The sequence below is a fragment of the Urocitellus parryii genome, chromosome 7, assembly GCF_045843805.1.
Source record: "Urocitellus parryii isolate mUroPar1 chromosome 7, mUroPar1.hap1, whole genome shotgun sequence".
In the NCBI taxonomy this organism is placed as follows: domain Eukaryota; kingdom Metazoa; phylum Chordata; class Mammalia; order Rodentia; family Sciuridae; genus Urocitellus; species Urocitellus parryii.
Window position 1 is genome coordinate 67624356 of NC_135537.1, and position 121896 is coordinate 67746251.

Below are 121896 nucleotides of genomic sequence, written 5' to 3' on the forward strand. Positions count from 1 at the left end.
AAGCTAGTTTTTTTTTTTTAACTTTGATTATTGAACTTACTACGCTGAATTGCAATTACTTGTTTGAATATCTCGCTCCCTAATTAAACTGGAATATGCCATGGATAGAGTTCCTATCTTGCTCAATTTTATATCACTGAAATGTGTAAGTTTTGTTGAATGAGGAATGAATTCTAGTTAAGCAGTTTCTGAAGGCAATGAAATCTTTTCTCTATGCAGGCCAAGCGTTTTTCCACACAGTAGGGATGCTGATTATGTGACCTGTTATAGCAAATGCTTAGTGGGTTTTATCCAGCATTTGATCACTTATTATAAAGAAAATAACTATGAACTTCATGGACATCCCTCTTTCATATTAATTCATGCTTGCATCTTTCCCGTTTTCTGTCTGTCCAAAACTTGTTTTCATCTGTGTTGAAACAAATCTTCAATTCTACCAGTATCTTTGGAAGATAACTCCCTAGCATCCTTGCCAACTAGGTTTTTCCTTATCCTTCCTTTATGCCTCCTTTCTACCTATTTTTATGCCAAGTAGGTTTTTATTGCCCATGACTTAGAGGTCCCATGTAAAACTTCTGCACAATCTGTGGTACTACAGGGCACCACTGGCTGCTTGGTGTCCTGTTTGAGCTGTCTCCTTCTCTTATCAGATTTACCTCCACAGTGATCCAACCCCATTTGTTCTTTAAGTTTCTTCTTCTGCTTCTCTATCCACTTACACCAATTTAGAAATTATTTTAGGTCCAGCAGGTACACAAGTAGCCCCAGCTACTCAGAAGCCTAAGACAAGAGGATGGCTTCCACCCAGGAGTTTGGGGTCAGCCTGGTAATGTGAGGTCCCATCTCTAAAAATGAAAAAAAAAAATGCTCTCATTCCCTGGGACTTCATTAGGTAGATTCTGTTCTATGTGGAAATTCTGTCACTATGACCATCAACATATATGCGGAATCCTCATCTCCACTCCCTGGGGCCATCACTACTACCCCTTTCTAGGATTGCAGCCATTGCTTCTACCAATCTCCCTGCCTGTCACCAGTCTGTACTCAACACAACAGCTCCCATGATTCTTTTAAAAATCAAATCAAGGGGCTGGTGGTGTAGCTCAGTGGTGAAGTGCTTATCTCGCACATGTATGACACTGAGTTCGATCCTCAGCACCACATAAAAATAAATAAATATATTGTGTCCATAGAAAAAAATTTCAAAAAAAGCTTAAAAAAATCAAATCAAATCACTTTACTTCTCTGCTTATAACCCTAAGTGGCTCTCCCAATTCACCCATACTAATAGCAAAGTCCTCTCTGGCCTGCCAGAGTCCATAGGGCCCAGCCTTCCTCTCTCTCTGGTTCTTCCCATGAGGGAGCCCTACACTGGCTCTTACCTAAAAACACACTCATCCCCTTTCTTCTCCTTGGCACTGATCACCATCTGATACACTCTATTTGCTTATTATTTCTCTACCCATTAAAATTCAAGTGCCCTGAAGGCAAGAATTTTTGTCATTTTTGCTCATAAAACATTGACAAGAACAGTGCCTGGCACACAGCAGTTTCTCAGTGCAAACTTGTTGAATGAATGAACTCCAACCATTGATTCACTGCAAGTTTTCTATTTTACCCTTGTTATTATTAGAACATCAAGGAGACAGGGAATATAGAAAACAGTCACCACAGTACAGGAGTGTGCCTTGGATGGCTTGACTATTTGCTACTCATAAGCAGCGGAGCCAGGCTATTTTATTTGTAAACTCACCAACAATGTATTCCAAACCTAAAAAAGAGGACCTCTGAGACACCAGACACACAACAAGGAAACCAGGCTATGAAACTTTTCAACCCAGGTCAACCCTGGAAGTAAAAGAGATGTTCTTGCATAAGAATGAGAAAATGGCTGTCTTCTATCCTAAGAAAAAGTTGTTTCTAAGGGTTTTACTTGCAAATCTTAGGACCTTAGGTCAAGAGCTTTTACCTCCAGTTGATACACTTCTACAGAGATTTAAAAAAAAAAAAAATACTACTAATAATAAAAATTAAAAGCCAGATACTCAGCTTAGAGATCCACTGGGATACAAGATTTGATAAGTAATAAACACGGAGCTTGCAGACGAATTCTGGAAGTTTTGAATTTGAACTGTCACACCTTGTCTTAGATTTTAATTCCCGCCATTGGCAAAAAAATGTCTTTTCATCCATCCCACGGAACCAAGTAAGAATCTGAATCCCTTGGAGGAGAAACCCCATTATAAAGCAAGGCCAGCGTTAGCCCCTCCACGTGAAGTGGCAAAGATGACAAGAGGATGGCTGCGCCGTGGGGCCTGCGGGTGAGGGAGCCGCCATAAGGCGACCGCTCAGAAACGCGCTCGAGTAAACAGATGGGGCTTGCGCGGCGCCCCAAGGCAAACAGCCCGGCTCTGCTGGACCTCGGGCGGGCGGCGGTGCATTCCGGAGTCCTGTTTGCCTCCTTGACAAAGCCCTGCCCCTGGGTTCCCAGACTTCAAACCTTCAGCTCCTTGATCTCCGGCTCCGTGGAGGAATCGGGGGAAGCGAGGTCCCTGGGGAGGGCGCCTTTCCCTTCTGCCTGGCTGCGCAGCTGAAAGCCCACACCTGAACCTGCTCTCGCCGGCCAGGCAGCCGGCAGGTGCGCGCCAGGGCAGCGCAGGTGCAAAGACCTTCCAAGCCAAGGAGGCAGCTTTTGTAGGTCCACTGCCATAGAAATCATTGAAACTTGACGCTGCGAAAGCACTTTCTCTACCCTTCAGCGCCAGGGTTCAAGCACAAACTTTATCCTAATACTTTAAAAAGAAAGGGGGGGGGGAGAAAAAAAAAGAAAAACAGAAAATGAGATTTTTTTTTTTAAATTAACACTTTCTTATGTTTGACGTTCAAACTGTGCCCATGTCATCATAGGATTTTATTACTAATTTCAATGGTGGTGTTCCGGCTCTGAAAATGTTATCTGGTTAAAAGTTTAGATATTAAGGACTCGAAGGTAAACATACAAAATTCTTTCGTGCAACATTATGATAGCAAGAACAACAAGATGAAAAAAAGAAACAGGGAAAAACAACATCCATCAATGCAGTTAGTTTATAACATTATGGTCACAATCATTCAATGGAATACTGTAGCTTATAAAATCAACATGGAAAAATGTCCCTGGTAGAGTAAATTCAAAATGTGGGTTGCAAAGAAGTATCAGTGTTGTATGATTTACTTTTGCTTTTTAAAAATGTAAATATGTCCCTGGTCTCGGCACCAAAAGACAAAACAAACAAACAAAAAAATGTAAATATGTTTGTCACGGAGAAATATCAAGAAGGAAGTTTACAAACTACTCAGAAGGATTATGGGAGACTTCATTTCCTATTTTATATATTCCTGCATGACATAAAAATGACATAAATGTTTTGTTTATATATATATATATATATATATATATATATATATATATATAAACAAAAAACACACCCAGGTGTACCCATGTGAGTGGATGTAATTAAGTTCTCCAAATTTAAGGCATAAAGAAATCCAAAGTAATAAATTATATTGACCAGTGAAAATTAATTTATTAATTATATCTATAGAATAGATTTATACTGTGCCTTTTATCACTTCATAAGAAATACATGACTCTAAAATTAGAAAATTGAAGTCATTTAAAGGAAAATCATTTTTCTTCTGCATGAAAAGCACCTGCAATTATTTATTGTTAACTGCAATTACCCATTCTGATGAATAACCAATAGTGTCAAATATAACTCAAATGCAGTTGAAAACTGCCCACTATGTACAAATGCCATCTTTCCCCTCTCTTCTCGCCCTCTACCCACTCCCCTACCTAAATTCACACTTCAATACCTGAAAACCACTTCTTGTCCATTTCTTGTTTGTTCCTTAATGATAGTTGCTGCAGATTGTAAATCAACACACACACACACACACACACACACACACACACACACACACACACAGTTAGATTCCATAGTGTATTCTTCCCAGATTTCCTAAGATGACTTATGAGACAGAAATATAGACAAGCACATTTATACCTGGCTCACAGGGAAAACAACTTTAATAAAGATGATAAAACCCAATTTTGTTTTTCACAGAAGACTTGAGAAATCATGAAAGTTCTAACTGGCTACTTTATGTTTAGAAAGAACCAAATCACAAAGGTTAGTCTATTTTTTGTTAAAGTGCACTTGTAACAATCTCTCTAGAGATGATAAATTTAAATGAACATTTCTCTGCTGCCATCTTGTGTATCATATAAAAAATGCAGTCAAAACTCACAGCAGAAAGTCATTTCTGATAAAATACACCAGATATAAAAAGTCTTTTTGATTACTTAAAGCCATTTATTTGATAGAACAAGACATAAGTATGTTAATGGCATACTATTTATAACATATCAAACCTCTTCCTAGAAACAAGGCTTCAGATTCTTTAGCTTTTAAGTGTTAACCTTAATAGAAAAAAAATAATTTTGCTCCTGCATAGGCAACAATTATTATTAAAGACATAAATATTTCTATGAAATAATCACTTTAACATCTAGGTTTTTTGTGGTGCTGGGAATTGAAACCAGGACCTTGTACATGCAAGGCAAGCACTCTACCAACTGAGCTATATTAACACCTAGTTTTAAATATATACTGTTGGCATAGCTCCAATTCAGAACTGTCCCCTTCCACAAAGGCTGGGAGCAGAAAAGGTGGGTACATAACATAATCCTTATCTCTGGTCAGATTCTGGACACAGTCCCATTGGGCAAATGGTGGCGGGGTGTTTGAGGATATATTTGCTATGTGGCTGCTACAACCATTGTCAAGTACTGTTACTGATTCACACTACACTTTCCAAGCCATCCTGGACCTTCCCACATTCCTTAGAGTATCCAAGTTTTAGGGTCAGCAATAAACCCTGGAAGGAATAGAAGGGAAAAAATAGAAATCCCTGTTATTCACAATGCATGCATTAAGGAAATAAGGAGGAAACAAAAAAAGTTCCCTACTGCCTAGCCCCTCAGTTCCTTTCCCAGTAAACCTGAGAAGATACAGAATTTTCTCACTTGGGAAACATTTTAAAGGATGTACTGGAAGAATCTCCATGAGAAGCCTCAAGTTTGTGCTTCATAATTCCATGAACAAGTTCTAAGATGTGTATTTCTATAATCATTGTCAAACAACTACATTTAAGAACCTTTTGCTACTTGGGCATAATATGTACATATAGTGTATTAGTTAGCTTTGCATCACTGTGACCAGACTCCTCACAAAAACAGCTTAGAGGTGAGAAAGTTTATTTTGGCTCATGGTTTTAGAGATTTAGTCCAGGCACCCGCTCCTTGAGTTCCCCTTGAGTTCTCATGGGATTCAGAGAGTATTTGGGATTCAGAGCCCTGTGGAGAGCGAGGATTTTGCGCAGAACCTGTGTGTAGAGTGCCGGTGACAGTTGAAAATAAAGAGTTTTTGAAAATAAACACTTTTTTGAATCTACAAAGTGTGAGTGGCTCATGATTTTGTGCCCAGCCAGACTGCGGCACTGGGCCTAAAATGAAGTAGCACATCATGGTGGAAGGGCGTGGCAAAGGGAAAACTGCTCAGGACATTGCCACTGGGAAACAGAGAGAGATCAAGAAGAGAAGAAGCTTCATGAAAGAAGAACCCTTCCAGGGCATACCCCCAGTGACTCACCTTCTCCAGCCATTCTCTACCTACAGTTACCTCCCAGTAGGTCCATTCAAACTAGTTCGGACTGATTAGTTGACAGCTCTTATAATCCAGTCCTCTCACCTCTGAACATTCCAGAATTGACACAGGAACTTTAAAAGACACTTCATATTCAAACCATAACATACATTTTCAAGAAAGGTGCAAAAGCAGAATACTGCTACATGTTCTCAATTGGATATGTCTGGTCGTAATTTAGATGATTTAATGTGAAAAGAAGAGTTCTAGCCTGACATGTCAGGGATTCTAAGTTAGATTTTGGCCTCCAAGATTCTACTTCTCCATTAGGTTCTGTAGAACATAAGTTTGGGAGACTTTGATACAGAACTTTAGATAGACCAGGAGGAAGGCCTGAGTTCTATATATTGGGAAAAAAGAAAGAGGACTCACAGTTCAATTAAAATTTCAGATAAACAACAACTAGATATATTTATATGAAAAATATACTCATTATTTACCTGAAATTTGAACTTTAAATGAATGTCTTATATTTATATCTAGCATTCCTAACCTTTCCTTTCCCCCAAAGTACTGTTGATGCCAATTTTTTAAAACCTGACATTTCAACTAGAGGAAAACTAATTGGTAATTTTAACCTAAAGCCATTAATTTTGTTTGTTTGTTTTTTGTTGAAATTCAGATAATTTTCTTTACTTTCTTCCATATAAAGCTGTCATATTTTAATCATTAAGAGCATAAATGAAATAGAAGACACCATGAGAAGTCTACCAACCAAAAAAAAGCCCAGGACCAGATGGATACACAGCTGAGTTCTACAAGATCTTCAAAGAAGAACTAATACCAACATTCCTCAAATTATTCCATGAAATAGAAAAAGAGGGAACACTTCCAAACTCATTCTATGAGGCCAATATCACTCTGATCCCCCAAACCAAACAAAGACACATCAAAGAAAGAAAACTTCAGACCAATATCTGTAATGAACATAGATGTAAAAATTCTCAATAAAATTCTGGAAAATCAAATGCAAAAACATATTTAAAAGATAATGCACCATGATCAAGTTGGTTCATCCAGGGATGCAAGGTTGGTTCAACATATGGAAATTAAGAAATATGATTCATCATATCAACAGACTCAAAAATAAGAATCATGTAATCATCTCAATAGATGCAGAAAAAGCATTTGACAAAATATAGCACCCTCTAATGTTCAAAACCCTAGAAAAACTAGGGATAACAGGAACATATTTCAACATTGTAAAAGCTCTTTAGGCTAAGCCCAAGGGCAACATTATTATAAATGGAGAAAAACTGAAAGCATTCCCTCTAAAAACTGGAACAAGACAGGAATACCCTCTTTCACCACTTCTATTCAACATAGTTCTTGAAACTTCAGCCAGAGCAATTACACAGATGAAAGAAATTAAAGGGAGTGCTGGGATCGTGGCTCAGTAGTAGGGTGCTTGCCCAACACATATGAGGCACTGGGTTTGATCCTCAGCACCACATAAAAATAAATAAATAAAGATATTTTTTTAAAAAATAAAATAAATGGGCCAAGGAAATGAACAGACACTTCTCAGAAGATGATATACGATCAATCAACAAATATATGAAAAATGTTCAACATCTCTAGAAATTAGAGAAATGCAAATCAAAACCACTCTAAAGATTTCATCTCACTCTAGTCAGAATGGCAGCTATTAAGAATACAAACAACAGTAAGTATTGGTGAGGATGTGAGGAAAAAGGCACACTTATACATTGCTGGTGGGATGGCAAAATGGTGCAACCAATCTGGAAAGCAGTATGGAGATTCCTTGGGAAACTTGGAATGGAACCACCATCTGACCCAGCTATCCCACTCCTTGATTTATACCAAAGGACTTAAAAACAGCATACTACAGTGAAACACCCACATTAATGTTTATAGCAGCACAATTCACGGTAGCTAAATTGTGGAACCAATCTAGATGCCCTTCAGTAAATGAATGGGTAGGCAAACTTTGGTATATATACACAATGAAATATTACTCAGCATTAAAAGATAATAAAAATGATAGAATTTGCAGGTAAATGGATGGAGTTGGAGAATGTCATGCTAAGTAAAGTAAGCCAATCCTCAAAAAACAAAGGCTGAATGTTTTCTCTGATATGTGCACGCTGATCCATAATGAGATGGGGGAGAATGGGAGAAATGGAGGAACTTTAAATAGGGCAAAGGGAGGGAGGAGAAGGGATGGGGCATGGGGGTAGAAAAGATGGTGGAATGAGATGGATATCATTACCCTAAGTATATGTATGAAGAAACAAATGGTGTAACTCTACTTTATGTACAACAAGAAACATGAAAAATTGTGCTCTATATGTGTACTATGAATTGAAATGCATTGTGCTGTCATGTATAACAAATTAGAATAAATAAGAAAATTTTAAAATAGCATAAGAATATTCTTGAGTAATAGGTTTTCTAAATATTTTGACAAATAAAAAGGCAAATTATTGTAAGGCTATAATCTAAGGTAGAGTTGAAGGTCAGGTAGAAATATTCAGTTTGGTAGTTCATATATCTGGTGAGTATTGCTACAGACAAGCACTATACTAAACACAGAGGGATCAAGAAGAACACTAGTTTCCAAAAGGCTCATATTCCAGAAGAGACAGAAGAGATTATAATCATGTGGTACAAATAGGAATACAGAAACAAAAGAAATTTCATGTCACTTCTTTGTTCCTCACCTTTCATAAAGCCTTCAAGTACCTGGTCTCATCACTAATGAGGTGTGGCTATCAGGTAAAAAGCTTTATTTTAAACAATGTATTAGTTAGATTTCTGTCTCTATACCAAAATAACTGAGTTAATTAGTTTTTAAAGATAAAAGGTTGGACTAGGGATATAGCTCAGTGGTAGAGTGCTTTCCTAACATTCAGTAAGGCCCTGGGTTCAATTCCCGTACTGCCAAGAAAGAAAAAAAAAGACAAAAGTTTTATTTGGGCTCATGATTCTGGAGGCTGTGGTTTAAGATCAAGTGGCTCATTGATTTGGACCTTTGACAAGGGCAGTACATCATAGTGGGAGCATGTGGTAAAACAAATCTCTTGCATCACTAACCAGGAAGCAAAGAGAAAAAGGAAGAAAAGAGAGAAGCCCCACAATCCCAGGTAGGGGCTTACCCCCCCCAAACCTAAGGGACCTCCCAAAAGACCCCAGCTTCCAAGGCCACCTCTACAGCTGTTGAAAAAACTCCTTATCTAGATTCCATTTTGAGTTTTTCCTGACTAATGCTTGCTGAGATAAAGTCTACCCATAAAAATGGACTGATCTATATCTCATTTTCCAAATAATGAAAATATTCATGCTTCCAGGAACCTCCACTAAGCAAGCAGAGAGAAGTTTTTTAAAGAGCTGCAAAAAAGATTGCTGTGTGCATTGTAACACTGTGTGCACATCCAGGTTAGTTAAACAAAATGAAAATGATTAACTTGGGACTTGATGCTTCCAGCTTGTCAGCAAGTGAAATCTACTCCTTCCACACTTTGTCCTCATACAGTTGCTTCAAGTCTAATCTCTGAACTTAGTAACAAATTTATTGGGAAAATTCACTTTGTGAAAGGATTTCAGTATATTTGCTCATAAATCATTTGTTTGACATATAATTTAATAAAAGGTGATTGTTTCTTATATTGTAATGCTTATGAGTGGAGACTAACCAGCTCACCTTGAGATAGGTCATCTGGTGGCATCATTTAAGCTCCCATATCAAACTAACCTATATCTAAAGAAAGCCCTACTGCTGAACTTCTCCATTTTGTGAGCATTAAAATCCTTGTTTTTTCAATGCAGTTTAAATCCAATTTCCTACCACTTGCAATAAAAAAATATACTTAGTATACTTAGGAATATCTGAGACAAGGTTGCTCTGAAAAGGTGGCAGAGTGTCAGTTTTCTTAAAAAAATAAAAACTTCAGGAGAAGACTTAGAAGAAAAAATTGAAACTATGTCCCAAAATGCAAATAAGAAAGTTGAAGCCATGGAGCTGGGCATAGTGGCACATGTCTATAATCCCCATGGCTCAGGAGGCCAAGACAGGAGTATCATGAGTTCAAAGACAGCCTCAGCAACTTAGCAAGACCCTGTCTCAAAAAATAAAAAGACTGGGGATGTGGCTCAGTGGCTAAGCACCCCTGATTTCAATGTTTCATACCCCCCAAAAAAGAAAGAAGTGAGAACAAAGTTGGATAGGAGAAAGTCCAGTATCCGTTGGATAGGAGATTTATGGGATAAGAACAGAACTAAAGAGAAAAAATGAAAGAAAAAATCTTAGAATTAAAATTTGGGGGCTGGGGACGTGGCTCAAGCGGTAGCGCACTCTCCTGGCATGCGTGCGGCCCGGGTTCAATCCTCAGCACCTCATTACAAACAAAGATGTTGTGTCTGCCAATAACTAACTAACTAAATAAATAAATATTAAAAAATTCTCTCTCTCTCTCTCTTTAAAAAATAAAAAATAAAAAAATAAAATTTTGTAAATCTTCAGGATGGAATTTTAAAAAATGATTTATACTAAAGAATATCCTTGCAAAACTGCAGAACTCCAAGAACAAAGAAAATCCTACAGGGCTATTTATGATTAACTTGGGACTTCATGCTTCAAGTGGTTCATTGATTTGAACCTTTGACAAGGGCGGTACATCATAGTGGGAGCATGTGGTAAAACAATGTGGATCAGTGGTAGAGCACTTGCCTGGCACAAGTGAGGCACTGGGTTTGATCCTCAGCACCACATAAAAATAAAATAAAGGTATTGTGTCAACCTACAACTAAAACAATACATATTTTGTAAAAAGTAGATGATCCTACAGCTCCTAGATAGTAAAATAGGTTCCCTACAAAAGAATGGAATTCAAAGTAATACCTTTCTCAGAGAGGTCCCTGAATGCTAGAAGACAATGTCCTAAAAATTTGGAGGATAAATGGTATGACTCTACAATTATATACTATAGTGTACTGTATATTCTGGTAGATGGCAATAAGATAAGGAAGAGTTAAGGACTGAAAGTAAAAACATAAAACTGTGATTTTTTGCAAATGTCTTAATCTCCAAATCAGTCAAATCTTAGAACACACAAGAGAGTTGAGCAAAGTTTCCAGATAAAAGATCAAATTTTTGATAGTGTTGTTCTACACTTACCAATTAGAAAATATAATTGAAAGAATAGAGATTTTAAGATATTATAGTTAGATTTCCATGTCATTAGATTTGTAAAAAATTTCCCTTAGTGCCTTTATTCAAGCATGCAGCAATTTAGAAATACATGCCAATATACCAGTTAATATATCTTGTGCTATGTATACATTGTAAACAGAAATGATGTTTCCATGAAGCATAAGCATGCATTAAAGAATATATTTCATGTTAGTATTGATACTATGTTCTAAAATTAATCTGAGTAAACTTGGTTTTAGTCTTAAAAAGTAAGAGACCATTCACAGCAGCAACAAAATCAGCATAAGAAAAAATTTTTAAGTTTTTTAGATATGTAAAGATTCTTTGAACACACACTTCTGAAAAAAATTCCATAGCATCTGACAAAATAAGACTAACTAACTAGAGAGAACAATGAAAGGAAATCCAAGATGGCAGCCATGTAGGCAATTAGAAGTTTTAAGGAAAATGTCCTCAAAAAGAGTGCTGGAATGGATTTTGTTCTGCAAATAATATGATTAAAAGGCCAAAAGAGCTTTTTTTTTCACCAAGATGGCGCCGAAAGCTAAGAAGGAAGCTCCTGCCCCTCCCAAAGCTGAAGCCAAAGCAAAAGCTTTGAAAGCCAAGAAAGCAGTGTTGAAGGGTGTCCACAGTCATAAAAAGAAGAAGATCCGCACGTCACCTACCTTCCGGCGACCCAAGACATTGAGGCTCGGGAGGCAGCCCAAATATCCTGGGAAGAGCGTCCCCAGGAGAAACAAGCTTGACCACTATGCCATCATCAAATTCCCTCTGACCACTGAGTCAGCCATGAAGAAGATTGAAGACAACAACACACTTGTGTTTATTGTGGATGTCAAGGCAAACAAACACCAGATCAAACAAGCTGTAAAGAAGCTCTATGACATCGATGTGGCCAAGGTTAACACCCTGATCAGGCCTGATGGAGAGAAAAAGGCATATGTTTGACTGGCTCCTGATTATGATGCTTTGGACGTTGCCAACAAAATTGGGATCATCTAAACAAAGTCCAGCTGTCTAATTCTAAATATACTTTCTTTTTTCCAACATAAAAAAAAAGGCCAAAAGAACTCAGTGATATGGCAAAGAAGCATGTTTATTTTTTCTCAAGAGGAAATTAAAAGGCAACTCTGGAACTCTGTGAAGTTATTAAAAACTTACCAAAATGTCATAGGTCCAAAAGAAAGCATTACCCTTCAAGTGACCCAGATTTGGTAAGGCAGGAGTACATCTCCTTCTCTACAGTTCCATTCCTACTGACACTCTGTTAAATATTACTTACTTACAAGATATTGTATATATCTTATATGCAATATACATTTCCTAGTTATAATTATTTAAATTTTTTCTAACCTTAGAATCAACATTTGAATAAAGCATGTGTGGTTACATTTTGTAAGTAGAATTTAAAAACAGAGTATAAACATTATGAACATGTAATGAAATCATGGCAAAAGTAATGTAGATGGAAGAAATGAGAAGAGACATAAGGGGTTAGGAAAGGAAATGAAAGGGACCCTGAGGAGGAAAATGAAGGGACCCTGAGGAGGAAAATGACATCATCTTATCTTCTGGCTATGTACTATTGCTGCATAAGAAATACCCTCCTTTCCAAATTATTTATTGATTTAAAAGACCAATAAACATTTCTTATAGAATTTCTGTCAATCAAGAATTCAGGAGCAAATTAGCTGAGTATTCTGACTCAGAGTTTCTCATGAGATTGCAGCCAAGAAGTATGCTTCAAGTTAGTCATCTGCAGGCTTGCTTGGTGCTGAGGGATGTGCTTCCAAGACTCTTTCACATGGAAAGCTGTTGCTGCCTATCCCCGGGAAGCTTCAGTTCTTTGTCACATGAACCTCCCCTTAGGGCTGCTCAAGTATCCTCATGACAAGACAGCTGGCTTCCCCCAAGATTGCAAAGAAGAGACATACATTTTTTTAGGACTTATCTTTAGAAGTCAATCACCATCATTTCTGTTACATCCTATAGTTACAGAAGTCAAATCTATTCAATGTGAGAATGTCCATAAATATGAAGAGATGAGGTAAGAGGAGGCTGGTCCAATAGTTTATTAGTAGATATTTTCTGACTAAGGTTTATGGAATAAAGGAGAGATAGATGTTTAAGTATATTGTTTAAAGTTATCAAGGTAACCACCTCCAAAAGGACACAGCATAATTGAATCGGTACAAATTCGAGGAATGAGGCAGAAAAGAAAGGTGGAAATCATCTTTCATATGGGAAATTGACTAGAATAGTGTAAAACTGATTCATCAAGAAACAGAGAAAGAAGAATGTTATCTAGTATGCTGGTGGTCACTTTAAGAATTAAAAAATAGATATTGTGTGCATGTCCGAATATGTAACAACAAATCCCATCAATATGTACAATTATAAAGCACCAATAAAAATGTGAAAAGAAGAACTAAAAATAGAACAGTTAGAAAATGATAACCTCTAGAGAGTGGTACTAAGGATGGAGTGGAAGATTTTAATTTTGTACTTAAAAGCATTTGATATCAGTTGGGCTTTAACTACATATTACTTTAATAATAATAATAATAATAATATCTAAAAAGTATAATTTTGTTCAGAATGTTTTTCTATATTGTATATCCTGATATTAACCCAAGAATAATATACCAAAGTCCAAAAAACTAATATAGTTTCACTGTCCCATAGCTAAATCATCATCTAGCACCACACACATATGTTGAACATGGCTTTAATGGTTTTAACTATTGTTCAAACAGTGAACTTGTCTGGACTTTATTATGTTCTGGTGTATTGCAACTTTTACAAGGATTTGTTTCAGAAGTTAAGAATTGGCTCACCTTCCAGAAATTCACACTATGAGAATTGTTCTTTACCATGTCTCACAAAACTCATAAAATGCAATTGAAACTAAAAACTTTTAATGAAAGGTTATATCCTTAAATTTTTGTTACTTAATTTTAGGACTTTTTTAGGAAACTTCAAGAAATGTAAACTAGTTTGTAGCATAAAACTGATGAAAATATAGCATCCAATCAATATTTCCTTGTAAAATATATCTTTAAAAGTCTAACTAAGGGTGCTGGGATTGTGGCTCAATAGTAGAATACTTGCCTAGCATGTGTGAGGCACTGGGTTCGATCCTCAGCACCACATTTTAAAAAATGAATAAAATAAAGTTATTACAACTAAAAGTATTTTTTTTAAAAAAAGTCTTAATTAAATTAACCTGGCAAGGAGGTGACTTGGGTGGGAGTTGAGTGGGCAGTGTAATAGCAGCCTGCTCTGTCTTGCACCAGAGAGAATATAGCCAGTACTGACATAGGACACAGATGCTAGCTCACTCAACAAGAAAACCTTTCTAATGATAGGAGGCTGTCTGAAAATCAAAAGGGCAGCCTAGAAGGGACTAATTTGGGAGGTGTTAAAACAATTGGTTGCAAGTGGAATTAAATTACTATAATTACTATAATAAATAAGATATTTCACGTTGAGCTGGACACAGTGGTGCACACCTATAATCCCAGACACTTGGGAAGCTGAGGCAGGAGGATTACAAGTTTGAGGCCAGCATCAGCAACACTAGGCCCTAAGCTACTTAATGAGACACTATTCCAAAAGTGGGTGGAGAAGAGACTGGGGATGTAGCCCAGTATTAAAGCTCCCCTGGGTTCAATTCCCCCATACCAAAACAAGCAAACAAAAAAATGATGTTTCACATTGAATATATGTTGCTTCCAAAATTTATGCAGGGTAAGTAGACATTTGGGAAATTTTTTTGATACAGTATTTGACCCATTATGGATGACTGCCTCATTTTGTTATACAAAACAGAAAAAAAAAAAAACTGAGTTAACCTATCAAGTCTTTCACAGCTCTAGGATCCATATGACATTAAGTCTCAACTATAATTAACTATCTAGAGAATGGTTACTTTTTTTCAGGCTTCTTATGGATTGTAAGTCTGTCACATTTCACTTGTTTCATGAGCATCATCTACAGGCCACACTAAAAATTAATTAGCAAACAGAATAATCATGGCAATTATAGGACATATAGAGTCTAGAGTTAGGAATATAATGTTTGCCATGTAACTATCTATCTAAGCCATGGAAATAGGGTGGATGACTATAAGGGGATGATTAATCAAAGCTGCAGCTTTCCTGAGCCTGACCCAAAGAGAAAGCCCTGCAAAATATAGTCACAGCAGAGCACAACAATGTGATGTGACTGTAAAAGCTAAGGAAAAGAGGCCGAGCTGGTGCATTCACCAGAAATAAAGCAGCTAGCTCTACACACAAGAAAATTACTTCAACAAAGACCCTCAACTGTAGACATTGACTGACAGGGCCTAAAAATCCCACATTATTCCCAACTAAACCATGCTTGTGGCAAACACAAACTGGATCAGCTGCCAATAATCATCTAGGGTCGCATATGTGCCACTGCTTTCACTGTTCTCTGGTAAAAGATCTGCCCTCTCCTTGGTCCCAGAGATAGTCACATGGTTGGGTTAATGACAGGTTACCTCTCCACTCAGCCACAGTGCTGGTCCCTGACTGGACAATGGCCAAACCTGTATCTAGGAGATTGACTTCCAGTTACCTCTCAGATTACAGCCCAGGGTCAGAAGGCTTCTGGAGTGGCCTGAGCCTTCAGTCCCACCTTTTGGGGAAATGGTTACATAGTAACCTGCAGATATAGACATGAAGCCAACATATACACAGTCCCAGTCCACATTGGGGTGTATCCCATGTCTACCCTTTCTGCAGTTTTGTGTGGACCAATGTATTCTTTTTGACTTTAAAGTTGGGTAAAAGAGGCCTATTATTTATGATACAGGTAACAATGTTATTGAAGATACATACCTCTTTGGTGGAAAAATGTGAAATCATCTTTTTTTCAATTATTGTCCCAAACTGTACTACATTGAGTTTCCCTCCCATCTTTTAAAAATATGCCCAGATTAAATGCCTTTCAGTTATTATAAGGGTCAGCAACTTATTTTGTAAAGAATTAAATAGTAGTGGTGTGTACCTGTAATCCCAGTGACTCAGAAGTTTGAAGAAGGAGGATCGAAGGTTCGAAGCCAGCCTCAGCAATTTAGCAAGGCCCTAAGCAACTTAGAGAGACCCTGTCTCAAAATAAAAGGTAAAAGGACTGCAGATGTGGCTCAGTGGTTAAATGCCCCTGGTTCAATCCCTGTTCAATCCCTGTTGCCAGCTGGGACTGGATATAACCCACTAATTATGAAAATAATTCAATTTTAAGCTTCAATCTCTGTTGGGAGAGTTACCGTCCATGTCATTGCACATTCCTGCTTAGTACCAGAGGCTGTCAGATTGACATTTCCTGTGACATTGAAGCAATTCTATAGCTAGCTACATTAGCAATAACAAGTCAAAGTGACCACAAGGTAGTTAGGCATGGCCACCTGAGTCAGTGAATATAAGATAAGCAAGGTGCCCTGGGCATAAGATTTAAGGAGGCATTCACTCCCAGGTGCCAATTCTTCATTTGCAGAAATGAGTGCCTAAAAATGAGTGCCTCCCTAAATTTTGCACCATGGCACCTCCCCTTGCATCATCCTTATCCCAGCCAAGAAAACCACCATCTAATGGCTGAATCTCAAGGGAGGAAGACCTGGCCTGCTTGCTGTTTGCTACAATGTTTGCTGCTTGCTCAGAAAGCACTGGGCTCTTGGCCCTGGCTGCTTCTCCTGGAACAGAACCCACTGCATGTGTTCCTGTTATCTCAGCCCGTGGAATCACCCCCATGGGACTTGGGGGCAAGGGAAACCAACACAAATATGCTGAGGCTCATGCTTTCATTGTGCCATGAGTAATAAAAGCCACTTGTCTCTGACCCAAGAGTCTGATGTCTTCTGCTAGCAGATATGAAATGATACCAGCCTGTTGCTAGACGTCAAGGGAGGTAAAATCAGACTCTTCACAATCCTTGACCCTCATATCTATTGCAAAATCCTCACCTGTTCTTACTCCTAAGTCCATCTCAGTCATGGCCTGGACAGCAACTCCAGAGATTTATTACAGGGCTTTTTGCAATACCATTACTTCCTCCTTTAAAGGATGTAAATGGGGACAGGGAAGATTAGAGAGATAGAAATATTCTGTAACTGCCAGTCAGCACAGTGCTAGTGGTGGTAGTAGGAAGGATCCCTCATTACTACTGACTGCACTTGGTTCTGTCTGATGCTGGTTGTCTCCAAATAGTTATGTGTGTGTTCTTGGGTTACTGTCAGCTTTGACCTAGCTCCTTTGGTTGCAGAAGAACCCATCAGAGAGGATCAGAATAGACCTCTTTGACATTGACAATGCTAAAAGATATTTCCATGTATACATACTGCCCCAAATCTATGGGATATACATCAAGTTCTCTCTAGACTCCATCCATGCTCCACTAAGTTCAAAACAAGAAAGACCTGTAAACACTCTTGGTCTCAGATTGATTCTCCTGCAGCCACCTAACTTACCCTCTTTTCCCCATGAGAAGAGGAGGAAGCCACCTGCTACTTCTCAAGGTGAAGGTCTCATTCCTCTTCCTAGAACTTGTCTTATATATTCTTTGGAATAAAGGAGGTCATTGATAGAGTAAATTCAGAATTTTGCAGTATTGGACAATAGAGTATAGAAGAATCTAGCACTCATTGCTCTTAGCTTTGAGCCTTGCCACTAATTCCAGCATAATAGAAAGGCTCCATTGAGTATCTTGATACAGACATTTATAAGATATGGGTGTTTAAAACCACACTTGAAATGATCATAAACAATGAATCATTAGATTCTACTTTAACAACAGGGAATTTCATATTACTTTCATAGGTTTTAGTATGTACTGATGAAAGCACAATAAAAGCTGGCCTCAAATTTAAGGAGACATACTTTTAAAGAGAAATTTAGAATGCAATCAACAATATTAACAGAAAAGACAACTTGAGAAATAGAAAAAAATATTTACTTACTAAAAGCATAAAACTATTTTCTGACTCAACAGATTATTTAAGTTATTTTATTGTTCAAATTACTGTATTGTGCACCATTGGGAGCATTACCAAAAATATCTGCTTGTGTACTTTTAGGGTTGGCCTTAAAGGGATCTAGATTTTTATAGCAGTACTTCTCGAATTCTACATGCATGTATGAGAGGCCCCCAGAGGACCTGCTAAATGTGAATTGCTAGGCCCCATCCCCGGAGTTTTTGACTCCATGGCAAGGTGGGACTGGACTGAGAGTTTACATTGGTAATAAGGTTCTGGTGATGCCAGTGCTGCTGGTCTGGGAATCACATTTTCAGAACCACTGCCTAGGGCATCATTTTCTAACTATGAGTCGCTAGTGGGTCAAATCCAACTTTTCATTTGTTTATATACTTTAATCAATCATGCCTATGAAAGGAAGTATTTCGGTCAGCTTTTGCATCACTATGGTCAAATATCCTACGAGAAGAAGTTGGAGGAGAAAGTTTGTTTGGGCTCAGAAGTTTCAGTCCACAGATGGCTGAGTCCATTATTCTGGGCCTAAGATAAGGCCCATGGTGAAAGGGCCCAGTAGAGGAAAGCTGCTCAGCTCACAGCAGGGTCAGGAAGCAGAGAGACAGGGGAGGTGGCTGGGGCCGCAGGGAAGGTGGCACTCTTCTAGGGCAAGCCCTAGTAACTCACCTCCTTCAGCTATGCCCAATCTGCCTATAGTTACCTCCCAGTCAGTCCATTCACACTAGGGTGGACTGATTAGGTTATAGCTCTCATAATCTAATCACTTCACCTCTGGATATTCCTGCACTAACAGGAGCTTTGGAGGGATATCTCATATCCAAAACATTACAGAAAGCCTTCATAAATCTCAAAAAGATGTTTCAAGAGTTCTGGGTTGAAGAACATATCCACATGCCACAAGGGTGACACACCCAAAGTCCAAAGGAACAGAAACTCCTGCACTTGAGACCCTTCCAGGCCTCACTCTTCATCTGACTGGTCTTGTGAAACCTTTATTATATCCTGTTTTAATATAATTAACTGCTGAACATGTTTCTCTGAATTCCGTGAGCTGTCCTAGGTAATTAACCAAACTAAGGAGAGGGGGTCATTGTGATCTCAATTTATCAAAAGTACAGGTCACAACCTGGGACTCAACTGAGATCTGCAATGGAGGCAATCTCATGGAACTGAGCCCTGAACCTGAGAAATCTGACTACAACTCCAGGTATATACTGTCAGAATTCAATTGAATTATAGGATACCCAGGTGGTATGTGCTAGAAATCCCCACACATTTTGGTGACAAGCTGTGAAGTGGCAAATGGTATGTGTGAAAGCAGGAAAGACCTTTTGTTTTTTTCCTATATTATGTACACAGCTACCCTCATTTGTTCACATTGCTTATGGCTGCTTTCTCAGTATTAACTGCAAAGCTGAGTCGTTGCAACAGACTTCAGGGCCTGCAAAACCTTTTTGGGACCTATTTTGGTTTTGGATATGAGGTGACCCCCAAAAGCTCATGTATAAGATAATGCAAGAATGTTTAGAGGTGAAACAATTAGATTATGAAAACTGTAATGTAATCCAAGAACTAATCCATTTGAATGGATTAACTGGGTGGTTAGCTGTAGGCAGGGAGGGTATGGCTGGAGGAAGAAGGTCACTGGAGGAGTGCCTTTGGGAGATATATATATATATATATTGTACCTGATGAGCAGGGCTTACCCCTTCTCTTTCCTCTCTCCCCTCTCCCTCTCCCTCAGATTACAAATAAAAGACAACCCAAGTAAATTTATAAACAAAAGATTTTTAATATATATTAGCATCACCACTGACACTAGTTAGTTTGGCATCTCCCTCTTCTTCTCCCTCCTGGCTGTCATGTCCTGAGCTGCTTTCCTCTACCATACCCTTTTCTCATGGTGTTATACTTCACCTTAAGGCCCAGAGCTATGGAGTTGATCATGTACTGAACCTCTGAAACTGTGAACCAAAATAAACTTTTCTTCCTCTAAAACATTTCCGTCAAGTATTTTGGTCACAGCATTGCAAAGTTGAATAAATCGGGTCCTTTATTTAAAAAAAAAAGTCTGCTGATCTCTGCTGTAGGGTATCATCTTCTAGCCCATAGTCAACCCCAACATAGCCTCCTGAAATGGACAGAGGATGATAACAGCTAGTGGAAAGATGAGGCTGCTGATATAACTAGGGCTTGTTTTATTTGTATAACAGCCTTGATTTTGAGTTATTTATAATTCTATATAATTTTTTAAATGTTTGCACAAACCTGTGCTTTATCTTAATTTTCTTAATGAAAAGACTTTTTAAAATGTCTCCATATACCATGGAAGATAAAGAACTGTTGCCATTATCTATGTTATCTAGTAACAAAGGAAAATTGGAAGGCTGCAGCATTTATTATAGTGGAGTTTCCATTTCTTAGAGTTGTACACACAAAAAAATATCTCACAGAGTCCAAATTATGCTTGGAAATCTAAGTCACCTTTAAAATACAGTATACAACATTTACAGACTATGTTGGAGGCAGATTCTCAATATGTCCAACACAGCCAGTTTTTCTTTCACTGTTCAAACAGATGGCTCATTCTTTGGGTGAACACCAGATGAAGTAGTTGGCTTGCATTTGAAGCCATCTTGTATAAAAAAAATATACTTATCTTTAAACACTAGAATCACACTGCACAGTGAGAAACTCACACTGCAAGGCACAAAGAAACTATGACCAATTGAGGGAACAGCAGATTAATGTCTCCCTTTCAACACTTACTCTGGGGAATACTCTTGAGAAAAATTGGGCAGGCAGAAGTCACTACATGACTTAAATTCTCAACCTCTCTCTCTTTCTCTCTGGCCCAGCACACATAGTTAAATTCCAAAAACTTGAATGTGCCTTTGATGGGACTCCTCTATGATCATGAAAATACTGATAACAAAGATCTTAAAATAGTAGTTCATTTACCACTCCAGGTACCAATTTCTGGTATTACTATGCTCAGATTATAAGTAAGAGACAACCCAAGTAAATTTATAAACACAATATATTTTTAAAAGATATATCAGCATCATCACTGACACTGGTAGTTTGGCATTGTTCTATTTTTATCTGGGGTTATTATCTCCAAGTAATCCAAGCTGAAAGAGCTGACTGGGTCATAGTCACCATCTACCATCTCTAATCTCTGGGGATTTATAGCCCTGGCTGTAATCCACATCCTGGCAAAACACAGAAAAAGCTGCCTTGGGCTACTTTCCTTTGACAAAGGCAATTTAACAAGCTGTTACTTTAAGGCTCCCTCTTTGTTTTATACAAAAAACAAATACCAAGTTCTTTCAAATGATCACAAAGATTGTTTTAAGCCATATTTATTCTGCAGAACAAGTTCACATGACATTATGTTTCTAAAAAGATAATAAAAATTAAACATTTTTGGTTTAAAATTTTTAAGTCATTTTACCTTCATGTGAAATAAAATACTGTCTAAACTGAGTCTTACACAATCAAACAGAGGGTTATTAATCTTATTCTGTATTTGAGATATTGAAGAGTATAATTAAGTCAGGTAACACTGAGGCTAGAGCTGGACCCTAAACCACATCTTCTGATTCCAAGAAGTCAAATTAATGGAAGGTTTTGCTCACTTTCTTAATATCTAAATTAAGAGCTGACTTCGGTGTAAACATATGGGAACATGAAAATTTATAAAATAGTTACTATATAATTTTTAAAAAAATTGTTGAACTTATTAAATTCAACATAGGAAAAGGTAATAGTGTATAACCAAACTAGCAGTTCTGGGAAAAACAAATTTCATTATTCTAGCAATGTATATTGTAGGGCTAGTAAAAACTCAGAATGCCATCCATATCTATCTTGCAGTTTAAGATTCTTTTACTGGTAGAACTGTTTTTCTCTTAGAATATTACATATCTAACTAAAGCAAAAAGGTCAAGTAAACAAGCTGAATTTTACTTTTTCTGATTTTGCATTAAATAATAGTTGTAAGGAAGCTACTTAATAGATGCTTAAAAAATTCAAAATGAATGAAAGGAATTCAGTATATTTACTCATAAATCAGTTTTAAAACTTAATGTAATTCTTTCTTAAATTTAATGCTTATATGTGGAGATGTTTTAGCCTGACCATCCCACTTTATATGCAATCATCTGTCAATGACTAAAGAAGTATCTTACCATTAGTGACTTCAGATTCGATGGCTTTCCATTCATCATGTAAGACAGCAAATCTTCTATCTTGATTTATCTTAAAATCTGAGTATAACACTAATTTATAGCTAGATAGAATATAAATTATCAGATCTAAATTTACATAGTATTTTATTAGCCAGTATAATTATGGTATTAATACTTATGTACACTGTTTTATAAATGTTTCTCCTATTTGCGTTTTGCACAGGTTGATATTCAACATTTGGAACTATCTTGAGCACTGAAGACCTTTAACATCTCTTGCCCCAGCACATTAAGTGCCAACAGTTCTTTCTAGCTACTATATCATAGTAACATAAGGGCACAAACCATTAATGTGACCCACCCAGATGGTTACAAAATCCTCCCATACCTCTGATCCCTTTCAAGTACCTTAGGATGAACATTACAGTAGGCCTGGACAAAGTTGGCAAAGGTAGTCAGGTTTTTGGAACAGGTCTTTGGACTAGGTATATTTTTTCCTATACTAATCCATAATTTGATTAGCTGACTTACTCATTATTAGGCTATATTTAATTTTAAGAGTAATATATCCAAATAATATCAACTAGGAATAATGAGCATTGTTCACTAAATAATAACCAAGTAGATAACTGTTAATTATTATAATCATGAAGAATTATCAAGTAAACAATCTGAATCAATTGTGTTAATTGAAAAGTCTGTCAGAATTCTAAACTCAGGAATCATATTTCTCCTGACTTCCTAACATGTCCCTCACCACCAACCCCTATCACCAAATAGAAGATGGGTTTCCTTTTAACTTGAAAAAATAAAATTTAATTAAAAACCAGGGTATCTCTATTTCTTTTTTTCTTTGGGGGCACTTAACCACTGAGCCACATCCCTAGCCCTTTTTTATTTTGAGACAGGGTCTCACTAAGTTGCTTAGGACCTCACTAAGTTACTGAGGCTGGCTTTGAACTTGTGATCCTCCTGCCTTAGCCTCCCAAATTGCTGGGATTACAGGTATGAGCCACCACACCAGGCAAGGCTATCTATTTCTGAATGTTTATATATATATATATATATATATATATATATATATATATATATATATATGATTTTTTGTTAAGTGCTTCAGGTTTATAACATTATTAATTTTGTAGATCATAAACATTTATATATTAGTTTTAAATTTACTTTTGGGAAATTGTTAGGCCTAAATATATAACAATGATATTACAACTGCAGAGTTATTACATAGTTATATTTAAGAACTATGAACCAGAAAGGCTTAACTGAATAAGGTTGTATAGAGACAACTATTAAAATTCATGTGAATTTGAAATATAAAAAGTGGATGTAGAACCAATCTGTTTTCTTACTTTTTCTTCAATAGTAATCTGTTTAAAAAGAAAAAGGTAAGATTTCATAAGTAATTTTAAAATCTTTAGTTGAAATTGAAACCATTCCTTAGCACAGAGACACCGAATCTTTGTTTCATATAAGCTTGTATTGCAAATAAACCAAAATATCCATTACACTTATGTATTTTGTTATTACAAATTGTAATAACATTATAGATACCTGCATCTACATATGTACATAAACTGGCTATATTTGCTTTCATAGTGAGATTGCCTCTGTAGAGTAAATGACACAATAAATGCTCAACTATTTTCAATGGTTGCTATTTCCATTTTATGGTCAGTGATATGTCTTCATTGTTTTGAAAATGTAGGCATGTGAAATTAGGTAGTCAACAGCATTCCACTACAGTAAGTGCTAATAATTGTTATATATAAACAAAAACACTTTATACATGCATCCTATGCATTCTTTAGAAACAGGTGAAAAGAAATAAGTCAGAAGTTGCTTAACAGTTGTAATAACAACTACTGAAACATTTTTGCTTCTAGCATTTCAGATTAATGGGATTCTTTTTCAGAATTTATAATTATACAAGAAGCATGTAACACCCACTAAACAATATTTATAGTCCAACACAATTCTATGTTCATGTAATAGCAGCTATAGTGTATAAGATAACCAATAATAATGCAAGCTTATTAGAACTATAGATGGTAGTCCTTCATCCTAAAACAATTACTATGCTTTTTGGTTATTTGCTACTTCTAAATTTTTATATCCATTTGTTAAGCATTTGATAGACAAATTCAAGCATCCTGCCTAGCACAGCCTGAAAAAAATTTAAAATATGTTCTTGACTATTTAATATATTTTTACTTTAATCATGGTCTGGATTCTGGACATCTGGAGAAGCCAAACATTTTAGGGTATATGTATTGCCAAACTACTTATTTTAGAAGAGGTAATACTACTCAAGGCTAAAATAAAGAAGAAATTTAAGGTTAAGAAGCTACAAATCTATAAAGACTATGTGCCATGAGATAGATGGCACTGCTACATTCTGGGAGGCCTGACAGTTATATTAAGTAGTATATTAGACATAAGCACACAAGCAAAATGAGCACCAGAATTGAATGGTTTCAATTTAAACTAAGGATTTTAAAATTACTTATGAAATCTTACCTTTATCTTTTTAAACAAAGCTGAGTAAACAATGAAATGGCAAAGACATCATACTAACAATCAAAAGTCTTGTATACAAGCTTTTGTTCTAGATTATGATTTGCACAGTTTCTGAAACCATCTGTTTGGAGAAATGGTCTCTACTGAACTGAGAAAAAGCTTAAGGTATAAGATTTCATAAGATCTTTAGGTCTTAGCACTGGATCTAGGTAAGCCATAGTTCTCAACTTTGTTACATGAGCAACTCCTCAACATGAGTACAAAATATCCATGCCCCAGGCCATCCTTAGAGACTCTGGTTCAAATGCCCAGAGTGGAATACAGACAATATTATTTGCTTATTTTTCTAAAGGAAGATTGATTGTGATGTTGGGGACTGAAGACAGAGGCACTCTACCACTAAGTTACCCCACCCCTTTTTTATTTTTTACTTTTGAGACATAATCTCACTAAGTTGCTGAGACTGGCCTCAGACTTGTCTCCCAAGTTGTTGGGATGACAGGTGTGTACCACTGCTCCCAGCTAGACAATATTTATTATAAGCAAACAGATCATTCTTATGCATAGACAGGGATAAGACCCACTGAACTAGACACTAGCATCAAATAGAAAGGTCCAAGAAAACACAGGGCAAATCTTAAGAGTCTGAAGAGCTTTCATGGAAATTACCTCATCTATGACAATATAAAAAATGTTAGTGACTAAATCATTAAGACTGATCACATTCTCATTTTGGTTAGTTTTAAGTAGACCTGTGTTAAAAACTAATTCATTTTCCTTCATAATCCATTAGGAACTTAAGAATAGTGACAGAAGAAATTTAATAATAAAAATAAAAACACAAGAAATTTCATGAAGGGTCAACCCGGCAAATCCTTCAGCTTTAGGGAGAGACCCAGAGGAGCTCATTTACCAAAGCCAGCTGGTCCTTCCACTCCTACTCTGAATTCTTCTTCATTTGAATCTATATTAATAAAATATAATCTTTTTATATCTTATCTCCCTCCTGGATCCAAGCCATTACCATTTAATTATTTCATTGTCTCCCCCATCTTAAGTCACATGTACCTGGGTCACCTCTATTGTCAACCTTGCCTACAGTCTTATTCTTTCTGTTGTCTCCTAGCTCAAAAAAGTTAGTGCAAAAGGATCATCAGTGCAGCTACCAACTCAGAATCCTGGAATCTCCTGTCATATCATCGAATTATTCTGTGCAATTGCCTTTGAAAAAAAATCTCCCAAACATATCACCTCCTTCCATGTTTACTGTTAATTTATCTAAGTCCAGTCCAGCATTGCCCCTGTACTGCATGAATTTATAATTTGGTAGCCTTAGATCCACCTTTCTCCCCTTAGTCATCTCAAGCAGGTTTAGGGTTTTTTTTGTTGTTGTTGTTTGTGAAGTTTACCTTTTTTTTTTTTTTTTTTTAACAAATCTATAGGATTGTTGTGAAGACCAAATACTAGACAAAGCACTTAGCAACTACAATTCATAATACATGGCAGTTAACTTAGTTTATTAACTAAAATAATTAATAACTTCTGCTCATCCTTCAAGTTCTGGCTTTAATTTGTCCAGGAAGCAATCCCAAATTCCCCACCCTCCAACTCCACCAACATAAGGTCTCCCAAATCTACTCTGTAACTTTCTGGTACATTTGTGATTATCCAGTCTATGACCTTTCCCACTAGGTTGTGAAGCCCAGGAAGGGTCATGTTGGTAATCCTATCAGTTCATTGTAACTGGGACAATACAGACTTTCAAATATTTGCTAAATCACTTTAACGACATGAGTAAAACATACCTTTCAATGCTATACTCAAATAGAAGCCTGCAACTCCTTCAACATGAATTGGTAATTGTTGGCTTTGCTTTTCTGTACTGAAGTATAATTAGTAGCTCAAAGTTGAGGATCTTAATTTAGAATATATTTATTGATTTTTATCAACATATTATTTACTATTTATGATCAAATCACAGGGTAAGGATGACTCGGGAAGCTGACGCAGGAGGATCCCAAGTTCAAAGCCAGCTTCAGCAACTTAGGGAGGACCTAAGCAACTTAGTAGACTCTGCCTCAAAATAAATAAAAAATAAAAAGGCTGGGGATATGGCTCAGTGGCTAAGCACCCCTAGGATCAAAAAGGATTAAAAAAAAAATCACAGGTAAGACGACCCCCAAAGATTGTTATCTCCAATAGTTTTATTACCACTTCCACAAAAAGTTAAATAAGACACCTGATTCTTTTATCAAGCATTATAAATATCTTCATCCAGAATGTCTTAAAAATATATTTATTTTTTAGTTATAGGTGACACATAATATCTTTCATTTTTACGTGGTGCTGAGGATCGAACCCACGCATACTAAGCAAGTACTCTACCATTGAGCCAAAACCCCAGCCCCCTTAATGTGTTTACATATTGTTTTTTGTCCCTAAATTAGTTTTCTATTGAATTTAATTAAACTACTCTACCCATCTCAATGAATAAACATTTTAATTGCAACATATCACATGGATTTCTGAAAAAGACCTTATACTGCCTATAGACTCAATATATTAAATATAATAAAGTCAAAACTAAAAGCGAGAGTAGCCATGTAAAACAGAAAGGATATTTTATAAATGTTTTTACATACAAATTTCTTTTGAAAAAGTCTACCTTTTCCCCGAACTTCCACCTTGGGAGGTAATGATTCATTTCATTTAAAAGTTTATCTCGTAAAACTAATGTCCTGGCTTCTGGCTCACCTCTTTAAGAGTTCATCTTAAGATTTTCATCTACATTTGCTTTAACCCCATACTTTCATTCATTGATGAGTAAAGCTGATTTGCCATGGATTTCATCTTTTCTCCAAAAAAATATAGTTTTGAATTCATTCTATGCCTGCCTGGCATTTATTAATCTTATTTAAGTGCAGTTACCTTATTTCTAAGTTTCAGTTTCCTCTGTAAAACTGTTTTTTTAAAAAACAAAAGCCCAGCTATTTTTTAAAATTTTTATTTTATTTATTTTTATGTTCGGTCCTGAGGATCGAACTCAGTGCCTCACATGTGCAAGGCAAGTGCTCTACCACTGAGCCACAACCTCAGCCCAAGCCCAGTTATTTTTGATTAAAAAATAATTAAAGACAGTACAAGTAAAAGACCTAGTACTGAACCTGGAACATAGGTGCTCATGCAATGCTAAATGTTAAGAAGCTGGGTAGAGTAATTCAGATGGGCAATAATTAAGTCTAGACAGGAGCAGAATACCAAATACTCATCCCCGGCACAGAAATGCTACTGTAGATGTTTTATAACCATAACTCATTCAGTGACCACTTCCCAGATGCTCAGCACACACAAAACCAGGTTATGTATATGGAAAACACTAAGAATTTAAGAAATACTTTCTCCCTCCCCTCAATGGGGAACATGAGAAGTTCTAGGTAGTGATGTTGGCCAGATTATACTCTGTGCATTTAAAAATGTGTAACAACAAATCCTATCATTATGTACAACTCTAATGAACCAGTTTAAAAAAAAGTGAGAGAAAATAAATAAAAGAAAAAAATAAATTTAAAACAAATGAGGATGAAATGAATCAAAATGTTCGGTTACCTAAGTTACCTATATTGTCTATGATATGGGATGGCAGATGGCTTGTGCTTTTTTATGTATGATAGTATAATGAGCTTGTTATTTTCATACTAAAATATTTTAAAGGAGACAAGAGTGTAAAGAAGAAAATTCCATTTTTAATAGTTTTTTTTTAAATGAATGGCAAAGGGCAAACTTTGTAAAAAAGAGCTGGAGAGGCAGAGGGGAAAATAGTAACATAATAGGTAAAAAAATAGTAACAATATAGGTTAAAAAAAAACAGCAAAAATGTAGAGGGTAGGAATATTAAGGGTATGATCCGCAAGCCTAAGTAAGGCAGACTGGTTTTGAAACAATGAGATATACAATTGTGCCTTACACACACTAAGTAGCACTTAACCAAATATGTGAAAGACTGGTTGGCAGCTGAATTCTCAGGGCATTTTTGATGTGATTCAAAGCAGTCTAAACTTGTAAGCCACGGCCTTTGTAGACAGTAGAGCAGAAAATGATAAAAATGCTTTTAATCAAATAGATTAGAATGGGGATATTCTAGAAATAAGAGTAGCCAATTTCTGGTTCACAGACATGGTTTATGTGGCTTACGTGGTATTTTAAGGATCTGGAAGAGACACAAAATCCCCAAGTTTTTAATTCTTAAAAGCCAAACATTTTCACAAGAAAAATGTGACTCCTCTCTAGGCAGGACAGGTGCTCTTCATGGTTTCCTATGTTGTTGCCTTACTTCTTTCATGTACCTAACTTTTCTGGTCTCCAGACACTGAGTTTTGATTGCTAAATGATGCCTGAGTTAGATCACCTAATACAATGAAGTCAGAAGGGTCTGTCATAGAATGATGGACAGAAGATGCATAGCAGGACCTGCAGTGCAGGCTCCCTTCTCAGAGTGTAGAGACTTAGGACCACATTGCCTGGGTGTGAGTCCTGGCTTCACCACTTACTAGCTCTGTGACCTGGCACTAATGAATCACTTAATATCTGTCTCATTTTTCCCCATCTGTAAAATGATGACTTAATAATACAATTACCTATCCTTGGTTAAGGGCCGAATGAGTAAATATGTGGAAACCATTTACTGTAGTGCCTGGTACAAAATTAGCTTTTGTTAAATTTATTGCATGCTTACGATAAGAGTGGTTTTAGTAGGAATAAAAATTCAGACTTTACACTTAATAGGTACTACAAAATAAAGAGAGCTGTCAAAGGTGACAGTAGAGATATACAAGTTATCTACACAAAGGTAAATAAAACCGTGTCAACAGATGAATTCTTCAAGGGAGAAATTTTAGATAAAAAAAATCAAAAAGTAGAGGACTAAGCTTCAAAATAAATAAATAAATAAATAAATAAATAAATAAAACAAAACCTGCAAATGGATGTAGAAAGCTGAGTCAGACAAAGTGTGATTAGAAAGTGTAAGGAATAAGGACAAGAAGAAACTGTGTCAACAGCTACTAGCAATACTTCTATTGTACACTGGTAAAATTTTTAGTTTTTAAAGCATGATCTTACTGGATCCTAATAATAATCCAATGTAGTAGAATTATTATCTTCATTTTACTAATGAAGAAAAGTTCTGAAATTACTGTATAAGATCATACACACAGACACACAGACAGACACACACACACACTTTTATTCTCTTATAACAATTCTGTAAGAATTAGGATGCATTAAACTTAACTTCATTCAGTGGAGCAAGTATTAAGCCCCCTTCCCATTTTTTTTTAATAAAAATGAAATAAAAAAATAAATGAAGGAATCTGCTAAAGGAATCTGTTTACTACTGTAAACAACAAATCACAAATTAAATTAACTGTAGGGGTAGCTCAGTAATAGAGCCCCTATGCAGCACTCATGAGTTCCTGGGGTCCGTCACCAGCACCACACAAAGAGTAATCAATAATGCATATACCATAGGAATGCAATATTCAGTTTTAATTATGTTACCTTTTATTATTTTACAATATACTTCAAAAATGCCATTACAGTTGCCTTAACTGCTCTATAAGACCTGGAATAAAAGAACACTTATAATTAGAACACACAAACATTAAGCTGAAATACCTACTTGTACTGAACCATTAATACCAAAGGGTTGTAGTTTTTTAAATAAGCAGATGTGTGGCAATGCATAATAAAATAAAAACTTGTTAAAACAGAAAGTAAACTTTGCTTTAATGGCTACAGAAAGGAGGTGGTTTTTTGTTTCCTTTTTCAACACATCTGGTTCTGGCAGCAAGTAGTAGTATGCATTTAAAGCAATGTGCCCTGAAAGCTTATATCTTCTATTTGTGCGTATCACTTTAATCAGAGACCAGAAACATGAAAAAAATATTGTTCTTGATACCCTCAATATCTCTCCTTCCCTAAGGTCATAATACTAGTGAACTCAAAACTCACTGGCGATGACACTTTACAATTATTTTTCTCCAGTAATACTGGATGCTTTTAATTTTCTCTAAAAGACAAGTGCTGAAAACACCAAGAAATCCTCCAGGGTCGAATTGTCGCTTCACATTCTCCAAGTAGTAAAATAGCAGCTCTACATGGTGATGAAAACGTATTTCCATTTCTTTGTATTAGTTTTTAATCATGTTAACATTTAAACATATCTGAATATCGATGGATTTCCAAAAAGAAAATCTTAGTTGACAAATATTTTAGAGGTTTAATAAAGCATCACATACATGTAATTAGCTATTACTTACCAAAACAAAACAAAACAAATTAAAAAACCACCATATGTATGTATATATATTTACTTATCTTACCTTCACTGAAGTTTTTTTCTGGCTGGACATGAGAAACAAGATTAAGTGCCAATGCTGGCTTTATTTTTTTTAAAAAACAATAATTTGGGTCTTTTTCATTCAATGTGACTGCAGCATTTTCATAATAAACTCACAAAGGCAATACAAAGAAATACCTACTGAACAGGTTTCTGCCAGGCAATTCATGTTTTAAAGTTAAGACTCTACCAAAGTGGCACTACGGCATTATAGGCATTCAATTTTTGTTTTCTTTTTTCAAGTTTGTCAGTTCTTCACTATTATTATATTTTCCCCTAGCAGGAGATAGTGTGTAATCAGAAAGTAAGGTTGAGAGACCATTTACAGTTTCTTGCAGTCTCATGGTGGATTTATCTGAAGAGCTGATATAAACCAAAGTGAACACTAGTCAACTAGAACCACATTTGGTCACATTCAAACAGTTCCAAAAGCACTTTGCTACTATATATGTTTCCTTCTTAACTGATTCCATGTTAATTTTATTAAAATTATAACAAATAAAATTGCAAAGTTTTTGTAGAATTGTATTTTTAGGGAACTACTATATTCAAATTAAAATATTTCAATTTGTAAAATGTCATTAGTAATATCGTTTCTAAAAACATGGTTGCAAAATAAAAAGGCACAAAAGGGGATAAGAAGAAATATTTTCAACTTTCAGTGAAGAGTACCAAAGCATGTATCTCATGAAGAAAAGTAGAGAAAAATGTTCAGTAATTCATGCACAACTTGAGCTATGAAAAAACTTCTCTTCTGATAGATCCTGAGGCTTGAGGAGAAAACAAGTTTTCCTAATCACATGCTTCATGTAAAATAAAATGTAAAGCTGCACATACATACACGTTTGGTTTTAACAGTGGACCCATTTTGTTTTTTTTAAAAAAGTGAGGCAATTAAACAAAGAAAAGCAAAACCAAAATACCTTCATAAACAAATTTCAACTGTAGCCTCTGTCCTTTTTACCACTCAGTGGGGTAAAATGTCCAATAAAATGTAAAATGCAGCATACACAATCATGTAATCTAAAAACTTTTCATGATAACTTATTGCAAATTGCACTTGACAGTTCACCACAACAATGGAAAACTGGCCCCTTGTTGGTTTGCACAGTCCTTGAGCCCCAAATTGAAGTTGAAGTCACCAATAAAATGATCTGGATAAAAAGTTTGCAGCTGTGCTCAACCAGCTAGCTCCACCCTCTGGGTGTGAGCCCACCCGGGATACTGCTTTGTCCTGCTCTTTAGTGGGACTTTCATCCTCAGGCAAGTAGTCAGGCAATTCTGTGTTCTCTTCTACTTCCACAGGAGTATCTTGGAATGGGACCAGCATCTGACAGAGAATGTGTTAAGAGCTAATTACAAAATCAAATTCATATACATATACATGTCCTAAGTTAAAGGTCAACTTTATTCCTCATTCTAAGTACCATATTTATTCTCCAAGGCTCTATTTCTTCTAAAATTTCCTCTTACATGATAGAAGGCTCAAATGCTGACCACTGCATCAACACAGAAAGGAATAACTGCAAATAAGAACTCAGATGTTTATCTGCTGAGGCCGTAGGAATAAATAAGCAACCTTTGTCTATATAAAGACAACTAAAGCAAGTATCTGGCTACTCTGGATTCCTAGAGACTCACTGAATCCAAATGAGCTCAAGGCATTAGAGGTTCATTTTCTTTATCACAAAAGTTATTAGAAGGAGTAGCAATGGACAAGAATTTTCATCACACACTAGCCCAATGACTGCACTTTTATTTTCAGCATTGGCAAGACCAGTGAAGGTTAGGAAGAAAGTATTTTTAATAATCAATACATGAAAACCATGTATCTTCCATATAAAATCAACAAGATATCTGCACTGAGATTTTTTTTAAAAAAATCTTTCTTTATAAGTACAGACTATAAAATATACAAAAGATCTCTCTGTATTTCTAAAAAAAATTATTAACCAAGAAATACCATATTTTTATATATGTTAACTATTTATCTGGGAATACAGTAGTCATCAAAAATAATTGAGAGTCTGAGTCAGGTATAAAAATAAAATAAAACTGTTACCTCTTCCCCACTTTCACTTTTCACAACTTGCTGAGCTTTCATAACCTTGGTTGATGCTATTGCTGATGCCAAAGCCTGGGTCAGGACAAAAAGGAACAATTTTGAACACTGATTTGTTTATCTATAACCTCAAGCATATTTAGTCACTGAAAATACTAACCTCTGCTTTCAAATCTGAACGAATTCGTACCACACATCTTTGAACAGCCATTTGAAAAGTGAAGCTAATAACGCCTTTAATTTTTAACAAAGCCTCTTCACATAGATTTCTTCGAGACTGAAAAAATAAAAGCAAACTGTTACAGGTAAAATATTAAAAGGGAATAAATCAACTTAAGCTACACTAAAGTAGTCATTACAGTCACATGTCACTTAACAAAGGGATATATACGTTCTAAAAAACTCATTGTTAGGAGATTTTGTTATATGAACATCTTAGAGCATATTTACACAAATAGATGCACAGCCTACTACAGACCCAGGCCATGTATAGCCTATACTCCTTACTGGACTGAGTACTGTAGGCAACTGTACACAATAAGTACTTCTGTATCTAAATGTATCTAACATAGAAAAAATAAAGTAAAAATATTAGGTGATAGAAATTTTTCAGCTCCATTAAATCTCATGGGACCATGATTCAGTATGTTGTTAACTGTTGACTGAACATGATCATGTAGTACATGAGTATGTTTTGAAAGGAAGGGAAGAAAATATATCTATTTTACTTCTACTGTTTCACACTTCAGGGCAGAGAGTGGGGTGCTAAGTCAAGTTAATTAAACTTTATAAGATCAACAGAATAATAATTTCTGCTAGATTTTTAAATATTCAATATTAATATATAGTTTTAATAATTTTTATCAAAAAGAAGGTAGTCTTGGTGCTGGGGTTATGGCTCAGCGGTAGAGTGCTTGCCTCGCATGTGCAAGGCCCTGGGTTCGATCCTCAGAACCACATAAAAATAAATAAAAAGTTATTGTGTACAACTACTAAAAAATAAATATTTTAAAAAAAGAAGGTAGCCAATATTAATTTGCATCTTAAGTCAAAAAAGCAAATGAATAATATGTGAAAATGTGCCCTAAAGCAGAGAATCAGAGGCCAAAGGTATTTATTCTCTGGTCCTATTAAAAAAAAAAAAAAAAAAAAAAAGCCATCAACAACAACAAAAACTTAACTAGTTTCTGCTCTAGCTTAAAAATCTCCAGGATAAATTTTAAGACTGAAGTTAGAATTAGCAGGCACTGGGCATTTGAGCCACTATTACTTAAACATTGTTCCGTGGTTATTTCTAAATATTACTTACTATATCTTATAATTATGGCATTCTCTATGGCTACTGTTTTGGTCTCAATGACCATCAAAAACCTTTGTGGTGGAGCTGGGGTTGTGGCTCAGTGATAGAGCACTTGCCTTACATGTGATCCTCAGCACCACAGAAAAATAAATAAATAAAGATATTGTGTCCATCTACAATTAAATATTTATATTTATACTTATATTACCTTTGTAGTTCTCATTTCCCTCCAATGGTATTCATAGCATAATATACCACAGCTTTCAAGCAAGATCTTGCACTTATGCCACTGATTATTCCAACTCTGTCTCATCTTACTTCCAAGGTCTAGTGCCTATAATTAAGTAACTTATTTTGTCTTTTGATCCTCAGGAGATTATTCTTATCACTTCACCATCACTAACTCCAATAGGACTTTTTAATTTTTATTTTTTTATCAGACATATCTACTTAGATATCAAGTCATCACCTCAAACGAAGATCCAAAGTAGAAATGAATTAAAAAGTAGCTGAATTATATCTCCAGTTCACACACAAAATCACTACCTTAAAAATTCTCCTGTTTCTGTACTGAGCCCAAATTCTGACCCAAAATTTCAAAGGGCATGAGAGTCTGCACTTGACCAAGATCTAGACCACACCCAGTTTTCAAACTCTTTTCTACCTCCTTTTAAACAACTCATGGTTATTGCTTATTCCTTTCTTCAGCATTTTAACACTACTCAGGGAGATATCTGGGTTACAAGTCTGTGGCAGAGTGCAGGCCCACAGTGGGCTCACCTGGTGCACAGTCTATTGAATCTATTCTGCCAAGACCTGACTTCTGTGAAGCCCTTTTAGGGGTGTGGTACAGAACAGTGGCATGTTTCTCTCTTTCATGGATTTAATACCAGGTAAACTTAAAAAACTATGCACAGGACATATATCATGAGATTTAAGATTTTATAAATATAATTCTTTACTTTAAATGTGAGGAAAGTGAAAAACCGAAAAGTATCCTTCCTATTATACATAGTCTAAAACTAAATTCCAACCACATGAGACAGAGAGAAACAAGATTCATAAAGTCATCTCATTTTTAACTGTCTGTCTCCCCTAATGAAATTACACCAATTTTGGTTATTGCTATCTCCCTGGTACCCAAAATGATGCCTAACACTAGGTGATCCTTTCTAGTACAAAAGTTAGTACAGGATGACTATTTCTAATTTAAAGAAGTATTAACAATATATTGTGGGATTCATATGACAAGCAGAAGTAAAAGATATGAAAAAAGTGTAAGTATACTGTTAAAGTGTCTTATACTATACATGAAATTATACAATATTAGTTGAAGCTAGACTGTAAGTCAAAGATTAGAAAATAAATCATAAACCAAGGAATGAATGAGTAAAAGAAAGAACTATAGCTAAACAGTTAATAAAGGCATAAAATAGAATCTCAAAAGTAATCCAACTAGTTCAAAAGAAGGCAGAGGAAAAAAGAAAACAAAGAACCAGCAGGACAAATAGAAAGGAGTCAGCATAAAAAAAAAAAAAAAAAAAAATCAACTGTTCAAAAAGTTCTATTAAAAAGGCAGAAAAGTTTAGACTGGATAAAAAAGCAAGACCTAAATACATGATACCTGGGAGAAATTCACTTGAAATATGCCCAACTTGTTGAGAGCAAACCCGAAAGACTAATACTAAAAGAAGACAAAGTAGAATGAGTTCAGAAGGATCCACATGTTATGGAGAACTACAATTGTATTTCTATAATACTCCAGAAGAATTTGTATAATTAATATTATTTCTACCTTAAATGTTGGGTAGAAAATTTACCAATGAGGCATCTAGGCCTGAAGTTTTCTTTAAGGGAAGGTTTTTAACTACAAATTCAACTTAATAGATATAGAGCTAATTAAGTTATCTATGCCCTCTTGAATGAGATTAATCAGTGTCAAGTCATTTAAGTATTTACATATTATGCTTTCAATGTCTACAGGATGTATGTTTGTGTCCTCTTTTATTTCTGATATTGATAATTTGTGACTTCTCTTTTTTCTTAATCAGTTTGGCTATGGGTTTATCAATTTTATTGATCAAGTCAACAAATTTGATTTCACCGATTTTTCTCTATTGTTTTCATTTACTAATTTCTACTGTTTCTTCTCTTGTATTTACTTTGGCTTTAATTTGTTCTTCACTTTCCATTTTCTTTAGCTTTAATTTGTTCTTCACGTTTTATTTTCTTAAGGTAGAAGCCTAAGTCAACAACCTGACGTCTTTTCTCTTTTGTATATAAATATTTAGGCACGTGCTAATGAATTTCTACTCTAGACACTATTTTGGCTGCTTTCAACAAATTTTGATATTATACTTTCATTTCTATGAAATTTAAAATGTTTTCTAGTTTTTATTAATTTATGCATTGACCCATAGTTTATTTTAGAAATGTGTCTGTTTCTCAAATTTTGGAGGGATTTTCTAGATACCTTTATGTTACTAATTTCTAATTTGCTTTCTTTGTGTTAAGAGGACATAGACTCGTCTTATGAACCAAATATAATCTCTTAGTAAGTGTTTCCTGGGCACACAAAAGAATGAATATATTCTTTAGCTGGGTATGGTAATAAATATTAGGTTAAGGTGATCAATAGTAATATTTTTTTGAGTCTTCTGTAGCATCACTGGTTTTACTGTAGACTTATTCTACTAATTGAGAAAGTGTCATCGAAATCTCTAGCTCTAACAATGAATTTTGTCTGTTTCTCCTTGCATAGCTTTCAGTTTTTGCTTCATATATTTTGATGATCTATTATTAGATGCATAAAAGCCATTATGTCTTCTAGCACATAATATCCCTTTTCACAGACATAAAATACTGATATTGAGACTTCCTCTTAAGACTATTAACAAATAACATGAAACAGTTTTAGTTAACATGATTTCTTTTTCCTCTTTTATGAACCACATGTTGAAAAAACACTTACCGTATCATCAAGACCATCTATGTGCAAAACCACTGTTTTGGCACGTTTGTTTGTAGTCCCCAGAAAAAACTGCGCTTTCCTTCGACGTGAATTCACTTCATTAAAACTATCACCATCTGCCATATTGGAGGACTGAAGAATGTCATAGATTTCAGAGGCCAGAAGCTTTGTTTCTCCTGGAGTTGTAGTCCTTGTAAAGACACATTTAAATTAATAAGCAGTTACTTCTACTGATTCTGCAATTTTATTTCTCAATTTTCAAGAGCCTTGTTTCCTTCATCCTGATGCCTTGCTCAATTCAAATGCCATAATGTAGAAAGCATTTTAAATTTAAAAACAATAATGCAGAAAAATCCTACCAATATAGTGGTACAAAACCACATTGAAATTATTAAATAGAAAAACCAACTAATAAGATCAGGTTATACAACATATCCCTGGATCATCACTAACATTTAATTCTTAATTTGAAAGTAAATGAACTTCAAAAAAGTACAATGTTAAAAAAAAAAAAAACACAAAAGGAGGAAATAAACCATGTTGTTATTCATATTATCAGATAATTCTAGGATGAGATCTTAGAACATTCAAATTAATTCTATTTTTTTAATTTATGATTTTATATTTCTTTTACAAACCATGTATGTATCATAAAACCACAACTCAAAACTTTTCATTCTTAAACTTTTAAAAATCCTCATTATACCTTCACATGAGCTCAATTAAGTTTAAACCTTTCAACACACATTGGAGGTCTTAAAGTCTGTCCCCATTCAGCTATCTGCTCCTTTCATCCTTTTATAATTCTTCAGGTTAGTCCATTATGATACTAGAAGATATCTTCTAGAAAGACCTTGCATTTTCACATATTCCTCTTTGCTGTTCTTTGTCCTGTAATGCTTTCCATATTTTCTTCAGCCAGAAGTTCTTTACCCAGACCACAGGTTTTCTAACCTAACTTCCACCCTTGAAGTGTCAGTTTCATCACTGCGTTCAATATGAACACCCCATAAGAGTCCATTTCTCACACCAGAAAGTACTGTTTGTATTGACCTTAATTTTCTACTTCTTTTACAAGTATATAAAAGCCTTACTAGGATGTGTGTTCTCTTTATACCTTCCAGAGAGCCTAAAAAAAATCTGTATATCAAGTAATACTTCAATTTATAATATTCATATCCAGCCTAGATATGTCAGATTTTCTACCACCCCTGGAACTAAAGCTCCATATAGCTAGCAATGTACAGTGCCAGGCACTCAATCACATGAGGTGATTTTCTTGGCCAGTTAACTACAAAGATAAATTACTTTAGCTCTGGGTTGCAGGAAATTATCAAAAAACCTATTTTGGGGGTTGGGGATGTAGCTCTCAGTGATACAGCACTCACCTAGGATATGTGAGGACCTGGGATTGATTCCCAATATAGCAAAAACAAAATAAAATAAAACCTTTAAAGCCTATTTTTCATTTTTAAGGAGATGTCTCAGCATGTTTCACAATAGTTGTTTAACAAATTATTAAAAAGGTGACTGTAGTTCTCAGATATTTTAATTATTAGCCAAATATAAGCTATAGAGTGTGAGGATACAATGGTTAGAAGTACCCAGAAATTTAAGAGGAAAAAGAAAAAGCTGGTAAGTTTGTTACAGCTTTCCACCTTCAGTAATCTTCAGGTGTTTGTATCAAATAAAAAAAGAATCATCTTGCTGGGCAAGGTGGTAAGGCTTGTAATCCCAGTTACTCAGGAAGCTGAGGCAGAAGGATCCCAAGTTTAAGGCCAGCCTGGGCAACTTAGCAAGACCCTGTCTCAAAATAAAAAGAGTTGGGGGTGTAGCCGGGTGAAAGTGAGTTTGTCTAGCATGCGCAAAAGCCCTGAGTTCAATCTCCAGTACAAAATAAATAAATAAAAACTAATGACCTTCATATATTTTTAAAACACACTATTCCAAAACTTTTTGAGAGAGAGAGAGGTGCTGAGGATCGAACCCAGCGCCCGCACATGCCAGGCGAGTGCACTACCATTTGAGCCACATCCTCATTCCCCCAAAACTTTTTATATATTTTATAATGACCCAATAGTTATTTGAGAACCTGATATAAATTTAGAGACCATTTAATAGGGAAAGTGAAAGTAAATTTTTTTCCCTAAATCAATTTTGCTCAGTCTGGCTTTGAACTTGCTATCTTCTATCTCAGCCTCCTGAGCTGATGGAACTACAGGCATGCACCACCACACCGGGTTTTCTAAATCAATTTTAGTGATATTATGTCCCCACCTAAACCCATCTACTTTCTGTTCTATCAACTTTTAAGATAGATGGTTTAAATTGATTTGACACTGATTTTGAATTAGAGCCTCAAAGTAGGGATACTAGCCAATGTTTGAAAAAGTTCATAAGATGGAAATTACTGATACATATTACTAATACCACTTAAAATTTTTTAATAGTGATAAAGACACAAAGATATATACATCTTTGAGTAATTCTTCCAGTAATAATCGTTAAGAAAACATCCCATGCTATAAAACTAATATAAAAATAGCCCTATATGCAGTTAGGTAAAGAAGTTTGAGAACTTCTCCTGTCCATCAGAACTTTCTGATGATAAAAATACTTTCTTTAGCCAGATGACCACTGAATACTTCATTTTTGCATAGGTGGAGATTGACCCAGGGCCTCCAGCATGTTAGCCAAGTATTCTACCTGAGCTACACCCCCAGTCTCCTAGAAATTTATTTTTAAATTTAATTTTAATTAATTAAAACAATTGCTAATGGTTACTATATGGGAACAGTTTTAGGAAAAATGAAGGTCACTAATAATAATAATAATAATAATAATAATAATAATAATAATAATTTAAAAAGGTTCTTTTGTTATCAGTTTCCTTAAACCAGCCTTTCTTTTCTTGGTTAATTATTGTTCTCATGCCTCTGACTAACCATTTCTCTAGCACCCTTACTGAACTATGGTTCTACAAAAGAATTTAGCTCCACAAAAACAAAACAAAACAAAACAAAAAACCCCAAAACCCAACAATTCTCTAACTATTTTCTCAATTCTCCTAAGGAGAACTGTGCTAGAATCAATCCATATATATCAGAGAAAAGTTAATCCATTTCCATCTAAAGAGTTCCTTAAAGCTTCAGGGTTTAATTCTTTCATAAACCTATTCTACTAGTCCCCACATTAGCAGCCAACAGAGCAAGGGAGAAAATGGCCATTTATTCATACAAACAATTTGCAGAAGTGGTACATGTACAGTTAAGACAGTATATCATAGCTTCAGGAGGTTGCTCACACTACTTTTATTAGAAAGTTAGGAATTAACAACAAAACTTCATAGTCACATGGGCTTGTATGTACTTAGATTAGCAAGAATAGTCATATGAAATATTAACTACTCCCACCAGAATCATTATAAATTTCTATTCCATAGTAACACACTTACCACTTTCTAAAAGACTTCCCCCCCCCCCTTTTTGGTGAAAAGCATGTCATTAATACTCTTTTTTTCCTTGCAGTGCTAGATATTGAACCCAGGGCTTCATATATGCTAGGTAAGTACTCTACCACTGAGCTACAGCACCAGCCCCAATTTCTCCTTAAAATGGAAAAATTTTGAAAGGATATCAAATCAATATGATGGTCTCACTGTTATTTTAACTGTCTTTCTGGTGTACCTCACACGACTCATTTTATTGCTAACTTTTTTTTTTTTTAGTTGTGGATGGACACAATATCTTTACTTTTATTCACTTATTTTTATGTTGTTCTGAGGATTGAACCCAGGGCCTCATGCGTGCGAGGCAAGCACTCTACCACTAAGCTACAACCCCAGCCCCCTATTGCTAACTTTTGGAGGTATTTACCAATATCAACAACCACTTCTCCAATTCTCTAGACACCAGCTGGGTATTCTACAATTCAACTTTAACACTGACTATTTAGAGTTGGTGTAAGTTTTTACAGGTTTAAGGTCTCACTTCTACAAACTTTCCCTCATTTCAGATGCCAGTCACAAATACTGGGGCCCAAGGTTAACTATATTTCTGTCCAACTTGATTATAAATATGGTGAAGGTTCCCACAAATTCCCTTTGCAGGTTCTTAACTTTGCTGAACTCAGGAAGGCAATATACTTATTTTTACTTGCCTATTATATAAGGATATAACTCAGGAACTGCCAGATGAAAGAGACAATATAAGGTAAAACAAAGGGTAGGTGGCGGGGTACAAGGAGCTCCCATGCTATCCCTGGCATGCCACATTTCCAACACCTTGAATGTTGACCAACCCAGAAACTTTCCAAATCTCATGCATTTTTAAAGAGCTTACTCTTTAGACCTCTCCATCTTCCTAGAGGGCTAAAAGTTACAACCTTCTAGCCACTCAGTTTTCTGGTGACCATGTCTGTCCTGAAGCTATTTAGGGCCCTACACTAAGTCATTAGCATACTCTCATGTGTGACTCAAAAAGGGTTCAACATGAATTTTAAAAAAGACACTGGCTGGGGTTTGTAGCTCAGTGATAGTGCTCTTGCCTCTCATGTGTAAAGCACCCGGTTCAATACTCAGCACCACATAAAAATAAAGATACTGCGTCCATCTACAACTAAAAAAAAAGACTGTCATTACTCAGATAATTCTAAGAGTTATAGAAGCTCTGTGTCAGGAATCAGGAACAAAGATCAAATACATTTTTGTATTATATCATACTTTGGAAATACCACTAATTAGTTGTCTATATTGAAGTTTCAAAATGTTATTTTTTAAAATTTGTGCTAATTAGTTATACATGACAGCAGAATGCATTTTGATACACTGTACACAAATAGAGCACAACTTCTCATTCTCCTGGCTATACATGGTGCAGAAAACACCAGTCTTGCAATCATACATGTATATACGATAATAATGTCCCTCTCATTTCACCATCCTTCCTGCCCCCACACTCCCCTCTGCCCAATCCAAAGTTCCTCCATTCCACCATTCTTCCTGCCCCAACATCCCCCACCTCTCCCCCCCATTATGGATCAGCATCCACTAATCAGAGAAAACATTCAGCCTTTGGTTTTTTGGGTTTGGCTTATTTTACTTAGCGTACTCTCCAGTTCCATCCATTTACCTGTAAATGCCATAATTTCATTCTTCTTTAAGGATGAGTAATATTCCATTGTGTACATATATAATTTCTTTATCCATTCATCTGTTGAAGGGCATCTAAGTTGGTTCCATAGTTTAGCTACTGTGAATTGAGCTGCTATAAACATTGATGTGGCTGTGTCACTGCAGTATGCTGATTCAAATGTTACTTTTTAAATACAACTGAAAAGTGAACTCTGACCTTTATTATGTATCAAAAATTATTTTCCAGCCAGGTGCAGTGGCTCCCCAGTTCCTAGGGAGGCTGAGGCTGGAGGATCACTTGAGCACAGGAGTTCAAGACCAGCCTAAGGCACAAAGTAAGACCCCCATCTCAGATAATAATAATAACAATAATAATTTTTATTGGTGTTTGTTGTGCGTGGTCCTGGGGATTGAACCCAAGCAAGTACTCTATCACTGGGCTACACTTCAGCCTCTAATTCCTAATCCTGCAACACAAAAACCACCTTAACTTTAAAATGGTTCTAAGAAGAAAGGCAACTGCTCTTGTTTTAGTAAGAATGAAGTCAGAAGTAAGTACATTCTGCCCCTTGGGTCAAAACCTGTTTGCTTATCCTATTGCCTGTGCCTGTTTTCACCCACAAGGGCAGAGCTGAGTAGTTAAAATAGAGATCACATTTCACAAAACCTAAAATAGTTATAATTTGTGTTTGTACAGAAAAAAACCCCCAATGAACTGTTTTAAGCAATCACAAAAAAAGATATGTTGAAATATTGCAGGGGGGGGAGCAAAGGATGTACACTATAACTGTAGCCATTAAGAATGACATGACAGAAGGATGGATCTACAGAAGAATGCTCCTTATGTGTTGTTAAACTACTACTACTATACTATCTTTATCTGTTGTAAGACAAAATAGCACCAGAGTTCTTGAAGACATCATATAAATCAAAGCAAAATGGGGCAACAATTTCAAGAATCTCAAGAAAACAAAAGGTGAACCAAGGATCCAGTCTACTTGTCCTTCAAGTCTCAAGGTAACAGAAATAGTTTTGAACATAAAAGAAGTCAAATAGTTGAGTTTTTCTTGAGTAATCTATTAGAGATTGAGTTTCAACAAATCAAGAGCTTACTGGGAAAACTTAGGCAAAAGGACTAATAATGAGCAGTTTATGCATTTAACTGCAGTGTAAAACTAAAATAAAGGCAGGAAAGAGAATGGAAGAATATATAAATGCTCTGATAAGGGAGAAATAACTTAAATGAGAGAGAGAGAGAGGGAGGGAGAAAGAGAAAGGGAGGGGAGGAAGGGAAGGAGGGAGGGAGAAGGAAAGTAGAAAAAGTTAAAAGACCTAATAGGTGGAAATCAAAAGAAACCATTAACTAACAAGTGGCAGTATATGCCTGTAATCCCAGTAATTAAACACTGTCTCAAAATAAAAAGGGCTAGGGATGTAGCTCTGTGGTAGAGCGCCCTGGGTTCAATCCCATTACCACACATGACAGACCACCATTTATCATGGCACTATTTCAAAATTGACAATTCTGGTAAGTTCCCCAGATGAAATTAGACATTTTAAAGTTAGGATGCCACATTTTATTAAAGTGGCTTTTCTCTATAGTTCACATCATGTTAGACAGCCATAATGCTTCAGAAAATACATCGTCTATCAGAAGTATTACTCTTAAAATACTAGTTAACAAGTGCTTTAAATTGAATTTAGACGTTCTTCCAAATTGACATTTTAAATATTCTCTTTGCAAAGGAATTCAGGCCTAAAATTACAATATAAAAGATTCTAATCTCAACAAGTTTTTATTTATAGAACAGATTAAAATTAGAATATAATGTTAGATTCATTCTGAGTGACAGAAACTGAAAATTCTTTCAATTAAAGAATCAGAAGTGACAGTGACTTTGAAATCTATCTAATTGTCAATCTTGTAAATGTCAATATGACCTCAACCTAAACTTTGTTGCTGAATACATGTTAACAATCTCAGCAACATTCTCCAGCAAAGCATAATACAGAGACTAAAGAATAAAGAAATCAGTATACAGAATTTTCCCTATTTTATAAATATTCTTCTCTGCTTCCCAAGTGAAGAATAATCTCCATTCTCTCTCCCTAGTTCCTTTTTTTATTTTTATTTTTTCTGGTTTCCCTTGATAACTGCCAGCTATAAGGTTCTCGATAGCTCTTTAGTTAGTAAGAAAATACCCCTTCACGACAAATTTTCTGGGTTGTTCTGGAGTACAGGAATATTACTCCTCTGGTACCTTCTTAGGTACATAGTTCATAACAGCATGACCAACTCTTTCCCTAACTCAGTACTCCCAAACAGAGAGATGCTAATCTAAAAGTGTGCTTCTAATCCCGTACTGATCAGCTTGTTTTTATGGAACAATCATATCAAAGAAAGCAACTTCAGTATACAATATAGATCCACTGTATTCTACAGTTTTCAAGGTGATTACATAAAAATAGAATGCCAATTAGTTTATACCAGTTAAAAATAATGATACATCAGTCATCTGTATCTAGTAACACAGATGTCAAAATGCAAAATAAGTTAGGCAAGGTGCTGCATACCTATAATCCCATCTACTCAGGCGGCTGAGGTAGTAGGAGTGCAGGTTTGCTCCAGCCTGAATAACTTGGCAAAACTTTGTCTCAAAATAAAAAAGGGCTAAGGATGTAGTTCAGTGGTACAGTGCCCCTGGGTTCAATGCCCAGAATCAGAAAAACAAGAAAAAGGAAAAGAAAATGCAAAATAATATTTAAAGAATAGACATTTACAGTGTCACTACTATTATACAAATACATACAGAAGTATCCAAAACAAGCCAAGTAGCTAGGCAGAGTAGCACAGGCCTGTAATCCCAGTGGTCCAGAAAGATGAGGTAACAGCAACTTAATGAGACCCTGTCTAAAAATAAAAAATAAAAAGGGCTGGGAATCTAGCTTAATGGTAGAGTGCCTCAATCTCCAGTACTATATAAGAGAAAGAAGAAAAGAAACAAGTAGATAAGGAATTATAATAAAAATACCAGAGCAATTTAATTTATTTAAAAATAGAATATCATGCCAAGTCATGAGGAAGTTCACAATACAATATTAAACATGCTGAACCAAAACTTGATTCTAACACTTCATAATTTTGATATTTACAAGCTACAACACAGTTCATTAACCTTCTGATAACCACACTAACATAGAATCCAAATACATTAATAAACTTCTAAGATGGTAATACTGGTAAACAAAGATAACTTTTAAAAATCTTTAAAGTCAACCTTCAAATCTGAGATATCCAACAGCCAAATGAACTGCAAAATGTATATTAAAATTATTACAGGGCTGGGGATGTGGCTCAAGCGGTAAGGCGCTCGCCTGGCATGCGTGCGGCCCGGGTTCAATCCTCAGCACCACATACAAACAAAGATGTTGTGTCTGCCAAAAACTAAAAAATAAATATTAAAATTCTCTCTCTCTGTCTCTCTCTCTCCACCCCCCCTTTAAAAAAATTATTACATTATATCCCCACTTTTAAAAGGGCTATAAAACCAAATTATAATGAAGTATTAATGAATATTTATCTCTTACTATCAGAGGAGTAAACAATGCTCACATTTTGCTCTAAAAATATATAGTTCACATATGAATTTAAAAAATAAGCCACTTGCAGAAGCCATGTAGATACATTGGATAGATCTCCCTTCAAGAAAGTCTTTGCCCTTCTGCTACAGTCACAGAATAACCAACTATAGCGGCTTTCAGATCCATTACAAACCCAAGGAGATGTTCTTCCCAAATATTCTCCAGCCAATGACTGACTAATGAGGGTACAAAAATCTGGCCATTTCTGCTCAACGTGGGACTCCTCTAAAGGGCAATCTTTGCTTAGAACTGCCCACTGAATTGGCTGTCAGACCTGTATTGTAATATGCAAGTGTCCTTGTCCCATTCAGCTTCCTTTCTTCTTTCAAAGATGTCAAATCTGCATTGTGGTCTAGAGACTTTCTCTGCCTAATTTTGCTTCATCTCTCTTTAACTTTATAGACTTTATCCCACAATACAACTCATTTATTCCTACTTCCATTTTAGTATGATGATTGCCAAGATAAAGACTTGTACTGACACCATTTCTCTTACATACATAAAAGCAGTTTCCCTACTATTTCCCTAACATTTTTCTCATTTTTCATACATACAACCACATCATTGAGTCAACCAAGGTAAGGAAGTTTTATAGGCTAATCAATGGTATCTCTAAATTTACTCTGAATTTGTGAAGTTCAAATATAAAGTATATATTAATATTTCAACATTATTTTTAACCTAAGTTCCCACATCTATTTATTTGTACCACATATTTCCAATATCAGTAACTATACCTGTTAAAGATATACACAAACTACTCATTCAAAACCAAGTCTCTAAGTCTCCAAGAAATCTCTCAATGAGGTTCATGAAAATTTCACCCAAAGTACTTTTATTACCATGATCCCAATGAAAGTTCTTTTGAGTAAAACCAAGATGAAGTAACAAAGAATACTGTACCATACTACATATCATCAAATGTTGCTTTCCTGGCAAATCAATTTATATATACCTAATATAGGATTTTTTTCTTCTTAAAAAATTATTCATAAGTAGGGTTGTCACATTTTAAATAAAATCAAACATTTTCATATGGATTATTGTTACTATCAATGTTTATCAAAACCATAAAATTAACCATCAAAATATGTTTGGACAAAGGACCTAAAAAAATACACCTTTTAAAATTTCAAATAAAATAAATGAATAAAAATAGAAAATAATGTCAGTGAATTATAACAAGACCCATTTTTCTACTACATGAGGGACACTATATATTGTACTTACTTCTGTATAACATTTTGCAAGCTTAACATCATACCCAATTCTCCTTTCATCTTTTCTCTGTTGGCACGACATTCCGCCAAGTATCGAAGAGCCTAAAGCAGCAACAGGAATAGGTTATTCACATGTCCAGGATGTTTAAAATTAAAATCTCTATACTAATTGCAAGAAAAAAGAGAAAATAAGATTTCAATTTTTAGAATCAATTGGTTTTGCAGTGTTTAGAAATTTTAAGTGTATGATACAGTCTCTGAAATGATCCTCTGATCTGTAGAGGCTAAATCTGTTCTTTGGAATAAAACTTCCTAGCTTATCTGCAAGGTCAAAATCAAGTTGTTCTGGTTTTACTTCATCTTGACAAGGACACAAGAAACTATATTCTACTTTTCAGCCTCAAGTAGTAGTCCCAATAGCCATTAACTTTCTAGATGCTTTTTACATAGAAATTAAAACAAATTGCTGAGGGGGACAAAACATACAACCATCTTTATATGAACGGATTCTAGTTTTATAACAATTCACATGAAACTTCTATAAGACAAAAACATTAAATATGAAAAGAAAAGCACACTAGACAGATTAATAAGTTTAGAATTTATGGGAAAGAAAAAAATCAGTGAACTTTAAAATGTGGTAATAAAAGTACTCAAAATGAAGCACAGAGAGAAAGAAAAAAAATACACATACATCCATACATATACATACACAATCATACATACTGTTAGGGTTTAAACATGTGTAAAGTCAAACGTATAACAAAACCAGCATGAAGGATGGAAGAAAGAAATGGAAATATATTGTCTTGTGATTCTTACACTATACATAAAACATGTGCTTTATTTAAAGGTAGACTGAGTCAGGCAAGGCAGCACACGGATGTAATCCCAGAGACTAGAGATGCTGAGGCAGAAGAATTGCAAGTTTGAGGTCAGTCTGGGCAACTGAGCAGATCCTGAGTCAAAACATGAAGGAGGACTGGGGACATAGCTCATTGGTAAAGGGAACCTGGGTTCAATCCTCAATACAACAAATATAAAATAAGTAAAAACGCATACTGTAAAACCTACAGTAACCATTAAATAAACTAAAATAAAAACAAAAGGGTATAACCAAAATAAGCTGACTACTAGAATAAGAGAATTATGAAAACACCCCATCTATTTGTCAATGTAATTGGGAACTCTTGCCTACCAATCCCTGTTCTTTCTCCTTAGCTCTATCCCTGTACGACTTTACTTTCTAGCACCCAGTCTATCATTTCAACCACTCTGGTGCCAAGATCCTAAATTTCCTTGTATAGTCGTTTTGCTCAACTTACCCAGCTAAATCATGGACCAACTATTTGGTTCTTACTGCCTTTACCAGACCTGAAGCCATATAGAAAGAAGTTTTATAACCAAATCTTAAGCTTTATATCAATCCAATGCTACCAAACTAATCAGTACCAACATTGCTGAGCAATCTTACCATTCCTCTTTAGCAAACTTTCGAATTTTCTATAATTAGGAAATCCTTCTTCTCAAAATTTTCCTGCTCTAGCAGCCCCTGGCTTCTGAATTTAGATATATTCAAGGCTAGTCTAGTAAAACAAAGCAAAACAGTTGGACACAGTAGTGCACCCCTGCAATTCCACCAATTTGGAAGAATGATTGGAGAACTGTAAATAAGTACAAGGCCAGCCTGGGCAACTTGGTGAGACTCAGTCTCAAAATAAAAAATTAAAATAAACAAACAAAAAACTTCCTTCCTTCAGTCCCAAGTCCCTATCTAGAGACCACCACCCTCTCTCTTCTCATTCTTATTGTATTTCTTACTAAAATTGGACTCAAACTAGGAGCCATGGAATTTTTCTTATTTGTAACTACTGTTGATTTCTTATATTAATGTCAGTTTTGCCCATAAAATTTCATTCTGTGAAGGCAAATAGGAAACTCATATTATACAGTTTGATTTTCTAAAAGGAAAAGCATATTTTCTGGTACAATCTTGTGAAATTATATTAAATATGAACTTTACAATGGATCTTTAAAGAATGGTAAGCAAAATTTTTATTAATTTGCTTTTAAACATTTATGATAAAATTTTAGAGAACACAAAAGCAGAGAAAAGATAGGGTGGGCAAACCATGTCCAGCTTCAACAATTATCAACCATTTGACAATCTTATTTCATTTGTCTTCCCTGCTCATAATCATAATGGTGTATTTTATAACAAAAGGATAACACATCATCTCATTTGTAAAGATTTCAGTAGATCCCTAAGAAATTTTTTCAAAATTAACTTAATATAATTTTAATGCCCTGCTGAGGTAATAATTTTTAACATGTGCTATTTGATCCCTATTCATTTCCAGCTATTTAAAACTTGTTTATGGTTGACTTTTTCAAAGTAGGATCCAAATCACATCCACATATTACACTTGGTTAGCAAGTCTCTTTCGTGTTGTTTAATCTATAATCGTTACTAACATCCCTCTAGTGGCCTTTCTAATGCCAGTTACTGTTCAAGGAACTAGATGATCTGCCTTCAAGAAATTATCACATTCTGGGTATATACACACAATGGAATTACTCAGCATGGCATTTGCAAGTAAAAGGATGGAGTTAGAGAATATCATGCTAAAAGAAATAAGCCAATCCCAAAACACCAAAGGCCAAATGTTCTCTCTGATAACTGGATGCTGATCCATAATGGGAGGGCATGGAAAAATGAAGAAACTTTGATGGGGCAAAGGGAAGAGAGGGGAGGGGAGAGAGTATATGGGGGCAGGAAAGATGGTGGAATGCGATGGACATTATTACCCTAGGTATATGTATGACTGCACATGTGGTGCGATGCTACATCATGTACAGAGAAATGAAAAGTTGTTCCGCAGTTGTGCACAATGAATCAAAATGCATTCTGCTGTCATATATATCTAATTAAAACAAATAAATAAATTTATTAAAAAAATAAATGATCACCATCAGATTTGTCTGACTGTATTGTCTTTTACATGTTTTTCTAACCCCCATATTTTTCTTAAAATATGATGTTTTTTGCATTGTTGGCTATGATCCTACATAATTTTCTCTTTTCCTTACCTTTCCTTCTCATATCAAAATAACAAGTGCCATGTCCATCAACTTATGAATGGATAAACAAAATATGACAAATTCATACAAAGGACAAAGAGAAAGTACATTAGAGGTTTCCAAGGGATAACGGGAGAGGCCTGGGGAGTAAAGGGTAAAAAATACAGTTTCTCTCTGAGGTGAAAAAACACTTTAAAACTGACTGTGGTAATGGCTGCACAACTAGGTGAACAAGGTAAAAGTCACTGAATTGTAGACTTTAAAAATGCAAACTGTATGATGGAATATGATTTATAGTCTATAAAGACATAAAATAAAAACAAAAGAGTAAATTCTTTCTTGGGCTTGTGGGTGATCTTGGTAAAGTATGTGATTAGCATGCCTAAGGCCCTGAATTCAATCCCTAGCATCGCTCCCCTCCTCAAAAAGTGATATTTTATTTTGAGCATCTACCTACAATAATATGATACAATTCTCAAGATTTCTTATTAACTAGATAAATTGCGAATAGAGCTTAGTGGTACAGCACTTGCTTAGTATACACTGGGTTTGATCCCCAACACTGCAAATAAGGAAACTGGTAATTGGCTCAACACAATGGCACATGCCTAGAGTCTCAAATATTCTGGAGACAGAGGCAGGGGGGAACTCACTTGAACTCAGGAATTCCAGCCCAGCCTCTGCTGAGAGCCATTGCCAAGTAGGAATGACGCATCGAAATTTCCTTGCCAGCGTACCCCATGTTGCTTAGAGGAAGGACTCGTGGAAATGGACTTGCCTTGGACATTTGCTATGACACTGCATGTATGTTTGAGAAAGGTGACCCTGCTCAAAGGACCAGGGTGGATCCGGGTTTAGGGAGGATCCTACTGGATTAGGGCGGATCAGGTTTTAGGGAGTATCCCCCTCCTTGGGTTTAGGGCGGTTCCAGGTTTAAGGTGTGCCCTGCCGGGAATAGGGCGTATCCTGCTGATTAGAGCCTGGTGGAGTACATGAATTTTGCCTGGTGGAGTACATGAATTTTGCCGCAGAACTTGGATTTCCCCAGAACCTGTTTGTAGAGGGCCAGTGTGAGTTCGGGAATAAAGAGTTGCTGTTTGAATCTACAAAGCTGTGAGTGGCTTGTGATTCTGTGCCCAGCCAGACTGTGGCAAGCCTCAGTAACACAGAGAGACCTATCTCAAAAACAAAAGAAAACAAGCCTGCTACTTAGGAAGCTGAGGCAGGATGATCCCAAATTCGAGGTCAGCCTCAAAAACACAGTGAGTCTATCTGAGGCTGGGTACAGTGGCACATGCCTGTAATCCTAGTGGCTTATGCCTGTAATCCTAGTGGCTTAAAAGGCTGAGGAAGGAGGATCACAGGTTCAAAGCCAGCCTCAACAATTTAGCAAGATCCTGTCTCAAAAATCAAAAAATTAAAAAGGACTGTGGATGTGGTTCAGTGGTTAAGTGCCTGAGTTCTTTCCCTGGTACCAAAAAAAAAAAAAAAAAAAAAGGGCTTAAGACAGCTCAGTGGTTAAGCAGGGTTTAATCTCCAGTCTCATACACACACACACACAAAAAGACATCTTGTTAACTGAAAAATAGGAAGTTGTAGAACATTTCACATATGTAGTGCTGCCACTCGTATTAAAAAAAATAAAAACCAACGTACCATTTGTGGAAAAGGGACTATTATTTGCCTTAGTTTCTTTTAATTTTTTACCATGTTCATCTGATACCTTTTCAAATTCTCCTTATTTCCAAAATGAATACTAACGGCAACTTACAAGCAAAGCTGAGTGGACAACAGAGGGGTTTGGGTGGTCCATAAATAAAATAAGGCCAGGCAAACATCCCTGATCTTGAACAATGGCTCTTCTATTCAGTGGATCTGCTGCCAAATCTCGTAGCTGGTTAACTACTGACAGAGCATCAGGTTCTTCATTCATGGTGGAGGAGGAAGAATTCATCTTCTATGTCATGTACATGAATAAAATCTTCATAAATTCTGTAGAAAAGGTTTGCAAAATTACTTCTGGGATGCTGAGGTATATTATCAAACTTATTAAATAACCAGGATAACAACATCTTTATAAAGAAACAGATGAATCTAAATCGCAAAAACATTAAATTAGCAATTCCAGTTTGAGAAAAATAAAATGAATATAAGTTGAATAACGAAAGCATGTTAGTCACATGTATACAATATTTAAAGAACATATGTCACCCTCCATAGTCTAATAAATTCCTTTTTAGTAATACATACTTTAACACTAAAGTTACAATAGACAATATACTTCAAGCTTGTAACCTTTGCTATACTTTCTTAAACTGTAACACTGCCAGTGCTTTTTTCCCTTGGAGCACTTCTGAGCCTGAAACAAGTGCCTCAGGGAAAAGTGACCAGCTGATAGATTTTTGTTCCTCCCCCCTATCTAAAACAAAAACCCTTCAGGTCTACAAAAGACAAGCTCCTCTGGGGAAAAAGAAAGGCTCAAAGAAGGCTGTATGTAAATCAAGAAGCCCAAAAACCATTTTGCCTGTGCCTCAAGCCAGCAGAAATACTTGTCTTTAAAGGCTAGGGGAAAAACTTCAAAATAACTTTTAAATAACCTGACACGCTTATCTGAGCAATATTATAGCAGCCAACGAACCATAAAACAAAAACTTACCCTACCTTCTTCTATAATGAGTATTAGGCTCAATACCAAGTAAGTTTGTTTTCTATAAAGTTTTTTTTTTAATCAAAAATATACTGAGATTATTGTTAATATGCAAATTCCTAGGCCCTACCCCATAAAGTAGGAATCTATGGAGGTAGAACACAAAACACTTTTTTTTTGGGGTCTTCTTTTTATGTTTTTATTGGTGCATGTTAATTATACAAAATGGTGGGTTTCCTTGTGGCATATATAAAAATATAATTTGATCCATTTCACTTCCCAATCCAAGATTTATTTTAATAAACACACCAGTTGATTTCTGGCACAAATTTTACATTGTTCTATAAATGAATTTTTTTAAATGACGGCTATGAATATCTGACTAAAACCCTGAACATTAAAATCCTACAAGAGCCTTTCTTTAATTATTGATCAATATAAGATTATCAATAAGATTATTTGAGACTAGATATCAGTTTTATCAGATAACTAAATGAATAAACTGGAAAAAAAAAAACAAGCAGAAGTAAATTTACCCCTTTCTTCCAAAGAAACTAATTGAAAGTTCTTAATACATCAAACACAATTTGAAGTAGGAGAGGGCAGATTATGGTGAGGAGCTAGACTGTGCACAGATTGTATGTGGATAAACAGAAGGTCCTTGAAATTTTAATTGTCAGCAGTAGTATTTAACATTTCTTATGCCTTAGTTTGCTTTTTACTTTTTAAAACCAGCACCTGATGTCTTACAGGATAGTTCTGAATCACAGTTTAAATATTCATGCCTATTTTAAGAGTTTTGGCTGCCAAGCTAAAATTGAGAATTCAGACATATTTTTAAAAATCATAGACTCATTACGAAATGATAAAAGTGTGAAAAAACTTTTTCCTTGTCTTTTTACATTCCAGTTTTATCCACAAGAGACTATACTGTATTTTCTTTCTTTCTTTTTTTTTTTTTTCTTAGTTCAATTTGGACGAACCATTAGGAGACAATGAATGTTCCCTAAACTTAAAATAAGCACTCTGATCACCTAAGGGATCCTGTTTAAAAGCAAATTCCGATTCAGTAGGTGGAGCAGGACCTGAGATTCAGCATTTCCAGCATGCTTCCAGATGAGGCTTGGGCTACTTGTCAGAAGCCACACTTCTAGAAGCAAGGAGCAGGACACAATGTGAAACACCTGTAAACCAGCAGTGGCCTGAAATATTTTCTTTCCTTTCAGCCAAGATTCACTATTCAACTCAGAGAAATACTTCTCTCTCACATGCTGCAGAGGACACACAAACTAATTCCTTATTGAATTGAGCGGGATTAAGGAAATATATAACAAGCATTAAGATCAGATCTGGCTTTCTCCTTCCTAGCAAGGAGCTAAGTTCTTTGAGTTTCAACTTCCTCATATAACAATCTTGAATGGTACCAGGATCTAAGAAAATAAGAACGGCGATATGGTAAAATAGAATGCTGGCAATCACCAAACACGCACAACATTTGGTGCGGTGGCCTGTGAGCGTCGGGATAGATCAAGAAAGGAGTTGCCAAGAGCACAAACAACCCCAAAGAACAGTTTTTAAAAATACACAGAGGTGAATACTGATCTCTCTTTAATTAGGTCAAACCCAAGCATGTCCTTCCGCTCTTTGGAGACATGCGGGTGCACAAACTCAGAGAAAAGTCACCTAAGAACAAATTGAAGAGATAAAGACGCGAGATGACACCCATTACTAACAATGCTAGGATTGGTAAAAGTTGGATGTAGGGAGGACGGAAAGAAAGCTAACATCTTCATAAAGTACACGCGAGCGGGGCATTTCAAGGCGCCTCCTTGGGTCGAACTACTGGATCCTGACTGGAAAGCAGGCTGACGCGCCCGCCCGGGTCGATTCCCCGCCTAAGGGCAGGGGCCGCTTTTCGCGGCCTTCCCACTCCACGGCTTTGTCTGCCGCCCCTGGACCCTACATACCGCTCCAGAGCTTTAGGAAACCACAGCCTGCCGCACCATCAGGATCACAGCTACAGATGAGGTAGAGGTATCCAGGCAGATCTGAGCGAAACCCTCGGTTCGCTGCCGGGGCTTCAGTAATCGCAGTCAACCAGAATAACTCCAGGTGCCCAAGAGCGAAGGCGCTAGCGGGGAATGCTCTGCAGACTCTCCCTCAGTGACCCTGTCACCTCCGCCGGCTCTGCCCTTCTATTGGCTGGTAATGAGTTCAACGCGAGGAAAAGTATCCAATCAACGAAGGCCGTCTTACAGCTAATCGTTCATTGGCATATTAGGGAAATGCACTAAGTATTCAATAGACAGGTCCAATGAGGACACAGAACACTGAATTGGACCTAACGATTCTCCGTCCTTTGAGCACTAACCCAAGAAATTTGATTCGGAGGAGAAGCCCTCTTACTATACCGACTACAACTCCCAGCGTTCTGGTGGTGGAAAGGCTTCTTTGCTTCTGTGGTCCAGGCCTCATTTTTTGGTATTTTATTTAGAGACAGGGTCTCGCTGTGTTGCTTAGCACCTGGCTGTTGCTGAGGCTGGCTTTGAACTCCAGAGCTTCCGGTCTCAGCCTCCGGAGCCACTGGGATTACAGCGTCTGCCAATGCTCCCTGCTGCTTCTGTGATTTTAATTCACAATCGTTAAATTTGTTTTTACTATGGACTTAAGCGTTCCTTGGACTCTTCGTTCATTTCATCTAGGTGTCCAGTGTTCCTAGCAAAGCCAAGGCTGCAAAGGACAGTTCTGTCTGTTTGAAATAGTGATTGCTTTTTGAAATGACTTTTTTTTTTTCCCATTCTAAGAGACTGGTTCGAATTTTCTCTTTTGTCACGCAGTTCTTTTTTAAAAAATCATTATTTCCTTATATTTATCAAAGTAAAGGTTTATGTACTTGTTTTATTGATAGCAGTCACTAAAGATTTGGTTTTGTCAAGGTATGGATTTTATTTTATTTTTTAAGTATTTCTTGAGGTAATCTAAATCCCACAGGCCAGTCATTGACAATAATGCATCTATTGCACTCAAAAAACCACTGTGACACAGGAAAGTAGGGACCAGAAACTCCAAACCTCGGTTCTTGTGTTCTAAGGAAAGATTTAAAATCAGACATCAAGTCATACAAGAAAACTTTATTAGAAGTGAATGTGAGGCTTAGCAAGAAGCACTCTCAAGGGGGAAAGTGGGTCGTCTCAAGTAGAGGACTACAAATAAGACTTTGTTGGCCCCAATTTTATTACTCTTTGCTGTTTACAAGATAATTTGGGACCACCTTTTCTACTCTCTGCTAACCAAGTGTTCAACTCCTCCTTCATGTTGCACAGTGCAGTTTTTGACCTTAGGTGTTCCTCTCTGGAACTGTCATGGGGTCATCCTATTTGGGGAGGGGGGGGTTGTAGGCTTCATCTACAAGTCAAACCCAAGTTAATGCGGGCACTGGGATCAGGTTCTGGTCAGGCCATTACCTTAGTGTAACTGCACTACTAAAGGAAACTTCCTTCCCAGACAATTGGAGACACTTCTGGCCATAATTCCTAGCTTTACATCAACATCAATGGACCCTGACAAGAGTTAGTCCAATTAATCCTTTCCTTGACACAATTTTCAACTAGTTCCCTTGCTTCTGTTTATTTTCTACAAATTAACTACCACCCTTTGCTTTCTTGTCTATTTTGGAAGTAATTTAAAGTAGGACCCTAAGATAATTTAAAGAATACTAGCGACCTTGCCTGTATTTCACTGCTTGTTGCTAGCTACTACCTAACAACAGGATTTTGGATTCCCTCTTTTACAATTTGATTCTGCTGTGTAGCTCATATTTGAGAGGCCTCTTACGGGCTAATAATATCTTCTGTACTTTGTAAGGAAATTTAAAAACCAAATGGTTACTTGTGCCATGTGTTCCTTGTTTTTGATTATCCTCTTATAATAAATGCAAGAAGAAAATAGGAGCAAAATAAAGCCATACTATTCTTTTTTCACAACATTTGACCTATAGCAAAAACAAGCCTGGCCAGCCATGGTAGCGCTCTCCTGTAATCCCAGCCACTCTGGACGCTGAGGCAGGAGGATGGCAGTTCAAAGCCAGTCTCAGCAACTTAGTGAGACTCTGTCTCAAAAACTAAAAAAAAAAAAACAAACAAAAAAACCTGGGGATGTGATAAGCAGCTGTTAAGCATCTCTGGATCACTGCCTGCGTGAAGGGGCAATGGGGTAGGTGTCTGGCTTGGTTTCTTTTCCTCAAGGCCACAAGGGAGTTGGAGTGGTGGTGGGGAAACACTGAGTCTAAATTATAAAGAAAAAAAGAGATGATGCAGAATGTCCAATGGTAGGAGTACTGGTTGTAACAATCAACTGCTGGAATTTAAAAAAGAAATGGGGTGGGGTGTAAGTGCAGAAAATTGCAAAAAAAAGAAAAAAAAAAGCAGCAAATAATACTAAGTCCAAAGAGCATAGCCAGGTTAAACATAACCCATCTGGTTGAGTAAATGAAGTTTTGTACAGTATTGTTATAAAAACAACTCAATAATCTAGGAAATTAAACTTGCTATTTATAATAAGGTTAATTTTTGTATTAGGAAGGGAAAAGCCATATAGCATTTTCCCAACTAATAATTAATGGCAGGAATTTTTTGACACTGTCCAGAATATATGTTCCACAGTCTTTGTCATTTGGAAGTTCCTACAGTCTAAAATATAATCATTCTTCTGCCATTAAGACCAATTCTTCCTGCAAACTGTCATGACAAAGAAATAATGACTAGCATTAAAAAGCACAAGATGCATCCACAAAAAGATAATTACCACTTTCCTAAGCACCTATGGATTACAAGCCTCAGGGAAATCTTTCAAGGTTTTAAGAACTCACATCCCATACTAAAAGTGTCTGAACTTGACACCAAGGAAGTTATATTACTTACCATTATGAATCTCACTTTTTCTTCACCTTGGGTATCTTACCACAGGACACAGCTGGAATGTCAAGTTTCCTAATAGCTGTGTTGCTTAAAATATATGATTCAGATAGTGGCTATTTTATTCACTCAATCATTTGACAGTCATTTTTTGAACATGTATATTGTGTTAGAAATAGTCTTAGCTATGGATTTAAAGAGATGGAAGAACATAATCCTTGCCCTCTAAAACGTTCAGAGTCTAAGGAGCACAGGGAGTAATGTTTTCTGAAACTTTTTGATAAACAACCCTTCTCAGTTTAAAAACAACAAAAATAACAAATTTTTGAACACACACTTCTGACGTATATTTATTCATGAATTTTGTATATGAACTATCAAATGTACATTTTAAAACATGACAAAGATAAAATTTAAAAGAATAATAAATAATTATGAATGGAATCTTTTGCTATCCATCTGTATGAAAATGAAATTGGGCCTATATATTTCATCACTTACCAAAAGATTAATTCCAGATGTATTAAAACCTCAAATCTTGGAGACTACATATATAACATAGATATACGGAGAAACTTAAACAAGACCAGAAACTAAGAAGTTAATAAAATAACATATTTGACTTGTTTTGAAAAGCAATTTTGGAATCCAGGGATACAGTTCAGTGATAAAGTGCTTGCCTAGCAAGCTCAAGGCCCCAGGGTTCAAACCCTAACACTACCAAAGAAAAAGCAATTTTTAGTAGGATAAAAAATATAAAGTGATATTAATACACAATAAGTTTGGGGGTAAATGTGCAACCTAGTGAGCAGACAGAGGTTAATGAATAGCAGGGAATAAGCAATTCTATAGAAACTGGGCAAAGAACATAAATAGGCATTTAATAAAGAGAAAATCCATGTGGTCAATAAACTGAAAAAAAAACATGTAAACTCACTTGTAATAAGAGAATGCAGATTAACATAACAATGTGAATAATCACTTAAACCTCATCAGGCTGGCAAAAATCAAAATGATACAATGTTACTGGTAGAAAATTCTTCATATATTTCTACAAAATGTAAATTATTCCAGCACTTTAGAAAACAACAAAGCAAAACCTATTCTTATAAATAACCTTTTAACCCAATAATTGTGACCACAAGAATCTAAAGCAGTGTGGTGGAGTATACACCTGTAATCCCAGCAATTTGGGAGACTGAGGTAGTGGGATTCCAAGTGCATGGCCAGCCTGGGCAACTTAGTGAGATCTGTCTCAAAATAAAATATAAAAAGGGTTGGGGATATGTTTCAGGGGTTCAGCACCTCTGGGTTTCAATCTCTACCAAAACAAAAACAACAACAAAACAAAACTATGACTTAGGTTATAAGGCAGAAGAGTGTTTAACAGTTCCATTGCAAGTCTCCTCTTCCCCCTCCTCCTTTTTTTTTTTTTTTTGCTGGGGGGGGGCATGAGTTGTGGGGACAGAACCCAGGGGTACTTTACCAGTGGGCTACATCCCCAGCATTTTTCTTTATTTTGAGACAGGATCTTTCTAAGTTGTTTAAGGCCTCACTAAATTGCTGAGACTAGCCTTGAACTTGTAATCCACCTACCTCAGCCTAACTGGTTGCTGGGATTACAGGCTTGTGCCACTGAGCCTGGCAGGTGTTTCTAAATAAACAAGCAGGAAGGAGAAACTGTAGATTGAAATAGATGCAAGAGACGTACCCGCAAAAGTAACATGTGGCTCTTTTTGGATGTGGATTCAAATAAACCATCTAGATAAACTGTAAAAAACAAAAAAAGACATGAAGGTAAATTTGAACACTTATTTAATATTAGGAACTAATTATTGTTTTAGATGTAACAATGGTATTATAGTTATATTCTTAAAAAACTATTTATCATTTAGTGATATACAGTGAAATATTTATGAATGGAATGACCTGAGATGAGTTTCAAAAGAATAAGAGGAGCAACTAGGTGTGGTGGCACTCACCTGTAATTCCAGTGACTCAGGATGCTGAAGCCAGAAGATCACAAAGTTTGAGGCCAGCCTTGGCAATTTAATAAGAACCTTGTCTCAAAAAATAAAAAGGGTTGGGCTGGGGATGTGGCTCAAGCGGTAGCGCGCTCGCCTGGCATGCGTGCGGCCCGGGTTCGATCCTCAGCACCACATACAAAGATGTTGTGTCCGCCGAATACTAAAAAATAAATATTAAAAAAAAAATTCTCTCTCTCTCTCTCCCTCTCTCTCTCTCACTCTCTCTTTAAAAAAAAAAAATTAAAAAAAAAATAAAAAGGGTTGGATATGTAGGTTGGTGGTACTTTGTCTCTGTGTTCCATCCCAGAAAAAGGGAGGAAGGAAAGGAAAAATCAGAGGAGGGGAAAGCTTGTAGTTATATAAGATGTAGCTGTATACTGGCTGATGAATACAAGAGGATTCCTAGTACTATATTTTTGTGTATATGTGATATTTTCCATAACCACAAATTTCAAAACAAAACATAAAAAAGAGCCTTGTAAGTCAAATCAATCCCAAGGGCTGGATTTATTCATTCATGCATTTATTTATTTATTTATGGATACTGGGGATTGAACACAGGGGCACTTAATCACTGAGCCATATCCACAGTCTTTTTTTATTTTGAGACAGGATCTCACTAAGTTGTTTAGGGCCTCCTAACTTGCTGAGGCTGGCCTCAAACTTCTGATCCTCCTGTCTCAGCCTCTCCAGTCTCTGGAATTACAGGCATGTGCTGCTGTGCCCAGATCAAGGGCTAGATTTATAACAAGGAATATCACAATTTCGGAAAGGTTGTGGTCTCTTGACACATTTGAATACAGAACTTTTCTGTCACTTCATATGACAATGAAGAGAAGAATATTCTTTTTAGAATAACCAAAATTATATGACAAAATTAAAATTGCTTAACAACTTGTCACTAGGCACAGTAAAAATATTCTTTTAATTGAGCTTTACAAGACTAAAGAAGATTAAAATCTTATCACCTATCAAAAATTTCTGCCTATTATTGTGATTAAAGGAGCTTTGTAGTCAATGGGCACTGTCTATATCCCTGACTCTAATCTCCAGTGAGATAATGTTGGTTTTCACAATTGGCCTAGACTGGACTGGACAGTAGTTCAACCTCTCCCACACACATCCAACCTTAACTTATCTTAAAACCTCTGTGGGCATGTCATTACTTAACACAATGATATTTTGCTATCAAGGTTTTCCTGAATTCTAATGTAGATACTCGAGCCCCATTTCAGTGCGTTATATTTTTTACATAGATGTATTCAAAGCTGGCAGGGGGTGGGGTGAGGAATTAATCCAACCTCTCTTCATCAAATGAGGTTGCCATTAAACCCATTATGAGAAACAGTCTGTTGTGGACCTTTGACTGTTCCCTACTTTACTAACCAGTGGATCATCCAGTGGATCATAACTGGACAAATTGATTATATGTCCTCCATTGTGATTATAGTGACAAGCCTGGAATTATCCTTGGCATTTGACAAATGTTACACAATAGGTTTTCAAAAATACTCTGAGAATGTTCACTGTGCAGGTTAGGAAAAGGAGACCCAGGGAGGCTGTCTTGGCCAAGGATACACACAGCTGACCAATGGCATGGACATATTTTGAAATCGGTCTGACTCCAAAGTCCACATTCTGTCCACAACAAAATATAACATCTGTCTACCAATATGGATTAGAGGGATTAAATCTCTACATGGAAGGAAGCTCAGAGTTTGGTCCTTTCTATTGCATAATATACCTAAAAATGAATAAACCTCTTTCCCTAAAAATGGTATTACAGTCTTATTTTTCTGGGGAATCTGAAGATATAGAGAAATCAAGGAACTTTTTCAAGGCCACACAGTTAAGTTAGAGAGCTCTGGCACTTTTTCTTTTATTCATTAAATACTCCAAAGCAGATAAAGTTTTTGTTTTCTTGATTCTGTCAAGAAAGCTGAGTCATTAATCTGGGTCAAAAACTCCAGGATTAAATACATTAAAAAGAAAACAAAAGTCCATTTTTTCTAATATTCTCAAATGGATTGCCCTGTATCTATCTGTATTTGTCTTCAAACTTAGCTATGCAGAACAATCACCTAAGATTCTAAGTAGAGACTTGGGCATATATATTTTAAATAGCTCCACTGATCTTGTGGAAGAGACCAAAATTGTATAGTTATCTATTGCTTCCTAACAAATTGCCACGCAACTTATCAGCTCAACACAATATTCAATTATTTTCTCTTGGTTTCTGTGCATCAGAAGTCGATGTGCAGCTTAGCTGAATGTCTGCCTCTCTCACAAGGCTGCAATCAAGTTGCCAGCTCGGGTTCCAGTCAATTCAAGACTCCAGAGAGAGAGGGGATCTCCTTCCAAGTTCAAGTTCCATGGCTTATAGCAGGATTTAGTTTCCCACAAGCTGATGACTGGAGGTTCATTACTGGCCGTTGGCCACAGTCCTCCCTCAGTTTTTTGCCATGTGGGCCTCTCCTTAGTGAAGCTCATATATGTCATTGGTTTCCCTCAGAGGAAGGAAAGAAGAACCAAAAGCAAGCAAGCAAGATGGAAGCCACAGTCATTTTGTAATTTAATAAATGACATCCTCTAATTCTTGCTATATTCAAGTCATTAGAAGCAAGTCAGTAGGTCCACTCTATGCTCAAAAGGAGGAAAACACACAAAAGTTTGACTACCAAGAGGTAAGGCTTAATGGGGACACCTTATAGGCTGCCTATCACAAAGTTGTAAATGAAGCATTTAAAGAAAAAAACATGGTGGTAACAATATTTACCAGCTCTAACAAAGGCTAGATTCAAAGATTCTCCAGTAGCAATAAGCATACTCAGTACTGAGATCTTAGTTTTAAAGACCATTCTAGGGCTCCTTGGAAAAATGGCTGATTCTAGGATGGGGACAGAAATACAATATGGCCTGGAGCATCCTGGAGATCTAGAAAAAAGGAGGTAATCAAAAGACAAAAAGGACACACAAGACAACCTAAAAGAGTTTCCAGTAGCCAAATCTGGAACAATTTGAGCAACAAATAAAAATCATAGTATAAATATAAAATGACATATGAATAAACGTATAAGAAGCTATAGTAAATGACTGAGTATAAATAAATGGGAAGAAGAGACAAATCTTCCTTATAGAGGAATTCCAAATAATGTATAGATATTGCCCTTCAGGAGTCGAAGCTTAATCCTATACTTCCTTGACAGTGGGCAGGATTTAGTGACTTTCTGTCAAGGGCAAGAATATGGAAAGGGGAAAAACGCAACTTTATAGTGGAGAAACTAGCAAACACGATGCTGATCAGATGATAAAAGTTAACACCATTATTAAATTATGCTGATATTATATGATGAAACAAGCATCTCACTATATTTTCCTCAAACCCTATAATCACAGTCCAATTATGTGCAAGTATCAGGCAACTCAAACCGTGGGACATTTTACAAAATACCTGAGCAGATACCCAAACCTGTCATGGCTATATCAAGATCATGAAAAACAAAAAAGTAAGAAATTTTCACAAACCAGAGGAGACTAAGGACACATGATGACTAAATGCAATGTGACATCTCGGATACGATCCTGAAAGAGAAAAAGGACATTAGTAGAATCTAAATAAAGTGTGCAGTCTAGTCCATAATAATGTACCAATGCTGGTTGTTTCATTTTATAAATGTATTCCAGTAATATAAGATGCTAACATTAAAGGAAAATAGATGAGGGATACAAAGGAATTTCATCCACTCTTTTTGCGATTTTTCTGCGAATCTAAAATAAGTTTACTAAAAACAAAAGGCAAAGTATCCTGTTTGTAACTTTAAGTGTGATGACTGTAAGATTTCCCCAAACATTAGCTTCAAGCTCAACACATTTCAAACCCTCTTTTTTCCTTCACTAGCCACATACTTCCAGTGTCAAACAACTATGACAGTCCATTTGTATCCCAGCATTAAGTGAGATGGTATACAGCTAGACTAGGAGAATTCCTAAAAGTCATTCCATTATTGGGAGAGACAGCAATAACTTATGGCGAAGTGGCCCAGATTCCAAAAATGTTCAGGGCCACTCCAAGGGCACTTAAGACAAAGGGAAGTGTGAAAGAAGGGAAGCTGGAAAGGAAAAACAGGTGTTAACTGGACTTTATTTGGACACATTCTTTTTAAAGTACAAGACAAGCTGGTCATGGTGGTACATGTAGCCTATAATCCCAGAGACTCAGGAGGCTGAGGTAGAAGAATCACAAATTTGAGGCCAGCCTCAGCAATTTAGCAAGGCCCTAAGCAGCTCTGTGAGACTCTGTCTCAAACAACAACAACAAAAAAAGGACTGAGGATGTGGCTCAGTGGTTAAGCACCTCTGGGTTCAGTCCCCAGTACCAAAAAAAAAAAGTAAAGACAACATATGACCATGTGAACTCCGTACCAAGGTCCCCCTTTGGGCCATGGAAAGAGCAAATGAAAGTCAGGGCCCTGAAGTACATGCATTAACTTAGCAGTAAATCCACCTTAGAAGTATCTCAGAAGAAACAAGTGTCCTTTGCCAGAAACCCAACTGTCTATTGCACCCCCCATTCATTCAGCTCAGTTCTTGCTTTTTCAGTAAACCTCAAATCAAGCACCCACTACTTCCTAAATGTTCCTTAAGCCACCAGTAAGCTCAGACTAGTCTCCTAGGACCCTTTGTACTTCCATCATAACATGTGATCACATTTCTTAAATTTGTGTTTTTAATCTCCAAATTACCCTGTAGCCTCACTCTAGGCGTGGTTCAAGGATTTTTGTTTTTAAAATATATTTGTATTGTCATAATAGGCTCCCAATAAGTCCTTGTTGAGTAAATGTTTTAAAGTTCTTGCTGAAGGAGGGAATTCCTTGGGTAGGAAGACTTGAATCACTTAGGGCAAGAACTTCTGAGCTCAAGCACCTACCCAGTAACCTCCTGGAACAACTGCAATGGGAGGGTAAGAGAGACAGCCAATGAGCAACAGTCTCTTGAAAAGCCAAAAAGAAATACAGATAGTCGTCTTCTACATGTTAATGTTTTATCACTCCTAAACACATTTCCTTGCTGAATTTGGCTAATTATACATGCAAGGATCATATTATCAGGGCAAGATTAGGTATTTAAGAAGCATGTACCACAATGATCCAGACTACAAAGACACTGGACCTGAAGGCAGTACTGTAAAAATCTTCATCCACTTTGAGCAAACCCCCTCTCCTACTCCTCCCAAACAGAAAGGCACCCCGGACGTGAGGTTCGCAGTATAAAGATCTGCTGGGTGAAACCAAGTCCCCACAGCATGGGACGAAAAGTGCAACACAGGTTAGGATTAAGACTCACAGCATAATACACACTTGCGGTTACCTTCAGAATGTGGGTCTTCCTACACACCTAGAGCATGACGTTTACAAACAAAAGTATTTCCCAGGGCGGAGCAGTGAAGACACAAAGCCAAGGCCTGGCGAAAGCACACGCCCATCACGGACTCCTGCGCGTGCGCACACCGACGGGGAAAGGTGGCTGCCGGCGCTGGAGGTGGTAGCCACACCTTCCGCCCGCGGCTCCCTGAGCCCGCCTCCGAGCCGGAACAAACAGTTAATTGGTCAGCCTGATCCCGGCTCGGGGCGGGGATTGGCTGATTGACAGCAACGTCCCGGGACAGCCAATCTGAAAGCCGGAGTAGCAGGAGAAGGTGCTGGCTGCCGCGCGGCCGAGGTAAGTGAGTCTGGGGACTCTGAAGAACGGTTGGCAGGGGGGGAAATGAAGCGGCCCAGGGATTGACGGCGGTGGGACGCCGCGGTAACAGGGCAGGAGCTGAAGTAACCCGGGTCTGGGAGGCCGGCGGGCTTCCATAGGCCGGCCGGGCGTCTGCTCCAGGATCGAAGGGAGGCAGTGATGTGCTAGACAGCGGGCGGTTCCGAGAGCCTTGGTGGGCCGGGTGCTTCGGTGGGGCTGAGAGAAGTTGCCTCGCCCACCGGACTGGGACGCGCTCACCCACCCACCTATCCCACGTCTCCTGCCCCTCCCCCGTCTCCTGACGGTCTTGGGAACCCCAGTTTCCGTGCTGGCCGCCAGGCGGCGTTTCCCCTCGGTGTTGTGCCCTCTCCCGGGCCTCGTGGAGCCAGCCTCGCGGACTCCAGGGGAGGAGCATACCCGGGGTTCTGCCTGGGAGGTTTAACCGGCTACACCTGGATTGCATTGCGCCGTCACTGTTTGCCTCCCAGGACTTCCCAATATGTATTTCCCTGACCATGCCCAGGATTTGCATGAAGCCCTAGATAAGTAGGCCTTTGAGCGTTTTAAGAAATTATGAAAATCTTCAGACTATAAAGTTAAGCAAATAATATGAAGAACTCAATGTATGCCTCACCCATTTTCAGTAATTATTAATTTATGGCCACTCTTGTTCCCTCTCCGGGTTGTTTTGAAGTATGTATATGCCATATATCATTTCATCTCTTTTATGTATTCACTTTTTTTCATGATCAATAGTTAAACTTTACCTCTAACCATTTGCTTTTTAGAGAAGTTGAGTAAAATAAGGCACACATTAAAAAGTATGAACACCGCTAATTTAGTTGTACTACAAGAATGTACTACAGGTTTCACAACCCTGTGTTCAGATTCTCAAAATCACCAGAAACAAAGGTACCAAATAATGTAGGCATTAATGTTACGCTTTGAGCAGTAATAATTATATTGCTAATTTCTGTTTATGGAACTCTTACTATGTATAAAGCCCTGTGCAGTTGTTTCCACCAATTCGTATAATTTTTACAACAGTCTTATGAAGTAGGAGTTATCCTCATTTTACAGTTGAGGAGAAAAAGTTAATTTGCCTAAAAATTATGCTACTGAAAGGGGAGGGCTGGAATTCAGGAGGGCTACTCTTGGGCTTTCTCCTTGCAAAAATTTTGCTCTTTAACCTTAACCCAATATCCTAAGAGTTGAATAGGAAACTGATGTGTAAAATTATTTCTTCTGAGCTACAAATCTGTAATGGGGGATGGGACAATAACCTGGAAGTGTGAGTACAAAACAATATTGAGAGGTATTTTTGTTTTTTTTTAAACAGTAAATGATTAATACAATTAACTTTGAGGTTATTAATAAAGTTCATAAACATAGTTTAACAAATACAAGTATTAAAATATTTTTATTCTTGCCATTAAAGGGGAAAGAAATAGGGGAAATGTACATGATGCATAATCTCTACCATTTCTTTAGCACATGGCAAATACTGGATATTCATAGTGGTTATTTCATCTGTATCCCTCATCTTCCCAATATTACATTAGTTGAACATGGCTATTATGGAAGTAAATAGTTTAAGAGGAATAAAGAACTACAAGAGACAGGTGGCTTATTCAGAGCACAGTAGAATAATCCTGTTAAATTGAAGTTTAGGCTGGGTGCATTGGTACTTGCTTATAATCCCACCAATTTGGGAGGCTGAAACAGGAAGAGTGCCAAGTTTGAGGCCCACTTCACCAACTTAGGGAGACCCTGTCTCAAAATAAAAAAACATAGGTCAGGGGAAATAGTATGATCAGTGGTAAAGAACTGCTGGGGTTCAGTTCCCAGTCCAAAAATAAATGAAGTAATTAATTAATTGAAGTTTAGGATTCCTACCATAAGAGAGTGATTCAGAATTCTCAGAGTAAGGTCAGATTGCTTGTGAAGGAACTTGAGTCCATGTCTAAGGAGTTTAACTTAATGAACATGGAAGTGTTCAAGGTTATTTCATTGGAAGCTATTGAGCTGGCACTGTCAAACATAACTTTACCTGAGATGTGAAAGAATTATTGGGCTGACATGATTGATGAACATAAAAGAAATAGATGTGGGTAACTGGTGAATTAATGGACATAAGGAAAGGAATGAAGAAAGCAAATAGCCTGAAAAAGCCGGGCAAGGGGAGACAGCATAGTACAGTAGATACTGAAGTACTGATAAACTTCAGTTTCTACAGTTTGTTTTCTTGGGCAGTCTTGCTGTATCACTGCTGTTCAACATGTTGATTTCTATTCAGCACTCAGATATTTGATTTTTTATTTTGTTCTATTGATAGAAATCACAAAATTAAGAAAAGTAATTAAAAAAATGACACTGTAATCCCATCTTCAAAAGATATCCATTGATGATGCTTTACTGTATATTCTAGACATGGGGTTGACTGCCCATAGCTTGAGGCCTAAAGTGGCCTGAGACCCATTTTGTATGAACTAGAGCCATGAGCATTTTTTTTTTCATTTGTAAGTGATTGAAAAAAAATTCCTTTAAAGACTATTTTGTGACAAATAGTAATTGTGTGAAATTCAAATTTTAGTGTTTTATCAGAATTGGTTACTCATGTTTATTTACATATTATCTATGACTGCTTTCCCATTATAAGGATAATGGAGCAAGTTTGACAGACCATATCACCCACAAACCTAAAAGATTTATTTACTGATCTGTCACATAAAAAGATTTGTCAGCCTCTCTTCTTGACTGTGTGTGTGTGTGAGAGAGAGAGAGAGTTGGTTGCTGGAGATTGAACCTGGGGCTTCACACATGCTAGGCAAATGCTCAATCACTGAGCTATATTGCTATCCCTTGACCTAAATGAATATGTCTAAACACAGTTATTTAGAAAAATGAGATTATATTCAGTGTTTTATGATACAGCTTATATATGGAGCATCTTTCATTTTCAGAACTAAAATTATCATTTATTTATTTTGCAGTACTGGGGATTGAACCCATGACCTCATGTATGCTAGGCAAATTCTCTTATCACTGAACTATATTCCCAGCCCTATTTGTTTATATTTTATTTATTATTAGTATTTATTTTTTGTGGTGTGGGGCTGGAACCTTGGCCTTGTGCATGCTAGGCCAGCATTCTGCCACTGCCGCAGTCTGGCTGGGCACAAAATAACCAAGCTGCCACACAGCCTTGTAGGTTCAAACAGCAACCTTTATTCCTGAACTCTCACCGGTGCAGGATCCGCCCTAATCCCAGCAGGATCCGCCCTAATCCCAGAGCAGGGTCACCATTCAACCATTCCCTCTGGCAAAAATGCCAGGCGTCATTCTGACTAAACTGTGGCTTTCAACATGCCACCATGCTATGCCTCAGCCCCTACATTATCTTTTTAATGTCTTTTAGGTATGGATGAGTTACTGTTGTGTATTTAACCAACCTTTTGTTAGATATTTTCTTTTAAAAAACTATTCATATTCTCAAGAGAATAACTTTCAGTTCAGATTCAGAGTCAGATTATTTCTTTAGGATGACTTTGTAGACATGAAATTGCTGAGTATAAACGTGAAAGCACTGTTTTGTGTACGTACTGCTAGGGCATCCACCAGAAAGGTTATACTTTGCTCATGTTATTACCAATACTGAGGTATCCCCATTTTCATCTTTGCTAGGTATCAAACCCAGGGTCTGTCTCACGCAAAGCACAGTCACATAACCAGCCTCATCTTTGCCAATTTCACAAGGAAAAAGTTATAACAGTTTAACATTTATTTGATTATTAGTGATATCATTGAAGATTTTTTTACATTTTATTTTCCATTTGTGTTTCTACACATTTCCAGTTGTATTCTATGCCTACTGATGTCCTATGCCTTTTTTCCCATTGGGCTTCTAATATTTCACTTATTGATTTGCAAGCACGTGTTCATCAGTGATATTCATCATTTGTTATATTAAGTTGCACATATATGGCTCTGCCTCTGAAAAGCAGCACAATGGATAGTAAAATTGCTATATGAAGAGCTGTTTTAGGGACCAGTACATGCCACCTCTAGATCACTTCTTTCATTTATTCTTTTGAAGGTGTCAGCCAGTCAGGCTACAAACCATTATTACCAAATAAATTGTATAAACATTTGATACTATTTAACAGATTAGCTTATGCATCTGGATTTGACTAGCATGAGTTGGTTGTGGTTACAATATAAAAACTCAGACAAATAGGAAAACTCTGAAAAAACACATACATCATATTGTATTTTAAATATATAAGTATTTTTATAAAGCAGTATAACTTTTTTAACCTTTAAGAAATTTTCTTACTTTTTGAAATCTCATTTAATCCCAGTCTATTTGGATTCAGGTAGAGAGTGCAAAATATAGTTAAGTACATACAGAACAGTGGTCTCATACAATTATAAATGCAGCTAGAAAGTTCTTATCTCTGGTGACATCAGATCCATCATGTCATATGGCAATGCATTATGTGTTTGTGGTTACGCCAGTATAAACAAACCTGTGCTGACAGTTGTATAAGAGTACAGCGCACAAAATTATGTATGGTAGAGGATATTTAATAATGATGATAAATACTACTGGTTTATATACTTACTTTTCTATACTTCCTATCATTATTTTAAGGAGTACTACTTATTAAGAAAGAAGAGTTTATTGTAAAACAATATGCTATGTTGCTGTTGCAGCAGCTTGTACCTTACATCCTGTGCTTACTTTGTCTCTTGATTGCATCAAGGGGCCACATTGAGCGTTTAACCTTTACTATCTAGGTTTGTGTGAGTACATTCTCTGATGTTAGCATAATGATCTCAGAATGTATTTCCATCTTAAGCGATGCATGACTACATTTTAAAATGTATTTGGAAAAATACTTTGAACTATAAGCTTTGATTGCATAAATATTATTGCTTAGAATGAGGCTAAATTTATATAATTTTTTAAAAAGTGAGTTGATTTAGACTGAACTATTAAGAGTATTTGAATATGGCAAAAATCATAAAGGATGAATGTCTGAAATAGGAAAATAGGAATTTATAGCCTACGTGGTTTCCCCAAGTCTGTATATTGTTAATGTTTATTGTTTACTTATATAGTCCAAAGTTTGAATAATTTTTATGTCTTTACTTCTTAGATTTATTCACTTACTTAATCTTAAAAATGCTACTGGTCTTCAAAAGAATTACAAAAGTAGTGTATTCTGTTGAAAAAAAAAACAGTAACAGAAGGGCAAGTGCAAAAAGGAAAAAATAAATGGCTGATCCTATTAACAAGCCTCAGATACAGTCAATGTTATGGTAGCTTTTCAAATCTTTTTTTCTTTGTGTTTACACAAGATACCTATTGCACCACTATTTCTACTGTGTTTTAGGTGTTTGTGTGTTTGTTTGTTTTGTGGTACTAGGGATCTAACTCAAATCCAGAGCTTCACACATGCTAAGTGCTTATACTACCAAGAAGCTACATACCTAGCCCCTATTTTTTTTTAAATGAAATAATATATACTTGTTTGTTTGGAACTTTTTTTATTTAATATTTTATTATGCAAATATTTTCATGCATAGCTTTTTGAAAACCAAAATATTGAGAAGTTGTTGTCCTTAAAGATTTGTCATTTTTTTGTTTTCTTTTTTAAAAATGTCCACAAATTTACATTAGGTATGTTGAATTTAACTGTTTCCTTATTGATATGCGTTTACACTGCCTCTAGATTTTTTTTTCTTTCACAACTAATGCTTCAGTGAATAACTTTAAGATTTCAAAAACTAAACTACTTTATTTAAAAAGATATAGTTTGCTGAGTTTTCACAGTAGAGCAGTACATGTAACATGCAAGGGACTAATTATTATACAACTTGTCGGAATCACTTCTACAGTGAATTTTCATCATGTCTGTCCTTGGGCCAAGGGCAGCATTTTCAGTCAGAAAGTATTGTTGATTTCCAAGTAGTTTATTTGTACTTACTGATCACTGAAAGTATTTGAACTGTCTTTTCAAAGCACTGTTTTAAAATTAATGCCAAGCTATTTAATTCATTTGCCTGGGACTGCTTAAAATTACAAAAGTACTTCAAGAAGAAAATACTTGTCACTCAATGTGTGGTTATATTCCAGAGATCCTCACATGCAAATAACAGGTCTTTAAGTAGAAACAGAACCTCTCTTGCTGACTTTTTGTTTTTATGTATATATTTATTTATTTTTGTGATACTGGGGATTGAACCCAGGAGTACTCTACCACTGAGCCACACCCCAGCCTCTCTTTTTAAAAAACTTTTGAGACAGCAGGGTCTAAGTTGCCCAAGCTGGCCTTGAACTTGCCAGCTTCTTGCCTCAGACTCCTGAGTAACTGGGGTTAGAGGCCTTGGTGCCTGGCTCTTATTGACATTTATCCTACAGAGAGACAAATAACTTTAAATATGTCCTTCAGAAGTTTAAATTCACCTTGAAGACCATTAACTTGAAAAAAACATTTTTTTGTCAAGTTTTAATTAGCTTGTGTTCATAGATATTCAGCCAATTTTACTTTTTTGTTGAGAGATGTAATACAGGGCTTAAGATTTATTCATTATGGATTGAGCAAAATGATACTATGTCAGATTCTATACTAGGTACTGGGAAAATATATATGTGTGTATATATAAAATATATATTTCTACTTAGTTTTGCATGAGCATGTGGAATATTATTTTTAATTACTGCTAGTACATGGTACCTAGAGGTTAAATACTTTATCATTGTTTTATAGTTATGGTAAAGTATTCTGTCATAAAGTCTAGACTAGCCTGATGTGAGGTATAGTAGTAGACACTGGACTTGAATTTCAAAGTTTAATTTCAAAAAAATAGTGTAAATACTGGGGAATGAAATTGACCAAATTATGTTTTGAGCTTATAGAATGTATCACAGTGAATAAAAAAATAATGCACAAATAAAAAAATAAAATTCTGACAAGTTCAAGTTGTTATAAGTGAGAACATTTTAAAAAATAAATATTTAGCCTGGCATGGTGGCACATGCCTGCAATCATAGCAACTCAGGAGGCTAAGGTAGGAGGACTGCAATTTCAAGGCAACTTAGGAACACCCTGTCTCAGAATTTTTATAAAGTGCTAGGGGTATAGCTCAGTGACAGAGCACCCTTGAGTTCAATCCCAACTATTGAAAATTGAAAATCAAATAAAATTTATCTGTTCTTCTTGTACCCTAAAAGAATATAGGGACAAAATGAAGGAAGGACATATTCTCAAAGAACAGAAACTTTAAATTGAATAAAGTTGTTTGAACTTTTTACTTCATGGTTCTTATTTTTCTTTTGTATCATTGTCCCCTGCCAAACATTCCTACCTACAAAAAAGTATCTTATATAAACTGTCGTTTGGGATACACTGATATGATTATCTAATTTTTTCATATTCTGAGAATACTTAAATAACATTTTTCTAATGATCTAGCCAACCAAATTATTAAGAAATGTTCTATTAATCTTTTTAGGCATTTTCTATAAAATGGGTCATCTCTCTAATGATTTGAAGATAATTGGCTGTTTCCTTGAGTGATTGTCATAGACCTTATAAAAATAAGCCCCACCATATTTAAATTATGACTTAAAAATTTTAGACACTTAAAATTTAATGACAACCTTATCTTTATGACTAACAAACTATGAAACTCCTGTAACTTTTGTTGTAGCAGTCTTTTTTTTATCTTTTCACAATATCTTTATTTATTTTTTGACGAGAGAGAGAGAGAGAGAGAGAGAGAGAATTTTAATATTTATTTTTTCTTTTAGTTCTCGGCAGACACAACATGTTTGTTTGTATGTGGTGCTGAGGATCGAACCTGGGCCGCATGCATGCCAGGCGAGTGCGCTACAGCTTGAGCCACATCCCCAGCCCTGTTGTAGCAGTCTTAAAAACAGACATTGCATCAGTTCAAGTGGTGTTTTCTTGTCTTTGATTGGACTGCTATAAATTTTATTTAGTATAGCTATATATCATTATATGTTTTCACCAAGTTTGGAAGGAAAAATAAAGTGTTTTTCAAGTTGTGTTTATTTCTTCATTTACTCTTCTATTACCCTGCCAAACAGTCCTCCCCACAAAAAAATAGTTTATTATTTCTTATAGTCAGTACTACACTAGATTAGACTATAAGCCAATAGTATCTTCATAAAATTTCTAAGAGTTTAATTGTATGTATGTATTAAACATAGAAAGTAATCTGAAGCCCGATTCTTAAACTATCTTTTTTAAAACCTTTTTTAAAAAAATGATTCTTTAACCATAAATTTGATTCATATTTATAAATCTGCAGTGAATAAAAATGCATGCCAAATGTGCAGCTCTGAGTTCCTCAAGATATTAAAGAATTGAATGATGTACATTCAAGATTTTGCCTTAGGTTTAGGAACTTAATGTTTTAAAGAATTGTGCCTTGTCATTTGTTATCTGAGCAACTGGCAATCAGAATTTTATATAAAAGTAACCAAATGAACAAGAATACCAGAAAATTTTTATCAACAGTTCGCTTAGACAGACTACTCTAAGATTTCATCTTACTCCAGTCAGAATGGCAGTTATCAAGAATAAAAGCAACAATAAAGGTTGGTGAGGATGTGGGGGAAAGATACACTCATACAATGCTGATGGGACTGCAAATTAGTACAGCCATTATGGAAAGTGGTGTGGAGATCCTTCAGAAAACTTGGAATGGAACCACCGTTTGACCCAGCTATCCCACTCCTTGGTTTATATCCAAAGGACTTAAAATCAACATACTACAGTGACACAGTCACATCAATGTTTATGGCAACTCTATAGTAGCTAAACCTATGTGAATGGATAAAGAAAATGTGGTATATATACACAATGGAATTTAATCATCCTTAAAGAAGAATGAAATTATAGCATTTGCCAGTAAATGGATGGAGCTGGAGAATGTTATGCTAAGCAAAATAAGCCAATCCTCCAAACACAAAGGCTGAATATTTTCTCTGATATGTGGGTGCTAATTCACAATAAGGAGGGGGAGCTAGGGAAGAATGGAGTTAATTTGAATTAGGTAGTGGAGAGTTCAGGGAGGGGAAGCATTATGGGGGGATAGGAAGGATAGTAGGAATGAATCAGACATTGTTACCCTATGTACGTATATGACAACATGACCAGTGTGATCTACATCATGTAAAACCAGAAGAATGAGAAATTATACTTATTTATGTATGATGTGTCAAAAGTTCATTCTACTGTCATGTATAACTAATTAGAATAAAGTTTTAAAAAAGGGTGATGGAGACTAAAAGTAGAATAAAAAATCTTAGACACGTGTAGTAATGCTGAAGTGGGAGGTCTCTTGAATATAGTTTACAAAGTTGCAAACTGAATTAAAACAAATGCTAAGAAACATTTTGGAACTTTGTAAATGATTTGTGTAAAGAAAGGTACTTCTGGTTTCAAGGTGCTTGATAACTAGAATATACTTTTAAATTGAACTTGAACATATAGAAGAAGGTATTACTAACTTTAACAGGACTGATTTAGATAAGGCAATATGAAGAGTACATTGATTTGAGGCAGGTTTTTAAAAAAGAATTAAGATACATTCCTATTTATAAAAGCCACCATTGTGGCTATAATTCCTATTGATAACAGCCACCTTTGTGATCATAGCAAAAATTTTAAGTGTTTCCAATTATGTCTTTACATTTTTAAAATTAGGAATTATAACAGAAAAATTCACAAAAGATAAGTGTACAGCTTAATAAATTGTCACAAAGCAAACATCCATATAATAGCCCCCCAAGTTAAGAAATATTTGTTTACATTTAAAAAAAAAAACAACCCTTTAATGAATGCTTTCCAACTATTACCCAGTCCCATCCAAAGGTAATCACTACTGTGACTTCTTATACTGTGCCATGTTTTGGTTTTATAATTTTCTGAATGATTGTGGGATCTATAGTGATGTCCTGTTTTTTATTTTCATTTCTAATCTTGTTAGAGGTCTGTATCTTTATTAGTTTTTTCAAAGAATTATCTCTTAACTGCCTTGCTTACATTTCTGTGTCTTGTTAGTTCTCTGATGCTTTCAATAGTTGATTTATGTATTTTGTCCAGCTACTTTATTTGTCCTCATTGGGAGGAAGGTTTTTGTGAAATTACCTAGCTTGCCTATAATAGAATCAAAACTCATTTCAGTAAATATCTGTTTACAGTTAAGAAGGCATGGAAAGGCACTGGCTTATGGCTTACATTCCATTCATTTGGTACTCAAGTATTAATTGCACAATTATTATATCCTATACCTGTGCTAAGTGCTGAGGCACTGTGATAAATAAGATAGTTTCTTCCCTTAAGTTGATGAAAGGCCAATGGAGGAGGAAGTGGTTTATAGGTACATTTTTGTGCTACTATATGGGGGAATACACACAGGAGGGTTCTAATCCTAATTCTGAGAGAAATACTTTTTAGAAGAGGTATAGTTAAGCTAAATCAAAGATTAGTAGGAACCAGCTTAGTGTAGAAATACAATAGGGAGGTGGGATGATGAGTAGAGGAAAAGTCCAGAGATGAGAACATGTTTAATTTCTGGAATTCCCTGTATGACAGGAACAAAACATAGTAAAGACAATGTTAAGGTTTGGATTTGTAATGTCCTCCAAAGTCTTCTGTATTCAGAGGTGGGGCTATTAAGAAATGATTGGATCATGAGGGCTTTGACCTTATCAGTGGATTAATCCTTTGATAATTGAATGGTGGCCTACTGGGAAGTGGGAACTAGTTGGAGGAAATAGGTCATTGAAGGCCTGCCCAGAAGAGTTTCTCTTCTCCCTGGCCCCTTCTCACATTCTATCTTTCTGCTTCTTGGCTGCCATGAGCTGAGCCTCTCTCCTTCATCATGACCTTCCACCATATTTTTCTGCCTCACCTCAAGTGTGGAGCCAGCCAGCCATGGACTGAAACATTAAAAATGTGAGGCAAAATAAATATTTACTCCTATAAGTTGTTTTTCTCAGGTATTTATCATGGCAATGAAAAGCTGACTAGCACAGAGGATAATAGAGACCAAATCATAAAGAATCTACTTTGGTTTTCCATTCAGATGGAAAGGGGAGGGCAACCGTGGGTAATAAATTAGTGGATTTTTACAATAACGAAGCCATAGAATAGCAGTAAGGACATTGGAGATGGGATCTGATATTTTTAGGAGGGAAAATAGAACTTGATTGATTATAGAATATGAAAGAGAAGGAATAACTGGCAATATGACTGCTATTTTCCTCAGAGAACACATGAACAACAGATTTGGGAGAAGTTGAATTTTGGATTAAATTCAGTTGGGAAAAACTAGGAAGGGCAAGTGTATTTGAAATTAATAAAGTAGAAGAGAGAATTGATGCAATGTAGGACATTTCTGATGTAAGACCTGTGAAGTGAGAGGATGGAATCCTGGGCATTTGTTTGGAAGGAGAGACTGGGGGAATAGACACAGGTGCAGATAAATGTGTGGCATGTGGAATGACAAGACACTGAGGGGTTTTTTCTCAGCTGACTTCTCTATTATCAAATGGTATGCTTGATTATCTGTTGGGAAATGATGAAGAAAGAGTTGGGTAAATTTGGTTAATGTCTTAGTCCATTTTCTTTCTTTTTTTATGGGGAAGATTCTGGGGATTAAGCTCAGGTGCTGTACCAATGAGCTACATCCCCAGCCCTTTTTTAATTTCTTATTTTGATACAGGATCTCGATAAATTCCTGAAGCTGGCCTCAAACTTATTCACCTGCCTTAGTTTCCCAAGTCACTGGGATTACAGGTGTATACACAGTGGCTGGCTCTTAGTCCATTTTCTGCTACTATATAATGAATAACTGAGATTGGATAATTTATAAAGAACAGAAATTTATGTGTCTCATGTTTGTGGAGACTGGAAAGTTCAAGACCATGGCACCAGCATCTAGCAAAGGCCTTCATGCTGCATCTGTTGAAAGGTGAAGGAGCAAGATAGCACATAAGGGAAGAGAGCTCAAGAGGGGGCTTAATTTGTCCTTTATGTCAGAAACCCACTACGGCAATCCCATATTATTGACGTTAGTCCATTTACATGGGCAGAGCCTTCATGACCTAATCACCTCTAAAGGCCACATCTTTCAATACTATTGCTTTGGGATTAGGTTTCAAACACAGGAACTTTGGGGATGACACATTAAGCCACAGCAGGTTACCCGGAGATAATCTGAAATAATTCCTCTAGAAAATACAAAAAGGGGAAAAGTAAGAAAATAAAACTTTCCTAGAATGCTAGGAGCAATGAGGGCCCATGGTAAGATGCCCTGGGTTCCATCTCCAGTACCACCTACAGCACATAAAAGGTTGAAGATTTTTGTTTTGTAAAAATGAAATTACATTTTTCATGTTACTCTTAAATATCAGGGATATACTTTCATATCAGTACTTAGACTATAATTTTCTTTAAATAGTTGCATAACATTTTATAATATACCATAATTTAGTTAACATTATTTTATTGATATGCATTTAAATTCCAGTTTCATGAATATAAAAAGCACTGCAGAAATTATATGTATGTATTTAGGTATTAATATTTTTATTTCTAAGAGAAATTTATCAAAGTTATATAACTTAGCCAAAGGCTTTTTTGTGATTTTAAAATTTTTATTTGAAACATAACTTAGAGTCAAGAAAAATATGTAAATGTGTATCTTGATAAGTTTTCACAAAGTCAACATATTTGAGCATCTCTAACAAGAAAAGGAACATTGGGCTCGGGATATAGCTCAGTTGGTAGGGTACTTGCTTTGCATGCAGAAGGCCCTGGGTTCAATTCCCAGCATCATCAAAAAAAAAAAAAAAAAAAAAAAAAACAACATTGCCAGCATCCCAGAAGTTCCTTTCATGCCTTTTGTCAGTCAAAACTCCTGTCTCCAAATATAATAAAACATAAAGACAGCAACCTTAATCTATGATTAGCTTAGTTTTAGCTTTGACTGCTTTATAGCTTTCTAAAAATGGGCTTTTATACTACTCTGCTTGATATATCAGCTGTATGAATACCAAAATCACCCAGCACTGACAAGAATATAAGATATATTTATTGATTTACTAGTGCTAATCAAGTCAAAGTGCAGAATTCCTTTTAGGGAAGGATTTGGAGTGAAGGTTCAACAAAAAGCTGAATGATGATGAAAGACAAAGCACTCTTAAGTAACATCCACAATGAAGGGAACTTGGTATTAAAGCAGCATCTCAAAGGAAAATTTTGTTTTGTTTTTTTCCCCCATGGAGGTATAAATTGCATACAACAAAATTCACTGGTTTTGATGAACATTTCTATGATGAACACAGCCATGTAGTTACTATCCCACTCAAAGTAAAGACAAGACTGGCTTCATTTCTGAAAATGCCCATATGCTTCGTTTATCAAACTATCCCTCCACTGGCAGCCATGAGTGACTAACCATGGACCTGTTTTCTCTCTCTTTAATTTCTCTCCCTTTAATTTAATCCCTGCCTTTGAGGAAGGGATTATTAAAAGATGGGAGGCAAATAATTGATGACAAATAGTCTTGACATAAAGTTTAAGGGAATAACAAGCAGAAACCCTTTTGAGAAGGCTGTAGCTTAGGAGAGGCAGTATTCCAAAGGTAAGCCAAGTTTCAGTTAAAGGAAGTGGGCCAGGAGTGCTCAGTGGTGAGTGAGAATATGTTGATGATGTGGAGTTGGGGGGGTGTTTACCTCCAAATTGTGTTCCGGAGAGGGTGGAAAGGGTGGCAATAAGAGTCCAACAAAATGACTTCCATTCTGTGTTTAACAAGATCATTAACTTTCTTGAATTTCTTTTTTTTTTTTCTTTTAGTGACAGTACAACTCTAATTTTTCTACTGATTCTTTTTCTCAGTGCTTTTTATTTTTTCTGTTTGTTCTACAGTATTTCCTAAGCTTTCTACTGGCTTCTCTGTCCTTATGAATTAATTCCTTTCATCTTATTTTTCTAAACAAGTGATCACTAACCTTAATCTCTAGCCTAGATTTTAGGTATTACATTTCTTTCTGGCAAATAATAATTTTTTAAAAAAGAACTATCTGTGAATAGTTCATTTTATGTGACAGCTAGCTTCAGCTAAGGTATGCAGAAATTGCTGGTAAAACATTATTTCTGGGTGTGTTTGTGAGCGGGTTCTGGAAAAGATTTGTATTTGAATCTATTTACTAAGGGGTGTCATAAAATCCCTTGAGGGCTTTAATAGAACAAAAAGGCAAAGGAGGAGCAGATTTGCTCATTGCTTTAGTGGGACCATCCATCTCTTGCCTTAAAGAAATCCCTTGTAGATCTGTAGAGGAAAAGGACCAGCCTTAGTTGCTGAGGCGCCATGTATTGTGTGCATGTATGAATATGTAACAGCAAATTCCATCAATATGCACAGCTATAGTGCACCAATAAAATGTAGGAAAAATTGTTAGGATATGATATAGGGGGAAGAAAAGATCCTTGTAAAGGCCTTCAGATTCAGAGTGGGATAATACCATGAGCAGACTTGTCCCTCAAACTTGCACATGGCATTTTATGAGATTTCCCAGCTTCCATAATTGAGTGATCCAATCTCAAAATAAATCTCTTTGTAGGTATCAATATATGTTCTGTTGGTACTGGGATTGTGGCTCAGTGGTGGAGCGCTTGCCTAGCATGTGTGAGGCACTGGGTTCGATCCCCAGAACCACATAAACAAATTAGACAAAATATAAAGGTATTGTGTCCGTCTACAACTTTTAAAAACTTAAAAAAATGTATATATGCTGTTGTTTCTGATTCTCTAAAGAACCCTAATGCAGTACTCATTTAATAAAACAAGCAAAATTTGTACATAGATATTTATAGCATTTTTATTTATAACTGTCAAAAACTCAGAAGCAAACAAGATGCCTATTGGCAGATGAGTGAATAAACTGTGGTATATCCAGATAATGAAGTACTATTCAACAGTAAAAGGAAGTGAACTATTAAAACACAAAAAGACACGCAGGGACCTTCAAATATACCTTACTCAGTAAAAGAAACCAATCTGAAAAGGCTATATACTATTGAGATTCCAACTATATGACATTCTGGAAAAAGTAAAACTATGGAGACAACAAAATAGGAGGGTTTCACCCTCACTTAAAATCATTCTTTGACCTTGCCTAGTTTTTGGCCAACCATTTCTATTTTTTATGTCACTTTTGACTCTTTCCTCTTTTCATTTCTTTCATTTTCATTGACTCTCAAGAGATGTGATTCACTTATTCAGTAATAGATCTTGGTGACATTAAAATGTCTCTGACTAATTCTGTCAGTGTGAAGGTAATTATTTCGTTCATAGTCACCAATTGGTAGGTGATATAAGGGTATAGGCTCTAGAGTATAGGCTCTAGCTCAAAGCCTTAACACTTCACACTTTTTTTTTTTTTTTTTTTTGGTATTGGGAAATGAACCCAAGGGCGCTCTACCACTGAGCTACACTCCCAGTTCTTTTTATTCGTTACTCTGGGACAGGGTCTCACTAAGTTGCTGAGACTGGCCTTAAACTTGTGATCCTCTGGCCTCAGCCTGCCATATCAGTAGAATTATAGGCATGTGCCACTGCACCTTTTAATACTTAACTATTTTATATCATTACTTTAAGTATATAAACATATTGAAAGTTGAGTAGGATCATGTATGACAACATCGAAACAGAAAACACTCAAAATTTCAAATAATTTCCTCAAACTATTTTTCCTTGTAGGGAATAGTATGGTGTAGTAGATAAAAACCTAAATTTTGATCTAAATTTCTAGTTTTAATCCTACCTTTGCCCCTCTATAAATGATAATTTGGTACCTTCCAGTAAAATGTTTGTACTATTTCTTTTTATGGTTTTTCAAAGAATCAAATTTAATTTAAATTTTGCCATATTTAACAAACTTTTTAAACTTACATATTGAGTCAAACTCTACTTTGTAGTTTCAAGATTTATTTAATCTGATCTTTGTTTCTTTTTCCTTTTTCTCCAGTATAGGCTCTTAGCTCAAGTTCTCATATAAACATGCATCCTGTACTCATTCTTGTTTTCCTGCCTTCCCCATTGCTGTTCATTTTTGCCCATAGTGCTCATTTTCTTTTCCACTCTTCTGTCATTTAGGGTATGGCTCCTCTTTTTAGTTAATTTGCATCCATTGCTGGCATATTTGTGGCGCTTTACTTTTTTCTCCCATTCTCTGTAATTATAAAGTTCTCAAAGTGTAGACCACAAACTGCTGTTGGTCCATGATGAGATAAGGAGCTTACATTAAAATGTAAATTAACTATCTCAAAAACACATTGCTCTGTTCAGTTTTGTTTTTCTGGTTTTTGTTTTTGTTTTAATGCAACATTTTTTTAATGATGCAGCACTGCATTGATTTATATTCTGTTTAAACGCCATCTCATTTGTAGACTAATATTTTGAAATTACATGATGCAAGTTAATATTTGAGATCTCTGTAGTGTATAATGGGGCATAGGGGTGGTGAGTTGAAGGTGCTAGTGAGTATAAAAGGACTTTTGTCATTTTTGACCATGTTGCATTGGAATCCTGTTCCTGGAATTCCTTTCTTCCTAATTTTTTGGTGACAAGAAAAACCTGTTTGTTGTTGCAGGTACTTGCTTTTCTAGCCTCCTTTTTATTAGGATACATGAGCTTTAGACTTGGCTAAGCAGGTGCCACAGTATCTGGTGACACAGAAAAGGAGGAACTATATTGACTATTCTGTCAGTGGTGGCAGTAACAGGTGTAGTATGTTTTCCTAGAACTAATTTTGCTGCTACAAGTTTTAAAATGTCTTAGGCTTACTTTGTAAGACAAGTTGTACACAGTAGAGATTCTGAATAATAACAATTCATTTCAGTATCTGCATTTAAAATTTTCAGTGTGCTTTAATGGACAATGTACTGCAATGTATGCCTGAAGTACTTGAAATGCAAATTTGGGACAACTTTACCATCTAAATGCTTGGCTGGATTAAGCGCCTGATGAGGATGGTTTTTCAACAAGTTGGAGTAAGCATGCAATCGGTGAGTGCTCAAAATTCATTTTTAAAATCTAGACATTTCGATCTTTTAAGAGTTTTTCTGAGAAAATTAGATAAGTTCTATATGTGATCAATATTTGAATTTAATATTTATATAATGTTTAATTTGCTCACTATTTATATAATAGAAAATCTTTTCCCAGCATCCTGAGTAAAGGAATAACTTTCTGGGGTAAGTGGAAAACTTAATTACTGTATCATGTGACCATTAAAAGCAACGCATCTGTTACTAGTGAGGGAAGGCTTAAATATACAGAAAAATCATGTAATAAAATGTTTGACTCACAGTTGATAACTTAGTGTTGTAAAATTATTAATATTGAATTATGTTATAATGTCATTCATCAAAGTTAAAGGTAAGTCATGCCTCCTAAATATAAACTTTAACGAGGAAGAAAAAAATTTAGTATATTATGATCATTCTATTCTACAGATGTTAGTTCTGTTCTTGACATTTTTTATAGGTATTTTATATGATACATAATTTTATTCAGATCCTCTGTGAAGTTATGAGAACAACTGTGCCAGGCACATTTTGTAGAATACTTTTTTCTCATTTTCAAATTCAGTGTCTTAGTGTCTGTGATATGGTATTAAGTTTTATTAAATATATAGTTAGGTTACATCATTTGAATATGAATATTCTAGTGTACTTCTCAGTTTTTAGTTTTTACTTTGTGTCTGAACTTTGAATCTAATTCCCCAAGGCTACATCTATTTGGAGATATAAAAAGCAGAGGACCAATTAAAATTACATTTATTTATTTATTTATTTATCTATCTATTTATGTAGCTGCATGGTTTTGAAATTATTAGCTTGAAGATAAATAATAGGAAAATAAATTACTGATATTTTCATCTTTTTCAGATACATGTTCATATGTTTTGAACATTCTTTTATCACTTATATACCACCATTTGGCTACATATAGTAGATTAGCATTTTAGTATTTATACCAAAAGAGTTTCTTTTCCTCTTGCTTCCGGAAAGAAGGAAAGCTTCTTTTATTTCAAATTCCCCAAAAAGTGAAGCATTTTTATTTCTATTTATTTGTTGTTTTAATGAGAAATGCAGTTTAGTGGTAAGATTGTTGGCCCTGGATTTAAATAAACCTGGATCTGAAATTTGCCTCTGCTGGTTATTCTTTTCATCTTCAAAATAGGAATAAGAAGAATTGTGTGTAGCACAAGGCCTTGTATATAGTGTAGTTGCATTCAATAGTAAAAAGCTTCCTGGTTTGGCTTTGTCCCCCACTTCCCCCACCTCATCAGGCTAATATGACTTGGGCTAATTTAGGCCACCAGGCCACTTACAGAATTCTCTTAGGCACAAGTGACATTTTGTTTAGCTTTGTTTATTTTAAGTTGTAAAATGGATGTCTTTTGTCAGAGAATGGACTAATTCAAAATATTGCAATTAAAACTAAGGGCCCTTCCTATTAATAGAAGATGAGCAGGATCTTTTTTTTTTTTTAATGTGTTGAGACTAATACATAATTATCAGCTTTAATCAGTTTGCTGAAAATCTGTATAAACTCAACTTTTCTTCTGAAATAAAGCATTTTGATCTTTTGGAGATTTTTAATTTCTAAGATTTTTGGAGGGTAATGGCCTCCTGTTAAATAATCAAAATACAAAAGTATAGCCTTTACTGTTGGACATCTGAAGAGAAACTTTCTTAGCTCCACTTTTGTCTGTTTCCCACCCCCTCCCGCAGCCCCACATTCACATATATGTGTGTGTGTGTATATATGTGTGTGTGTATATATATATCATGTGAACCCAGTTTGGTTTCAAATTCCTTCCTCTTTTTAGACTACTTTGCAACCTCTTACAATAGAAGGGGAAGAAGACTGTGAATGTTTATTAAAGACATTATAAATATGTTAACTCACTTAATACTCATGGACTCATGAAGCAGATATTGTTCCCATTTTATAGTTGAGAAAATGGAAAATCAATACAGTGATCAGCTTATATAGGCAGTAAATCAGTAGAGCCTGCCTTTAATGCCAGGTCTTTGTGCTGCCATGGCTTAGAATTCCTCTTCACTGTCCTCCATTTTGCCTCAACATTTGTTTGAATGCATCCAAACTTTTTTCTCAATTTATTATATTTATATGCCTAAACAAAAACATTATTAAACTAAAGAAGAAAGAATAGTATGAAGCTAATGTGATTCCTATTAACCTTAGTATTTTATGATAAAAAAAGATACTATGGCGAATATCTACTTTGTATTAGAAAAATAATAATATGTGAGAATTATACCTTTTTCTTTTGTTCTTTGGAGGACCAATATAAATGTGATTAGGAATTTAGAGCAGGGAAGAAGAGAACTAATAGAAGTTTAATCTTCAGTTAGGAATTTTGAAATTATCAAAAAGAATTTCTTTGCTCCATTCTTCTTCCCTCTCCCCAGTACACACTTTTTATATTTCCCTGGGTCCCTTGGAATGTAACAGTTTATACTTTGTTGGATCACAGACTCCTTAAAAATTTTATCGATGGCATGAACAGTTTTCCTAGAAAAATGTTATATACACATAGAAATTTTGTATATGTATACATGAATCAAATTATATCAGTTTATCTAAAAATCTGTATTTACTTAGAATTTATAGTTTCTTCTGTTAAATATTTTCTCTTGAGTAATAATATAAATTAGACTCGTTTATAATAAATGAATTGCCACATAAAACTTGAGTGCAGTTATCACAGATGAGACAGATGATGCTTCAGATTCTAGCCTCACACATCAACACTTCTACAATAGCATTTCACAATGTTAAAAAGAACAAATTGCTTTCCTGTTGTCATCCTCCTCCTTTCTGTCATCACTTTCCAATACTGTTGCTAAATGTTATGGACTGTCATTACTAGACGAAGACATGCACACATACACACATACACAGACTCATTAGATTATTTATAAGCTGTTTTTATAGATAAAGCATAGTTTTTCTGTTTAGTGAGTTCTTAAGGGAATTGAATTCTTATTTCTCAGTGAGATCAAATTATCTAGTAATGACAGTTTTCTCCCTGACTTCTCTCTTAAATCTGAAGAAATATTAATGACAGTTTATCTTTAGAAGGAGCATACCCTTCTCCAAACCAGTATATTGACAAGACACAGTTTAGCCACAGGGTAAGGTAGGAGATGCACTTGGGTCATGCAGCCTCCTGGTGCACAGATGGTGACTTTTCAGTGCCATCTGTTCACTATTTCTTCACAGCCATTTATAATTTCTCTCCTTCCATGAGTACTGAATAGAAAAAAAAAATCAAGACCTACTTTTGGAGTTCTTGGAAGTCTTTCCCCTTAGTTTTTGTCTCCTCACTTTAGTCTGGTGGCTGTTCTTTCTATATATCTATTAACTTACATAGAGTCTTGCTTCATATTTCCTGGCACTAAGTACTATGCATTTCACAAGTAACAAAAGAACATTGTTTTACTACTATGTATGCTTGAAAAAAATAATCACATAAAGCAATCTGTTCTTTTTCCTTCCTTTAATCTTTGTAGATGAAATAGTCTACATATTCCTTACAATTAATAGTTGAATCATTGGCTACTTTTCTAGAAGGCACCTGGTATTCTTTTCTTCTGATATTAAACAGATGGAAAGATGATAATTGAAACTTAGCCCTGCAGCATGTATAATGAAGACTGCTAAAAGCTGTCAGAAACAATCCTTCCTGACCTTGGCAAATCCTTTCAAAAAATTTCTTTGTGAGCTTTTTGTCCTCTTCATCTCCAGGCAAGATCTTTTTTTCCTGGAGAGGAGGAAGATTCACTCTAGACTATGTAATTATTACATTGCGATGCATAAATAGCATTCCAATTCTCTTACATCATAAAAGAATTTTGACTTGTGACTAAATACAAGATTCAAAAAAAAAAAAATAGAAATCACCAAATGGTGGTGTTACCATTGCTCTATGGATTTATTTTTAAAAGACCAAGAGCTATTGAAATGTATAAGGTAAAATGCTTGCTTAAATACTGTGTATTTTAGAATGACTTGCCCGTGTTCTGTTTTGGGGATAGCGGCTTTTATGTTGATTTTGTAGAACGGTGAGGCTTCCCATTTCCCTCTAGTCAGATATTTTTCCATCTCTTAGTCATATCATCATCATCAGCAGCAGCAGCATCACTATTTTTTTTTTTAATTTTTATACTGAGGATTGAACCCTGGGATGCTTAATTGCTGAGCAGTCTTTAAAATTATTCTTTATTTTGAGCTAGGGTCTCACTAAGTTGTGTAGGACCCCACTAAGTTGCTGAGGCTGACTTTGAACTTGTGATCCTCCTGTCTCAGCCTGCTGAACTGCTGAGAAAACAGGCATGTCCCACAATGCCTGGCAGTCCTCACGTTATTAAAACTATTTATATAACAATCCTCTGTATAATTATTGTGAGTGAAATTTTGCTCTAGACTTCAGAGTAACTTTACCTCTTAAATTCTTTGTATAGTAGTCATATTTTAATATCAGTATCTTCCTTTCTACTTACTAATTCTGATACATATCATCCTTTTTATTTATACTTCCAAAGAAAGAATCACAGTTTTTGTTGGTTATCATAGCCAGTAGATTCTAGTGTTTTCTGGGACTCTCCTGGGTAAGTTCATGAAACCTTGAATATATAAGATAAAAAATATATAATAGCTAAGGCAAATGCCAGGAGTATTATATGTACCCTCAAGACTCTCACTTTGACTCATATTAAATTGGATTTGGCTGCTAAAATTTAAGAAATCAGATAGCTTCTGTGCACATTTGGTAAGTTGTTCATGATGCTTTTATAATGGTCTGAGGTACAGTTTGGGTTGGGTGTTTTAGCCATCAGAGTTTTCCATGATCCGTTGCGTGGTCATACTGTTTATATTGGAGTAATTCCATTCTTTAACCTACTATAGATCTTAAAAGGGGGATGATGTCCATTATCCCCTTTATATCTAATTGTTCTGGTATTATTTATTCAGTCTTTAGAGTACAATTGTTAAGGTTTGAGAAATAAGTATAATAGTCATGTTATTCCCATTCTTTTCTTTTATGATTGCTTTTAATAGCATACTACCTTTCTTTACCTCTTCTATCCAGGCTTTCAGGTGTAGCACTCAAAACGGATAGTTTTTCTCTTTAAGGAAAGATCATATACTGGGGGAGAAGTTTTCAAGGTACAATTTGTAATGATTTAATATACTGTCTGTGTGTTATTTGTTTGCTTTTTGCTTTAGGGGTTTGTTTTTGGTTTTGCTTTAAGCATAGCATAATGTCCTAGGTACACTTTTTTTTTTTCTTCAGAGAAATTCTGCTCATTATGGCTACCACTAGCTCATTTAGCACCTTTATGCAAATTAAAGACAAGGACATGCTTAGGGAGCATTGTGACTACTCTTCTTTGGTCAGGTGCCCCTGTGCAGCAAGTAACATGCATGGCATCCATTGACATTCTAAGCTTTGTACTAATTTGGATTTGTTTTGAAGAGTTCATCACAGCAAAAGTAACTCTCAAATATTTTTTAAAATAATTTATTTCTAAAATTCTAAAAGTAAAAATATAGCAGAAGAGGTAAAATAGTGTTTCCTTTGCAGAAAATTGGGTCTTTAATTCAAATATAGTATTATTTAAAAGTTAGTAGTCTGTATTTTTATATAATGCCTTGCATTAAACTTTATTGCCTTTAATAATAGCAAGATATATATATACACATATATATGTATGTATATATATATATATATATACACACACACATATCTATGCACAAATATATATTTATATATTTTATTTATTTTGAATTGAGAAGTATGAGCTTATTTCCCATAACACTTAGAGCTTTCTGATGCCGTAAGTAATGTGTTAGCATGTCATGCATTTACAACTCGAGTATTAACAGTTGTAAAAATCTTATAATTAAACTTTTGGTTTTTCCTACTTCTACAGGTACTTTGGTCTGGAAAACCATATGGTTCATCTCGAAGTATCGTAAGGAAAATTGGTACTAACTTATCTCTGATTCAGTGTCCAAGAGTTCAATTTCAGGTACTATGTTTTACATATTTCATATGTTTTACAAACTTTATATTACCCATTTACATATTTCATGTATTTCTAATTTGTACATTAGAAATATAAATAGGTAAGATGGTTAAAAGTACTTTGTTGTGTTTGAACCTTTTCCCTATTGATATCAGTATTCTTAAAATAAGAGGATTAATAATCAAAGTAGTCTTTCTAATTTTAGTTCCTCTGTGAAATGATTATTCAAGATCTTTAAGACATTTATCCTTCTTAAAAATACTTGTGTGGGTTGGGTGCGGTGGCGCATGCCTGTGATCCCAGCAGCTCAGGAGGCTGAAGCAGGAGGATCTCAAGTGCAAAGCCAGCCTTAGCAACTTAGCAAGGCCCTAAGCAACTAAGTGAGACCCTGTCTCAAAATCTTAAGAAAAAGTGGGGCAGGGTTGGGGATGTAGTTCCATGGTTAAGTGCCCCTGGGTTCAGTCCCTGGTACCAAAAAACAGACAAACATATGTGAAGATTTAGAAGACTAAGATAAGCTATCATTATATATTATTATTATATATTATCCTTAATCTGTTATAGACTAATGATAAGCAATTGCCAGTTCCTAGGTGACTTAATATATAGGCATTCAGTTGCTTAAGTTACCACCATTATTTTCTTTATTGTTAATCTTTTTTCTTTGAACAGGGCAATCATTTAGTTTGTTTTTAGATGTCTCTGTGGATACCTTATAAGTTGCTTTCTTCATCATAGATTTCAAACTCAGCATTAAATATAGGATCCATTACCTTGGCAATGGCAGTATCAAAACAAAGAGATAACTATAGTTTTCTAAATGGAGTAGTAGGTCAAACCCTGACTTAGAAGTGCTCTTTCTTTTGTATTTGTAGTGACCAGGATTGAACCTGCTAGACCAGTGCTCTACCTCTGAGCTACATCCCCAGTCCTTTAGGAGTACTTTGAATGTTCAAATATTAGTATTTTCTTATAGTGCTAAATCAGGAGCAACTCCACTCTTTGCTTGGAGATTTTACTGTTTCTTTCTGATAAGCATTTGTTCTTCATTGTTATTATTGTCAGATCAGGCTGGGCAGGCAGCAACCAAAGGAGGCAGATTTAAAAGGGCCGCTGAACAGGCTTTATTAAGATATCACTCCGGGGCGGAACTCGATCAGACCCACAGAGGGGACAGGGGAAGGGTCTGAGGAGAAACCGCTGGAAGCTCGACCGGACTGGACTTTTGTGGGGCTTACAGCAGGAAGGGAAGGGCTTGGGACAGGAAAGGTGTCTCTAGGGTCCCTTGCCCCCTTGGAGTTGATCAGGGGAGTTGGCTGAACTCCAGGATTGGCCAGGGGGTCATGCTGATTGACAGGCGTTTTCACTGGCATCTGATTGATGTTCTTTTCCGGCCCGGACTGCTTTGTTCTAAGTTGCCACTAAGTCACCACCAAGTCACTGCCACCGACCTAACAATTATAGTGTTAGGCTAACATAGCTTAGCTTTGTTTGTATTTTTCAGTAATTCTGTATGACAGTAATATGACAAAGCATTTCAGTTCAACATATAATAACATGAAGTTTAACATCTCTAAAGCAGAAACATGTGGACATTTGAAAGATATTTAACTCATCATTCAAAAACCTTAAAATGCTCCCTTTATATATTCCTAAGTCAGTATTCGTGGTAGATGGAGGTGTGAATTTGTTTCTAAGTGGTAGCATTTAGTTTTTGTTCAGATTGAATACAAGGTGGTTCAGTCCTTCTTATAAATTGACTGGCTAAACATTTGTGTATCAGTCCCAAAACTGATGGATTGGAACTTAAAAGTAATTTTTATCAAACTCTAGACTTTTTAAAAAAATAATCAAAATGAAGAAATCTGTGGAATTAAATATCTCAGGTAATTTCTTAGGGTTCTGTACATTTAGACCCAAAAGTTCGCCTTATTTGCCAATTTCTTCAAGTAACTATTGTAATAACTAAAGCTTGTTAACTTTTCTCTGATTGCTCAATTCCATTAAAATTTTCTTTCTGGATCCATTGGTATAACTTAGTGGTAAAGTGCTTATCTAATATACTGTGCGATACTGGATTCCAAACAAGCACCACCAAGAAAAAAAATCTGCCTGTTTATGTAAACAAATGCTTTTATGGAAAGCGCAGTCCTTGTCCCCAATGCCAGTCCAATAATGAGGATACAGTTTTGACAAAAAGGAAAAAAGAAGGTTTATTGATTTGCTAGCAAAGGAAAAACACAGGAGACTCCTGTCCCAAAGGCTGTGGTTCTGCCCATCAGCAGGAACAGGGGGTCTTTAAAGAGGTGATTCAAAGGCTATAAGCCACTTGTTCTCTGTTGGAGTTGTAATTCATTTGTTAATTTGGTAGATAGTCATTTCTGAGATCTTCAGGTACAATCCTTAAAGTCTGGATTACCTTGTTTCTGTGGTGGGTTTGTACTCAAGGACAGATAAATCTGCCTAATTAGGGAAGAAAGGTAATCCTGTTTCCCCTGAAATTAGGTAGGGGGAGAGATTAGGGAGGAGCAGGAAGACAGGAAGAGAAAGAAGCATGTCCATTTTAAAAATAAGTTGCAGTGGCAGAGCAGCAAGGACTACATTCAAAGCATTAAGTGGACCACTGTTACGTAACCACCTAGTTGCAGAACTTGCTTTAGCATTTGTGTTCATGTTGCTGGAGACATATTAAAGGACTTGAGACATCAAATATTTTCTGTTGCAATTCAAATCTGCCTTGACAGTTAACTAAAGAGCTATAACCAGGTACTTGTATTGGGAGGATTCTTTTTCCCAGTATTATTATCAGTCACTTAAGAAGGGTATGGTTAGGAAAAAAAAAAGCTAGATTTTTAGTTCAGGAATTCCATTTGAAAAGAGAGTAAATTAACATGAGAAGACTGAGTAAGGTAAAAGAAGCATCATTAGTGTCCTATTTTAAAATGTAGTGGAAGATACAAGTTATTTGTTTAATATCAATATTTAAAGTTTTTTTTAACCTGCTATTTCGATGTGTTAAGTCTGCTATTGTTCCTTTGTATCTGTTTTTTCTTATGACTATCAAAATTCAAAAAAACATAGTTTTTTAAAATACAGATCAATTTAGAGTAATAAAATTGGCAATGCATTTTTGCTATTTCTCTGACTCATTAGGTGCTAATTGATAGGAATATATCTGGGTTATCTAGGAGTCTAACATGGGTAAATAGTAATATAGAAAGTCTGGAACTGAGGAACATAGTGATGGGGTCCACAAGAGTACACTGCATTATAATAAAGCCATACTCAGGAGACAAAGTTGAATTAAACTGAGACTAGGACTTTCACGTGGTCAGTTCAGAGACAGGAATTCGATTTTCAAAACCAGTCTGCTTATAATCCTGGGTGATCTTATTGTCTTTTGGAGGATCCATCTAAAACTTATTTTTTTTCCCACTCCTGCTGACTTTTATCTCCATTCCTTTCATAGTTTACCCACATTATCAGTAACAGCTCAACTCCGTTATTCTCAAAAGAGTTTAACCTCTGAAATCTTAAACTTCAGTATAGTTCTTCTAGACCATAACATTCACTGTGCCAGTTGATCCAGGTAAGACTCCTATATAAATATTAGGCAAGACAGGCATGTTAACTTTGTGTTGTTGTATTAGAGGATATAATACATGAAAGCCATGCATTTAATAACTTGTAGATAGAGAGTGCTCAATAAAAGTGCTGCTGGTGGTGATTTTGTTGGTATTATTATTATTGCCACTTTACAGTTACAGAGCAAATTATCTTATTTGATTGTCTAATTTAACTCCCTGATTTTACAGATTGGATTCTGCAAATTTATAGGTGACAAATCAGAACACAGACCAACAGATTTAGTTATATGTTCATCCAATTAATAAGTAAAGTGACTGTTGTGCTGGAAATAAAATGAGATAATAAATGTGAAAAGCATATAACTGGCATTCAATAAATGTTCTCTGCTGTTATTGGAAGACCTACAATCTTATAGGTTTAATTCACTTCTGTACTTCATTTAGTGAGTACTAGGAATTAGTTGACTATATTACGCTCCAAAACCTGATCTCCAGACTCTTTGCATTTGCTTTAGTTTAGAAAAAATAATTTCCCTTATTCCTTGTATACTTTTCACATATGTGCATTTCAACTTTGGCTTGCAACTATATACTTCTGCAATAAGCCTTTTATACATATTGTGGTATAGTGGTCCCTTGGAGGTAGAAACTCAGATACTAAGACAAAATTAGAATAGGCCCTTCTTTGACTCCTTATTCTAGATTAATGACACCAAAAGAAACTTCAGATGTGGAGGGACCTGCAAAAGCAGTAAACTCTGGAGGAGGGCATGAATGGGGTGCAGAGGTTTTGATTTATAGTGAACTGAATGCATTAATTATCAAAAGCTTTAAAAAATAAATATCTATGCTTAGGCCTCATATTCTAATGTGGTTCTACGTGCCCTTTCTACCTCCTTGCAGAAATTCTTAGGAAGCTCTTAAAACACATTGAAGGCTTACTAAATCTAAATTTCATACATGAATTAAAAAAAAAAAAAAACTATTCAGGAGTTTCTTAAACAGATAAGATTAAGGACCTGAGGCACATACCTTGCTAAAGAAAGGTTGTGTTTTGTTTGTTTTCAAAGTGCTGAGGATTGAACCCAGGGCTTTATCGATGTTGGTCATGTGTTCTACCACTGAGCTACACTCCCAGCCCCTAAAGTTTTCTTTAAAGCAGTAACATAGTCCCTTTTGGTAGTTGTGAAAATCAGTCACTAAAGCCCTTTTGGCATGTTTTATGATTTTTAAAATGTATGAGTTAAAAAAAAAGAAACATGGAATGTAAATATAGTTTATTAGGGTTTTAAATACTGTACTAAAGAAAAAAATTTAAAGCACACACAAAAAGTGACTGTGGGTACTAACAGAGATGTACTTTAGAATAACCTGAGTGGAGATTTGTCAATGTGGTATAAGTAGGTTGAATCCCAACTCTGGAAGACCTCTGGGTAATTTAACTTGGACTACTTTTTCTTTAGTAGTCCTGCCCCAACCTATTGTATTTTGAGAAGTCATTGTTTAAATTGGTGGTGGAGGAGAATGTTCTGTAACCAAACAAATAATGAATGAAATTCCAGATTCCCAGTAAAGTCCCTATACCACAACTAAATCTGGAAGTTAAAATTATGGTAAGTGTACTGGAACAAATTTTATTTTTTAAACAAAAAGGGTTATGACCAGTCTGATCTTCATGAACCAGCACCTTGGGAAGTCATTATTCAGGTTTTTATTTTACTTTGTTTTTTTGTGGTACTCTCACATGCTAGGCAAGTGCTCTACCACTAAGCCACACTCTTAACCCCCAGGTTTTAATCTTATGATTTCTCTTACTTGTAACAGAACAACTCATCAAATACCATCTCTGCTAGGAGCATCTACAGAGTGTGGGGACCTTTCTACTGAAGGATCTGTATATAACCTGTTTACTATTAGACTATTTTTGCAGAAAATCCTAGTCTCTAGTACCAGTGTATTTATTTTAGAAAAAGTCATATGATGACAAAGTTATCTCTTCTAATATTTTTATACTAAGAATTTCAACTCTTGTACATATTTTTTTTTTTTTGACAAGTGATGTCATTTTAATTGTTACACTTACCACTGGAACTAGTAGAGGGAAGGGGAGGGGATAGGGGCAGGGGCAGAGTGTGGGTTCTGGCTTCATGGGCCTAAGAATGCCAAGTCTTGCAGGTACAGCCTCAGGAGCAGCCACAAGAGGTGGCACCAGGCCAGGCTGCAGAGGCTACTCCAGGTGTCAGGCTAGGATTGGGCCCTCCCTGGGAACCCCACTTCCTCAGTTCAGTGTCCCCGGGCTCTGGGGTGGTGTCCATCCGTGGAGGTGCAGTTCAGCAGGCCCAGCCTGGGGACTGGGTCCAGACCAACCAATTCTGCAGGTTAGCACACAATTCCTTCCCATGCTGGTCAGATCACCTCTCAAAAACTCTGGGTAATCTGCCGCCAGATTACCATTTGTACAGTGAGCTATTGCTAACTATAATGGGTTCTGCATCAACCATAGGATGATCAAAGATATTTTTAAAAATTTCATCTGTACAGAACATGTACCTTTTTTCTTATTTTCTACATAATGCAGTATAAACTATTTATATAGCGTTTACATTGTATTAAGTTACATAAGTAATCCAGAGATGATTTAAAGTATACGGGGAGGGGATGTTTTAGGTTATATGCAAATACTATATACTATTTTATACAAGGGACTCAAGCATTGTAGATTTTGGTATGGGTGGAGGGGAAAGTGTCCAGGAAACCAATCCCCCATGGATACTGAGGGATGATTTTATTTTGTTCTAAACATTCTATTAAATGAATTTATTTTCTTCGTACATTATCAGAATATTTTAAATTAACTAAAATTACCATAGTAAGATTCCTAAAATAGAATTGGATTTTGAGTAATGAGTTTTTTCAAATGTTAAGGTGAAATTCTTAAAACCAGTAAAAATATAATGCTACTCTAAATTTTTCTTCACTTTTTCTTTCTTTTCTACTACCATGGCTATAATAGGACAGGACCATGCTGGGAACCATCAGTAAGTTCTGTTCTTTTTCTGACTTCTCAGCAGTCATTCATGCATGTCAGTAATGGTATCTAACTTCCAAGAAATTTTTGCCTTCATTCCTCCTTGCCAGTCCTCACTATCTTGTCTTGTACTTTACAAGTGGATTATCCTGAAAGTTGTCCTTTTCATTTCATTCTTATGTCACCAAAATGGCCTTTAAAAATTTTGGGTGCAGACAGTTTTGTCTTTTGAATGAGGCTGACTTAAATGACAAAACTATTTTGATGAAGGAAGGATGTCAAGTAGAAACGGTACAGACAGATCTTGACAGTATCATTAACCATTTTCATTTCATTGAGTGCATGTTATATACATGGTTTTGTTTCTAAGCATGCTTAATGTTTAAATAAGACTGGAAAGTAAGTCCTTGGAATAGTTATTTTTTTCCAAGTTTATGCAAAAAATAATAGTTCTTGGTTAATGTATGGAGTACAGATATAAAGTTAAGAAATAAATTTGATCTTTAATTATCATTTGAGATCATGAAAATGGGTTAACATATATCTTTGAATATGTATTCTTAAAGTATAAATTTAAAAAATTTATAACTATTTTGGAAGAAAGCAATTTAATACTTTACTGGGAAAGTAAGAAGTATACCAGGGCTGGGGTTGTAGCTCAATGGTAGAGTGCCTGTCTCGAAAGAGTGAAGCACTGGGCTCAATTCTCAGCACCCCATAAAGATAAATAAATAAAAATAAAGATACTGTGTCCAATTACAACTGAAGAAAAAATTTAAAAAGAAAAGTCTTGGGCTGGGAATGTGGCTCAAGCGGTAGCGTGTGGCCTGTGTTCGATCCTCAGCACCACATACCAAAAAAAGACATTGTGTCTGCTGAAAACTAAAAAATAAATATTAAAAAAAAAAAAAAGAAAGAAAGTCTCCCAGTCAAAATGTCTTATCTTTCTACCATCTGGCAAGAATACTGAACAAATTTTATTTTCTAAACAAAACAAAGGATAATGATCAGTCTGATGTTCATGAACTCTAGCACCTTAGGAAGGCACCAAAAGATTTTAAAACTTTCTTTTGGTGCTGGAGTTCATACCTAGGTCCTCTCACAAGTGCCCTACCACTGAGCCACATCCCTAAGCCCCAAGTTTTAATCTTATGACTTTCTTCATTTGTATTAAACAGTCTGTTAAATGCAGTCTTTTCTAAGAGCTTCTGCAGAGTATGGGGACCTTCCTACTGAAGGATCTGCATATAACCCATTTGACACCCTTTTGTTTTAGGTAATAAAGAGAGGAACAGCTTGAATTGTATTGTGATGCACAGTTATGTTACTTAAGTTGTATAAGAAATTCTTATGCTGAATATCTGTTTAGTTATTAACTTGTTTGGATAAATTTCTGGAATACATGGGGAAAAGTATAAAAATCTTTTGGTCTCTGCTGATAAACCTTAAGAAATGTACTTACTGAATTTGATACTTTTTTCTTCTTTTGACAACAATTTATTGCCATTAATTGCAAGATATTAGTATTTTGAAACTTTTTCATCTTTATTCCATTTTTAACTGTTTTTGTTTTGTTTTATTTTTTTGTGGCCAAGGTTAGATTCTTAATCTCAACTCTTAATATATAATATTATATAATATATCTTCTTTTCTTTCGTCTACCTTTCTTCCCCAAAGACTGTAATTTAAAGCATTTTAGATGCTTGATGTTCTCAGTACATTACTGTTAAAATGCCAATTTTTAACAATATTAAGTTGATAATGTTAGGTAATAATGATATCAGAATAAATTCACATACCAACAGCTGCTGTTTTCAAAAAATTTTATTCACAGTGGGGCATGGTGGCACATTTGTGGAATCTCAACCACTTGGGAGACTGAGATGGAGGATCACATGTTCAAGGCCAGCTTCTGCAACTTATCCCTACTCTAAAGAAAAAAAAAATAACAAAGGGCTAGGGATGTAGCTCAGTGTAATACATCCCTGGGATGTTCATTCCCCAGCACCCACTCCCCAAACAAGTTTATTCACAATTTAAAGACTTATTTTTGGTTGTGTATGTGTGCCTGCACGTTTGTTTGGTACTGGGGATTGAACCCAAGGGCACTTAACTACAGAACCACATCCCCAGCCCTTTTTATTTTTTATTTTGAGACAAGGTCTCCATGAATGGCTTTGAACTTGGAATTCTCCTGCTTCAGCCTCCCAGTCACTGGGATTACAGGTGTATGCCATTTTTCCTTTTAAACTTTTAATTACATTAATAGTAATTGTTTACATGGTATATTTGTATTTAAGGAAGAGGCATTAACTAATTATAACTTTCAGAAGTCTGATTTGGCAGTGATAACATTAAAAGGTCTTCAGTAGGGCTGAGAGTATATCCTGTGCTTATTTAGCATACACCCTGGTTTTTTAAAAACGTTTGAATAAAGCATGGATCCCAGTATAACCTTTCTGATAAATGTTAATTAGTAAATCTAGTAAACATCTTTATATTTTTTTTCTTGAGTTTAAAGTATAATGTTTATCCTGTAGGATGAAACATTCCTGTAAGTCTCAGCTAGAAGGCTGAGGCAAGAGGTCCTCAAGTCTGTTGGAGGCTAGCTTGTACAACTTTATGAGACCATATATCAAAATTAAATAAATAAATAAACAAAATAAATTAATAAATAAAATAAAGGGCTGAAGATGTAGCTTAATGGCCTACCATGCTTTTTCTTTCTTTCTTTCTTTTTTTTTTTTTTTTATTACATAGCAGGGATTGAACCCAGGAACATTTAACCACTGAGCCACATGCCAGCCCTTTTTAATATTTTTTAAAAATATTTATTTTTTTAGTTTTTTTTTTTTTTTTTTTAGGTAGACACAATATCTTTATTTTACATTTATGTGGTGCTGAGAATCTAACCCAGTGCCTCACACATGCTAGGCGAGTGCACTACCACTTGAGCCACATCCCCAGTGGCCCCCCTTTTTAATGTTTTATTTAGAGAAAGGATCTTGCTGAGTTGCTTAGTGCCTTGCTGGCTTTGAACTTGAGATCTTCCTACCTCAGCCTCCTGAGCCACTATGATTACAGGCTTGTGCCACTACTCTTGGCTTAAGTAAATTATCTTTATTTAATTAAATAAATTATCTTTTCATTTATTTTTCAAGATAAATTTCAGGATATGCATGCTTTTTAATATTATTTGTTTCAAAATATTCTTTTCCTCATCCATATATTTTTGCTCTTTAATCCCAAGTTAAAAAATCAAGACATTTAAGGAGTTGTAGGCTTGATGTGGCTCAAGTGGTAGCGCGCTCGCCTGGCATGTGTGCAGCCTGGGTTCTATCCTCAGCACCACATACAAACAAAGATGTTGTGTCCGCCAAAAACTAAAAAAATAAATATTAAAATTCTCTCTCTCTCTCTCTCTCTCTTAAAAAAAAAAAAAGAAATTTAAGGAGTTGTAACAGGGGTCCACTTCATTCTTTGAACATGACCCTACGTGCTCTTCAACTACAGTTTATTTTAAAACTTTCAGGGATTTTTGTGGAGTTTTGTTGTTGTTGTTGTTTTGTTTTTGTTTTCCCTTTCTCTTCTCCCTCTCCCTTCCTAATCTTGAGGGAAGCAGGATTATCCTTCTTCCCATTCTAGGCAGAATTATCTGTCCTTAAGCATATACACCACAGGAATGAATTTAGACTTCAGGACTGATGCCAGAAGACTTAAGAAAAAACTATCTCTTAAGGCTACAAATGAATTGTTCCTGACAGGACACAACTGGAATGTAGCCTTTGAATCACCTCTTTAAATGCCCTCTGTTTCCCCTAACAGCCCCTCACTGCCTCTGGGAAGAGTTTCCTCTTTGTTCTTTGCTTGCAAAGCAATAAAACTTTTTCTTTTTCTCTAAACCTTGTCCTCATTATTGGATTGACATTGAGAACAGAATTGAGCTTTCAGTAACTGAGTTTTTTTTTTAATTTTTTAATTTGTTTTAATTAGCTGTACATGACAGTAGAATGTATTTACATACTTTGACATATCATACGTAGATGGGATATAATTTCTTATTTTTCTGAGTGCACATTTTGCAGAATCATATTGGTCATGTAGTCACATACATACATACAGTAATAATGTCTATTTCATTCAGCTATCTTTCTTATCCCCATTTCCCCTCCCATCTCTTCCCTCTATCTAATCTAAGGTAACATTATTCTTCCCTAGTGCCCCCGACCCTGCCTTATTGTGAATTAGCATCTGCATATTAGAGAAAACATTCAGCCTTTGATTTTGTAGGATTGACTTATTTTGCTTAGCATGATATTCTCCAACTCCAACCATTTACTGGCAAATGCCATAATTTTACTCTTTTTTAAAGCTGAGTAATATTCCATTGAGTATATATACCACATTTTCTTTATCCATTCATCTATTGGTTGGTTCCATAGTCTAGCTATTGTGAATTGAGCTGCTATAAACATTGATGTAGCTACATCACTATAGTATGCAGATTTTAAGTCCTTTGGTATAAACTAAGGAGTGGGATAGCTGGGTCAAATGGTGGTTCCATTCCCAAGTTTCTGAGGAATCTCCATACTACTTTCTGTAGTGGTTGCACCAATTTGCAGTCCCACCAGCAATGTATGAGTGTACCTTTTTCACCACATCCTCACCAACATTTATTGTTTCCTGTATTCTTGATGATTGCCATTCTGACAGGAGTGAAATGAAATGTTAGAGTAGTTTTGATTTGTATTTTTCTAATTGCTAGAGATGTTGAACTCTTTTTCATATACTTGTTGATCGATTATATTTCTTCTGTGAAGTGTCTATTCAGTTCCTTAACCCATTTATTGATGGGGTTATTTGTGTTTTTTTGGTGTTAAGTTTTTTGAGTTCTTTATATATATCCTAGAGATTAGTGGTCTATCTGTGTGTGTGCTAAAAATTTGGTCCCATTCTGTAGGCTCTCTCCTCATTTTATTGTTTCCTTTGCTGAGAAGAAGCTCTTTAATTCAATCCATCTCTCTTTTCTCCAGTGAATATTTTTGGCACTTTTTTCTAATATGACATAACCATATTTATGTGGGTTTATCTCTGTGTCCTCTATTCTGTACCATTGGTCTACAAGTCTATATTGGTGCCAATACCATGCCATTTTTATTACTATAGCTCTGTAGTATCATTTAAGGTCTGGTGTTGTATTCCTCCTACTTCACTTTTCTTGCTAAGGATTGCTTTAGCTATTCTGGGTCTCTAATTTTCCAAATAAATTTCATTATTGCTTTTTCTATTTCTGTGAAGAATGTCATTGGGATTTTAATAGGAATTGCATTAAATCTGTATAACACTTTTGGTTAGTATGGCCATTTTGACAATATTAACTCTTCCTATCCAGGAACATGGGAGATCTTTCCATCTTCTGAGGTTTTCTTCAATTTCTTTCTTTAGTGTTCTGTGGTTTTCCTTGTAGAGATCTTTCACCTCTTTTGTTAGATTGATTCCCAGGTATTTTATTTGTTTTGAGGCTATTGTGAATGGGGTAGTTTTCCTAATTTCTCTTTCAGTGGATTCATCGCTAATGTATAGGAATGCATTTGATTTATAGCTGTTGGTGTATATGCTGCTACTTTGCTGAATTCATTTATTAGTTCTAGAAGTTTCTGGTGGAATTTTTTTGATCTTTAGATCAAATCATGTCATCAGCAAATAGTGATAGTTTGAGTTCTTCTTTACATATTTGTATCCCTTTAATTTGTTTCTTTTGTCTAATTGCTCTGGCTAGAGTTTCAAGGATGATGTTGAATAGAAGTGGTGAAAGAGGACATCCTTGTCTTGTTCCAGTTTTTAGCAGGAATAATTTAAATTTTTCTCCATTTAGAATGATGCTGGCCTTGGGTTTAGCATATATAGCTTTTAGAATATTGAGGTATGTTCCTACTATCCCTAGTTTTTCTAATGTTTTGAACATGAAGGGATGCTATATTTTGTCAAATACTTTTCTGCATCTATTGAGATGATCATATGATTCTTGTTTTGAAGTCTATTAATATAAGGAATTATGTTTATTGATTTCTGTATGTTGAACCAACCCTGTATCCCTGGGATGAATTCCACTTGATCGTGCTGCACTATCTTTTTAATATGTTTTTGTATGTGAGTTGTCAGAATTTTATTGAGATTTTTTTTTTTTTTTTGCGTCTGTGTTCATCAGGGATACTTGTCTTTTCTTTCCTTGATGTGTCTTTGTGTGGTTTTGGTATCAGGGTTATATTAGCCTCATAGAATGAGTTTGGAAGTTTCCCTCCTTTTGTATTTCATGGAGTACTTTGAGGAGTATTGGTGTTAATTCTTCTTTGAAAGTCTTGTAGAACTTGGCTGAGAATCCATCTGGTTCTGGGCTTTTCTTGGTTGGTAGGCTTTTGATGGTGTTTTCTATTTCATTACTTGAAATTGATTTATTTAAATCATGAATGACCTCCTCATTCAGTTTGGGTAGATCATATGTCTCTAGAAATTTTTTGATGTCTTTGATATTTTCTATTTTTATTAGAGTATAACTTTTCAAAATAGTTTCTAATTTTCTTCTGTATTTCAGATGTGTCCATTGTGATATTTCCTTCTTCATTTTGTATTTTAGTAATTTGAGTTTTCTTTTTCTCTTTGTTAGCATGGCCAAGGGGTTATCTATTTTTATTTTTTCAAAGAACCATCTTTTTGTTTTGTCTGTTTCAGTTGTTTCTTTTGTTTTAATTTCATTAATTTCAGCTCTTATTTTAATTATTTCCTGTCTTCTACTGCTTTTGGTGTTGATTTGTTCTTCTTTTTCTAGGGCTTTGAGATGTAGTGTTAGGTCATTTATTTGTTGACTTTTTATTCTTTTAATGAATGCTCAGAGTGCAATAAACTCTCATTAGTATTGCCTTTGTAGTGTCCCAGAGATTTTGAAATGTTGTATCAGTGTTCTCCTTTACCTCTAAGAATTTTTTATTTCATCCTTGATTTCTTCTACTATTCATTCATCATTGAATTGTGTATTATTTAGTCTCCATTTGTTACAGTAGCTTCGATTTTTTTTTAAATTTTATCATTGATTTCTAATCCATTCCATTTGGTCTGATAGAATGCAGGGTATTATCATCTTTGTTTTTTTGTATTTACTAAGAGTTGCTTTGTGGCATAAGATATGGTCTATTTTAGAGAAGGAGCCATGTGCTGCTGAGAAAAAAGTATATTTGCTCATTGATGGGTGAAATATTCTATGTATGTCAAGTCTAAATTATTAATTGTATTATTTAGTTGTATAGTTTCCTTATATAGTTTTTGTTTGGAAGATCTGTCCAGTAGTGAGAGAGGTGTGTTAAAGTGACCCAGTATTATTTTATTGTGGTCTATTTGACTCTTGAAATTGAGAAGGGTTTGTGTGATGTACCTAGATGCTCCATCGTTTGGGGCATAAATATTTATAATTGTTATGTCCTGCTTATATATACTTCCCTTAAGGAGTATGAAATGCCCTTCTTTGTCTCTTTTGATTAACTTTGGTTTGAAATCTACTTTATCTGAAATGAGAATGGAAACCCCTGCTTGTTTACATAATCCATACGAGCGATAAGTTTTTTCCCATCCTTTCACCTTCAGCCTGTGGATGTCTTTGCCCAGGAGGTGAGTCTCTTAAAGACAGCATATTGTTGGGTCTTGCTTTTTAATCAATCTGCCAGACTATGTCTTTTGATAAGTTTAGGCTGTTAACATTCAAGGTTATTTTTGAGATATGATTTATATTCCCTGTCATTTTGGTTTATTGCTGGCTTTTGATTTGTCTTAGTTTCTCATTTGGTTGAATGTCCCTTTAGTGTATATCCTCCCTTTGCTGGCTTTCACTTTTTTTTTTTTTTTTAACTTCATCCTAATGGAATATTTTGCTGAGAATGCTCAGTAGTGTAGGCTTTCTAGTTGTGAATTCTTTTAATTTTTTTTTATCATGGAAGGTTTTAATTTCATCTTCAAATCTGAAACTTAATTTTTCTGGATATTAAATTCTCTTGGTTGGCATCCGTTTTCTTTCAGAGCTTGAAATATATTATTCTAGGACTTCCTAGCTTTGAGGGTCTAGACTGAGAAATCAGTTGAGATCCGAATTTGTTTCCCCTATACGTAATTTTATGTTTTTTTCCTCAAAAAATAAAATAAAATTACGTACGGGGAAACAAATGTTTTTTTTTTTTTTTTTCTCACAGCCTTTAAGATTTCATCTTTATTCTCTGTGTTAGTCATTCTCATTATAATGTGTTTTGGTGTGGGTCTGCTATAATTTTGTACATTTGCGGTCCTATAAGCCTCTTGTATTTGATTTTCCATCCCATTCTTTAGGTTTGGGAAATTTTCTGCTATTATATCATTGAAAAGATTGTGCATTCTTTTGGTTTGTATCTCTGCTCCTTCCTCTATTTCAGTAACTCTTAAATTTTGTCTTTTCTTGTTATCCCATAATTCTTGGATATTCTGTTCATGTTTTTTTTTAGCATCTTCTCCTCATGTTCAATTCTACCTTCAAGGTTATATATGTTGTCTTCATTGTCTGAAGTTCTGTCTTCCAAGTGGTCTAAACTGTTGGTGATGCTTTCTATTGAATTTATAATTTGGTTTACTGATTTCTTTATTTCCAGGATTTCTGCTTGTTGATTTTTTCCCACTATCTCTAACTCTTTATTGAAATAATAGTCTTTCACTTCCTGTATTTTTTCTTTGATTTCACTCCTTATACTATCCTTTACTTCACATATCAGTTTAACTATATACAATCTGAACTCCTTGGGACATTTCTTCTACTGTGTTATCAGTGGCTTCTGTTGTTGAAGCATCTTGGTTTGTTTGGGGTGCTTTATTCCCTTGTTTTTTCATGTGTTAGTGTTTTCCCATGTAAAAGTATGGATCTAAGGCAGGATAAATTCTACCCTGTAGACCTATAGTGTCCCTGAAGGTTTCCAGTGCTTCACCTTTACTGGTAAGACTAATATCAACAGCACCCAATGAACACCTAATAGCTCCCTCTAAGGCTTTCTCATATTAAATCAAAATGATGAGTTCAATAGCTGTCTACAGTACAAAAAGAATATTTGTTAAAAAGATTTACAATTTCAGAGGTAGTGTAGTATGCAATATTCACAAGGAAGGAAGAGAGAAGCTAGAAGTAAAAATTCACAGGAAGAGTTGGAGAGGAGCCAACGAGAGATTGGCTGTTGGTTGGAGAGAAGTTGGAAAGAAAATCCAAGAAAATAGACAAAGAGGAGAAAAAAATCAGACATAAGAATACAACAAAAATGCAAAACACCAATCATATATCATTGACTTCCACACTCTGATGCATAAAACACATCCTGTCCCAAATATGCTAGAGAGATTAGTGAATCAAAAAATAAAATAAAGTAACTTGCTGGAAAGTCAAACTGTCTCTGTCAGTGTTCAACAGTTTCTCAGCTCTGTCTCTGATATCTCTTGGGATCACCAAACCCAGATCAGCCCTCGAAAACCCAGTCTCTATCCCACCGATCTGGGCTTCAGATACCTCAGGATTGGCCACTGTGCAGTCTGAAGATCTCAGTGCAGCTCCTACTTGCAGAGAGACCACCAGGGATACACTCATGCAAAGGAGCAACCCTGAGATGCAGCAGCAAGACAATGGCCACCAGCACTCAGCAGAAAGACCCCAGACTCCTCCAAACCTGCAGGCACCCCCACACTGGGATCCCTGCAGGTCCCAGCTGGAGTCCCCAGACAGAGGCTCTTATTGTGATAAATTTGCTGGCACCCAGGCCCCGGGCCCTGGCTGGTGTCCCAAAAAGGGTACAGGCATGTCCCCCCAAACCTGGCGACTCCCCTGAAGCAGTCCTGTAGGCAGCGGTGGTGGCGGTGGTTGTTGGCAGTTGGCAGTGAGTTAGCAGTAGCAGTAGCTACAACTGCAGCTTGTGGAGGCAGTATCTCCAGGCGATCTCCAAGGGTCAGCATCCATATCGACTTCAGTTGCATCCAGGGCAGTGGTTTCTTCTGTAGCAGCAGCACCCAAAATAACACCTCTAGGGGATCTCAGGCTGGCAGCAGCAATGGCAGCAGCAGTGCAGGCTGCTGATGGACAGGAGACCTCCAGTTCAGGGGCATGACCACAGAGGAAGCGACGGAATTCTTATTTGAGGTAAAGGAGGCCATGCCTAGAGAAGAGACCTCCAGGAACAGCAGTGGCTTCTGCAGCAGCCCACAAAGGTGACTTCAGGCTGACTGCAGCGGAATCAGAGGCAGCAATGTCGGTAGTAGTGCAGGCAGCCAGTAACTGAGTTTTTAAAAATATATTTTCAACACTATCACATTAACAAAATACATAATATAGCATTATGGCAGCACTGCTGTATGACAGTCATTTAAAAACATTCCTGCATTTAGCACAAATTGGTCACTTGTTTTTTTCTTAACTTTGTTCCCCCTTCACTAAATTTCTTCAGAAGATAAGTGGTTTCCAATGCTTAGAATCTAAAAATGTTTTTTAACATGTTAGGATGAATCAAATTTTAAAAATTAAACTGTAAAATAAAAATTGGATGAAGTTAAATAGTTCAGAGTTTGTCATACAGTGATGTAACTGTGATCCTTTTCATGAAGACCTGTAGTGGAAATGTTAGATATCACCCATGTGTTTTTAACACCAAAGGTGATTTTTTTTTTTTTAAGGTAAGGAAAATAGTTTGATAACATTTTTGTGTCTGGTGAAGGACTTTCTCTATTTATAATTTACAGCTTACCAGCCATGCAACAGAATGGAGTCCCAACCACCTGGGAGAGGATGCAGTGGTATCTTTCGCTGACGTTGGATGGGTAGCCACAGAAGAAGGAGAGTGTTCAACAAGACTAAGGTTAGTTTGGAAGGCTGTCAGAGCTGAGATACAATGTCTGTTATTTAAAATAATATCCTTTAAAGATGATACATTTGAATACTGTCTTTTAGTCGCCCCATTTGATCTCTCTAGTAACTAACTCTACTCTTTTTCTTGAGCAGTCTTCATTTTTGTTCAGTTTTAATACTCATCTAGTATAAATTCTCAGAGACATATAATTGTATCCTAAATTCTTGTGAATCCCTGCATTTTAGAAGTTTTATATTCTTGTATGAGAGACCAGAAAGAACTATCATAAATTTGTTTATATAAGTACAGTAATTATAATGGTCTTATTGAGGCAGAGGGATCAGTATGGGCCATAGTAGAGAATTTGTGTACTAAGAGAATGTTTCCTAAAAATTGTGAGTCAAGAAGAGTTGTGATTCAAAGGAAACAGTATATAAGAGTTAGAGAGGTGTGTCTATTTATTTGAAAGAGCCTGAATTAAATATTGACTATTTTTGGTGATGGGGATTTAACCCAGGGGCACTTTACCACTGAGCTACATCCTCAGCCCTTTTTATTTTTTAAATAGGATCTTGCTTAGCTGCTTAGGGTCTCACTGAATTGCTGAGGCTGGCCTCTAACTTGTGATCCTCCTGCTTTCAGCCTCTCAAGTCACTGGGATTATACCCATGCACCATTCCATCTGGCCATATGCTCTTCACTTTTATTAGGCAGGCATCAGAAATAAGTCCTTGCATTCAAGGAATATTTGGTATGTTAGAGGAGATTAAGAAAAGAGTTCAATAATACTGATACTATAAAATGTACTAAGCAGTTACGGAAGGCAGCTGGACTGTAGGATGAGAGGTTTGGCAAGGCTTCTCAGAAGGGGATGCTAGAGTTGACTAATGAGGAATTAGCAGGAGCCTTCCCAGTTGATTGATTTTATAAGTAACATTGACATTCTTTGGAAGAATCATTATGATTAATAATCTTGCCTAAGATAATTAATTTGTTCCGTATGATAGTATCTTAAGGAGAATGTGTAGTCTTTGGTTATATACACAATATAACATTTTTGTACTGAAAATAATAAAAAATTAAAGATTATAATCTGTGAGTCCTCAAGTAGACATATTGTCATCAAGTATTTGATTGCTTTTGGAGTAGAAGAACATTAAGAAATACTGAAATATTTCAAGTTTACTTCAGTTTGCTCATTCTGTAATAATAATTTATAATTATGTCTAATTCTTCAAACCCAATATTAAATAATTTTTTTTCTTGCAATGCTGGGTATGAGCCCAAGGCCTTGTGTGCTAGGCATGTGTTCTACCACTGAGCTACACCCCCAACCAAAATGAAATTTTTTAAGATTCATAATGCTTAAAAGTATTGCAAGTAACTCTTCCTTACACGAGGATCCTTGTAATCTAATGAGGAAGATGAGCATATAGTTGGCCCTTGCCCTTCAGTATTCTAGGGCTATCCCCCTGCATTTCCAAAATCTATGGGTGTGTAATCCTTTGTGTAACATGGCATAGTATTTGCATATAACCTGTGCACATCCTCCTGATTACTTTAAATCTACATTACTTATTACACCTAATACAATGTAAATGCTATTAAATAGTTTAGGGAATTAATGACAAGAAAACAGTCTATACACATTTAGTACAGACATAATTAAAAGTGTACATATTTTTCATTTGTGTTTGCTGAATCCATAAATGTGGGACCTATGGATACAGAGGGCTAACTTTATTTATAAAAATCTATAGTGTAAAGATAGTGAATAATGTGAGACTGCAGACTTTACTAAAGCTCTCCAGTTTAATTTTTCAAATTTGAATAATAGCTGCAAATGAAATGTGCTGTTTTTAAGAGAGTATCAGAAAAGACCCCAGCCTGATCCCAACTTCATAGAAGATGGCAAGGATTTAAAAGACTCTAAAGGAAGTGACCTGGGAAGCAGGCAGGCTGGCTCACTTTAGCTCTTAGGTTGAGAATAGACCAGGGCACTCAATGGATCAGAGTAAGACAATTTCCTACTCATAGCACATCAAGCAGCAGGTGTTACTTGTTTCCTTTCTAATCCTAATTATTTGATCTGAGACATTAACTGATAATTTATAGGCATAAGTGGAAGGAAAAAACCTGCATTTAGTGGCAAAATGTTATTCCCAATAAATACACTTTTCAGAAGATTTAACTTTTAAAATTTAAAAAAAAAAAAAAAAAAAAAAACCACACAGAAGCTTGTGTTGAACAGAGCCTAGAGCAGCTAAATGTGGAAATTACCACTCATCTTCTGGTCTATAGCCTCTCAACACTCTGTCTCTACCCCTCTACTGTCCATCCTCTTGTGGATTACCTCCTGCTGTCAACTTGGCTAGTTGTCTTAATGCAGTCACTTGCCCACTTGAAAAGATTAGTCATTTTCTACCCAAGGAGAAGGAACTAAATTATTAATCAGCTTTTTTTTCTCCCTGGATTCTAACACAATAATATATTTTTATACATTTCTTGATTGCTTTCTAACCTAAAAGATGAAGAACGATCATTAAAAAACATTTTGGGAATACCACCTATTTAGGACACTGAGAAAATTTAAGACTATCTCATATTTTGAGTTTCCATCATTGTGAGATAAGGGAAAGGACCTAGAGATATATTAGGTTTAACCTAGACTTTTCTTTGCAATGGTCAATGGAGTTAAAAAGACCTTTGTATTTATGTAAATTGTGCTCAAAAAGTGGCTTCTTTAAATACTAACATTGGAAAAACTAAGAGAATTCCAGTGCAGTGTAACTCTAAATAGAAGCCTGTGCTCTTCTACCTTTGAGCATTTTGGGAGCCAAAATCAATTAAGCAAAAAAGATGGAAATCTCATCAGCAGAAGTTGGTATGGTGAAAATTGTTTAAAGAAACAAAAGAAACATCACCCTGGCTGATTGTTTACTGCTGTGGAGACACCCACACTTGATGTCCCTTTTTGTTGTTTTTAAATTTGTTTTTTGTTTCTTAAAATTTCAATAGACGGGAAAAACAAAACCATTAAATTTACTTGTAGTGATCATGGGGAGATGTAGAAACTTAACCCTTTTTTAAATATTGTAGTTTCTGCTCAGTATTTATTATCTTTTATAATTTATTTCTTCTAGAAGATAATTTAAAGAAAGTTAGCTCAAATATAACTTGCAGTTGATATCTTAATCCAGTATATCATATTATCTTGTTCTAATTCTGGATATTGAGAAATAAATCTTTGCAGAATTTGAAGTTTGGCTTACTTGAATGATACTATTTAAAACGTGAGGATTTAATACTTTTGAATTTCTTTTTTTTTTTCAAATAAATGTTAGTTTATTTATTCTTCTTTTTTCCCCCTTTTTTTTTATTGGTTGTTCACAACATTACACAGCTCTTGACTTATCATATTTCATACATTAGATTGAAGTGGGTTATGAACTCCCAATTTTACCCCAAATGCAGATTGCAGAATCACATCAGTTACACATCCACAATTTTACATAATGCCCAATTAGTAATTGTTGTATTCTGCTACCTTTCCTATCCCGTACTATCCCCCCTCCCCTCCCCTCCCATCTTCTCTCTCTACCCTATCTACTGTAATTCATTTCTCTCCTTGTTTATTTTCCCATTCCCCTCACAACCTCTTATATGTAATTTTGTATAGTAATGAGGGTCTCCCTTCATTTCCATGCAATTTCCCTTTTCTCTTCCTTTCCCTCCCATCTCATGTCTCTGTTTAATGTTAATCTTTTCTTCCTGCTCTTCCTCCCTGCTCTGTTCTTAGTTGCTCTCATTATATCAAAGAAGACATTTGGTATTTGTTTTTTAGGGACTGACTAGCTTCACTAAGCATAATCTGCTCTAGTGCCATCCATTTCCCTGCAAATTCTATGATTTTGTCATTTTTTATTGCTGCATAGTACTCCATTGTGTATAGATGCCACATTTTTTTTATCCATTCATCTATTGAAGGGCATCTGGGTTGGTTCCACAGTCTAGCTATTGTGAATTGTGCTGCTATGAACATTGATGTGGCAGCATCCCTGTAGCATGCTCTTTTAAGGTCTTCAGGGAATAGTCCGAGAAGGGCAATAGCAGGGTCAAATGGTGGTTCCATTCCCAGCTTTCCCAGGAATCTCCAAACTGCTTTCCAAATTGGCCGCACCAGTTTGCAGTCCCACCAGTAGTGTACAAGAGTACCCTTTTCTCCACATCCTCGCCAGCACTTGTTGTTGTTTGACTTCATAATGGCTGCCAATCTTACTGGAGTGAGATGGTATCTTAGGGTGGTTTTGATTTGCATTTCTCTGCTAGAGATGGTGAGCATTTTTTCATGTACTTGTTGATTGATTGTATATCCTCCTCTGAGAAGTGTCTGTTCAGGTCCTTGGCCCATTTGTTGATTGGGTTATTTGTTATCTTATTGTCTAATTTTTTGAGTTCTTTGTATACTCTGGATATTAGGGCTCTATCTGAAGTGTGAGGAGTAAAAATTTGTTCCCAGGATGTAGGCTCCCTATTTACCTCTCTTATTGTTTCTCTTGCTGAGAAAAAACTTTTTAGTTTAAGTAAGTCCCATTTGTTGATTCTTATTGTTAACTCTTGTGCTATGGGTGTCCTATTAAGGAATTTGGAGCCCAACCCCACAATATGTAGATCGTAGCCAACTTTTTCTTCTATCAGACACAAAGTCTCTGATTTGATATCAAGCTCCTTGATCCATTTTGAGTTAACTTTTGTGCATGACAAGAGAAAGGGATTCAGTTTCAATTTTGTTGCATATGGATTTCCAGTTTTCCCAGCACCATTTGTTGAAGATGCTATCCTTCCTCCATTGCATGCTTTTAGCCCCTTTATCAAATATAAGATAGTTGTAACTTTGTGGATTAGTCTCTGTGTCCTCTATTCTATACCATTGGTCCACCCGCCTGTTTTGGTACCAGTACCATGCTGTTTTTGTCACTATTGCTCTGTAATATAGTTTGAAATCTGGTATCGCTATACCACCTGATTCACACTTCCTGCTTAGAATTGCTTTTGCTATTCTGGGTCTTTTATTTTTCCATATGAATTTCATGATTGCTTTATCTATTTCTACAAGAAATGCCATTGGGATTTTGATTGGCATTGCATTAAACCTATAGAGGACTTTTGGTAATATCGCCATTTTGATAATGTTAGTTCTGCCTATCCATGAACAGGGTATATTTTTCCATCTTCTAAGATCTTCTTCTACATCTCTCTTTAGGGTTCTGTAGTTTGCATTGTATAAATCTTTCACCTCTTTTGTTAGGTTGATTCCCAAGTATTTTTTTTTTTTTTTGAGGATATTGTGAATGGAGTGTTTTTCCTCATTTCCGTTTCCGAAGTTTTGTCGCTGATATACAGAAATACCTTTGATTTATGCGTGTTGATTTTATATCCTGCCACTTTGCTGAATTCATTTATTAGTTCTAGTAGTTTCTTTGTAGACCCTTTTGGGTCTTCTAGGTATAGAATCATGTCATCTGCAAATAGTGATAATTTAAGTTCTTCTTTTCCTATTTTTATGCCTTTAATTTCTTTTGTCTGTCTAATTGCTCTGGCCAGTGTTTCGAGAACTATATTGAATAGAAGTGGTGATAGAGGGCATCCCTGTCTTGTTCCAGATTTTAGAGGGAATGCCTTTAACTTTTGTCCATTCAGAATGATACTAGCCTGAGGCTTAGCATAGATAGCTTTTACAATGTCAAGGTAAGTTCCTGTTATCCCTAGTTTTTCTAATGTTTTGAACATAAAGGGATGCTGTACTTTTTTGAATGCTTTCTCTGCGTCTATCGAGATGATCATATGGTTCTTATCTTAGTTTATTTATTCATTGTTATTATTATTGGAATAAAGTTCTTTTTTTAATATTTATTTTTAGAAGTAGTTGGACACAATACCTTTATTTTTTTTTATTATTGGTTATTCAAAACATTACAAAGATTGCAGAATCACATCAGTTACACATCCACATTTTTACATAATGCCATAATAGTAACTGTTGTATTCTGCTACCTTTCCTATCCTCTACTATCCCCCCTCCCCTCCCCTCCCATCTTCTCTCTGTACCCCATCTACTGTAATTCATTTCTCTCCTTATTTTTTTCCCATTCCCTTCACAACCTCTTATATGTAATTTTGTATAACAATGAGGGTCTCCTTCCATTTCCATGCAATTTCCCTTTTCTCTCCCTTTCCCTCCCACCTCATGACTCTGTTTAATGTTAATCTTTTCCTCCTGCTCTTCCTCCCTGCTCTGTTCTTAGTTGCTCTCATTATATCAAAGAAGACATTTGGCATTTGTTTTTTTAGGGATTGGCCAGCTTCACTTAGCATAATCTGCTCTAATGCCATCCATTTCCCTGCAAATTCCATGATTTTGTGCTGCATAGTACTCCATTGTGTATAAATGCCACATTTTTTTTATCCATTCATCTATTGAGGGGCATCTGGGTTGGTTCCACAGTCTAGCTATTGTGAATTGTGCTGCTATGAACATCGATGTGGCAGTATCCCTGTAGTACGCTCTTTTAAGGTCTTCAGGGAGTAGTCCGAGAAGGGCAATAGCTGGGTCAAATGGTGGTTCCATTCCCAACTTTCCCAGAGGAATCTCCATACTGCTTTCCATATTGGCTGCACCAATGAATTTCTTAATTTCTAGGAGAATATTAGGTGGGGATATAATCTGCCAAAGTGACTATTAGTTTTTTGAATAAACAGTAAAATCATGTTTAGTTTACTCGTATTAAAGGTTCCAAAATTTATTTTCTGTATATAGGCTGTAGGAAATCTCTGCACTCTGCACTTGTTCATAATACAAAAACAAACCATCATCCTCTTTTCCATTCACAGACATAGGTATGAATATATTCATTCTTTCAGATAGGTTTTGGCAAACAAAGCAACCACTTTTGTGGAAATGGGAAGACAGTAGAGATAGAAATACATCTTTGTTCATGAGTTTTTTTCCTCTCAGTTGCATTTCCTTCTGTTGTCCCTACCAGATGCTCCTCATGCCTGGGACCATTGGTGGTGGTACCTATCCTTTTTGTCCTGAGGACACTGCTTCCAAATGCTTTCTCTAAAATCACTTTCAGTTTCTGGTGCCATTTCCTTCCCTTCTTTCCTCCACTACAGTTTAGAACAAGTGGGCTACTTTAATTCTTTGTTTATTTGAGATCTATATTTTTTCAAGATCTTTTCATGAGGCTAGAATTCTTTTACTCCCACTATCCTACCTACCAGCACTTTTCCCTAGTTCTTTGAAAAAAGTAATTTTAAAAAATCATTATTGTTTTATTAAAAACAAAACATTATATGTTCGTAGTGTAAAAAACTAAGTTTTTAATATGTAGGGCTGAATTAACACTTCAGTGTCTTTAATAGAAGAATAGCAATGTTGTTAGCCTGAGAATCTTCATAAACCTCAGCTCCAGTATTGATTCTTGATGCACTAGCTGAGTGATACTGACTCTTGTGTCCTTATCAAGCCTGTTTCAAGAAGCGCCTCCACCATAGCTCTAAAATAATATCTGATCCATGGACTTTAGATTAAATGTAGTGATAGAGAGGGAAGCTCCAGCCCTGTGTCTGATAGCAAAGGTTTCATTCAGCGTTAGTTTCCTCTGTCTCCCAATAACTTTCAAGCACAGGAAACTTTCCCCAGATGATACTGCACTAGGGCCTTGGCTTACTACTCTTTTGAGGTACCTGTGAACTATGATTACTATGTTCATATGAAGAATTTTGGCATTTTAGAATTTCCAGAATGTCAAAAGATAGGATGCAGTTTTTTGAGCTGATAGGTTTTGCTGGGTGGATATAAACAAGAAGTTAGAGAAGGACTGTTTTTTGTTTTGTTTTGTTTTTTGTTGTTTGTTTGTTTGGGTTTGTTTTGTTTTGGTTTGGTTTTTTTAGTTATAGATAGATATAATATATTTTATTTTTATGGTGTGCTGAGGACACACCATAAAACTCAGTGCCTCACACATGTGAGGTGAGTGCTTTACCACTAAGCTACAACCCCATCCCCTAGAACTATTTTTTTAAAGAGAAGGAATTTAAGACAGAAAAGGGCTTAAAGGGGAAATGTATGTCAGGTATACCTAATTGTAGAAAACAGGAAGAAATGGATACTTTTGTATACTTTGACATTTGAGAAACCCCAAAAGACTTCCATTTGGGACTATTAGATTGAGTACATTAAAAATATATTTTACACCCAAATGAAAATGAGACCATCCATATAGGTGATTCATAGATTCAATTATGATTCTTTTCTCTCCTTTTCAGTTTCTGTTTGCCATATTTCATCTATACTTTCACTGTATGTCTTGCAATTTGATGTGTTCATCCTACATAGGAAACACTAATATTGATATGAAGAAGCCAATACCCTGGGAAAAGGCTAATGGATTACTGATTTGATTTTGCAGTTAAATATAATAATTGTCCATTTTGAAGAACATTGAAACATCTCTTAGTTTAAGTAAAAACAAAACATGAATTAGTAAAACTTTGGTGGAATCTAGTGCCTCTTGATAGTGTTAGTTTGTACATATTCTATAGAGATTAAGAAGAATGAATAAGAAATCTAGGCATGGCTACGTAAGATTGACAAGTGCTTTGCTGTTTTTAACACTTATGGAGGGGATTTATGTAAGATCAGTTTGAAGAGTTGTTCATCAGTGTTATGCCCTGATACTTTTGCTAATGGGTGGCAGTGGTTTTTCCTCCTCTTGAAAAGCCTGAGACAACCACTCCTATCTTGCTTGCAGGACAGAAGTCAGGTCAAATCCACCCCTTCAAGATGACCTTCCTTTCTTCGAGAAGCCCCCAAGCAGGCATATTTCCTTACCAAGCCTGTCTCAAGAAGCGCCTCCACCAAAGAATACAGTACTGGCCAATGAGGAAGCCCTGCAGAAGATCTGTGCACTTGAAAATGAACTTGCTACTCTCAGAGCTCAGATTGCCAAAATCGTGACCCTGCAAGAGCAACAGAATCTCACTGCAGGTCTGTAAGTCCTACATTTGTTTGTTTTACCTGGCAAATTGGAAATTTTGAATGCCACTAAATTTATGATTAGTAAGTAACAACTCTTGATGTTGTTTGAAAATCAAGTGTCAGTCCCCTGCCTTGCTTATTGCAGAACCAGGTTAAGTTTAGGTAGTTTTTTTGTGTGTGTTTTGAACAATCTTGATGCTATCAGGGAGGATGATTAGGAAACCTATTTGGAAAACATTGAAATCCACGCAGTTGAATTACTACTGTTTGAATCCTTCCCTTAGGGGAAACTTAGCTGTCTGTAATAGTAACACCACCTCTGTTGGACATGAGGTCATTCTGTGGATTTCTGTCCAGTGAAAGGAGCCTGGGTTTCTCTGCAGGACCTGGGTAGTCTAGGACTACTTTCACCTCCCTTTCATGCTTTAACATCAGCATAATAGTACCTATATTATTGAGTTACTGTTCAAGCAAATACAGAAAAGATATGAAATGTCTTCACCACATAGCAGCTACAAAGAATGGAATCTGACCTTGGGTCTTCTAACTCCTTGTCTAATACTGTTGGTTTAATTAGTGTGATGTTACTGCTTCTTTGGGGAAGAAACCATAGCCTTGAAATCCTAGCCTACTAACCTGTTGGCATATAGTGGTGGTTTTTCCCATGGCTGTTCCCAAGTCATGATCCAGGATTAATCAGCTCTGTTGAAAGAATAGGATAGTCAGATATCTTGCCTCTGAGCCTCTGTGCTTGTGCCATCTTGGAAATCTCATCCAACCTGGACATGATAGCATGAAGGAGCTCTGGGCACCAAGTGCTGGAGGGATAATGGGTGTTCCTTCAGTAAATTTTGCATAAGCATGTAACTTTTTAAAATCCTAAAGTTCTGCCTTTTAATTCTGTTAATTTTAAATTGTTTTCTTTTGCTTTACCTCCCTCTTCTGGCAAACTAGGAAAACTACTGTAAATTGTAGATAATTTTAGAGTTTAGATGTTCTACTTATAATCTGAATCTTTTGAGTAATTCTTTCCATCAGTGCTATTTCCTCAACCAGTAAACAACTCTCTATGTTCCAATTATGCAGATGAATTTTAAGTCCTTATTTTATAACTCTATAGTTCTTATTTTGAAATTTAAATATGACACTTTTTTTTTTCTTCTGCTTGTTCAACAGTAATTTGTTCAACAGTAATTCTAAAACATTTTTTCTGTACCTATTCTAGTCAATGCCATTTTTTGGTTTGTTTTTTGTTTTGTTTTTCTGGTACTGGGGATTGAACCCAGGGGTGCTTACCCACTGAGCCACATCCCCAGCCCTTTTTATTATTTTTATATTTTGAGACAGGGTCTACCTAAGTTGGTCAGGACCTCGCTAAGTTGCTAAGGCTGGCTTTGAACTTGCAATCCTTCTGCCTCAGCCTCCTAAGACACTAGGATTACAGTTATGCACCACTGAGCCCAGCCATAATGCAAGCTTTTAGCTCTAAGTATCTTATATGAAAGTATACTTTAAATGAACCACAAATTTATCAAAGTGTTTTCCAATAGTTATAATAGTACTAAATTACCAAACTGTACATATTAAAAATAGAGGTGATTATGTGATACAGACTGCATTATATTTCTACTAAAAGTGATTATACATTGTGCTACAAACTTGAGCATTTTGATGTCACAGAAACATCCGTTAAGTTAAATGGAACTTTTCCATCTGGAGAGTTTGAATTGAATGAAATAGTAGATCAGATTCAGGCATTTCTCAGGAAGTAACTGAAACTGCTTTTCTCCTTACACACTGAGATTCTTTTTAAAGATATTGTTTGTAGGAATACAAAAGTCCCTAACATACATTTGCTTTTAAAAACTATTATTTTCTTTATTACCAGCAGGATTAAGTTGTGTGGGTGTGTATGTGCATATTTTCCTCTTATTTCTTCAGTAGGTGACTTGGTTTCTGCCACATCTGTTTCCACAGCCCCACCTCCTCCCTCCACACCACCACCGCCACCACCACCACCACCACCACCGTTGCCTCCTCCTCCACCACCTCCACCAGGACTCCACCAAAGTAAATCTGCTATTGATCTGATTAAAGAACGAAGAGAGCAAAAAGCCAATGCTGGAAAGACTTTGGCTAAAAACAATCCAAAGAAATCTGACATGCCAAATATGCTAGAGATCCTTAAAGATATGAATAGTGTAAAACTTCGGTCAGTTAAGAGGTGAGAATACATGTACTTTTTTATTGATTTCCCATTTGTTAATATCATGTAAAACCAACACCACACTTCTTGAGGAATTTTGTTTGACTACCATGGATAGTTTTTAGTTAAAAAAAAAAAATGGGTCCCAGTGACTCCTCCTATACCAGTAGCAAAATCAACTAATATTTCCAGGTGATTTTTTTAGTTTTCCCATTTAATATCACCCTTTTGTGTACTGTGTCTATTGTGACTATGTAGTCATTCATTCAGAAAAGGTGTGTTGGGCTGGGGGTAGAGTTCAGTTGGTAGAGTTCTTGCCTTGCATGCACACAGCCCCTGGGTTCAATCCCCAGTACCAAAAAAAAAAAAAAAAAGGATGTGTTATGTTCTTATACAGGTGGTTACTGTATACACATGGAAGATGGAACCCTAGTTTCTGAAGGAGAACACAGTATTCTGAAGATACCGAGTGACTCTTTATGGGACTCTCATGTACTTTTGTTCAGCCTTAATCTAGGTTTCCATATCACTGCTAGCAAAGTTTGTCAGTGCCATTATGGAGTAACTGTGATGCTAGAGAAGAACTATTGGTCAGGCCAGGGCTGACACAGTACTTCCCGGAGGAATGACAGTGTATGAGCCTGTCCCCTTGGTTTCTGTTCACTTCTCTAAGGTCAGAGCAAGATGTAAAGCCCAAGCCAGTAGATACTACTGATCCAGCTGCCCTCATAGCAGAAGCTCTGAAAAAGAAATTTGCTTATCGATATCGAAGCAATAGCCAAGGAGAAATTGAAAAAGGAGTTCCAAAGTCTGAATCAGAGGCCACCTCAGAGAAAGCGTTGGTGAGTATTAGCCCATGTTCTTTCTTATTATGTGGCAGTTCACACCATGACTGAGTCCCTGCCATTGCCAATCATTCATCTGAGTCCTCTGCAAGATTCAATAGAATGTGACACAAGATTCTGTCCTTATCTACAAATAGATTGAAAGTAATTGGAAAAATGGTAATATATTTGTTTAGCATTTATATTTTTAAATTTTTTTACTATAAAAATGATAGTTGTTTATTTCGAAATATAAAACTTGTATAAGAGCATAAAGAAGAAAGCAAAAGTTAATCCTATATCTTATGCTTAGCTATCTCTAATGTTAAATTTCCCATACAGGGTTATATTTTTAAGCATAATGAAGTGAAATTCACTGTAATAAAATTTTTATGTTAGGGCAGTGCACATGTTGTGATACAGAAACTCAAAGCCAGATCATTTTTCTTAGTGAACCCTGTCACGTCTTTTGAATAGGGTGATACCTGAGGTGTGGACCCAGTTGTATATGGGTGCTGTATAATAGGTGGAGATGGAGCAGGTTTCATAGAAGCTCTTCAGTATTAATTTCTACATTCCCTTTATTTGTAATTGTCATGGGAATAAGTACTCATTATTCCAGAGAGGTAGATATCAAATTATGGTATCCTTAAAACTCTTGTCGTTTAGACATTGCAAGGGAAAATTTGGGCTTGTTATTTTACTCAGAAGTAAACTTGCACTGAAGTAGGGTGTTGCTAATTATAGTTTTCCTTTCTAGAAAGAAATTTGGCTGATTGATTCTTTCATCCTGTTGCTGTGTCCTGTGTTTATAACAATGTTTAATTCATAAACGTTTTAACATTACTAGTATCTGCTTGGTTTTTCATGCAGAACATACCCAGCCCTGTGATCCATGATGGGGGTGGGATATATTATTACTGTTATAAGAACTGATATCTATCTTTATTCTTTTTCTTTCTTTTCCAGTTTGGGCCTCATATGTTGAAGTCTACAGGAAAAATGAAGGCTTTAATTGAAAATGTTTCAAACTCCTAATGGTCAATGAGCTGAAAAAAACTCCTGGTTCAGCTGGTTTGGGAGGGCTGAATTTGGCTAGTAGAAATCAACACTATTTAGTAAATACCTGGCTTTAGTATTCGGTGGTGTACTTTTTAACCTAGAGGATTAAGCAATAATGGAAGCACCATAACTTTGTTTTGCTTTTATGAGATGGTCAGTTCTGGAGCCTCCTATAACATACTGAATTCTGACATGTTTTTCACATTTAGCCAGGATGTTGAAGCCTCCAATCTTGAAAACATTTGAAAGATTTCAGAACATAGAAAGGACATTTGTGGATTTTACTGTGCATTTTAAAATTCTTAACACTAATTTATCTGTACAAATGTTTTATATACATATATTTGGATATAAAACAGTTTAAGAATTATCAGTGAATGACAATGAGGGTATTATTATCTTCATTTGTTTTCAGTGAGCATTTACTATTCAGTATGGGTCAGCTGGTATAATGTAAGTTGTTGGAATAAAATATTTGAGATTAGAATCTTCTTGCCTCTAATAGAACTTTTATCTTAGATTCTCTCTCACATTTTTGGAGTGGAGCTTTGAATAAGAACCAGTTGATGTTCACTGCTGCAATTCCATATGCTTTCCATTAGAGGGAAGTTGAGAACCAGGATGGCTGCTTGTACCTCATTGCATCCAATGCTGAGGAAACAAATGTACTTTTCAAGTGGTGACAGATTAAATTATTGAATTAAATCACTTAAATATAAACCAGATATGCCATCTTTCTTTATTTTCAGTTTAATAAATGGCACCATAAAAAATGACTCATTGCTAAGTTGATAATACTTCTGGAAATGTCAGCATAATGGAGTTTAAAATTTTTTAATATTGGTCAAAATATTTATAATGAAACATTATCAAGTAGGACTATGACTTTCCTATATATTATTTATCATTGGTCAGAATGCTGTTCTGATGAATTAATATTATGCAATGTAATCCTTAGGTGTTATTAGAAAGTGGAGAACTGCCTTTGTCATCCAGGGCTTATAAGGACTTGCTAACAGTGGTCAATAAACTTTCATGATTTTCTATTTGTGATAAATTCAGCTAATAGTTAATGCCAGAATTTCTTACCATGAGTAAATATTTGAATTTTTTAAAATTTAAATCTAGTGAAGAAAAGTTATACTTCCTGGGAGGATTAGGAGATAAGTAGAAATACACTTTAAGTTATTAAAAATGTTTGTTGTTCTCCTAAATATTAACAAAAATTATTTGAGATAATTTACATAGTTTGGTTATTTGGCTTAGGTTTAAACTGTGGCATGCTGTTGATAGATATTGTTTCTAATTGTTTGATATGGTTTAAAAATTCTGCCTTTTAAGAAATTCAGAAAATCCACCTGACACATAATTTGGGCTCCTAAGAAATTTATATTTGCATCAGTATTGAATTTTGGCTAGTGCTCCAATGTAAGGAAGTTACTATTTTAAAATAAAGCAAACTATTATTTCCCTTGGACAACAGTGCTTACATGTTTTTCTTTCATCTTTTTTTTCTTTCATCTATAAAATAAGGTTATTTTATAATGCACATGGTGCTTCTCTGTAGTAATTGCCTTTCTACATTTTTCAAGTGGAAATATACTCCTCAAAATGAACTGTATCACTTCTCATTCACTTTTTTTTTTTTAAAAAAAGGGATGTTATGGTTTAGATACAAGGTTAACCCCTAAAAGCTCATGTGTGAGAAAATGCAACGAAGTTTAGAGGTGAAATGATTGGGTTATGAGAATCTTAACAATCAGTGGACTAATCCATTGATATGGATCAACTGAGTGGTAAATGTAGGCTGGAGGAGAGAGTCACTGAGGGCATGCTGTTAGGATTTATATTTTGTGCCTGATAAGCAGAGTTTTGTTTTGTTCTCTCTCTCTGTCTCCGCTTTTTGTTTGCCATGTCCTTAGCTTCTTTTCTTCTCCACACCTTTCCACCATGATGTTCTGCATCACCTCAGGCCCAGAGCAATGGAGTCGGCCATCTGTGCAATGAGACATCTGAAACTGTGAACCCCAAATAAAGTTTTCCTCCTAAAATTGTTCTTGTCAGATCTTTGGTTGCAGCAGCAAAAAAAGCTGACTAAAATAGAAAGCTTAGCATTGACACTGGAAGGCACTCCCTGGAGGCACTCATGTTTCAAGGCTCTCAAACCCATAAACCCAGTATAGGATTAGTGAGATGTTTTCCTATCTTTTTGCCACACCCACTTTATTCAAGTTGCAATGCTCCCACCCAACATAATACCTTGAAGTCAGAACTTAATAATAGTTAAACTCTC

General features: G+C 35.8%; 2 protein-coding genes and 1 pseudogene across 3 annotated transcripts; 2 read left to right on the plus strand and 1 right to left on the minus strand.

Moving 5' to 3' along the window:
- Positions 1-11449: 11449 nt before the first annotated feature.
- Positions 11450-11969, plus strand: LOC113197600 (large ribosomal subunit protein uL23 pseudogene; annotated as a pseudogene).
- Positions 11970-30219: 18250 nt separating this feature from the next.
- Positions 30220-55262, minus strand: Armc1 (armadillo repeat containing 1). 2 transcript variants are annotated; one of them, XM_026410033.2, is made up of 7 exons: positions 55076-55262; positions 52233-52453; positions 47391-47482; positions 37388-37577; positions 33277-33393; positions 33117-33191; positions 30220-32384 (listed from the first exon to the last, which is right to left on the minus strand). In XM_026410033.2, the coding sequence occupies exons 2-7, from the start codon at positions 52413-52415 to the stop codon at positions 32193-32195; spliced, it is 849 nt and encodes a 282-aa protein (XP_026265818.1). In that variant the 5' UTR covers positions 52416-52453; positions 55076-55262; the 3' UTR covers positions 30220-32192. The 2 variants fall into 2 exon arrangements, with proteins under 2 accessions (XP_026265818.1, XP_026265819.1); XM_026410034.2 differs by lacking the exons at positions 37388-37577; positions 55076-55262 and having other exon boundaries at positions 52233-52391.
- A 10455-nt stretch (positions 55263-65717) lies between these two features.
- On the plus strand, positions 65718-121637 carry Mtfr1 (mitochondrial fission regulator 1). Its single transcript, XM_026410036.2, has 8 exons — positions 65718-65766; positions 82758-82901; positions 88869-88967; positions 106362-106477; positions 115285-115520; positions 117489-117735; positions 118391-118559; positions 119511-121637. Exons 2-8 carry the CDS (start codon positions 82836-82838, stop codon positions 119577-119579), a joined length of 1002 nt encoding a protein of 333 aa, XP_026265821.2. The 5' UTR covers positions 65718-65766; positions 82758-82835; the 3' UTR covers positions 119580-121637.
- Positions 121638-121896: the final 259 nt, after the last annotated feature.

Coding starts and splice junctions, on each gene's coding strand:
- Mtfr1 (XM_026410036.2), top strand. CDS start 82,836: ATGCTTGGCTGGATTAAGCGCCTGATGAGGATGGTTTTTCAACAAGTT. Junction 88,968..106,361: donor GTCCAAGAGTTCAATTTCAG/GTACTATGTTTT, acceptor TATAATTTACAG/CTTACCAGCCATGCAACAGA. Junction 115,521..117,488: donor GCAACAGAATCTCACTGCAG/GTCTGTAAGTCC, acceptor CTGTTTCCACAG/CCCCACCTCCTCCCTCCACA.
- Armc1 (XM_026410033.2), bottom strand. CDS start 52,415: ATGAATTCTTCCTCCTCCACCATGAATGAAGAACCTGATGCTCTGTCA. Junction 47,483..52,232: donor TTGTCCACTCAGCTTTGCTT/GTAAGTTGCCGT, acceptor TTGCTGCTTTAG/GCTCTTCGATACTTGGCGGA. Junction 33,394..37,387: donor TAGATGGTCTTGATGATACG/GTAAGTGTTTTT, acceptor TTATTTTTTCAG/TCTCGAAGAAATCTATGTGA.